Consider the following 144,179-nt stretch of genomic DNA (forward strand, 5'->3'; position numbering starts at 1 on the left):
TTAACCATCCATCTTCCAAAACTAGCTAAATCAAATGGTACTACAATTGTATGTGTTTTGTCTTTGAATGCAAAGCATAATTCTTTGCAAGATGAATGACACTCTAACTATTTGTAAACAAATGATTATCCCTCTGAGGGTGTCCCAATTCTTTTAGAAAGAACTTAAGCCATATCATCTCCTTGGTTGCCTCTATAGCAACATCATACTTTGCCTTTGTAGTGGATAAAGCATTGACCTTCTGCAATCGAGAAACCCAACTCACTATTGCCCCACCAACAGTAAATACATAACCTATAGTACTTCGTTTGGTATCAATATCCCCTACCAAATTTGACTCAAAATATCCCTATAATTCAGTAGTAGAGCCCCCAAAATGTAGACACTTACTGGATGTTCCTCTCAAATATCTGAGAATCTATTCAACTGCATTCCTATGCTCAAGCCCTAGATGACTCATATACCCGCTAACAACTCCCATTGCATGTGCAATATCTAGCCTTGTACATACCATAACATACACCAAGCTTCCTACAACTAAAGCATAAGGTATCTTGAACATCTTATCCTTCTCTTCTTGTATCTTTGGACACATCTCCTTAGTCAACTTCAAATGATCAAGTAAAGATGTGATGATAGCTTTAGCATTCTCCATAGAGAAATGATGCAACACCTTTGCAATATAATCAACCTAAGATAATGTCAGTTTCCTATTCTTCCTATCTCTACAAATCTTCATACTAAGGATTGTTTTGTTGCCCCCAAATCCTTCATAGAAAATGAGTGTGCTAACTGTTCTTTTAACCCCTTAATGTGATCCATGTTAGATTGAACTACAAGCATATCGTCAACATATAAATATAAAATAATGTAGTTGTCATCATCTAACCTCTTAAAATAAACATAATGTTCTGAATGACACCTACTATATCCATGCTCGTGCATAAAATTATCAAATTTTAGATACCATTGCCAAGGTGCTTGCTTCATACCATATAAACTTTTCTTCAATCTCCACACTAAGTTCTCCTTACCTTTGACCTCATATCCCTATGGTTGTGCCATATATATCTCTTCATCCAAATCACTATGAAGGAAAGATGTTTTAACATCAAGCTACTCCAAATGCAAATCTTCAATAGCCACAGTACTTAAAACAATACAAATAGAAGTCATTTTAACAACAAGAGAGAATATTTCATCAAAATCAATGGCCTTTTTCTGTGTAAATCCTTTTACAAGTAAATTGGCTTTAAATATTTTCTTACCTCTATTCTCTTTTTTAAACCTGTAACGCATTTATTCTATAAAACCCATTTACCTACAGGCAACTTGCATAAATCCCAAGTCTTATTTTTTAGCAAGGAGTCCATTTCATCTGCCAATGTAGACTCCCATTGAATCTTATTATCCACCTACACAACTTCATCATAACATTCAAGTTCACCAACATCTGTTAGTAAAATAGAGTACAAAGAAGGAGAAAATCTTTCTAGAGGTCTACTTAGCCTTGTTGATTGTCTAACATTCACTAGGGTGTGTGGTATTTGTTGTTGCAGTTGTTGTAGATCATGAGGAATTGTTGGAATATTATCTTTTGGAGTATCATCCAACACTACATAATCATCTTCTTTCTTCTCATGTCGCTACAACAAATCTTTGTACAACACTTTCTCATTGAATATGACATCTCTGCTTCTTACAAATTTACAATTTTCAAAATCCCAAAACCTATAACCAAATTCATCAATGTCATATCCAACAAATACACATTTCTTTGACTTAGCTTCTAGCTTGTTTCTATTTTCAGAATCTATATGAGCAAATGCTTCACAACTGAAGGTTTTGAGGAAAGAATAACTCACCTTCTTACCATTCCATGCTTCCTCTGGAATATCATAGCCCAAAGGAGTAGAGGGACCTCTATTAATCAAATATATAGTAGTATTGATAGCCTCTACCTACATGTTTAAGGGAAACCCTACATGCAACCTCATGCTCCTTGCGTGCTCCACTACAGTCCTTTTCATGTGTTTAGCCACTCCATTTTCCTATGGATTCCTTGGAACAATTTTCTGTTTGTGAATACCATTAGTGGAGCAATAATCTTCAAATTCATGACTGCAATACTCACCACCATTATTAGATCTAAGATATTTTAATTTCTTACCAGTCTCATTTTCAACCAAGCATTTCCATTTCTGAAAAGTTTGAAATACATCAGATTTCTGTCTAAGGAAATAAATCCATACTTTTCTAGTTGTATCATAAATAAATGTAACATAATAATGAGAGCCACGAAGGGAAGATACAAGAGCTAGTCCCTATACATTTGTATGCACAAGCCCTAATCTCTCACTTTTCTTTTCCTTCCCACTCTTCACAAAGCTCACTCTCTTTTGTTCTCCATACACGCAATTTTCACAAAAATCCATCTTAACACATTTTAGACCTAGTAAAACTTGTTTTGAATGAAGTACTTTCGTACCTTTCTCACTCATGTGGTCAAGTCTATTGTGCCATAGTGTTGTATTAGAATTTATAGCAACTATTTGTTCTCCTTTCTCAATTGCAACAATTGTTCCTAAACATTCACTTTTCTCTAAAACAATCAAAGTAGAAGGAATAGTATAACTTGTACAAAGATATAAGGTGCTTACTTTCACACCTTTTGCTACTACAAGGGAAGCTTTTGAAACCTACTAATTTTTATCATTAAAAGTAACCACACAACTCTCATCACCAAGTTTCCCTATTGAAATTAAATTCCTACTTAGCCTTCAAACATGTTTTACCTTATGTAGTAGCCAGTGATTCCCATTCTACAACTTATACTTAACTTTTCCCTTTCCAAAAATCTGACAGGTTTTATTATCCCCCAAACAAAAAATCCCAAAATCCCCTTGGACATAATCAATAAAATAACCTCTATGAGGTGTAGCATGAAATGAAGCCTCGAAATCTAAAACCCATGATTCATTAACACTGTCTAAAGAAAGAAGAAAAACATCCTTTTCAGATTTGTTACTTACCACATTTGCCTTCTTGTTCCTTTCTAGTTTATCTCCTTCATTGTTCTTTCAATTCCAACAATCTTTCTTCTTATGCCCTGGTTTACCCTAGTATCGACAATCTCTTGGTCCTTTGGATTGATACCTCTTTCCCTTTGAATTTTCTCTTGATTTCCCATGATTTTCAAAATGATTTCCTCTCTCAGTCATTCTGCCTTTGCTTTATATGTATAAAATACTTCTTAATGTAGATCCACCTAAGGTTTTCCTACGAGTTTTCTCACTCAAAATAACACCAATCACATCATTAAATTTTAGGGTATTAGATCCTAAAACAAAATTACTTAGCCATTACCAAGTCATTCTAGCTTCCAGACAAAGAACACAAAATCAAGAGAGCCCTAATTTCTTCATCAAAAATAATACCCTCAGAAGATAACTAACTACTAATAGTATTAAACTCATTGAAATGATCCACAACAGATCCACCTTCTACCATCTTCATATTAAACAAATGTTTCATAAGAAATACCTTATTTGAAACAGAGGGCTTTTCATACAATTTTGTTAGGGTTTCCATCAACTCTTCCATTGTCTTCACTTTTGTAATGTTAAATGTCATCGATGGTGCTTGGCATAACCGAATACTTCCAAGTGTCTTTCTATCTAAAATCTTCCAGTCCTCATCTATCATATATCTCTATTTCTTGGATTTTCCTTCCAACGACTTCCATAAATCCTTCTGATAAAGATAGTCTTCCATTTACATCTTCCATAACTAAAAGTTCTGCCCATTAAACTTCTCCACCTTTAGCCTACCCTTGTTTTCCATCGCTCCCACTCAACCATAAGACTTTCCTACAAAGGATAACTTAAAAACAACTAGGCTCTAATACCACTTGTTAGGATTAACCACAGACATAAAATAACAATTACATGCAAACATGATGTAGGAGCATCCTGGGTGTAAGAGCAATCTTGCATCACCAAAAAATATATTTTTTATTTTTAGCCTTTTCTATTTTTTATAAGGACTAGTAGACATGGGAGTTGCTATTTCTGGGAACTTACTATTTTTAGCAAGTTTGTCAGATGAGCTTGGAATATTTTTATTTTCTACATGAAGACCTTCATTTTAGAGTTATAAGCCTACCATAAAAATCTCATTGCTACAACTTAAGTATCAAAGAAGTTATTATGGACTTTTGGTGGAATATTTAGGAGAAAATTCTCCAGGCTCACCATTGGAAACCTTAGAGTGCCCAGATGAGGTCCAAAAACTCGACGAAAGGGTGCTTGCATTGCTTTAAGCCTATGGATCAGGAGTTGGTGTTTCTGAAAAGTGATTATAATAGCCAATCAGAGTAACAGTTTGAGAGTTATGGTCCTCCAAAGTTGGGCTACTTGAAATTTCTAAAATAATTGTCAAAGATGTATTTGGTTGACTCTATATGTATTGTTAGGGTCTATCGGCCCTAGGTATTAAGTTTGAATGTCTAGAACCTTCTTGGGCGGCATAAAATTGCCTATTTAAGAAAGGTCCAAACATTGTCTATGACAGCTCTAGGTGGTAGTTCGCAACTTAGTATTTCAAATTACTGTAAAGAAGGTGTCCATGTGGGTTAGCATATTGTACTTGTGAACTTTGCAATTCTACATTTGCGATGAAATTAAGAAGTCCATATTTTGTTCTTGCATTTGTTGTTGTTTTTTTGTTTTTGTTATGTGTTTATGGTATTAAGGGGAGTACCCGTCATCAAGTAGTATCAGAGCTAGAGTTCTTGACTATGTGGATATTATATCACTGACTATGAGGCAGTTCACAACAAGATTGTGGTTTGGGTTGAGCATGTAGATAGATTGTCAATTATGAGGCAGTTTGCACTAGCGTTTCAATGAAAGCACAAAAAATGCCTTTACAAAGAGAGCGTGGTGGAAGGGTTGTAGGTGTTACACCTAAGGGTTTTAGATCCCTCAAAAGACAAATGCAAGCATTGAAGAACAAATGCACAGAGGAACAAATCTTCTCGTAAGAGATGAAAGCAGGGATGAGGACATAAAAGAAGAAAATGTCAAATTAGAGGTGGTTCTAAACCTAGAGGAAGAGAGGCTTTTTAAGGCCATCTCCAAGATTGGAAAAAAACCTAAGTTTGAGGTTCCCACATTTTTGAAAAATCTTAACCCAGAGGAGCTGATCGACTGGATAAATGAATTGGAGGAGTACTTTGAGTATGAAGATATTGAGGATCCTGATAGGGTCAAGTTTGTGAAGGCAAAAATAAAGGGACATGTAAAGATATAGTGGTAGGAGGTTCAGTTGGAAGGAAATAGAAAAGGAAAGGAAAAAATCACCAGATGGGATCATATGATAGCTAAACTAAAGTGACAATTCATTCCTATGGATTATGAGCTTGATCTATTGAAGAAAGTGCAAGGGTTGAAGCAAGTGAGAAAATCTATTCAAGAGTATACCGAAGAGTTCTACTAAGTTCTCATTAGAACCAACCATGTAGAAGCTGATAAGGAGAAAGTGGACCATTGTCTTAATGGGTTAAGGCCAAGTATTCAGGATGAGATGAGTCTGGTTTGAATGAACCTAAGAGTTGAAGATAAACTGAGGAAGAAGTTTGACAACAAGAATAGTGGAAGAGGTCGCGCTGGAAGATCTAGTGGACAATCTTATGGAGATAGTAATGATGATTAGAAAAACAAGGATGAGGCTAGAAGTAGTAGTCAGAACTAGAGGGGAAACAATTCCAATAATTTCCATGATCAAAACAATAGAGATTAGAGAGGAAGAGGCAAAGGACAAGAATTTGGAAGAGGAGGCTTTCATGGGAAATTTTTTCACTACGAAGAAGAAGGGCATAGAGCATTTGAATATTCCCAGCACCAATGAAGAATAAATCAAAGAACAAATGGCTAGGCAAGAGTTGCACATGTTGATGAAGATACCAGATCATCACATTCAAAAGATGTTGAAAGAGGAGAAGTCCTAGTTAATAGAAGAGTCCTACTAAGTGGTGAGAATGAACTTGATCAAAAGAGGAGCTTGTTAAGTTTGTCATACAATCTTAAAATGTTCTCATTTTATACATGAAGGTTCATTTTAGAGTTATAAGCCTACCATAAAAATCTCATTGCTCCAACTTAACTATCAGAGAAGTTATTGCAGATTTTCGGTGGAAAATTTAGGAGAAAAATCTTCAGACTCACCGTTGGAGGCCTCAGTGTGCCTGAATGAGGTCCGAAAACTTGATGGAAGGGTGCTTGTACTTTTTTGAGTCTATAAATCAGGAGCTAGTGTTTCCAAAAAGTGGTTATAATAGCCAATCAGAGCAAAGGTTCAAGAGTTATGGCCTTCCAAAGTTGGGCTACCCAAATTTTTTAAAATAATTGTCAAAGATGTATTTGGCCAACTCTATATGTATTGTTAGAGTTTGTTGGCCCTAGGTATTAAATTTGAATGTCTAGAACCTTCCCAAGTAGCATAAAATTGTCTATTTAAGAAAAGCCCAAACATTGTCTAAGACAACTTTGGGTGGTAGTTCGTAGTTTAGTCTTGCAAATTACTGTAAAGAAGGCACCCATATGGGTTAGCATTTATACTTGTGAATTCTGCAATTCTGCATTTGCGGGAAAAATAATAAGTCCATATTTTGTTCTTGCATTTGTTGTAGTTTCTTTGTTTTTGTTACATGTTTATGGTATTAATGGGAGTAACCTTCATCAAAATATAAACAATATCAGAAAATAATAAATTGCACAAAAGATAACACAAGACACCAAGATTTAATGTGGTTCACCCAAACCCTGGGCTACATCGACCAAACAACAAGTCCAATATTATTATGATATAGTGATTACAACCTGATTACAATCTATAATCCCTTACAACTCAATATTGCTGCAAGAAGCAATTTTTCACATCACACATTATGAAAATCCCTAACCCTAAGCTCCTTTTAAACAAGTATTTTTGTCGCTTTTAGGGTTATAATTAATTATTACATGTTGGCCCAAAATCCTAATAAAATAGGGCCCAAAGAATTATGAAGTCTGTACAGTACTTCCCTAATCAGTCACCACAAACTAACAAGATTTGCATGTTGAAAGTCTCATAGCTTATCTCTTATTAGATTCCCCGCAATTTCATTCCAGATAAGATTTCCCTATTTCTAATCTTTTTAAATTCCCATAGAAAGTATCAAAAAGACTTGTAAGAGATTAATTTGAAATGTAGTACAATTAAAACCTTATCCAAAGTTTAAAATTATATTTAAAATAAATTGTTAACAATGAAAGTTTTGATGGGAAGGTATTAAATCACCCATTAAGAATCACAGATTAAAAAAGGTAATTTGCTAAACTCATTGTCTAATTGAGTGATTACAAGATTCTTAGTAGCACATTGGATGATTGATTTTAAGTCTAATAATGAAAAACAAGCTTGAAGACCCTGGTAGGAAGAAAAGATTCATGAAAGATGTGAAATTAATAAAGCTACTGACATCTTCAAATTCAAAGAAGAGGCCCCAGAACAAAGAAAAATTCAACAATATTAAAATTAGATATATCTAAAGTAATAAGAAGCATTCTAAAACACAAACATCAAAATCATAGATACTAGAAAAGGTTAAATGGATCTTTAGATAGAAATAAATTAACATTAAGATCCAATGAGGAAAGATTAAGGTAAATAAAATATTAACATCAATGCACAATCATTTGCAAAAATATAGGTAGGGTATAAAAAATAAAAAAATTATGCAAAAAACATAGAGTTATCAAAGAAATTTTCATCTAGATAGAAACTTTGACAACCCCTTCAAGATTCATATATTGAAAGTTTTGATTAAATTTTGCAAACTAACCATAAACAATGAGCTTGAAGTGATTTTAAAGTTGTAGGGACACAATAAGAGATTTGAAACAGAGCAAAGCGTTGTTTGATATACATAATAAGAGACAAATAATAGGAAGGAAAATTATTATTGATTGACAAACATGTGCATTTGGACAAATATTGATGTAAGGGAAGGTAAACATTTCAAAGGAAAACCTTCTACTAAATTTCGGATACATATCAGAAAGATCCTTCAGTAAAACCAAAATAAGAGATCTTGTAAGTATACAAATAAAGATGTAAAGGAAGGAATGCCTTCCAAAGATCCCAACAGTGTATATAGATTCAATAAAAGAAAAAGAAAAATGATGAAAAGATGTACGAGTTTAGATGTAAAGAAGGGTATGCCATGGAAACTTGGGTATGCCCCTTATTATTTTGTATTTATATAGGACTTATGTCTCGGGATAGACTGGAGGTCTTCTTCTCCATTCTTTCCTACCAGTGCCTATTTGAACAGAGACATTGTAACTTTTATTTATTAATAAAATCTAGAGGGCTTTGGTCTTCTATTAATAATTTTTAAAAAATAGTTAAAATGCAAAAATAATAAGATGGACGATTTTTTGTGTCTATAATGTTACTCATTTAACAACATATGATAGTAGAGGTTTATAAGAAATTTCAAATATTAATTTTCTCGAAATATGGTGTGGATCTTTTTGTGACCAAAATTGGTGTTAAATTGCTATAAATTCTTGACTCATGTTTTAATTGGGATCTTTTTCATTCTCTCAATTTTTATTGTATGGACACTTTGTTCTATAAATATCTTCTATAGATGAAATCCCATGGAAGATTGCAATTTGTATAGAGACTCCATGAGTTGTGAAGTTCATAAGATTAAAACCCTATGATTCTTATGTGCATTCTCATTGTAGGCAATGAAACTAATGAATGAGTAATACTTGTTTGTAGGTGTCATGTTATGTTGTAAGAAGTTATTTATTATTTTAAAGCAATTTATTTAAAATTTTGTTGCAGCATTTTATTGTTATTTTTGTTATTATTTTAATCATTTATTTTAATATTTTTGTTGTTGTATTTTTCTATGGTGGTTATGAGAGGGTATTGTGAGATTTCATGATGGTGTGTGTATTGATTGGTGAAGCAAAGTCCAAGTTATCATCTTTTGGTTGTAGTCATTCCAAGAGAAATTTAGTGCACATTGATAATGTTTGATAGTGGTATTTGCTACTTGTGGGTGTGATTCCATAGATATTTCCCTTGGTATTGCATTCAATTTTTGGGCATGATCGAGTGTTGCAATGAATGTAATATCAGTCTAATAAATGCCCAATATGATATTTTGTTTTATTTTACAAATATCATGAAATAAAATTATGATTCCTAAATAACAACTTTAATAAAAATATTTTAAAATTTATTGAAGATTTCATTTTATTCTAGAATTCATATTTATCTTATTAAATTTCATAATATTTTTAGATAAAATCATGTAGAGGTTTTTAGGCAAAACTTTAAACAATCTCATTAGAAGTATTGAGCGCATTTATATGGGTTGTGAAATTTTCATATTAAACCCATCTTTTTATTATTATTCTTAATTTCATTACAACACTTGTTTAAAACTTATACTTTAATTGAGACATAATTTGAAAACTTAACTTGTAAATATTGAAAATTCAATTTATTCTCTATAGAGACCATAAATTTTCAAAACAAAATCATAATTGATATTATGATTTTTTAGTACTTGCCATAGGCTAAGTACTATTGTAATAGTTTCTGGATTTCATGTCTTAATTACTGATTAAAACTTTTCACTTATATGGTTAGAATTAATTAATTTATAAATTCTATGACCAGTTTAATACATTATGCATAGTATAGATGCAAGATTTTTAGCTTTGTAATTTATTAAAAATATTTTATATTATTTGATTGGTTGTGGATTGTAAAACAAATATTTTATAAGAATTATTTTTTATTAATCTAATGTGATTTATTAATGTTTAATATTGTTAAATGTAAATAAGTTAGTTAGATTTTATACTTTTAATCTATTATACTTTTTAGAATGTATCTTTTGTCATTCAATTTTTAATATTAAAAAATACTAGCAGCTGCACGATTTTGTATGTGCAACGATAAGCCGATAGTGTTTGGATTTGTAGAAAGGAGTTTGTTGTTGTACATTTCAAAAAATTGACTATTAGTGAGTCTTTTCAAGTTCAAGTGAGAAGATTGAGAACAGTGAAATTTCAAGATATCTAACTTTCATAAATATAAATAAATTATTAAAAAAATTATTTAGAAAATAAAAAGATGATAAATAAGTTAAAAAAAGATCACTAAAAATATCAACTTTAGACATTAATATCTATAGTTTACAAGGTTCAATAAAGATATCATTTTGAGAGTATTAGAAAAATATGATTAAGGGTTAGGAGTCTAATAATAATGAGTCATACATTATTTGTATTTTCAATTGCTAAAAACATTGAAACTTTTGCCATTAGATTTTCTTTAAAAGTTGGCTTTATTTTGAAGATCTATTTCTATTATAAATTATAAAAAAATTATTAACTTCTTTATTTTCTAAATCACTTTTTAAAAAAAAATATTTCTTAAATATATTTGTTGGTCTATTTATTTTTTAAAATATTTTATTTTAGATTTTTCTAATAATCATCTTCTTTCTAATTTAAAATAAATGTTTCCCAAATTAATCTTAAAACACATTGAACATTTATTTGTAATGGCTAAAACAACAAAGAAATAAAAAATTTAAGATATGAAGATCTTAGATTTGTTCCTAATAACCACATGCTTTCTAATTTGTAAGTGTTTGCCAAATAATTAATTGAAGAACACATTTAACTTTAATTGAAAATATCTCATGCATAAAGTGATAAATTTTTTTTAAATTAAGATATAAAAAAAAAATTCATCTTCGATTTATTTCTAATAATCACATGCTTTCTAATTTTGAACAAATATTTCTCATAATCTTAAGAACACATTCAAAATTTATTTAAAATATGTCATAAGTAATCAAAAAACATTTGAATTAAAAAAAAAAACCTACTAGCTTATATACATATACATATATATATAAAACTCTCGGCACCTATTTCATAAATCTCAACTATGATTAAAATAACCTTGGGATTAAATGAAAATTATAAGCTAGTGGCAGTCGTTGTGCAACATAAAAAGTATTTTTAATTTTTTAAATTTTTGATAAGATTAATAATGAATTATTTATTTAATTTTAAATATAGTTGTATAAAGTTACTATAAAATTTTAGTTGTTTAAAGTTACATTAAATTATTAAATAGTTTTTAATTATAGTTGTATAAAGAAACTATAAAATTATTCTTCAACATTCTATTTTTTAATTCTATATATGGTGTTTAATAACTTTAATTTATTTAATTTTAAGGATATTGTACAATGCAAAATGTTATAGTCAAGTTTAGAGCTATGGTTAGGGTTAGAGTGAGAGTAGGGTTAGCATTAGGATTAAAATTAGGGTTAGGGTTAGGGATAGTGTTAGGATTAGGGTTTGGGTTAGGGCTAGAGTTAGAATTAGGGTTAGGGTTATAATTAGGGTTAGGGTTACAATTAGAGTTCAGGTTAGAGTTAGAGCTAGAATATGAGTTAAGGTTAGGGTTGTGGTTAGTGATAGAATTAGAGATAGAGTTAGTGTTAAGGTTAGGGTTAGCATTAGGATTAAAATTAGGGTTAGGGTCATAGTTAGGGCTAGGGTTTGGGTTAGGGTAAGGGTTTGGGTTTGGGTTGGAGTTAGGTTTGGGGTTAGGGTAAGGGTTTGGGTTTGGGTTGGAGTTAGGTTTGGGGTTAGGGTTATAATTACTGTTAGAGTTAGAGTTAGAGTTAGGGTTAGGGTTAGAGCTAGAGTTCAAGTTAAGGTTAGGGTTAGGGTTAGAATTAAAGATAGAGTTAGTGTTAGGGTTAGAGTTAGAGTTAGCATTAGAGTAAGAGTTAGAATTTGGGTTAGGGTTAGGGTTCGAATTAGAATTAGAATTATGGTTAAGATTAGAATTAGGGTTTGAATAAAGGTTAGGCTTAAGGCTAGGGTTACAAATAGGGTTAGAGTTATGGTAAAGGTTAGGGTTAGGGTTAGGATTAGAGATAGGGTTAGCATTAGGGTTGGGGTTATAATTAGAGGTAGAGTTAGAGTTAGGGTTAGGATTAAGGTTAGAGTTAGAGTTTGAGTTAGGGTCAAGGTTAGGCTTAGGGCTAGAATTAGAGATAGAGTTAGTGTTAAGGTTAGGGTTAGAGCTAGAGTAAGGATTAGAATTAGGGTTAGAATTAAGGTAGGAATTCAAATTATAATTAGGGCCATGACTATAATTAGGGTTAGAGTTGGCATTAGAATTAAGGTTAGGGTTAGGGTTAGAATAAGCGTTATAGTTAGGGTTTTTGTTAGAGCTAGAGTTAAAGTTAGGGTTGGAATCAGAGTTAGGGTTAAGGTTAGAGTTAGGGTCAGTGTTAGGGTTATAGTTAGAGTTAGAGTTAGAGTTATGGTTAGAGTTACGATTAACATTATGGTTAGAATTAGAGCTAGAGTTAGAGTTAGTGTTAGGGTTAGAATTAGAATTAGGGTTAGGGTTTGAGGTGGAGTTAAGAGTTAAATATAGAGTTACAATTAAAGTTAGAGTTAGAATTAGAGTTAGAGTTAGGACTAGGATTAGAATCAAGGTTAGGGTTAAAATTAGGGTTAGAGTTAGGGTTATATATAGGGTTAGGGTTCAAGTTAGGGGTAGAATTAGAGTTAGAGTTAGGATTAAAGTTAGGATTAATATTAGGGTTAGGGTTAGGGTTAGAGTTAGGGTTAGTGTTAAGGTTAGGGTTAAGATTATAATTAGAGTTATACTTAGGGTTATAGTTAGATTTAGAGCTAGAGTTAGGATTAGGGTTAGAGTTAGAGTTAGAATCAAAGTTAGGGTTAGAATTTAGATTATAATTATAATTAGGGTTAGGGTTAGAATTAGGTTTAAAGTTAGGGTTATAATTATAGTTAGAGTTAGGGTTAGAATTAGAGTTAGAGTTAGCATTTGAGTTAGGGTTGGAGTTAGAGTTGGAGTTAGAGTTAAAATTAGAGTTAGAGTTAGGGTTAGAGTTAGAGCTACAATTAGATTTATGGTTAGAGTTAGGATTAGAATTAGGGTTAGGGTTAGAAATAGAATTTGAGTCAGGGCTAGTGTTAGGGTTACGATTAGAGTTAGGATTAGTATTAGGGTTAGGGTTACAACTAGAGTAGGATTTAGAGTTAAAGTTAGTCTTAGAGATAGAGTTAGAGTTAGATTTAGTTTTAGATTTAGGGTTAGGGTTATGATTAGAATTAAAGTCAAAGTTAAGGTTCAAGTTAGAGATCGAGTTAGAGTTAGAGTTAGAGTTATGATTAAAGTTAGAGTTAGAAGTAGAGTTAGAGTTAGAGTTACTATTAGAGTTAGAGTTACAATTAGAATTAGGGTTAGGATTAGGATTAGAATTAGGGCTAGAATCAAGATTAGAATTAGGGTTAGAGTTAGAGCTATATAGGGTTAGGGGTAGAATTAGAGTTAGGGTTAGGGTTAGAATTAGGGTTAGGATTAAAATTAGAGCTAGAGTTAGAGTTAGGGTTAGAGTTTGACTTGGAGTAAGAGTTAGGGTTAGAAGTAGAGATAAAATTAGAATTATGGTTAGGGTTAAAGTTAGAGTTACAATTAGAGTTAGAGTTACAGTTAGAATTAGGTTTAAGGTTAGAATTAGGGTTAGAGTTAGGGTTAGAATTAGCATTAGGGTTAGGGTTAGTGTTAAAATTTAGGTTAGAGTTAGAGTCAAGGTTTGAGTTGGAGTTAGAGTTAGCATTAGAGTTAGAGTTAAAGTTAGGGTCAGGGTTAGAGTTATAGTCAAAGTAAGAGTTAGAGTTATGGCTAGGGTTAGAGTTAGGATTAGAATTAGGGTTAAGGTTAGGGTTAGAATTAGGATTAGAGTTAGGGTTATATAGGGCTAAGGTTAAAACATAAAATATTGAGTTAGGTTATGTATAATTATTATAGTTTTAAAGGTTGCTACTACTCTTAATTACAAGTAACGTTAGTGCTATTATTACACTTTAGGTTAGTTTTAGGGTAATTGTTAGGTTAATTTTTTATGTGGTTAGTCGTATTATAATGCACATGATTAGTGCTATTCATGTGACACATATTATCAACATTTTTTTATAATGTACTCCCTCCCTCTCCTATCCTTTACCACACTCTAGATATTTCCTTTAATTACCCCCCCCCTCTCTCTCTCTCTCTCCCTCTATCTCTCTCTCTAGACACACCCCTTACTCTCTCTTCCTCTTCCTCCTTACTCTCTATATACAACCCCTAATCTCTCTCCTCCTCCTTACTCTCTAAATACACCCCCAAATCTCTTTCCCTCCTTACTCTCTAAATACACCCTAATCTCTCTCTTTAGTCACTAGATAACCTCCCTAATCTCTCTTTCTCTACATGTAATCTATAGATACATCCCCTTCTCTCTCTCTCTCTCTCCATTCTCTCAATTTACACCTCCTAATCTCTCTCCCTCTCTTCTCTTTAGATACACCCACTAATCTCTCTCTCTCTCGATCGATACACTATCATACCCTTATCTCTAACATCTCTCTCTGTCTCGATACACTATCATATCCCTATCTCTAATATCTCTCTCTCTATTGAAAACATATGTCTATAAAAAGTATAATATGAGCCCTCCCTTGTCTCTAGATATGCCCCCTAATCTCTCTCTCTCTCTCTCTCTCTCTCTATATATATATATATATATATATATATATATATATATATATATATATATATATATATACTCCCTATAAAAAATATAATATTATTTCTAGTTAGTAGTACATATAGGGTTATGGTTAGGTATATAATTTACTAAATGATTAGTAAAATCACATATAGAGTTGGGGTTAGAGTTGGGATCCAAGGTTTACAATTTCATATATTTGACACTTAGTGTTACGATTAGGGTTAATAAGTGGTTAAATATTACACTAAAATTAGGGACATGGTTAATGTAAGTATGAGATTTAGGTGTAGTGTTCGAGTATTTGGAGTATATAATTATGGTCAAATTTAGGACATAGGTTTTAAACATGACTTGAATAGTGGAAATAATTTAATTGTATCTTGTTCATGAAAGGGGAATTATAAGTTCCAACACAATTATTTAGATGATGTAAAAAGTGTGAAAGAATAGATAAGACTCAACCTTATGGAAATTATTTCTCCATGATGATATGAAAACATTATATATTATAATTTTTTTAGTAATGCTAATGCAAGTTTTATTGCAATGATTAAGAAATGTAATCAATAAATATATCTATCACGAAAAATATGTAAACCTATGATTTTCTTTCTTGACTAACATATTTAGTAGCAACATCCATATAAGACATCTTTTGTAAAAATAAATTTAATTGTTCTAGTTCTCTTCTTAATGAAAGTTACATAGAACAATGGAGAAACATAGCTACCAATACAACTTATTAGAAGAAACAAAAGTCCAAAATTGGAGACAAGAATAAACTATATGTAAAATATTTCTGTGTAATGGTGCAAATACATGTCACATTCTTCAATGATTAGGATTGTATTGTAACCTTTATTTGAACAATGATTATGAAAGACTTCTTTCATCATTGAGAGAAACCCATCCACTTTTGCAGATGTGTCACACATGAATTTTTCTGCATCTTTCATTTGTATTATTTCTATTTCCTCAACATAGTCCATTGGTGATATTGTGTTCTCCACAGTTTTAGTTATAGTTGTCCATGACATTTTAATTATTTGTAGGAATTTGTCAAACTTAGTCTCAAAGAAATCATTTGAGGCCACTGAAGTAGTTAAGCTAGTATCAATAATGTTTTGTTCTTTGTTGGGGGCCTCCATAACCCAAATAGTAGCCTACAAACTTATAAACAAACATCAACATATAGAAATAATTAGAACAAAAAAGTATAAGTAATTAACATTTAAATTATTTCAAATGAATAATGCTCAAACTAAGATAAATAAAAATGAAAACTATTTTATACGAGACATTTAGATTGTAATTTTTGAAATATGGTGGCATTGCCTTCCATTTTTCAAACATAACAACCATAAACATTATATGTTTCTTATATTAAAAAAACTTAAAAACTTAAATACATAAATAAAATTAAATAGTGACAAAATATAAACTAAATATATGATTTGTCTATTTTAAATAAATTATCAAGTTTAATAAAATAGAAATTTCATTGATATGGCGACATTGCTATTCACATTAATGATAAAATTTACTTATAAAAAATAAAAATAAAAATATTTTGATTTGAAACATGCAAATGTAAAACTATTATGAAGCATACTTGAATCTAAAACATGCAAACCAAAATTATTTTGAAATATGCAAATCTAAAACTAATATGAAACATGCAAATCTAAAACTAATTTGAAACATGCACATTAAAAATATGCAAATGAAAAGTATTATCAAATATATAAATAAAATAGATTTTGAATGCAATTTTAAATCTAAATCAAGCATGCAAGACTAAACTATTGCATGAAAATCTAAACAATTTTGAATGCAATTCTAAATCTAAATGAAACTAATTGAAATTGAAATCTAAATCAGAGTAGAATATTATAACTAATTTTGAAACTAAATCTACATCTAAATCTAAATCTAAATAGACAACTAAATTGAAAATTAAAAATAAAAATAGAAATCTCAGCTGCAAAAATAATTGCTCCAAAACTGTAATCTACTCTTCAAAAACTTCAATCTACTTCTTTAATAATCTCCACTTCTTCCTCCCTGCAAAAACCCAAAATGAAAAATGAAATGAGGAGCCTTTACTTTATAACTTGTGAGAGGCTCCTCATATCCTCCAATGAATGTCTCTTGACATTCCATGAATTTGTTTCGAATTCTTCCACTCCCCACAAAAAATAAGTATGAATGTGCATGCGAAAAATATATTTAACAAAAAAATGTTTCACATTTCAATTTTTAATGAAATTATTTCATCCCTATTTTGAAACATGCAAATGTAAAACTATTATGAAACATACAAATCTAAAAAATACAAACCAAAACTATTTTGAAATATGTGAATCTAAAACTAATGTGAAATATGCAAATCTAAAACCAATTTGAAACATGCACATTAAAAACATGCAAATGAAAAGTATTATCAAATATATAAATGAAACATACTTTTAATGCAATTCTAAATCTAAATCAAACAGCAAGGCTAAGGCCCCATTTGGTTGTAGGAATTGGGCAGGAATAGGAAAATCTAAATACCCACATTTGTTAATTTGACGTTTGTTTGCAAAATACAAAATTGGAATTAGAGTTCGCCTATCCCAATTTGACCCCAAAATGAGTTTAGTGAAATTCCTTAAAAAAGATGGAATTAGAATAGCTTATCCTTATTCCAGTTTTTAATAAACCCAATTTGATGGGTTGTCGGGTCTATAACTTTGCTGTTTGATTGTATTTTGCCACTCAAATGCATTTTTGGACTATTTTCTCTATTCATTATAAGATATAAACTAGGTCAACATTATTTAACAATTTTTTTTTTAATGAGAAAAAAGACTAATGTCATATTTGATATCTTTTCGAAACTTTCATAAAATTATCTTTACAAATAAATCTTGTGTTTAGTACGTTGAAAGATCATTTAAATATATATTAATGATCTCAACTTATTTGTATTTTTTATTTTCTTTAATACATTTGAAAATAAAATGATTTTAGTTTTGATCTTATACTCATTAAAATAATTTGATTTAATTCAGAATTATATATAATATAAAATATAATATATCCTTTGAATTTCGATGATTTCAAAGCTTGTGGTATATCTTTCACTCATACAGTCAATTTGAAAAATAAAATAAAGGCTAATTAAAATAATTTGGTTTTAAAAAAAAAGAATAAAAAATGAGTTTTTATAAATTAAAAATCTTGTTTATTTTAAATATTACCAAACTAAAAAATTAATTAATTATTAAAATTTTAAAATAAAACTTATTCTAATTCCATTTGAATTGTTGCAACCAAACATAGAATATGTATATTTCGACTCCTCTTCCAAGTCAACCAAATAGGTCCAAATGATATTCCAGAACTTATTTTAAGAATGTACGAAAACTAGAAGAGAGCTTATTCCAACATAGATGAATGTCGCATTCGACAATTCTTGTAGCCAAATAGACCCTAAACTATTACATGCAAATCCAAACAATTTTGAATGCAATTCTAAATGTAAATGTAACTAATTGAAATTGAAATCTAAATCAAAATAGAATATTATAACTAATTTTGAAACTAAATCTACATATAAATCTAAATACATAACTAAATCTAAATCTAAATGCAAAACTATTAAATGCAAATGTAAACAATTTTGAATTGAATTCTAAATCTAAATGAAACTAATTAAAATTGAAATCTAAATCGAAGTAGAATATTATAACTAATTTTGAATCTAAATCTATATCAAAATCAAAATCTAAATAAAAATCTAAATAAAAAATAAAAATTGAAATCTCACCTGCAAAAATATTACTACAACACTTCAATCTACTCCTCTTCAAAAACTTCAATCTACTCCTCCAATAATCTCCACCTCTTCCTTCCTGCAAAAACATAAAATGAAAATGAAATGAGGAGTCTTTGTTTTATAACTTGTGAGAGGCTCCTCATATCCCCCAATGGACGTCTCTTCACATTCCATGAATTTGCTTCAAATTCCACACTTCCCACAAAAAATAAGCATGAATGTGCATGCAAAATTACATTTAACCAAAAAAAACACATTTAAATTTTCAATGAAATTATTTCAGGGGCCCTATTTTCTTTGGTCCTATTTTTTGGGCCCTATTATTTCGGCCTCCATTTGGCTTCCTATGATTTAGCCAGCTAATATTTTAGGAATGCTTTTTTATTTTATGATTTAATAATTTAATAATTAATTTAAAAGCTTGTAAATGTTCCCTGTTCTTTTTTATTTACGAGAAATCTATTTTGGCATTTGTGTTGTCATTGTATAGAATACCTCTCGGCGTTATTAACTCAAAACTAAAAAATTGGAATCATATTTCATGGACATGCAAATTCTACAAACACGTTTTCTTAGTTTCTTTTTCAATTTGTTGTATGTTGTAAGAAGAAACACAACTTGTTTACAATATAGATAAATAAATAATTAAAATATTTAACTTGAGAAATATGGATGCATTACAACTACAATATACAGAAAGTTTGATAGTATATCCAAAAGAATGGAAGGTGAGGGATTTAATTTTTCCTAATGAACAAACATAGAAACAAATTTGCATCATTGTCACAAATACTATTAAAATTTATTTTGCATTGCAAATTGTATTCATTTGTGTTATTTCAATAAAAATCAAATTTATTTTTCCTTAAAATCAAAATTTAATAGGGTGTGATCATATAAGTTTATTTGATAAACTTAACAACAATCATGACAGTGAGAGAAAGCAGTCCATTGACAACTTGCACCAAGGGTCCCTCCTGATGTAAAAATTCAACATCTATGATCTGCAGGTAACATTACTTTCTAGGAGCTCAAAATACTCTATGAATAAATTTCTATGGACAGAGGACATATGAAGAAATTGCAAGAACCCAAGTCTTTAATTTTGTCCTTATGGTTTAAACCTGCCATTAAAATACATATCTTAGAATTTGATAATTTTGAGCACAACTGCAATCAAACAACAAGACAACAATGCAAAATGAAAACTTACTCTAATCAAATAGAAATACAATAATTTCAAATTCAAACTTGCATTCAATGGTGAACTGAAAATAATGGAACCCAAAAGAAAGGGGATTGGTGTTGAGAAAGGGCTTTTGGCCTTTTTTAGCATAAAGAGTAAGAGTTACCCTAATCACATCCATTATTGGTAATTTCTATAGAGATGAATACAAACAGAGGCTCAATGCTCACATTAATCGGCAATTTAGAAGCATTGGTTTTAATGGAGGCGAATTCATGTAAAGAAATATTTTTGGTCAAATGTGGATGAATTTTTAAATATGCAACTAACAATTTCAATGTTTTTTGTTCTTTGTTGAAAGTCTATTAAACATTAGAGAGTTTCTATGACAAGATTAAAGATTATTTTTTAGAAATTTCAAAAAATTGTTGTTTATAGGAAAATCCACCTTAAAACGTAAAAATTGTTAAGGCTAGTTCCTACATATAAGCTTATCAACTTAAAATATATACTTATATTATACAATCTTTTAAGAAATATAATTATATATTAATATTTTTAAATATTATTATTTATTATAATTGATTTATAATATACTAGTATAATATGATATATCTAATAAAAATATATATCAATAATTATATTTACTACTAATATAAAAATTAATATTAGATTAATCATACTCTATAGAAACTTATAGAGTTAATTAAAATATTTATATATTATATTAATTTTATTAAAATAAAACTAAAAACTAAAGACATAAGCGAAGCCACTATGTGGCACTATCCTCCTAACTTCAAACATTTTTCTTTACATTCTAAATGAAAAACTAGGTTATCAAGCCATTCTCATTCTTGAAAGCGAAAAATCCACTCAATTTATCTTTATGAAAAGGATGCGTTATTACCCGCGAGAGGTATATACTGTGATCGATACCACCTTCATGGTGGAGGGATTTGTTGTTTATACAATGAATTATAGTTATTACAGGTCCATCAAATTATCTTAAGCTACGTTATTTTTGTTTGTTTTTAGGGCGTCACCTGCTTTTGTTTGTGTGCATTGTATCTTGCACAAAAACGTATAATTTTTGTTGAAAAACATTTGAAATGCCAACATAACCAACGGATCATTGCCTGGAACAACTTGGATTTCGTTTGGTCAATGCCGTTTAGTTCTAAAAATGGGAAATCAATGCCATTCCGAATGAATGCATTGAAGTATAAGAGAGAAACGAGATTGGTGTGATAATTCTGGTCATGTTGGCTTTATTCAAATCTGTGCTGGCGCCTAGGTTGTCTAGGGCAATACTCCAATTTTGATGTCAGGAAGTAGTGGAAGGTGAGAATGGAGAAAAGCATTCAGTTTCTTTTGTTACTCGCTTTACCCTCGGGAGTTCATTCTACAGTGAAAGTGCTTATGGGATTGAGGGGATCCTGATTGAATGACACAGATTCTTTCTTGGTTGTCTTTGTTCTGGAGAGTGGAGCCTACCATTTTCATCACTTCTGTAAAATTTGGAATCTGACCTTCATTTTGATACAGCGACTGCATAACTTTTGCCAAGGTAGGCTTGATTTTTGAAGGATTGTTTGGATTCAGCTTTTTACAAATTCTCTTAAAATGTCACATCTCTGCCTCCGTGCCTTAGGTATCCAAGTTCCAATGAAAAACATATTTTGCATTAAAACCCATTAAGCTGTGAGATTATTAACAAATACGCTTATACGCTTATTGTTGAATGACGCCTTACACATTTTAGCTGTAATTGGTTCTCAAATTCTTATCGACTAAGTTTTGTTTTGAATGATGGTGTGCGCCCCTTAGACCATAAACAATGCTTATAAATTTTAAAAAAATACGAGTTTTATACCTAGAAGACACTAGTAGTAAAAAATACCTGACAGATATAATTACACACCTTGACATATTCATAAGAAGAAATTCCTGTTATAAGTGAGAAATATGTCATTTTTGGAAAAGTTGAGATTTTCATTCTGTTCTATGCTCTCATCTTTTCTATAAAAACTCTGTACTGCTAGTTTTCTGATGCAGACACACCACAGACCTACAATTACTGATTACATTCCTTGCATCATAGAGAAACTAGAATCCAGTGAACCATGGAAAATCAAAGAAGACAGAAAGCTGTAATCCAATAAAATAGCTGATTAAAAGATGTCTTCATTATTCTGCAGCAAAAGGATTTACGTCATTTTCCCCCAAAACTGACTCTCTACAATAGCAGCCAATCTCTTTATCTCAGTTCCCCCCCAAACTTTCTCTTACGGGGATTGGGATTTTAACCCACCAGTTAACTGAAACAGCCCATGCCTGAATTTATTTGTATGTAAGTAACCTAGCTAACAACTAAGATTAGACAGAACATGGCTTGGCAATTAAAGGAGACCAGTCAAGTTCACTGGTTGAGCTGGTATTAAATCTTTAGTTAGACTCCATACAACTGAATGGTCGCCACGAATGAATACAGCTGAACTGGGACAGCTGTGAAACTGGATGCTCCGCGTTTTTCTCCCCTTCTTTTTAAAATATTGAACCTCCTGGTTCAAAGCTTATTTACATGTAAGTAAGATTCAGTAAATAATAAACTAACTATTATATATTTTATTTTATTTTTGTGATATGGGATTGCTGCTTATCCCAAGATACTACCACATCAAACATCCTTGAAAGAGTTTGGAATAGATAATAGAACCACCCTTCTGACTTGAAGAACCAAGTCACAGTTTTCCCTTCCACCAAATTAGATATCTCTCCAAATTGTCATAATTTTTCTTCTTCCATTTCCAACCACTTTCTTGAAAAGGGGTCCTCCTTTTCCAATTGGTCTTCTTCCTCTTTTTCCAGCTTCTTGAAAGCTTAATTGGCCTCATCCAATGGAAAATGTTGTTACTCTTTGTATCAGTCATACAAGCTCCTATTTCACCTGCACATAAATCATTTAAAAGAGAAATAGAGTTAGGAGAATAAAAACCTTCCAGAAGTACTTGCTCCTCTTCACCATTATGCCATTTAGGCATATGTTCCATTTCATATATTTTGAGATGGCTTTTATTTCTTAGCTCAATGTGATTTTCTTTACAAGACAGAGTATTTTGGACATCATCCTTTATATCATAACTATTCATATCTTTACTCTGATTCTCAAGCATCCTTGTTTCCTTAGGAAAGTGATGATCTACTCCTTCATCATTATTGAGATTCTCAAGACAATCCTCTAATTGCTTCCAACAAATTGTGTTCTTGAAAACCAATAAATCTTCGTTACATATGAGGCTTCAAAGATCTCTATCTTTTTTGCAGCTTCCTCTCCAATGCTTCCACTGCTACAACAATTTGAGCCTCCTCTTGCGATAGGCTGCATTCTTTCTCATTACCATCTTCCCTTTCTCTTTTTGCATTATACTCTTCAATGTGTTTCCATTCTTCAGGGTAACACAACTCAATAGATTCCTCAAATTCAACTATCTCTTCACTCATCTGATTCAATTATTTCTTCTCTTTGTGACTCTTGGAAGATCTCATTCAAGGGTCTTTTATCCACTAATATTTCTGCCAACGCTTCAATTGATTCTATCATTCCTTGTTCTAACAATGCCACTCCTTGTCTAATCCTCGACTCAATAGCCTCCTATCTGAGAATGTCTCTTTCCCACAATGTAAATGATTTACTCAATTCTTTTTCACCTTCTCATAACTCTTCAACATCTTTGTTGTAGATTTCTTTTTCTCTGGCTTCTTGTTGCTGCATGCCTCATAATCTTCCAACACATACCAAAACATCTCCAACTCAAAGTCTAACTGTTGCAACTCCTTTTGTGGGCCCTTCGTCAACTTTTTCCTTTGTTTTTGTCTTACTTTTTCTTCCAACTTGATTATCCTATTGTTTGAATCCTGATACACTCCATATTCATTTCTTCAGCTCTAAAACAAAGCTGCAACTTTCTTCTCTTATTTCCCGTGGGATGAAAAGTTTATTGTATTTGTATCAACATTCTACTTCTATCCTTCATCTCTTGAAAGAGATTAATACAAATTTTGTATTACGATAATAGATAAGCTTCTAGTATTAGTTAATGGTTATTTGTTTTTTAATCTATTGTAAATATTAGAATGTTTCTATATTTAGTTAGCTGTAGTTATGTATTAGCTTTCTTTAGCTTTCTTTTAGTTAGAATAGAATATTTCTATTTTTATGATTGTTTCCTACGGAAACATCGCTTTATTCTTTTGTATATATAGACCTCTCGGTCTTTGGTAATAATAAGCAAGTATTTTACCAATTACTTCGTAATATGGCATCAAAGCCAGTTCTTTAAATTTTTCCGAAAATCATAATGTCTTTTCTGAAATTATTAGACCCTATTTTTGAATTGATTTTTCTGAAATATTTGCTTTGAACTAGGGTTTGTCTGAGGATATTGACGTTCAATATTTACATTTTTTTTTTTGGCAGTTTTTGAAAAAATGCAATTATTTTTTGGGCATTTTTGTCCATTTTTTTGCACATCCAGGGCTGGGAGCGACGCCAAGGGTTTCTTAAGACCCCCATTAACAGATTTGTGCCCAAAAACTGTGTTTTTTTGCTGCAGATTTGCGGTTGATTTCAAGCCTTATTCAGCCTAGGACTTTTTTGTTTGAAACCCTAATTTTTGGGCTCGAATTTTTTTTTGACTATAGATTCTTGATGGGTTTTTTGAGAGCTCAATTGAGTTGTTGACTGATTTTTTCTGAGTGCCTCGATTTTTGAGCCAGCAGATCCAGAAATCGATAAGATATTCTCTTTGGGTTTTTTAAGCTCTCTTCTGGGTCTTCCATTTTTTTGCCTCGAAGAACCTTCTTCCTTCATAGATTTTCATGCTTTTTCATTGAAAAACGTGCTATGGCATCATTAACTAATATTCTGCTCGAGAGCAATTCCAAATTCAATAGTTGGAATTATGGGGCTTGGAAGCAATGGATAATAGCAATTTTTGAATATTGGAATATCGATTAGATTGTTCTGGGTGTTACGCATTGTCCGACTGCCCTTGGTGTTGATCAAGATACATGGGATTTGAATAATCGAGAGGCGGTGATGCTTCTCAAATCATCTGTAGCTGATGATCAGCTCTCTCAGATTCCATCCGGCAAGACAGCTATTGAGATATGGGCACATCTCAAAAATCTTCATGAGACTTCTGACAAAAGCAAAACTTTCTTCTTGAAGAGTAGTTTGTTTTTTATTATCATGGATGAGTGAACATTGCTCCAGGTTCACTTGAATAGGATTCAGGAAGTCCATGATTAGTTTCTTGCCATTAGTCGCAAGATGGAGGAAGAGGACATTGTGGTTATCACTCTTCAGAGTTTACCGAAGTCCTACGAGCATTTTATCAAGATTCTCAACATCACGTCTTCTGGTGTTGATCTGAAGTTCATGGATCTTTGCACACTTCTGTTCCAACAAGATCGGTGGAAACAACAGTTCGGTAGCAGTTCTAGCTCTACCTCCACAGAGAAAGCCTTTGCTGCTAAATTCTTTTAGAAGGGTAAAGGCAAGTCTCAATAGTCTTCTCAATAGAAGTTTTTTGCTCCAGCTTCAGAAAGCTCTTGAAAGAAAAACATTAAATGCAACTATTGCCACAAGTTTGGTCACATGAAGGTTGAATGTCGGAAATGCTTAGCTGCCTGATCTAAGCAATTAAGTTTGTAGTCCAAAGCAAACAATGCAGAGCACATTGAGCAGACAAAATCTGCCTTTTGCGCCAGTCGTCTGCTTGGTATATTGATTTAAGTGCCTTTTTCCATTTCACCCACCACAGAGATTGGTTCATTGACTACCAACCTTACTCAGATTCTGTAATTTTTGGTGGTGGAGAAGAGTACATTGTTGTCGGTAAAGACATCATTCAGATTTAGTCTGCTAGGAGGAATCTCGTTTTCCTCGATGTGTACTGTGTTCTAGGTATGGAACTAATCTACTCTCAGTCAGTCAATTACTGCAACATTCTTTACACTTGGATGCCACCTTCTGTTCACATCAGCATACCAATACTAATAGGTCGACTTAGTCAATTGTTGCAGTTGGTCTTGAGGATCATGGTCTTTTTCGCCTTATTGATTCTGGTGATTCTCGAGACTTAGCTATGGCTGCTCGACAATCTTCTGTTAGCACACTTTGGCAGCAACGGTATGGGTACTTAAATGTGCCTTATCTTTCTCAGCTTGCTTGAGAAGAGATTGTCCTCGGTTTGCCAGAGATTCAGACTCAACAGCTTAGAGTTTGTGATGCATGCCAAGCTGGGAAGTAACATCGCACACCTTTCACCATTGGCGATTCATGGTGAGCTTCTCAGGTACTTCAACTTGATCATGCTGATATGTGGGCCCTATGAACACTCCTATTCTTGGGTCCAAGTGTTTTCTATTGTTTGTTGATGATTTCAGTAGAAAAATGTGGGTGTATTTTCTTGAAAAGAAATCAGATGCATTTCCTATATTTTAGAAGTTTAAACCTTTTGTTGAAAAAGAGTTTGAGAAATCTATTATTACTCTTAGATCAGACAATGTGGGTGAATTTTGTTCTAATGAATTCTCTAGCTTCTTGGACACTCATGACATCAAACGTCAGTTAACCACACCCCACACACCACAACAGAACAATGTAGTTGAATGTTGGTACAGAACAATCACCGAGATGGCTTGATCCATGCTCGTACATAGACATGTTTCGAAGAAGTTCTGGGCAGAAGCAGTCAACATTGCAGTTTATCTTTTGAACCAGTCACCCATAGTGATAGTCAAAGCTAAGACTTCGAAAGAGGCCTGGTCGAGGTCGCAAGCACAAAATCAGTGACTTGAAGGTTTTTGGCTCCCTTGTTTTTGTTTGGATCCCTAATGCGTCACGTACCAAGTTGGATGCCAAGAGCAAGAAACTTATGCTTGTTGGATACAATAGTCTTCACAAAATGTACCGCTTGATTGACACTGAGACATCTCGTTTGTTGTATAGTTGCGATGTAGTCTTTGACGAGCAACGAGGACCATTCATGCTTGTTTCTCCTGTTCCTGATCCAACATACCAGCCTATGAAGGCTTATGATTTGGGAGTTAGGCTTCCATTAGGTCCACCTGATGGGAGGGCTCCAGTAGCTCCTGCAGCTCTAGTTATACCTGTGATCCTTGTACAAACACCTCTAACTTCTCTTGCAGGATCACCTTGATTTGTAGATGCTTCACCTGAGTTTGATCTAAATTCTTCTGATGAGGAACTTGATCACCAAGCATCTTCAGATGTTGGTCATTCTCCTCTCCGGCCTAAGTGATAAGCTAAGACGCTTACTGATCTTCGTGATGATGAGCTCATTGATGGGAGAACTGCTAAAAAAAAGAGCAAACTTATAGAGTTTGTTAACTTTGCTCTCATGGCCAACATTCATAGTGTGTTTGAACCTCAAACATATTCCAAGGCTAAAGGAATTCTAGAGTGGGAACATGCCATGGCATCTGAACACCAAAGCTTGTTGAAGAATAACACCTGGGTCCTTTTTGATCTTCCACCAGGCAAGAAACCCATTGGCTGCAAATGGATTTACAAATTCAAATACAAATCTGATGGTACTTTGGATAAGTACAAAGCTCGTTTAGTGGCGAAGGGTTTTTCTCAGTGTAAGGGCATTGATTATGAGGAGACCTTTTCTCCTATTGCAAAGATGAAAACAATAAGATTAGTCTTAGCCATGGCAACACAATTTGGCTGGAAGGTCCATGAAATGGACGTCAAGAGTGCTTTCCTGAATGTTGATCTCCACAAAGAGGTCTACATGACGCAGTCTCCTGGTTTCATGGTTGCTGGTAAAGACCATCAATTTCTCAGATTGGTGAAAGCTCTCTATGGCTTGAAGCAGGCCCCTAGGGCATGGTATATAAAAATTGGTAAGTACCTCAGTGATCAAGGCTTCTAGGGAGTTCTTTAGACTCAAATTTGTATATCAAGACTACTGACAGTGACATCATCCTTTTGGTTATTTATGTGGATGATTTCATCATCACTAGCAGTTTGACATTTTTGATTCAGGGAATCAAATAGAATTTATGCCAGTCTTTTGATATGACGAATCTTGGGCTCATTCATTATTGCTTAGGTGTTGAGGTTTGGCAACAATCTTCTGGTATATTCATCTCTAAGTCCAAATATGTCAGGGCTCTATTAGACAAATTCTGTATGCAGGATTATAAGTTTGCATCTACACCCATGGAGAAAGGTCTCAAGTTATCAGCCAAGTCTGATTCTCCTCCTGTTTATGATACTACATACAGGCAACTAGCAAGCATCCTCATCTACCTCTCTGCTACTAGGCCTGATATCAACTTTGTAGTCAGGTACATCTCATGCTTTATGACAACTCCCAAGACTGATCATTGGATGGCAGCAAAGCATGTGCTTCGTTATGTGAAGGGCACTTTAGATTATGGACTTCTTTACTCTCGAAGTTCTAATCCTAGACTCAGTTGGTTCACGGATTCAAATTGGGCAGGCTCTGTTGATATAAAAAGTCAACTTTTGGATGTGTTCAGTTTAGGATCAAGTGTCGTCACATGGACTAGTAAGAAGCAACAAGCAATTTCTCTCTCCTCTATAGAGGGACAGTCAAGGCAGGTTGTGAAGCTATTTGGCTTCGTTAGATGCTTGGGGATATGCCGATGTCACGAGCAAGACCGACCACTTTGTTTGTTGATAATGAAAGCGTTATCAAGTTAGCATAAAATCCAGTCTTCAATGAACGAACCAAGCATGTGGATGTTCACTATCATTGCATACGACAGCTTTTTGAAGACGAGACAATAGACTTGCAGTATGTCCCTACCACAGATCAGACTACAAACATTCTCACCAACCCTCTTGGTTCTGATAAGTTTGTCAAATTCAAGGACAACTTGGTGTTGTGGATAGATTAACCATTAAGGGAGGGTATTACAATAATAGATAAGCTTCTATTATTAGATAATGGTTATTTGTTTGTAATCTGTTGTAAATATTAGAATGTTTCTAATATTTAGTTAGCTGTAGTTATCTATTAGCTTTCTTTAACTTTCTTTTAGCTAGAATAGAATATTTCTATTCTTTACGATCGTTTCCTAAAGAAACATCGCTTTATTCTTTTTGTATATATAGACCTCTCGGTCTCTATTAATAGTAAGCAAGTATTTTACCAATTACTTTGTAATATTTAGAAGACGCTTCTGCAAGTTAATACACCATGTATTCATGCATAACCATTAATCAAATGCACAGCTGCTGCTACTCCTTACCATCACGAGCTTTACCATACTTTCTCTGTCCATAATTCCAATAAACAGCAACTACTTACTTTACACACAAAATCAAAACTCCCTCTCTCCTTCCACATGGTTGCTCCCTCTTCTCTTTTTCATTTAATGATGGTCTATGCATAAAATCACCAACTTTTAAAGAAATATCAAGATATCAGTCTAAGTAAAAATTATAGACTAATATGTAGGCATATAGCTCCACAGCTAGTTTATGATCATACCAAAAATATTTGAAAATTGATTTCACTTACACAAAATATTCGTTTCTTCTACCTTAATAAAGGCACCTCTACCTCTGCCTATCTTCAGGTTTTCCCACACTGATTTCACTCAACACCTCAGATAATCCTCTGCTAGCTGTGGTTGCCACCAATTTGCACCCTCCTATCTTCGTTCTCTTTCTTATGCACAGCTCCTTCTGCAATGTGATGCTTACCAAAATATTGTACTCAAGGCTTGGAAGTCTTCTTGAGCCCAACTTTGTATTGTGTTCAGAACATCTTTGCTGTTAAAGAATGGCTAAACAAACTCATGAAAATCTTTCCTTAGATCTTTGTGCTCTGATACCAAATCGATGCAGATATATCACCGACCTACAATTACTGATTACATTCCTTGCATCATGGAGAAACTAGAATCTAACCATGGAAAATCAAAGAAGACAGAACTGTAATCCAATAAAACAGCCAAATAAAAAATATCTTAATTATTTTGCAGCAAAAGAATTTACATCATTAAAACCCAAAACCGACTCCATACAATAGCAGCCAATCTCTGTATTTTAGTCCCCTCCCCCCACCCCTAAACTTTCTCCTATGGGGATTGTAACCCACTAGTAACTGAAACAATCCATGTCTAATTTTACTCTTACATAACCCTGTTAGGCCCAAAAGATGGCGAGCACAACTGAGAGGTGGGGGGGTGGGGGTGAATCAGTTGTGTGCATACAGTTAAAACTATAACCAATTAAATTAATCTCAGATCTGAAGGATAAACATTAAAGTAAGATTACAACACATAATACATAACACATAACACATAACACCAGATATGTTCTTGAGGAAACCCTGTTAAGAGAAAACCCCGATGGGAGTGAAACCCACAAAATCAATGTATTATGCTAACAGTACTGCATGATTAAGAGCAAATAGAGATGCATTTGCAACCACAGGCTTACAACCCAATATGAAGGCTTCTCATAATACATCACAGATCTGGCCCACAGTTAGGTTCACCAATCCAATCAACAATAGAGTGGTCACATAGTCCAATACAACTGAACTGACAAACAACACCTCTAATGCCAATACTCCAATGAAGTATAATTTCTGCATCAAATGTAGAATATCGACAGCTCTCGAACACCAATGCTCTGCGTCCTCACTCTCTTACAATTACAAAAATGATCTCTCATTTATATACATTAGATCAACTAGGTGTAGTAGCTGACCTAGCACAATCAAAGATATAATCATTATGCACAATCTCCAGTGTGATCAAAATTAAGTTGATTAAGACTTAGATAGGACATAAATCATCAAACGTGAAAACACAATAGCATCGCCAAAGCATCACCAAGACTTGCAACACATTACTCCATCAAGCCGACTAGAACCCAAATGAAGAAATGCCAACATGCTACCAAAACAGCAAATCCGATTTCTTCAATCAATGCAGACCAACAATACAATCATCACACAATCCAAGAACACCAACAAGCAACATTAATTCCATCCAGAACCTTTGCATCATTTCTAACTCAAAATCTAAACTCTTCTCGTTACTGATCAACAGGAATACCCAAGTACTGAACTCTATCATACCAATAGATAGCTTGTTGTATTCTAAATCATGAACAACACTAGTGGAGGACACAATGATAAGTCCCAATATAAATACCAACATCATAACCTCTAAAACAAACAGTCCCATCCATACTGAAGAAAATATTCATCCACTGAATACAGGAACACTATAACATTAGCAACCACAAAACCAATAATGGCTCTCTGAAATAATCATGCGAACCTCTGTCAGTTGACAAGAATTAACTACAGATTTATCAAAAACACCAACAAGAATCGCATTTTAAGATCTTTAATAAATCATCTAATCATCACAAATCATCTGCACTAAACAAACAAAACTCACTGCTTGCAACAACAAATATGTTGACATCAATGACATGTCGACACACATATCAATTTCTGACATGCTCAACACACTTCCAGCAATCTTCCCAATCAAACAACCAAACAATCTCCCCCTTTGACATTGATGGCAACATATGAAGTGAAAAATCATTGCAAAAAGCTTCAATAAATCCATCTAATCACTTTACATATCCAGCTTAACAAACTCAAAAACATCTCTTTCTCTTACATATATTTTTATAGCAATCTTTTCCACACATGTCTCCCCCTTTGACATCAATGGCAAATGACAAAAGTCATCAAAGTTCTTAGATTCTGATAATGTAATGGATTGATGCCATCCTTAACATCTCAAACTCTGATGCAGAGCAGTAACTCGGAGTTTACCTTGTCAATACTCAAATGTATCCTTCGGTAAAAGTATCAGCAATCTGTTCCTTAGTCGGTACCTAATCCATTCTTACTTCCTTATCAGTGACTTTATCCCTCATGAAATGATAATAGAAATATTCTTTTCCCTTGAATGTTGCACAGGATTCTTCGAAATATTTTTAGGACCAGAGTTATCATAGTGAATAATAATAGGTTCATCAATGTTTGTCCTCAAATCTTTCAATATTTGCTTCATCCAAATAATTTCAATGCAATTGTTAGTAGCAACAACATATTCAGCTTCATAAATAAACTGAGAAACACAATGTTGTTTCTTACTTGTCCAAGAGATTAGTCTCTTACCTAAAAAGAATGCACCACCACTAGTACTTTTTTTATCATCCACATTACCTGCCCAATCAACGTCACAATATGCACAAAGAGTGAAATTATTATCCTTATTGAAGCATAATCCATAATCAACTGTTCTCTCCAAGTATTTGAATATTCTTTTAATAGCAACAACATGTGTTTCCTTTTGATCAGCTTGAAATCTAGCCACTGTTAAGTTTTGTGAACCAGAATAGCATTCAACAAAATTCTGAAACTTCAAAATATACAAGAACAAAAGGCACAAACATTTATCGTGGGAAAACCCTCCTACTCGATGGACAAACCTATCCACACCACAAAATAATCTCTTTTATTACGATGGAATGAATTTAATACAATGTTTCAATATTTTGAAACACTTCAACAAAATAATAATCAAGAATGGGTCTCTGCAATAACGAAATGCTCAGAATACATGCTACAGCCGCATCCACAATACATGCTTACCAAAATGCATACTACAACAGTATAATAACCTATCAGTAAGTCCCAATAGTCGCAATATGATACCAACGACTCATAAATAGATGAATATGATTCCCAAAAATCAACATCCCCCAAATGCTTGAACTGTTATAGAATGCAAAAACTGAAGAGTCTCAACTCATGTCAAAAGAAGACTCTCTGAATAGCAGACGGTTCCCATTCTCAAACGTATAACTGACCATATTCATGTGGGTCTACTCATGCCTCTTCATGCGCCATGCGGGTGACTCTTGAATGACAATACTCAAGCCTCTTCAAGTTCCATGCAGCCGACTCTTGGAAATACACAGGATACTACATCATTCCTGTCCGGTGACCCTTCAAATACTTCTGCAGATTTACACAAATGATTGAAGTTATGAAGGAGCTCTCTTTTAGCTACCATAAACATTAATACTCCCTCTTAGCAAGAGAGATTATTCATATGTCGTAGTGTGTCTCAACCTGTCAAGCACAATGGAGCTGTAACCAAAAAATGTCAATAACAAAATCTCATCACAGGCATGACTTTCACCATGGCTACTCCCAAAGGGTGAAAGAACAGAAAGCTGAGTCATGGAGTCTCACGCACGACTTCCACCATGGCTTCTTCCAGAGGGTGGATCCACCATAGCTACTCCCAAAGGGTGGAACAAGGGATTTCACCTCAAACTTCTCTAATAGAGAATAACTCATTAACAAGGGTTTCAACTCGAACTTCTCCATTACAAAGAAGAACTCTTAATAACAACATGTATAAGAATCCTTGAAGTTGACACTGTCTCTCAATAGAGACTCCCTCTCAAAAGGGGCAAACATTCTCACTGCTTTGGTTATCACAATAAAAAGATTCCAAGTTTGACCAAACAAGGAGCTTTCAGAGTCATGCTGCTACACAAGCTTCCTTTGAATCTCATTTCCTCCTCTTTGAAGAAACAAATCAAAATGACAAACTAAAGAGGATCTTCCTCTATAATGAAGTTATGTGACACAAATTCAGTCCTATGGCTGCAAACAGCGTCTCCATGTACATTTCTACAGCCTGCATGACTTCGCATGCAATTTCTTATCATCCTGTTGCTTCTTGATCCATCCCAGAAACATTTTAGAAGGGATTAATAGTAGTTCAAAGAATCAAACTAATCTGAAGAGACATATTCAGATCAATGCTAAAGATATACACGATTTGCTATTCTCAACATTATAGCATAGATTAAATACATAGAAGTCATAAACAATATTCAAAGGTTTGATAAAAAATCCTTATGTTTTTATTGTCTGATCTTCCTTAAGATAGATCTCAGCATGTAAGGGATCTTGAATTGTTGTGACTCTTCGATCATCCTAAGAGGCTCACAAAATAATTCATTTTGCCTTGGATTTGTACGCGAAGCTCATGCCTCAATATGGTACATTGAAAAGATTTTTTTGTCTTTGCCAACAATGATAGTAATTCCATCTTTGCAATCTCTTTGGTCCCTGGGCAAAATTGATGTCTCTATTACTCACTTCCACTGTCCTAGCTGAGCCTCAAGTTCACTCTATTTCCCAACCATCAAGAACAAAAACTTCTCATAATTTCCTCAAATCTTTTACATTCCTTAAATTCCCAATATTCATATTCTGATTTAGACCGTTTCCTTAAACCTGGCGTTGATACAATGTTAGGTTTTAGGAACCAAAATAACATTCAACAAAATTCTGAAACTTCAAAATATGCAAGAACAGAAGACACAAACGTTGATCTTGTTAAAACCCTCCTGCTCGAGGGAAAAAACCAGCCACACTATAAAATGATCTCCTTTTTAATGATAGAATGAATTTAATACAGTACTTTAATATTCTGAGACACTTAAATACAATAATAATCAACGATGAATCTTTTGCAATAATGAAATGCTCAGAATATATGCGACAGCTGCATCCACAGTACATGCTTAGCAAAATGCATACTACAACAGTATAACAACCTATTAAAAAGTCCCAGTGGTAGCAATATAATGACGACTCATAAATTGATCAACATTATTCCCAAAAAAAACATTCCCCAAATACTTGAACTATTATAGAATGCTAAAATTGAAGAGTCTCAATGTATGTCAAAAGAAGACTCTCCGAATCGAAGACTCTTCCCATTCCCAAACGTATAACTGACCATATTCATGCGGGTCTACTTGTGCCTCTTCATGGTCCATGCAGGTGACTCTTGAATGTCAGTACTCAAGCCTTTTTGAGTTCCATGTTTGTGACTCTTGGAAATACACATGATGCCAATCATTTGTGTGTGGTTATCCCTCAAATACTTCTGCAGATATACACAAATGACCACAGGTATGAAGGATCTCTCTCGTAGCTAACGTAAACATTAATAGCCACAATACCAAACATAGATTAAAATATGACAAGATATCTCTGCAATAGGCTCACTTATCACGAGAAGATCTGGCATAAAAATTTACGTAACTTTCTGGCAGGAAAATATTGTAGAGAAACTGGCAAAACATCAACAATAAATTGATGTTTTACTGCGATAAGTCAGAAACATATCGCCCATGGATGCATAAACACAAAGACTGTGCAAAAAAGGGCAAAAAAAGGTTCGGAGAGGAGAGAAAGGGTAGACTATTTTGATATTGTACTTGTATTTGCTTATAGTTTTACAAAGACAATTTGTTATTTTTAGTTTGCTTCAGAGTTCAGACTATTAGACTTTGGCTACCAACCATCAGCATTCCACACGAGGATGGGATTTTGTTACCTATTTGCATTTATATATATCTAGATTTGGTTTACTTGTTGACTGACACATTAGATGAGTCTCCTTATTGACTGTTTGCAAAAAAAATGCATTTCTAATTAAATCTAAGCAATTTTTCAAGTCTTCGATAATTTATCGATAAGTTTCCAACTTACCTCTGATATTTTCCAATATCTTGTTCTTTTGCTCCCAGCGATAAGAAATGCCAACATGCTACCAAAACAACAAATCCAATCCCTTCAATCAGTGCAGACCAACAACATGGTCATCACATGATCCAAGAACACCACCAGGCAACAAGAATTCCATCAGAACCTTCGCACCATTTCTAACCCAAAATCTAAACTCTTCTCATTACTGATCAACAGGAATACCTCTCATACCAAAAGATATCTTGTTGTACTCTGAATCATGAATAACACTAGCTGAGGACACAATGATAAGTTTCAATATAAATACCAACATTGCAACCTCTGAAACAAACTATCTGATCCATACCAAAGCAAATACTCATCCATTGAACACAAGAACACTGTAACATCAGCAAGCGGAAAATCAATCATAGCTCTCTCAATTAATCATGTGAACCTCTGTAAGTTGACAGGAATAAAATACAAACATATTAGAAACATCAACAAGAATGGCATCATAAGATTTTCATTGAATCAACTAATCATCACAAATCATCTGTACTGAACAAACAAAACTCACTGTCTGCAACAGCAAATGTATGCTGACATCAACGAGACAACATTAAAATTAGCACATATATCGATCTTTGACATGCTCAGCACACTTCCAACAACCTTCCCAATCAGACATCCAACAAACTCCCCCAGCTAACAACTAAAACTAAACATAGGATGACTATATGATTAAAGGAGACCACTCAAATCAACTGGTTGAGCTGGCATTAAACCTCTAGTTGGACTCCAAATGACTGAACAGTCATCCACAAATGAATACAGCTGAACTGGTACAGCTGTGAAACTTGATGCTCGGCATCATTTTCAGAGTTCAAAACAAGGTATGCACTGATTAAATGAAATGTTGAGTTCCATCATTTCTCTCATGCTTGTAGAGGTAGAGGCTAAAAATGCCAGCAGTTTACTGCTTTTCTGGCATTTTGGCTTCCCATTGTATTTGGATTTTCTGTCTGTTTCCTGCTTTTTCTTAATCATGGGGAACGCTTTAACTCAGAATAATATTATGGTGCTGAAAATGTGATCAAACATGCATTTGTGCTGTCTTTCCGGCATCCATCCTTTGTAATGATTCATGATTATGAAGTGTTTCATTTTTAGTGGTAACTTAAAATTTTCTTGACATGTGTCTAGAAGCAGAGGGGTAACAATAGCTCTTTATTGTCCAGGTTCAAACATTCAGGCAGATACCATGCAAACACACCATTTTGTGAATCCAAGTTATATGGGTTATACAGATAGACCAGCTTCACAAAATATGGTCCTTGTAAACAATTCATCAGTAAATAACAACATGCCAGATAGTGGTCAATCTCAACCACATGGTGTTGCTCATTCTGCTGCTATTTCAAATCTCTCTTCTGCCAGCACACTAGCAAATACTGCTCTAGCGAATCAGGGTGTTGCATCAACTTTTCTTGAATCACACGTTATAAGCCATGCTTATGGCTCATTGAGGAATGGTGGGAATGAGGTCACCTTCCTCCAACCTACAGATTTATTATCCAACAATCATTCTGCATATGGACAGACTAATAATTCAGTGCATACAGGTTATCAGTCGGGTGCTGAGATTCCTCAGTTGTGTTTGCAACAGCAAATAGGAGTTGCTCCAAGCAGACTGGCATTGCAACCAGAGCAGTCACATTGTTCCAGGGAACACAGTCATGATCATGGTTTATCCCTCAGCTTATCGTCTCAGCAGATTTTCACAGTTCAGATACACTCTTGTCAAAACCAGCCTAATGATCTTGATATACATTATACAACTTCTTCTCTAGACAGTTCAGAAGAAAACAGAGCAATGGATGGTAAAACTACAGAGAAGTGGGCTTTAAATATTGACCCTTTCCATACTCCTCCAACAGGTGAGGCATTTGGAAATCAGTTTGCAAAAATTCTTCATTTCCCTGCGCCAACAAAACAAGTACAACCGGATTTTAGTCCAGCTGGAGCATTAGGAGTCCCCAATATCATGATGCATCCCAAATACCTCAAAGCAGCACAACAATTGCTTGTTGAATTTGTTGATGTGAGCAAGGGTATGAAGCCCAATTCATTCAAACATCTGGAAAACAGTGAGAATAATGAAGAAGCTGATGGAAAGAAACATGTAATAGCCCCAGAAGAGATTTCTATGAATTGTGGCTCTGAATCAACACCAGCAGGAAGACAGGATTTTCAAATGAAAAAGATGAAACTCGTGGGGATGTTGAATGAGGTTCATTTTCTTCTCCTTTCCTTTAACCATTGCTAAGATACTAAATTCAAAGATTATAATAAGACCCTCAAACAAAAAGAAGGATTATATGTTGTCTATGGAAGTTGAAATTCTAATGATGAAGCAATGCAGTTGTCACTTATTATATGCAATCACTGATTTTGTAGGCTGTTTCAAATTGTAAACCTGTAGTAGGATATGCAATGAATTGAATGACTCTTACATTTAGGCCCAAAGAACACTATTGACAACTGTTGTCAAACATGGGAGTTTAATATGGCATATCAATGTGTTTGTTCCTAACTTAAAACTCTCATCTGGTTCCATTGAAAATATCCATGCATCCATTGTTTACAAGCACACAGATGTCAGTTGTGGTCCATGGCAACTGGCTATCCAAATTCTCTGTGGCCTTTGGCAAAGCATATTCTTTGTCATAAAATCACAACAAAACAATTATAGAATATTGAGAGCTAAGTTTGCAATAGATTAAAAATGGGGTAATTGGGCAATCATTTTCAACAATTGAAAGTTTAAGTGATCTAGGACAATCTTTTGTTTGTAATAGACGTCTCTACTTTCTTGTTAGCTTTGAGGAACATTGACACTTGCACATTGCTAGCTTATATTATGGCCCTGAAATTTTCCTATAAATTAGATCAAGATGCGAAGATGTATTTACTTGTTACTAGCCATTTTGACATCTATTTTGTAAAGCATTTGTTTATAAAAATTTGTGTCTATTCCAAGAGCTGGAGGAGGGGGCTTTTGTGATTAATGAATTGCCACAAGAATTAACTAGTCAAGTTAGATTGGATGATGCATTTCCTTGTAAGTAGTGATGACATCTATGATGTAAAGCTTTTGATGAAAAAGATTTGTGTATGTTTTGTTGTTACCTAATCACACATCGCCCCATTGCAAATAGGGACCCCCTCTTTTGCTCTTGGTCCTTCCTTTGGGCTTTAGTTCTTGGTTGTTTTAGGCTCATTCCTCCGAGGTTCCCCTTTTTCGAATGAGAATTGGTAAAATTGGCCAAGAGTGAAAAGTTTTGACCACCTAGCTCTTAGAATGGAAAATGTTTGTTACTTTGAGAATTGTATGTCTTGACAACTTACTATTTTTAGAAAGTCTATTTTTAGTAAATTCTACTCCCTCCCAAATTGACCTTATTTTGACTTTAAAACAACTTACTATTTTTAGAAAGTCTATTTTCAGTAAGTCTAATTTTAGTAAACTTCTTTGCCTCCAGAGTGACCTTATTTTGACTTTGGAACAACTTACTATATTTAGAAAGTTTATTTTTGGCAGGTCTATTTTCACAAGTGAGTTTTGGTTGATAAAGTGACAAAAGGGTATCTATTTCTATATCCAAAAGAATGAGCAAGCAAGGTAGTTAATTAGAAAATGGTTAAGTCTAAAATCACCTTTGAAATATCCAAAAGTGGAAGGCGTGAAAATATCAAGAAACAAATGGTTGTCACACAATTCTTCACTCATGGACAAAATCCATGACCACTCAAAACATCTCGCCTTGGAGAAAAATGGTTGTTGCGGAATTCTTCCATCATGGCCAAAATCCATGACCACTCAAAAAAACTTGCCTTGGAGAAAAATGGTTGTAGAATTCTTCCATCATGGACAAAATCCATGACCACTCAAAAAATCCCGCTTTGGAGAAAAATGGTTGTCGCGGAAGTCTTCTATCATAGTCAAAATCCATGACTATTAAAAAAATCCCGCCTTGGGGAAAAATGGTTGTCGCGGAATTCTTCCATCATGGACAAAATCCATGACCTCTCAAAATTCCTGCTGTGGAGAAAAATGGTTGTTGCATAATTCTTCCATCACGGACAAAATCCATACCTCTCAAAAAATCCCGCCTTGGAGAAAAATGGTTGTTACGAATTCTTCCATCATGCAAAATCCATGACCACTCAAAACTTTTGTTAGCAAAAAAACCAGAAATCTTGGAAAAAATGGCTAAGTGCTGGAAATTTCTCCTCATGGAAAGATGAAAAATGGCTAAGTATTGGAAAATTTCCCCTTTATGGAAAGATAAAAAATGGCTTAGTGTTGGATATTTCTCCTTCACGGAAGGAAAAAAATGGCCAAGGGTTGGAAAATTTCTCCTCCATGTAAGAAACTACAAGGAAAAGATAAAATTAGGCTAAGTACGAAAACTCTTTCCCTAGATCTCAAATTTCACCCTCTTCAAGTATGCACCCATAGGTGGAGAAATGATTGATAATGATAAACAAAAAGGAGAATTCTTCAAAAATATAAGAAAAGGTGCAACAAAGTGAATTTAAAGGATTGGAGGAGAAAGGTGTGAAGGGAGGAAAAGAGAGAATTTTTGGAGAAGGAAAATATCTTTTCAGAGAGAATATTTAAGAGGTCTATATGTTTCATTTTGAATTCTTTGCATGATTCATATATCGGCTATTTCTATTTTGCAAGAGGAAAAGATCCAATTCTAGAAATACAAGAATGATGCTCAAGTCCCCAAAATCTAGTCTTAGTATTAAAGACATCCAAGTACTGAGTAATCCAATCCAAGGCATTCAAAGTTCAAAGATCAAAGTTCAAATCCAAAAATCTAAGAACATGGCCAAGGCTATATGAGGAAATTCTCAGGTGACATAATCATCAGCAAGGGATTCCAATCCATTTTAGGGAGATACATTTCCAAGCAAGTACATGGAAGATGGGAATGTTGAAGGAGGGATTTTCAGAAAAGTCTATCAAAGTTGGATCTTAGTTACAAAATGATGTAGTTGGAAAAGACTCGAGCTTACATGGCACGCATCATGACTTCGTGGCACCCAGTTATCTTTATTGATTAGTCTAAGGTCTCCAAGTCAAACTTCTCTGCATTTAGGGAATGAAATCAAAACTAATCTATTCAAGGAAGACTAAGCATTTATCGAGTAATGGACATGCATAGTGGATATTTGTTGCACCCCACTCTTTTCCTAAGCAAGCATGCACAGTGGGCATTTATTACCCACTATAGTAGTTGATTTCTTATTGCATTAATGTAGATTCCTTTCTTTGCCCTAACTCTAATTAGCGTTGATGTGGCATGATCTAAGCCATTGGTTATTGTTTTCATCCGGGGCACCTGTTGTAATCAAGGACCTATATGAAGACCTCACTTCTCATTTGTAAGGGGAGGGATTTTGAGATTGTTGCTATGAGCTACTGAGACAATAGAGTTTTCATTGAAGTTTGGTGAATACTTGATGTGTTTTAGTGCTTGCTTGTTCTCTTAATTCCCTCATTTAAATAAAGTTTAGATAAAGTGTTGTGATTACAATGGAGAAAATGATGGGGTTTTGATGAATTCCTTCGGTTCATACTTTTGACGTTTTAGTAATTCTAAATCGTTGTGCAAAGTTAGCATGAACCCCTTTCATGCGTATGCTTAACTTCTGTCATTCATCTACATTGTTCTCTATGATGGTGTATGTAGTGGTATGAAAATTGTTCACATAAGCCTTGAAGATTGCACTAGTTCACGTGTAGCTGTAGTATAACTTCATGAAGTGGAGCTTGGTAATTAAGGAATTTGTCCACCAGAGTACCCTTTGTTGTTATCACTGCCCTTTGGACTAAAATAGAATTTCTAAACCCAAATTTCCTTTCATTTCCACATATTTTGTGAAAGTCTCGCAAGTACCTTATTGCAAAACCTTTCGACAACTCCCACATCTAGTATGACTTGAAATGAATCTAAGCAAATATACATAAGGCCCCTTGTGATCATCAACAAATCACATCGACCACCAAGCTTATCCACAGTCAAGACCTGACATTGAAAGAACCTTGGAGTTATTGTATGATCTTTTTGCAATCTCAACGTACATGAGACTTTGTTCAAGAGAGGATAAGATACCTCAATATTTTGTTCTATTGTTTGGTGGGTCATAAAACACACATCAACAAAAATTGGTGCTAGAGGGAGGAGCGAATTTGAAAACTAAATTATATCAAGGACAAGAAGAATCATCGAAGATAGAACATATTTGAAGACACCCTCCATTGTTGCGCCATCAACAAAAACTAGCATTGGAAGGAGGGCAATGCACATTGTTAGAAAGATTCGGAAGAAGTTTCCCATATTGGAGCGTATTAATTCATTCTTGCCTAAGGAGCGTATTAATTCATTCTTGCTTAAGGTACCTCGAAGAATTTTGAGATCCACTTGGGAGTGAAAGAACTACAAGAGCTAAGCATTGATCCAAAGCCTAGGCGAGGCAAGAAAGAGTCATCTACAAGTTAGAATTCACCAAGTGTAGCCGATTTTACAAGAAATTTCCAAACTTGACCACCTCACATCAAGTACAAGGATCAACTAAAGGAGTTCTACAAGGAAGGAGCTAGACAAATTCAACAATTATTCATGCAAATAGCAATACAAATCATTACACCTGTAATCGTCCAACAATTAGTTCCAACGATGGCCCAACAATGACATCCACAAAATGCATCACCCCTTGCAACATTTGTTGCTTACCACAATATGCCAAAGAATCCAAAGAATGTTGCTTACCACAATATGCCAAAGAATCCAAAACATTCTTCTTCTAAATTCCTTGTGAATGATGTCAATCGCATTGCTGATGAATGCATTAAGATTTTTGAGGATGCCCTCCAAAAACAAAAATGTGCAAGAAGATGATGTTGCCTACAGACTATTACCTTATTCATTGGGCGAGGAGGCTTTTTACTAGTATGTCAATCTACCTACGAATTCAATACAAACTTGGGAAGAATTGAAGGATGAATTCCTTGCGAAGTTTAGACTACCTATCACCCCTACTAAATTGTATAGGCAGTTCATCGAGATAAGGAGACAAGAACGTGAACTTGTTGGTGCTTTCATTAACCAATTTCAGAGGGCTTATTCAAGATTGTGAGATCCTCATCGCATAGGTGATGATGCAACTCAACCTATGTACTATGCAACCCTGGATTATTTCACGTCCATGTTTGTTCAGAAAACTCATCCGACTCCTATATGTTTGATTTAAGCATATGCTAAGGCTGAAAGAGTTAGTTTGCAATCACCAACAACTGCATCATGATAATAATCAAGGACAAAATTAGGGATATTAAGAAAATAATCAAGGATACTGAAGCAATAATCAAGGTCATCAAGCCAACAATTTTAGATATTGTAATAATAACCAAGGGCACTAGAGAAGATCATGGAACACAAATCCAAATAATGGAGGCATACCTTCGGCATTGGACAATTGTCCACCTTCTGAGAGGTGACCAGTCGATAAAGCTTTCTCAATAGAAGCAATGTTATCTGGATGGTGTAGATTAGATGAGACAAATCAACATTCCGAGTTGGTGTCTGGAATTTCAAAGATCTGCTGATATTTTCAAGGGAGAAGTGAGAAATAGTGCTCCATGGGGACACGCCCCTAACATTTTTTTGCCCGTTCTAGTCTTAGGGACAGAACAGGGACGGATTTTTCCTGTCCCTGATTTCTCTTCACAAGAAACAGTACTGGAAACGTCATTTTGTGCCTTGCTGGAAACGACAAAACATAATGCAGTCCTGTCCTTCACCCGTCCCCGAGACAAAATGTTGTTCCCTATTTCCTTGTGGGAATGAGACGACATCAAAATGCCAAAAGGCAATTTTAAATTTTTTTTCCTTTGGCAGTGGGCCCCACATGGTTTCTAGAGGTTTTTAAAATATGTGAAACCCTATTGTGACCATCAAAACACTAACATTACAATCTTATCTTCTCATTTGTAGTTTTGACAAATTTGTTAAGAGGAAGAGGAAGGCATAGAGCACCAATAACAGTGAGCTAAAATTGCATTTTGGAGTTGCAAAGGGAGGTTTTGCATTCATTCCTTCTTCATTTCAGGTATGTATTTCATTTTCCTTTTGTTTTTTTCAACCTATGTAGCTATTTGTTGTCATTTTCCAAATTTTCATCACATAGAGAAGGCATTTTGAAGGAAGTATTGAAATATGTTTTTTTTTGTAATGACTTGCAACACTAATCACATTGCAAAATCTAAAAATATGAGCAGCACTAGTGAATTATCATTTTTTATTGTAATGACTTGCAACAAAGAAAAAGACTAGGGAAGCCATAGGGGCTTCAATTAATGTGGATGATCATGCAACAACAGCAAGCTCAAATCCAAATCCATTTGAGTGCCCTTCCCAAGCTCTCAAAAAAGATGCAAAAGGCCCATTTGACCCAAAGAAACCTCTCCTACAATTAGCCACAAAAGTGGACAAGGATAAGAAGAAAAATGTAGGGGGTGGTAGGGAATGAGAGTGCAATATATGTCACAAACATTATTTTGGGAGTTACGCTAGAGTGTATTGCCACGTTTTATGGATAGGTGGACAAGGGGTGAAAGGATCTAAACAGATCATAGAAGAGGAAAAAAATAAGGTCACTAGATTGTGCATGGACGGGGAGGGGTTGAAAATGAGGAGTCCAAGAGAGAATGTGCAAACCACTATGTCTATGAGTAGCACACATGCACAAACACAACCAGCACTACTAGAGGAAAGGGAAAGAAGAGTAAAAGAGAGACTAATGTTGCTGATTTGTTTGATGTGGCTGCAAAAGAGAAGGCTGAAGAATCTATTGGTAGGTTCCTCGTTGCTCATGGCATACCATACCATGTTAAATGTTCCTCATTTTATAAGCAAATGTGCAAAGATATATACACTGCTGGTCCATCATTTGTACCATTTGTGAGACAAAACTATGCACCACTATCCTTGATAAAGAGTACTCAAAAGTAAGTATTTTAATAGAGGAAATGAGACAAACATGGATGACTGATGGATGCTCTATCATCATGGATGGGTGGACCGATATCAAACATCGGCCACACATCAATATTACTGTCACTAGCACAACAGACTCTTATTTTCATGGAGCTATTGATTGTTCAGGGAAAAAGAAGGATGCATCCTTTCAATTTCAGATTTTGAAGGATGTTATAGAAGAGGTTGGACCTCAAAATATTGTGGAAGTAGCCATTGATTCGGCCCTCATGTGTAAGTCAATTGGTTTGATGGTGGAGAGTACTTATAGGCATTTTTGGACCCCATGTTGTGTACATGCATTAAATAACACCTTGAAGGACATTGGTGAAATTGATTGGATTAAGGCTTTGGTATGTAAGACTAGAGATATGCAAATGTTTATTAGCAATCATTACACATCTCTTGCATTATTTAGAACATTTGTAAAGAAATAATTCCTCAAGCCTATGGAGACTAGATATGCTAGCTACTTCATTTTGTTGGAGAGGATGTTTGAGGTCCAAGAGGCCTTACAATCCATGGTGATCAATGAGGAGTGGAATAGGTGGCATGAATCAAGCACCCCGGATGGAAGAAGCGTGAAACAAAAAATCTTGGATGATAATTGGTGGACCTCAATCAGGTAAGAAGCTTAGATAAAATAATATTAATAATTGTTATTTGCTGATTTGATAAAATTATTTCTGATTTTAGCATTTGTTGATTTTATTTTTTATGATGTTTCTCACATGTAATTTACTAATCATTAATTGATTGCATTTTCAGATACATTTGCTTCTTCGTCTAGCCTATTGTGGCAGTCATTAGATATGTTGATACTGACTCTCCTAGCCTTGGAGAGATTTATGAGACATTTGATAGCATGCTTGGGCAGATCAAGCATGTTATTCATGCCAAAGACCCCAATTTGGTGTTTTATGAGGAGCAACTTAAGCCCATTGTGTTGAGGAGGTGGAACATAATGAACACTCCACTTAATATGGCAGCCTATGTTGTCAATCCTAAGTGGTGTGCACCAAGGCTTGGGAGAGTGCCTCCATCTAGGGATGAGGAGGTGAATCTCTATTCTAAAATCTCAAGTATTTGGTTTTAGTTTTTAATATAAATTTATATTTGCAATTGATTTAGTTGACATTTGGTAATTTTACTAAGTTAATATGTTTTTATTTGCTCAACATAGGTGAAGCAGGGCTTCTTCAAAGCTCTTATAAAAGTGTTTAATGATAATGATGCTAGTATTCTTTGGGAGCAATGGCTTGACTTCACCAATCTTTGTGGTCCATTACTTGGTAGGCCTGAGGCCAAGACAGACAGAGTTACATTAGCTCAAAGGGACCTTATTGGATGGTGGATGTGGCATGGTAGAGATGCACTTGAGCTGAGAGTTTTTGCCATTTGTCTTCTTTTACAGGTTGCGAGTTCCTCTGCTGCAAAGAGGAATCGGTCCACATATAGCTTCATCCAATCAGTTAAGAGGAACAACCTTTCCTCTAAACGATCATAGAAGTTAGTGGTTGTCTATAGTGTGTTGCACCTATAGGATTGACAAACTTCTCAACATCGTCAGACTCTAGCACTGCGTTGGGATGATAATCTTGAGAAGGCTATGTAAATTGAGGAGGATGACACACCTCAAAGATTGGTTGGGGTTCCATTGGATCAGGAACCTCTGCCTATAGCTACCATTGACTCAGAGGATGATGATGCTGATTTATATTTAGACATAGATTTAGATTCGTAGAGGATAGCGTACCATATATTTGCAATGGCATTTATTATTTGACATTTGTAAATACATTATGGATTTTGATTTCATCAACCATCTTATTAGTTATGACTATTGTTTATCATTTATGCCATTTGATTTCATGCATGATACTTGGAGCATTTGGGCATTTTTGTATGCCATATATATTGCAACGAATTATGATTTATGAGACTACATAGTATTTTTATTTTGTTAATTTCAATTTGTTATATTTATGTTACATGTGCATTGTAATTGTATCAGTGTTTGGTTGTATTGAGCTTCTTACTTTTTCAATGTCTATGATGAATGGTTTATCAATGTTATGTTATGCATATTTGAGTTCTGCTTCTATATATTAAAACCCCCTATGTTTTTAATCACCGTCCCCTAAGGTCCCGTCCCCTAAATTTTGGCTTCAACCTATACTTGCACCAGAAACATGTCCCCGTCCCCGTCCCCTAAACCGTCCCTGTCCTAGAAACTCCATAGAGCATAGGTGGGGAAACACTGCTGCATCGGAGAATCCTCCTACAGGATATTTACTAGTACCACGCCAAGATATGATCAAGTGTTGGTGTTAGACAATTTAAAGTTTCCTCAGAAATTCCCACCTGCTTTAGCAAACAGTCTCGTATAGGTACTATGATATCAAGTGCCATTGGAAAATCAACCTCCATCGGTATCCCCAAATGATACATTACATAAGGATATATTTTTCTTCTCTCCTCTCTACAACAATGTCTTAGTGGAAGGGACAAGTGAAGTAAAAGCATTTTAACAAACATTTGGTAATGCTTCGATAAGGACATATTAGAGGAACTATAGGAATCATGAGCCATTGATAATGTTGATCCCTCCAAATAACTTTACAACTCCACACCCAAATGCAAGCAATATTCTTGGTCCCTTGAGAGACTCACCCAAGTAGCGACAACCCCCTAACTCTCAAGTAGATAGCAGACAATCTTCCATGACGAATACTTCACAAAGTGAGAAGAGGAGACCTAATGTACAATCCTCCGTACAACAAGGATAACAAAGGCAAAAGGAGAATCAAGACAAAAATAGAGAGAAAGTCCTCCAAGAGAGGAATTCAAGAAATCAAAGCGAGTTTGCCATTATATGAATTGATGAAATTTACGGAAATCAGAGATACATTGTTAGGAAGTTTAAATGATGCTCCTCCAAAAGATTATTTCTCAAAATATATCACACCCAATAAAAGGGGCACCCAACGTCCAACAATCAAGTTTCGCACAGAACACCAATATGGTTGAGGATGTATTTCCTTATACATCTGGGATTCCTCACAATACTTCAAGTTTTATTAGAGTGGTTCAAAATTCTCCAAATGATCAGAAAGTTGCAACCAATGGAGAAATCTCCCAAAATGGTCTAGCAGAGGGAATAATTAGGGATAATGCTTCTGTAGTGGAACAATCAACAACTACAAAGAACAAAAGCAATACTTTACAAAACAAAGAAGAATTCAATCTGAGGGCAAAGAAAGCCAGTGGTTTTCTATCAAGGGAAAGAGGAGCTCGCTCCTTTCCTAGTATCAGCCAATTTTTTTTGAAAAATGTTACATATGTGTTTGATTGAATGTGGTGTATCAAGTAATGTAATGGCTTTGGACATATATAGAAAGTTGGGGTTAGTTACGTTGCAAACTGATAAGAAGGTTACATAGTTGGATAACTTTGAGGTCCTAGTTGTAGGAGAATTGAATAATATCCATATGCAATTGGCTTTTGATCCTTGTGTTTAGAGCTGCATTGATATATCCATTGTGGATATTCTTGAAGGATATGGCATGCTTCTAAGTAGAGATTGGGCAAGGAAATTGAATGGTTACATCACAACTGACTTTTCACACATGTGGCTTCTATGGAAAAGAATCCCAAATCAGATAGGGATAGAAAGCACGTCGAGGCTCCGGTTATTGATTTTTGAATATGGAGAAGATAATGAGATCCTATTCATGGAAACAAGTTTGGGATCATATGTCCCCTAAATAGGAGAGATTCTAATGTTACAAGGTTATAATTAAGGAGGATCTCTTGATGTGATTTCCGCATTCCCTAAAGCGCCTATTGATGATAATCTTGAATCTCCATTGAATGAAGGAATGTTCGAGAATCTCAGGAACTTCGTCCTAAAAAGTGTTGGACAAGAAATTGAATGAGGCAAAGATGCCTCCATTTAGAATTTATTGTTACCCAATTGGTGTAGAATACATAGTGCTTTTCAATCAAAGATGTCATGCATCATGTGCAAAGTTGTAATTGCACAAGTGTCCAAAATGGTCCTGCAAGTGTTAGTAGTAGAAAGATGGAAGAAGTGGTTAATTCATCCCATATGGAAATTCTGGGGCCAAGACATGAAGGAATGAAGGTGAAAGGAGATGGGGGAAGTGTGACAACAAAATCAAGGAATCAAAGGTCAAACCATCCAAAGAGTACACAAATGATCAAGTTTGGACTCTCTTTTGACAGATCCAAGTTGAAGAAAGGAAGTGGAGCTGATGTTCCACTCATTAGCCCAACTAGAGAGACTTATTTGGTGGCACATAGATTGCAATTTCTATGTACAAACAATGTTGCTAGGTACGAATCATTAGTCATGGATTGCTCTTGGCTATCTAGAAAGATGCCAAAATCTTGCATGTATGTGGACATTCAGACATAGTCGTTGGACAAGTTCGTAAACAATATACATGCCATGATAAAAGATTAGGTCATTGTCACAACAAAGTTTGGGATGGAATTGAAAGCTTTGATGCTTTAAATATTAAAAGGATAAGTCGAACAAGTAATCCTATAGCAAACTCTATAGCTCAATCTAAAAGTTCGTTAGAACCATTGGCTATGGATTGCGTAAAGATTTTCTCAGTCGAGCTAACTTCAATGCCATCGGTTCTTGATAGCATCACAAATTTTCAAGTATTTGAAGATGATAAGCATATCCTCGATTTTTTGACAAGCTAGAGGGTCTTTGAAGCACAAGTGATCAACGAAGAAGATCAACAACAAGCTCAGTTTGAGATTAATGAAATAATGAATTTGAGGACAAACACCATTCCTAAGGGAATGATTGAACTAGAATTTTTTTTTGATGTAGACAAATTAAGTGCCCTTAAGTACCAAAGCACTGAAGGAGGGGAATGTGAGAAGGTAAATCTGGGAACAAAAGAATATGTCAAGATGTTTTAATTGGGAAGGTTTGTACTCCAAAAAAAGAAGAAAACTTGAAGCTTATGAAGGAATTTTCAGATGTGATTGCTTGGGGATATGAGGATTTAAAGACATATGACACTTCCCTAATCACATACACAATTCCATTGAAGCCAAACAGTAAACCATTTAGACAAAGGCAAAGGCCTATGAATCCATTGTTAGAACCGTTGATATACCAAAAAGTGAAGAAGTTGTTATCAACAAAAATCATCTTTCCAATTCGACACTCAATGTGGGTTGTTAACCTAGTTCTTGTTAGCAATAAGCATGGAGAGATAAGGATGTGCGTGGATTTTAGAAATCTTAATAGAGTTTCAAAGAAGGACAATTACCTAGTACTGTCACTAGATGAAGTGATACAAGTTGTTAATGGTTCTCAAATGATATCATTTTTAGATGGCTATTCCAGGTATAAACAAGCAATGGTAGAAGAAGATAGACTAAAAAATGCATTTACAACCAAATGGACACATTTGCTTACAGAAGAATGCGTTTTGGTTAAATCAACACTAGAGCCACTTTTCAGAGGGCACGGATTATGCTTTTATAGACTTGGTGAGAAAATGCATCATCATATACATGAGCGATGTCACAGTATTTTTTGGATTAAGAGAAGACCACATAGGTAATGTGAAGAAAATCTTCCAAAGTTGTAAAAGATATGGTATTTCCTTGAATTTGAAGAAATGTATGTTTGTTGTTACTAAAGGAAGATTGTTAGGGCATGTAATATTAGAACGAGCAATCTCCATTGTCCTTGAGCACATTGAAGCAATATCAAAGATAGGATTGCTAGCTAGTTAAAAAGAATTGAAGTCATTCCTTTGGAAAAATCTATTATGTAAGGAAGTTTATAACTGGATTTGTAGAGATGGCCAGACCGCTGAATGACACGTTTAAGAAATGAGCAAAAATAGATTGGACACCTGCAACAAAAAGGGATTTAAAGAAATCAAGAAAGCAATTGTGGATGCTTTTGTTCAGGTGAGCCTCGACTATACAAAATCATTTTACATATATTCATTTGCTTCAGAGCATACCTGTGCAGTTATCCTCACCCAAAAGGCAGGTGATAAGGATGAACATCCTATCGCATTCATGAGTTCACCACTAAAGGATGCAGAACTGAGATACCCAAATGTTGAGAAACAAGCTTATACTTTGGTAAGGGTGAAAAAGAAATTTAGACATTATATTCTAAGAAGCAAGGTATACACGATAGTTCCCGATGTGACAGTAAAGAGATTGCTAATGCAAAATGAGTTAGGAGAAAGAAGAGGAAAGCGAATGGCAATCATTCAAGAGTATGACATGGAAAAACAACCCATGAAGCTAGTTCTAGGACAAGCTTTGACACAAACACTAGCTACAACTGGTCTTGGATTAGTGCAACAAGTGTATGTGTTGGAAGAGGTATACCTAGATGAATGGTATGATGACGTTGTTTACTAGTTGAATCGTGTCTCCGTTACACTTGAACTCTGTGCAAAAGCATTCATTGAGAACGAAAAGTCAACAACTTATGCTTCAAGGATCTGTCCTATATAGAAAGAACCATGATGGAGTTTATCTAAGATGTGTTGTAAAGGAAGAGGCTAAACACATCATTGAATAGTCATGGAAGTAGTCTGGCTATGGCTCATCAAATTTCAAGGGTGGGTTACTACTGCCCTACATTGCTAAAGATGCATTTGAACATGTAAAGACTTGTCATACGTGCTAGATAGTTGTAACACTCAAAAGGAACCCTAGCATGGCTCCACAACCTGTTTTTGAAGTAAAGTCATTTGCAAAGTGGGGATTAGATTTCATTGGTCCAATCAATCCACTATCTTTAGGACAACACTAGTACATCTTGATTGCTACAAATTATTGCACTAGATGGTCCGAGGCTCAATCACTGAGAATAGCACAACATAAGTTGTCATCAAATTCCTTGAAGAAAATATCATTACAAGTTTTAGATGTCCACGTGCCTTTATATGCGATAATGGATCTGCATTTAAATTTGTGAAGTTTTTGAACTGGGCATTTGACTATGGAATAACACTAAAGTTTTTGTCGAACTACTATTTGCAAGGAAATGGATTGACGAAATTAACAAACGAGAATCTATTTAGTGTGATGAAGAAACTACTTGACAAGAATCATAGGGATTGGAATACATAGTTGAGATTTGCACTTTGGGCAAATAGAATAAAGAGTTCTATAGGGACATCTTCATATCATTTGGTCTACGGACAAGATCCAGTTTTTCCTTTCCATTCGAGGATCCTAACATTGCATTTCATGTAAGAATATATGGAAGGTGAAGATAGAGTGCAGACACGTTTAGCTCAGTTATTGCACTTGGAAGAAAAGAGAGATGAAGCACTAGAAAAGTTTGAAAAACATCAAGGAGTGGTCAAGAGATGGCAAAATGGCCAAGGTTAAAGAATTTCAATTTTCAGATTTGGTGCATTGCTGGCATAAGGCCCACGAAAAGAAAGGTGGTCATGAAGAGCTTGATAATTTGTGGAAGGGTCCTTATCAAATTTATAAAATACTAGGAGATAATGCATTCAAGATGAAGACTCTGGTTGGAAAGGAAGTCCCATTGCCTATCAATGGGCAATACCTCGAGCATTATTTTTGTCCTTAGGCCTCCTTCCAGAAACCTACCTTGTTTATAGATAGTCTAGTTTTCCCTTCTCTTGATTTAGTTTCCTTTTTGGGTGTGTTTTCTCGCTTTTAGTTTAGAGGGGTTTTTGGTTTGTTTCTCTTGTTATTTTCTTTTGTCGCTTCCCTCTTCCTTGTGGGGATTTTGGCTTTCTGTACTTTAGTTTGTTTTTGCTTTGTTAGTTTAGGTCTTTGTTTCCCTTGAGTTGGTTTTCTTAGGTGGTTTTGGTTTCTTTGCCTTTTCTTTTGGTTTTGGTTTTGGCTTTCGCTTTCGCTAGGTGGCTTGAAGGTTTTGGGTATCTCCATTTGCAAGAGGGTATTGTGTGATTGATTACTTCATCTAAAGATTCGACCAAGTTTTGTTTATCTCATTTTCTGGATAACTATCATGGCTTTTGAAAATATTTAAATCTTTCTTCAACGCCATTGTCATTCCTAAAGCCATAGTGAGCTTCACTATTCACGAGCCAAGAGAAAAGAAAGAAATCCAATATCATTTGAAAAGAAAAAAAGAAAAAAAAAGAGGAAAGATGAAATAATATAATTGGCTTTTGTGGGTACGCGAATCTCTATAGGTGTTCAAAAGAATAATATGCTAGAATTAGAGTGATTTCTGTTGGTTCTACAACAACAACTTCGTCAGGGCTATGGATGCTTGATTGGCAGCAAGGCAATGTCCAAGACGCTTTTCAAGTCAAGAGGAACCTATAACTTGTCATCAATAGTCTTAGGGTTTCTGAGTGGTCTTCTTGAGTAGGAAATAATGCATATGCACAGACTTAGGCAATCATAGATTAAAAATGTCTTCATCCAATACATGATCTTTCTCCCCTTTCGAGTTTTGCTTTCTCTCTTAATGGGGACAAAAGATCGATTGACCCAAAGATTTGAAGTTCTGATTAAAGTTTTTATCCTTGAAATGTTTGTAACATTTACCCATAGAGTTGCCAGATGTTGTGACCTAATCATACATCGCTCCATTGCAAATGGGGACCCCTCTTTTGCTCTTGGTCTTGTTCTTTTGGCCTTGGTAGTTTTGGGCTTGGTCCTCTAAGGTTCCCCTCTTTCGAATGAGAATTTGTAAAATTGGTCAAGTCCGAAATTGTTGTCAACCTGGCTCCTAGAATGGGAACTGTTTTTTTTGTCTGAGAATTGAATGTCTTGACAATTTACTATTTTTAGAAAGTCTAATATTAGTAAATTTCATTGCCTCCTAGATTGACCTTATTTTGACTTTGGAACAACTTACTATTTTTAGTAAGTTTATAATTAGTAAATTTCACTACCTCCTAGATTGACCTTATTTTGACTTTGGAATAACTTACCTTATTTTGACTTTGGAATAACTTACTAATTTTAGAAAGTCTATTTTTGGCAAGTCTATTTTCGCAACAAGTGACCTCTAGTTGATAAAGAGACGAAAGGGTATCTATTTCTATATCCAAAAGAATGAGCAAGCAAGGCTGTCAATTAGAAAATGGTTTAGTCTAGAATTACCCTTGAAATATCCAAAAGTGGAAAGGCGTGAAAACAACAGGAAAAAATGGTTGTCACACAATTCTTCAATCATGGACAAAATCCATGACCTCTCAAAAAATCTTGCCTTGGAGAAAAATAGTTGTCACGAAATTCTTCCATCATGGACAAAATCCATGGCCACTCAAAATATCTCGCCTTGGAGAAAAATGGTTGTCACAAAATTCTTCCATCATGGACAAAATCCATGACCACTCAAAAAATCTTGTCTTGGAGAAAAATGGTTGTCGTAGAATTCTTCCATCATGGACAAAATCCATGACCACGCAAAAAATTCCGCCTTGGAGAAAAATGGTTGTTGCGAAGTTCTTCCATCATGGACAATCCATGACCACTCAAAAACTCCTGGCCTTGGATCAAAATGGTTGTTGCGAAACTCTTCCATCATGGACAAAATCCATGACCACAAAAAAAATCCCGCCTTGGAGAAAAATGGTTGTTGCAAACTTCTTCCATCATGGACAAAATCAATAACCACTCAAAATTTTTGCTAGCAAGAAAACTAGAAATTTTGGAAACAATGGTTGAGTGTCGAAAATTTCTCCTTCATGGAAAGATGAAAAATGGCTAATTGTTGAAAATTTCTCCTTCATGGAAGAAAAAATGGCCAAGAGTTGGAAATCTCTCCTTGATGGAAAGATGAAAAATGGCCAAGTGCTGGAAATTTCTCTTGCATAGAAAGATGAAAAATGGCTAGTGTTGGAAATTTCTCCTTCATGAAAAGATGAAAATGGCTAAGTATTGGAAAATCTCTCCTTCATGGAAAGACGAAAATGGTTGTCTTGGAAATTTCTCCTTTACGGAAGAAAAAATGGCTAAGTGGTGGAAAATTTCTCCTCCATGGAAGAAAATGCAAGGAATAGATAAAATTTGGCTAAGTATGAAAATTCTCTCTCCAGATCTCAAATTTCACCCTTTTCAATCATGCACCTACGAATGGAGAAATGATTGATGATGATAAACAAAAAAAAGAAGAATTCTTCAAAAATATAAGAAAAGGCATAACAAAGTGAATTTAAAGGATTGTAGGAGAAAGGTGTGAAGAAAGGGAAAGAGGGATTATTTTTGGAGAAAGGAAATATCTTTCTAGGGAGAGAAATGTAAGAGGTCTATATGTTTCATTTTGAATTTTTTCCATGATTCTTATATTGGTTATTTCTATTTTGTAGGAGGAAAAGATCTAGTTTTAGAAATACAAGAATGATGCTTAAGTCCCCAAATTCTAGTCCCACTATCAAAGAGATCCAAATATCAAGTGATCCAGTCCAAGGTGTTCAAAGTTCAAATCCAAAAATCCAAGAACATGGCCAAGGAAGTTCTATATGAGGAAGTTCTAAAGTGACATAATCATCAGCAAGGATTTCCAATCCATTTTAGGGATATAAGTTTCCAAGCAGGTACATGGAAGATAGGAATAATCAAGGAGAGATTTTCAAAAAAGTTACTCAAATTTGAATCTTAGTTACAAAATGACATGGTTGGAAATGACTTGAGCTTACACGACGTCCATCATGATTTCATTGCACCCTATTTATTTTTACCAATGAGTCTAAGATCTCCAAGTCAAACTTCTGTGTATTCAGGGAATGGAATCAAGAATAATCTATTCAAGGAAGACTGAGCATTTATCGAGTAATGGACATGCATAGTGGACATTTGTTGCACCCCACTCTCTTCCTGAGCAAGCATGCATAGTGGGCATTTATTACCCACTATAGTAGCGAATTCCTTATTGCATTAATGTTGATTACTTTTCTTTGTCCTTACCCTAAGTAGGGCTGATGTGACATGATTTGGGCCATCGGTTATTGTTTTCATCCAGGCCACCCATTGTAATCAAGGACCTATATAAAGGTCTCACTTCTCATTTGTAGGGGGGGGGGAGATTGTTGCTATGATCTACTGAGACAATAGAGTTCTCATTGAAGTTTGGTGAATACTTGATTTGTTGTAGTACTTGCTTGTTCGTTTTTTTTTATGGGTAATAGGACGAAGCCAAGGTTAACGATTATTATTTGTTGTGATTAATTATTTTTATTAGTTAATCTTGAGTAGACTCAAACCCAAGACCTCCCAAATAAGAGGATCATAATTTACCATTGTATTGTAGGCTCTTGCCTGTGCTTGTTTGTTCTCATAATTCCCTCATTTAGATTAAATTTCGATAGTCTTGTGATTGCAATGGAGAAAATGATGGAGTTTTGATGAATTCCTTTGGTTCATAGTTTTGACGTTTTAGTGATTCAAAAGCATTGTGCAAATTTAGCCTAAACCCCTTTCATGCGTATGCTTAACTTTTGTCAGTCACATAAATTGTTCTCTATGATGATGTATTTAGTGGTATGAAAATCGTTCGGATAAGCCTTGAAGATCACACTAGTTCACATGTAGTTGTAGTATAACTTGGCGAAGCAGAGCTTGGTAATTAAGAAATTTGTCCACCAGAGTACCATTGGTTATTATCACTGCCCTTAGGAGTAGAATAGGATTTGTAAACTTAAATACCCTTTCATTTCTACATATTTTGTGAAAATCCCAAAAGTATCTTATTGCAAAACCTCTCATCAATTCCCACATCCAGTATGACTTGAAATGAATCCAAGCAAATATACGTAAGGCCCCTTGTGATCATCAACAAATCACATCAACCATTGAGCTTATCCATAGTCAAGGCCCGACATTGAAAGAACCTTGGAGTCATCATATGATCTCCTTGCATACATGAGATTTTGTTTAAGAGAGGATAAGATACCTTGATATTTTGTTCTATTGTTTGGTGGGTCATAAAACATGCAAGAGAAAATGGGATAGCTAGGTAATCGTTTTCAACAATTGAAAGTTTAAGTGATCTAGGACATTTTTTTGTTTTTTAATAGGCATTTCTCTACTTTCTTGTTAGCTTTGAGTAACATTCGCACTTGTACATTGCTAGCTTATATTATGGCCCTGAAATTTTCCTATAATTATATCAAGATGCGAAGATGCATTTCCTTGTTACTAGCCATTTATACATCTATTGTGTAAAGCATTTGTTTATGAAAATTGATGTCTATTTCAAAAACTTGAGGAAGGAGCTTTTGTGATTAATGTATTACCATGAGAATTCAACTAGTCAAGTTAGATTGGAAGATGGATTTCCTAGTAAGTAGTGATGGCATCTCGGTTGTAAAGCTTTTGATGACAAAAATCTGTGTCTGTTCCAAGAGCTGGAGGAGAGGGAGGTATTTGTAAAACAATTTATTGTCACAAGAGAATGGCCAGTCAAGATTGTGTACGATCTTCTCTTATTTATAATCAGTAAATGTAATGTTAGCTTTAGCTTTTCTGAGCTGATATGCATATAGTCAAGGTAATCAGTTTTAGTACATAATAGTGTTTTTTTTAATTTAGTGTTACCCCCTGCTTTATGACAAAGATAAATCCTCGGATTACATGCATATGTTTATTCTATCTAATGTAACGATTCCAAGAGGCTTCAGTAGGACTCCGGCATAAGAGAATGTGATTTGTGAACAAAGCATAGGTTTATGCCAGGAAGGTAGATGGACAAGAAAGCATGCCTGTTATAGTAAACAAGTAGGTCAAAGAAATATGGTATTGGAGAACATGATAAAACAAATAAAGCTAGGGAACAGATAAAGATCAGTTTAAACTTTAGAAGAATAAGGCATACAAAGCCACGCAAAGGCTGAAGGTTGCCTTTGGAGGATGATGCAAGAACTGGAAAAATCTGAATATAGGGTTCTCCTTTTTTAAGTATAGTGAGATATTCTAATAAACAGCTATTGCTTTAGCAAATTTGCATGATCGAGGTGAACTGGTAATTAATGTTTTCAAGTTCAGTCTGTCACCCAATTGGTGCTCACTGGAGATTTTCTGGCTTTTGTGTGTTTAGACTTTTGTCAAGTTAAAATCATGCCAAAAATCATGTTGAATATGCTTTCATTGATGTCAAAGGTTAAATATCAAGGTTATATAAATCTCAAAGGATTTTTCGAAGTAATAGAAATTTTTTTGAGCTACTTTCTTGCCTGCTTGACCTGGTTGAACTGCTTGTCATCTGCTTGTTTGTGTGCCATGTTATCTGCTATGTCATCAGTTGAATATTCTTTATGGTGGTCAGTGTTAATTTTTTTTCCACAAGATCCTAAGTTTGATGCGATGGATTTCATATAACTCCTTGTATTAATTTAGAGGAACTGATACTTTGTGTGGGATGGCTCATTTATTCTGATGGCTTCAGAATATTGGGTGGCTTTGTAACGTCTTTGAGCCAACTTTGGTATTCCACAGAAAATTTAATCATTCCAGCTGGTTATTAACTGATTGATATTCTTTCAAGTGGTTGAAAAAAAAGGAATCATGTCTCTCAGTATATCCTATGTGCTCGTCTAATCAGACCTACAATGTTAGCTTTTATTGTGGAGGCTTTTCTGTTTTTTCATTCTAGATTTCCAATGTTCATATATCAGATTTTTATCAGCAATTTTGCCTCTCTGAAATGCAGGCTTCAATTTGGAGCTTTAAGAAAAATATTTCAATATTTTTGGTCTCACTTCTTATGATGGTTTAGTCATTCACATTTCTCTTTGGTCCTGAAGGAGCATCCAATATGTCCAACTGATCTTGCTTTGAGGCCCTTAAAGTAGTATGATACCTTGTTGGTCTCCTCATTGGTGCATGGAAGATTTGATGGGAATCCGATCATACAAGCCTAGATCTAGGTGAATGAAAAACGTTACAATAGCAAAAAATGTTGAGGCAATGAAAGTTGCAACATGCAAATAAGATAAAAGTTAAGATAAATTAATCAATGTCCAACAAGAGACTAACAAAAGTGTCTAAGGGACTGAAAGCATACAACCAAGGAGACAACCAACAAAAGGAGCACCAAAAGGTGTCTAGGAAAGAGAATGGTATTCCAAAATGGAGGAAGTCAATAATAAGAATCAACCCATAAAATGAATGGATGATGTAAATATACAGAGGCCCAGATGTTTAACTCAAGGAGATGACATATCTAGAGGTCATGAGCTAACTCCCAATCATTCCTAATTACAAGACTTAATCTAACTAAGTGATTAAGAACTGAGTTGCCAATTAATGACTCAGTTAACTCAGTCTGACAAGATAGAAGCCGCCTTGATTTAATAGAGGTGTCACTTAACTATCATCTCTTAAGAATTGATGAGGTATTGGTAGAACTTATGTTCCTAAGTAAAGGTGAACACACCATTATTAGCTACTTAGGTGAGAATAATTAAATATTGTTAATATCTAAGTGAGCTTAGATCCAATATTGCGCCAACATCCTCCCATAAATGCAACTTAGGAAAAGTGAAGTGTGTCGTCGGTAGAATTATAGAACAACAGACAGGTAGATTAGCATGTAGTGGGTAATTGTTATGTAGCTAACAGGCCCCTTCAGGAAGGTTCTTTGGAATGGTATATGTACACCGTCCAGAATGGACTTTGGATCATTGTTCTAATTATCATTGGAAGCATTATGTAATCTCTTCGGCATATATGCGAATAATAAAAGGAGTACTGCTGTGTTACATGTTTTTCTCTATTGTCTGTATGCATTAAACTATTTACCCCATACAGTAAACATTTGGCGCCATTGCCCAATGGACTTGGAACAAAGGCAGAGGAATGAAGACTAATGCCGAATCAGCTTAACAAGGATAAAAATAAGATAAAGGGAAAAGATGGAATACGCGCCGCACAAGAAATTTTAATTTTAGCACAACAGGCTGAGTGCAGACAGAGGTTTCAGCAGATTGCCGACGGACACCGAAGCACTGATGAATTGTTGTAAGAAACTCGACAGTGGTTGAATTTGGTGGAAGAAACAAGGGAGGAATTTTTAAACCTGTATACATCGAGGGAAGAGAATCCAGACGGAAGAGAATTAACCCGCACGGTTCGGAGTGCCGAGGGAGCATGAGCGTGGAGTGAACTCTTCATCCGCGATACACTTCTAGAAGGAACAACTTCGCTTGAGGGAAACTCTTTTTCACCAAGTAACGCAATTGTTGGAAATAAAACGACTATCCAAAATAGTGCGAGTGTTCAAAACAGTGCGAGTGTGCAGAACAACATGGGTGTGCAAAACAATGTGGGTACACAACAAGTACCTCCAACTCGAATAGTAAAGGCTGGACCAAAGGAAAAATTGCCAAAGTTTGATGGTGATGGAACGGCCGATCCAATCCGACATTGTAAGACATGCAAAACAATTTGGACGGCGAATGACATAACCCACACAGATGAGTGGGTCCGACAATTTCTAACAACCCTAAGGGGTGTAGCAATTGATTGGTTTGCTGACGCGGATCCCTAAAAATTAACTACATGAGTGGGAGTTAAAAAGGAGTTTATCACTGAGTTTCAATTGCTGCGAGATGACAATGAGATCGTAACAGAAATCTACACCACAAAGCAAGGGAAAAATGAAACAGTCCGTGTATATGCCAGAAAACTAAAAAAATTAATAAATAAAATGGAAAGTAAGCCGACAAATGGGCTGAAAAAGAGGTGGTTCATTGAAGGACTACGCCCGGAGTTAAGGAAGAAAATAAAAATTGTACCGCCATCATCATATACCGAAGCATACAATTGGGTGATGGACTTAGAGAGTGAACAAAAAATGAAAAAGAAGAAGTAAAGTAGCTCATTCGACTTAGATGACGCGTCTTCGGAAGAAGATAGTAGCGGTGACGAAAAGGGCAGCAAGAAGGTCCGAGCTCTCCAAAAGGATATGATCAGAATGATGAAGGAATTTAAGAATATGTAGGAGGAGACGAAGGGAAACAAGCTATGGTGCACAGAATGCAAGACAGGTCACACGAAGGGATCCTGTCCAAAGAACCAGTTCTATGAGATTTGCCAGATTATGGGACATTCCACAAAAGAATGCCCCTTAAATATGAAAACAAGAGGGCATCAACAAGTGCTCCTGATACAGGAGGCTTCCGTGTCAGGAGGGAGCGGAAACAAAAGCAATGATGGTGCCACTTCGGGTGGGTACATAAATAATAGAAGAGGGAAAAACAATACCAACAATAATAATGGGGGCTACAGTCGAATTCAGTATGATGCAAACGGCCGTCCGATGGTTCAATGCCGAGCATGCAATGTGTGGGTCCACTTTGCACGGAATTGTACATCAACAAACGCACCAAAGTTGTTATGCAGATGGCCCGGTCCTAGAGATCATAAAGATGCCAAGTGCCCGAAATCAGGAATGAATTTGATTAGCATTGGCACAGACGAAGAAGTCTTGGCGATCACTCGTAAACAAGCAAAACTGTACCCTGACCCAACGGAAGAAAAGAAGAGATTGGAAGAAGCGCGAGCAGAAATTGAGAAAGCAATGCAGGAAGAGAAATCACAATTGAAGGACACTACCAGTACCTCAACGAGGAACTGTGCAAAACAAAACATCATATGACATATATTACAAACTAAAATACCAATCAAGTTAAATGATCTGATCCTCACAATGCCTCAACTACAGGCAACACTCACGAACATAGCCTCAACTGCTAAACTACCAGGAGAACATGGAAGGGAAAAGGAAAGCGGAGCAAGTGTAGCGGACCCAATGCTGCTAGTCCTCACATCCGGACGACATCCAACAGTCGTAGAGATGGGTATATTAGGAACGGTCCTTTCAGACACAATTGTGGACAGAGGTTCAGGGGTCAATGTCCTACCAGAAGATACTTGGAAGAAGTTGGGACAGCCAATGTTGTGGCCACCTACATTCCAGTTGCTCACGACAGACCAACATAGGATCAAACCGTTGGGAATCTTGATGGCACAACCAGTGACTATTGGAACACAGGGGTTCCTACTCGATTTCGTCATCATCCCACTGAAGAGGAGAGGATATGATGCCATTCTGGGCCGAGGATGGCTCGTACAAGCAAAGGTTAAGCATGACTGGAAGAAGAATACCCTATCAGTGGACCGCAGAGTCAGAAGATTCATAATTGACTTGCACACACATGGTAGGCGAGGAGGCAGTGTCGTTGGATTCCAAAGGCGAAGGTGGAGGGGATGACGAGGGGAAGAAGAGAATGGAACCTGATGAAGAGGGAGTATTGAGACTAGAAGGAGGGTCGAATGAGAACGACCTAGATTCGGTGAACGGACTATTTCACTGGCAGATGGAGGATTACGAACTTTTCTCGAGCTGCAACATGTTGGGTGTTGAAGAAGAAAAAGGAAGAAACGAGTTCCCAGAGGAATATAGTGAACTAAAGGAAGGAGAAGCACAAGTGGATGAAACACTAGCCCATACATTCAGTGAAGATAAGCCGATAAAATATGAAGAGGCCATAGTACAAACCATGAACCTCGGAGATGATATTGAACCAAAAAACATACTGGTGGGAGAAGAGAGAGCTTTGACCCATGCAGAAAAGAGAAGAATACACCGTGCGGTTGGAAATTTGTAGGAAGAGACCTGGAGGTGCACCATAAGGCAAGCACAAGGCAAGGGAAAAATACTGTTTAGGCTACTTTGTATGTACAAGGAGCTACCACTGTATGACCTTTTGGAAGTAGGCAAAGAAGTACTATACGACCTATACAAAGCAACCGTACGGATTCAGGAAAGGACGATACGAACCAGCTAGGGTATCTTATGATACTGTACGAATAGGAGTACATCATCATCATATGATACATAAACAAAACCGTACGGCCACAAAGGGGGATACACATTGTCAGACAACACCGTACAATCAAACAAGGTAATTGTACGGATGACCAGAAGATGCTATAGTACGAACAAGGAGCCACCACCATAAGACAATGTAAATGCCTACCGTACAGACATGAGAAGTACTGTACGACAAACAAATGAAGGGAAAGCCATGTCTAAGCATTACACCGTACGACAGTTGTACGAGTACGGCTTAAGGAAAGCAAAAAGGAGGGTACACTGTACGACCATCTAGTGCAAGGTATGTCGTACGGGCTTGGAGCATAAGGGAATAAATCAGGACACATTGTATGGCCATGGCTAGGAAAGTTGCAGAAAAGGTAAGAGCACTGTACAGTCGTATGACCAAATTGCTTGAAGGTTGGGTGACTATACGGCAAAGGAGAAAGACCATATGGCTTACTTGTACAGACATCGGTAGCAAGAGAACCATACTGTACGGTAGCAACAGTCGGAGTGGGGAGGCCATAAGGTAACAGGAAGATGGTATGGCTATGGCAGAAGCAATCCATTGTGTAGCTGTACATTGGTAGCGAGGTTGTAACATAATAGAGAGAGACCACTATACAGACACAGAAGAAGGGTGATAAGAGGTTTTCTAAAAAAAGAAAAGAAAAGAAAAAACAACGTCAGATTGAAACAATTTAGAATGAGTAATGCATGATGCCAAAGGGAAGGGAAAGATAGAAACAGGTAGTAAAACATAAGCAGTTGCCAAAAAGAGTATGGGATTGGAAGAAAATCACAAAAATGGTGTGTTCCATGCAATTTTGTGTGGCTTTGAGAGCGCTAATTTGGTCTTGGCGGCAAAGTTGTTGCCCCTCAACCCCGTTGGGGGCGATGCCCCCTAGACCCCCTGTCGGTGCAGTTATCAGTCATGGGAAGTATGACCAGTTGATGAGACTTGGAGTTGTTGTAGGCATGGAGTGTCTGTGTACCAGAGGTGGAGAGAACAACAGAGCAAGCCTTTTGAGAGGGGTGGTATGCTTTGAGGCACTTGGAGTAGGTGTTGGACGTGAAGCTGTCTTGGTGGATGCATAGAGAGCTCGGGAGGAGTTGATCATCCAGTTGAAAGCAGTTCAGTGACACTTGGCTCAGTGTACCTAGGAGTTGGAAGTAGAGAAAGCAGCACGGGTGGCTATCAAGGTCAGCTTGGCCTAAGGAAACAGTAGTAGCAAAGGCTGCATATGCAATGTATTTTGGAGACCAGTTTGATGCAGGCATGGAACAAATGTGAAAGTGGTGTGACGGAAACATATCTATCTTGTTATAGTTAGTCAGTTATTGTATCCCGCTTTGTTAATCTGTCTCGGATATTTTGTAATTGTCATCCGGAGATGACTTTTCTTTTTGGGGGGATAATGTTGTCGGTAAAATTATAAAACAGCCAATGGGTAGATTAGCATGTAGTCGGTAATTGTTATGTAACCGACGGGCCCCTTCGGGAAGGTTCTTCAGAATGGTATATATAGACTATCTAGAATGGACTTTGGACCATTGTTGTAATTATCATTGGAAGCACTATGTAATCTCTTCGGCATATATGCGAATAATAAAAGGAGTACTGCTGTGTTACATGTTCTTGTCTATTGTCTGTATGCATTAAACTATTTACCCCATACGGTAAACAAAGTGAGAACTAGATTCCAACAATTTTGTAGCCACGATAGGGACCCATTTACAATGTGTTAGCCCTAAAAGAAGAATAGAATAGCTATAAGAGAAGAGGAAAAAAACCCATATGAAAATACTATTGCACAAGAAAAAGAAAAAACAAAATAGTATCCTTAAATGTTTGCAAAATCCATGTGTGCCTACACATAGAAGAGCGAATCTTGGGTCGCATGGTGAGCATTGTGGTGGGCCCCTTCGCATCAAATTATGCATCTTCTTTTCAAAAGAAAGAAACCTGAAGCTGTCAAATTGCTGAATTCCCACTCAAATGTTCGAGTGTAGGAATGAATCATGATGTATGGTTCTAGAAGCTACACCTGTGTGTCATGGCAATGCTGAAGTTTGAACTATGATTGAAAATTTGAAACTGATTCATGGGATCAAAGGTCATGCAGGATTTGGGTACAATGTTCATGGAAGATGGTGCTCAATTGAAATTTGATGTGAATTGGGATGTGTGTCTGGATGGAAGCATGATGCGGTGAAGAAAGAACAAGAGGGTTAGGACACCTTATACTATCTACATCTAGGATTAAGAATAATGGATCAAATAAAGCCAAAAATATGAAATCCTAGGTTTATAGGGATTGATAAACTAGTGTGTATATGAGATAGGGTAAAGGGCAATGATGGTCACCAAGAGATTCGTCAACAAAAATATTGAAGGAAAAGATTAAGAAGAGGTACAGTATTGTTCAAAGGAGAATGGTAACATATAGAAGAGAGAAATGAGCACACAGATTTGTCAATGAGAAGTAAACAACATGTAGCCTCAACTAGCTTCAGCAATGGGGATATGTTCAACCAAGCAGAGAGAGAGAGAGAGAGAGAGAGAGAGAGTGATTTTATTTCTAGTTGTTCAAGAAGCAGCAAAATTATATATATATATATATATATATATATATAGAGAGAGAGAGAGAGAGAGAGAGAGAGAGAGAGAGAGAGAGAGAGAGATTTCTTGTTGTTCAAGCAGTTTCCAAAAGAGTTCTAAGACAAAGGGTCAAATGTGGATAGAAAAAGGTATCTTTAGACATATAGGTGTTACAACAGGTGATAGTAGGTGTCTAGGAAAAACCAATGTACATATAGGTGTTACAACAGGTGATAATAGGTGTCATGTGAAATTGCAGATATGCAAGTTTTGATGTTATCCAACAAAACAGCCACTTCACAATATTTTGTGATCTGCTGCAACTTAAATAGTGTTATTAGGTCAACTTCCTCAATGGTCCATACGAGGATGTAAACAATAACTTGTGCATCCTCCAGTTCCCTCTCATAATCTACATCTTTCAAAAACATTTCTGCTTTAGGGGACATTGTAATTTAAAACAATGAACAGCCTTGTTTTTCAACACAGATCCTTGATGGCTGCAATATTATTTCTACATTTATCATCTATTTTGCCAATAAAGGGTTGCATACTTTTTCGAAGCTCAGGCTCTTGCATCCTTTTCGAGCCTCATTAATTTTCCTCTCCATTTCTTGTCAATATGGTGACTGAATAATGTTGAAGTTAAACCATTTGCATAGACACATCTTGTAGTGCATTTGTCAATAATATTTCAGGATGCATTTTGGATTGCCTTTACCAAAGCCCCCCTTGTGCTCTTACTTGTAGCAAGCTCTTCTTTATATGTGGCCAAAATGAATGTCTCTTTACCACAACTTCAGGAATTTGAAGAGATGGGGTAACAAAAGGTCCTCCTTGTTCTTCTCTCTGCCAAAGGTGGCATATTCTAGGGCAATTGTTTGGTCTGTGTGCTCTTGCTCACTAATATATTTCAAATCTCTAGGTGTTGGCATAGGTTCATCCTTGGCTTGGGAAAACTCAATGCCCATGTTGGGAATACCACAGGAATTTGATTTCACCCAATTGTATGAGCTTGTATATTTAACACCACATGCATAAAAAACCCAACAATATCACCCACCAACTAGAACTTGTATCATGTCAAGGTGTTTTCCCAATGATGTAGATCTTTTTATGTGGGGTAGGCCTGTAAAGCTAGAAGTGTTTGCCATTGTAATAGTAACAAATTTAATAAATATTAATAATTACTTTATAAAATTAAATATTAATAAATAATTAAAATAATCTAAAAGCTAAAACTAATAAATAAATGTTTGGTAGTGCTTCTAAGTAAAATTGTGTTCAATGTTTCGATTCTAGTCTTTTTAATTCTTTCTTCGAGAGTTCTCCACTTATCTCTTCACACTAGGTTAAGCTTACTTAGGGACTTTTTTCACTTTATCCCACATTGGTCGTGTTGTCAATCTCTTAAGTGTGATATCCAGTGTTCCCCCAAGTTTCCGGGACGAGGACAGGGGGACGAGTTTCGAGGATGGCAAATGTTTTTATCAAGTTTGGGGATGACAAGGGACGACTTTACAAATATAGGAAAAATATAAAATATATAGGGAAATTTGCATATATACATTACATTTATATGAAGACGTGGATAAACTATGCCATTTAAACATCATAGAACATTAACATACAACATTTTTAATAATCAAACTCTATGTTCAACATGATATTTGTGCAATCATAATTTAAAATTATCGTCAATGTCATGTAATATTAAAACAATAACATAAAAATTTGTAATATACCCAAGAACATTATTTAAAATTCATTTTCAATAGCAACAAGAACAATAACCCACCTTTCAAATTGATACATACTATATCATTTAATTTTGAAACTACACTTCCAATTCATTGCGAGTGGAATGATATTAATACAAAAAGGTCCTCTATATAGTTCTGATCATCTTATAGGTTTGTTATAGTAAGACAATGTCTTGATGCAGCTTCCAATATCACCATATCTTCTACAAAGGACCTAGATCAACCCAAGACCAACCAAGTACTGATGTATTGCTAGAAAATGACATAAGGATGCATGTTCTAGGTCTGTTATGTACTTTGCAGACTTTACCAACACCTTGCAAATAGTTTGCCATATAATTCTAAGCGTGTGGCGTGACTCTAACAACAAATTAATTCCATGATACTTAACGTAAGGTTGTCAAATACTAATTAGAGGGCCCTAAATAGCAGGAATTAACTACCAAACGATAATAAGTATGTTAGGGTGAACTTAGAAGGAGGGGGCCACTTTAAAATTAAAAAGTAAATGTTTATAAAATAAAAATATTTTATAATTGCTGATGTTGTCTATCAAATTGGGGACGCCCATCAGTCCCAAGGACTTCTTCCAAGGCATCTCCAACCATCCCTGGGACGTATGGACATCCCCAAAAAATTTTCCCGAAGTCCCCAAGTTTCCGAGACATTTCTTAGGAATTTTCAGAAAAGGGGGATGGGGTGGGGACAACCCCTAGTCGTCCCCAAGTCCCGGAAATGTTTTCAGTACAAGGATGAGAGTTTTTAGGCCGAAGATGTGTCCCCAGGTAACACAGGTGATATCATATATGTACCCACCTCTTGCTGTCATATATGAGCATCTCGTTTTCATTGTATGCTTTGCATTTTCAAGTTGAATACAGTTTATTTAGCTCATTTCTGATTTCTTGTTTCACTTTCCTTCATTTATTAGTGTTCTTGGGTTAAAATCTTACATGGAACAGGAGTAGTTATGAGTTGTGTGTTAGCATTTGTTTAAAGAAATCTGATAGTGTAGGGTTGATTTTTGAAGCACATGAGTGTGCTCTTCTCTTAATTGGAGAATCAGAAAAGTGTGGAAAAAACACTAGTTTTTGGGGAGTTCTTGCATTGGCTTGCCAGTTGCAGGTTACTCTAAAAATCAGAGAATATCAAGGCAAAATGGACTGCACCGTTGCATCTGGAAGGCCCAAAAATCCCTATTTTCATATAAAATTTGACAAAACCGGACTTTAGATTTTATTTGGGTTTTTTCTAGGGTTATGTTTTTTTGCAGGAATTTTTTGAACAGATGTCGTGATTTCGACGCCAAATTTTCTGTACAATTACATCGATTTTAGCAGGAGGTTTTATGTTTGGCTACCTCAATTTTTGGGCCATTTTTTATGATTGCCTTAATTTCCACACCATTTTTTTGTATGGCAGCCTTGGTTTTCATGCTAGATTTTCTAGAACAAGTGGCTCAATTTCTATGCTAGAATTTTTGTACGGTTGCCTCAATTTTCATGCCACAAATTGTTTGTTTGCTAATGGTAACTTGTTTTTGCCATATCATTTGCATACAACCTCAGACTGATGTGATCTTTTTTTTAAAGTGCATGTATTTTTGGTGTACCATAGTACTTCTGTTTGTTTTATCCTAGATCTATAGTATATTAATATCAACATTCTCTCATTTTGTGAGAGAGCTTGTAAAGGCATTGAAGTCAAGTCCACTTAGCTTTATATTGCTAGTGGCCATTCAGATCACATTGCTTATAAAGTGCTAAAATCATTCTACTTTGGGAGGCCTTGTTGATTGAGTAATTTAGGGTGGTCTCCTCGTGTGATTGTGCTTCTCTTTTTACTCGTTCTCTCCTTTCCTTTCACATATGGGCAATGCAAAGTTTCCATTGCTTATGCCATATAAGTCAACACGAGGCAACAAAATGCATGGAACTTCTTAATAATGCAGCAAGGTTGTATACCATATGTTGACCAAAAGATAAATGAACCCAAAGATGATAAGGATAAAATACTTTGGATGATTAAACAAACAAAGACTTTAGGTGGTCTTAGGAGTTTTGTTTCCCTTGATATAATTTTTCAATTTGATGGTTGTGATAATTCACATGATGCATGGGACAAATTAAAAACTTCGTAGGAGACAACTGATGAAGTTAGGGGATATCGACTTGATAATACACTAATGCCACTTGATTCTAAATCTTTTGACAACATCCAGGACTTCGTAGCAAAACTCAATGATTTGAGAGCACAATGTAAATCACGTGGCATAGAGGAAAAGGATATTTAAGTTATCTTAAGTACTCTTACTAAACTTGGACCTCTATAAGCTGCTTTTATTTCTAGTTTTTATTCTCAAAGATTGACTATTGGTCTTGCTTATATAATGTCTTCCTTGCTTCATTTTCTGTATTATTGATGAAACCAGGCAAATTTCTTTCAATAGGGTTCCTGAAGTCATCTCAGTCTCAGGCTTTTTTATTTGTTGGCTAGTCAGCCAAAGGGACTGAAAGAGTCTAGGAAATTTGACAACAAACAGAAGCAGTCCAAAAAGAAGTCACAAAAAGATCAAGCACGATCATCATCTGCCCCAAAAGTTAGCTTCAATTCCTCTACCTTCAAGGGGAATTCTCAGAAGAAAGAAAGGCCATCTTCTTGTTACTATACCAAAATTGGTTGTTGAACATTCTTGTCACAAGAAAAAGATTTATCATTATGAGATGAAGAATATCTTAAAAGAGCAACATAAATCTGCCTTTTGTTTCTTAGCAATCCCCCCATTACTCCTTCCAGATCAGGCAAAGGGAAAGCAATTGCACTTGTTGCTACTGTAGATTCTTTGGAGCAGTGGATTCTGGACGTGGGTGCATCACGTCATAGGGTTTATGTCAAAGAACAATGGTCTTTGTTAGAGCCTTGCCTAGTGCCCCCACATTCTTATTGAGGATGAATCTCCTGTAGAAGTCATCAACATAGTTCTGTTGATGCTGACCCTAGTACATTTGAGGATGTTCTTTGTGTGCCTAATCTATCAGCTAACCTTCTCTCTGTTTATCAAATTGCTCAGAATGGTAGAAAAGTTATTCACTTCCGATTCTATGACCATCAGAATTCTTGAAGATAATGCACTTCTTGCAGTTGGTAAGGTTGATCATGAGTCTCGGCTATATACTTTCTCTCATTTTGCACTTGATACATATTTTATCACTTTCCTTACCCATTCTGATTCTGTGAGCAAATAATGGCATGAGCGGTTTGACCATCTCCACTTTCGCTGTCTTTAGCAACTCAGCAAACTAGATATGGTCACAATTCTTCCTCAGATCGATTTTGCAAATAGAATTTGTTTGGGTTGTGCCTTGGGAAAACATCTTGAGGATAAGTTTTATGAAGGGAAGGCTTGGAGCAATTCAAAAGTCTTTGAATTTGTTCACAGTGATGTGGTGGGCCCATTTCCATTCTTGTCTTTCAGCAAGACTTGCTACTTACTTTCATTGATGACTTTTCTAGATTTACTTGGGTTTGCTTTCTTCAACAAAAAGGAGAAGCATTTGACAGATTCAAGGAGTTCAAGGCTTGTGTTGAGAAACAATCTAGAAAGTGTCAAGATTTTCTGCACAAAAATAGTATAGAATATATGAACCACCATTTTGAAGAATTTTGCACTCTTGAATGGATGGGTCTTCAGCATATTGTTGCATATACACCTTAGCATAATGGTGTAGCTGGGAGGTAAAATAGATCCCTAAAAGAAATGGTTGGTTGCATGATCCATGCCCGCCCCCTTGTACTTGGATATTGAGCATAAGCTATCAATTGTGCTACTCACATTCATAATAGAGTTCTGCATAATACATTGAAGGGAATCACTCCCTTTGAAGCTTCATGTGGCAGTAAACCTGTTGTCCGATACTTAAAAGTTTCTAGTGTTTGCATAATGATGAAGTTTGGAAATTTTGTTGGCATCAAAAAGTATGGGTCATCATCGTAATATTTTCATTGCTGGCAACAAAGTATTGTGGAGTTGATGGATTGACCATATTGGCAGAAGAATGGATCAAACAGTTAGAATTATTAAGTGTACCGGTGATTGGATAGCCAGTTATAGTATTTGTGATGTGCGTTGAGAAGTTTGATGTTTTAGAGTGTCTAGTTAATATGGAAGCACCGAGTCATATCAGTTTATGATTTGAATCACATTAGCTGGAGTGAAGTACAGATAGGGATTTGGTGAGTTGAACCGGTGATAGCAATTAGAACAAAGCAATTGATGGAGTTAGTTTTGTTGAATTGGTAATCTGATAATGTCAAAGCCAAAAGTTCATTTGTTTGATTAATGAATTATTTTGGGCTGACATCAAGGCATATAAATCGATGAATTGGCACTCACTCATGTAATTTGAATTTCTTGCGGAACCGACTCATGGTAACACATTTTAGGATTTTTAGACTGACTTAAAACAAGTATATAAATGGAGTTGTAGATCGAATTGTGATGATTTTATGTGATGTTCCAGTGAATTGTATTGCATGAAGGTGTTAGAGCAATTCATAGCAGAGCAATTGATTTGAAGCGCATTGGATCTGTCAAGCAGTAGAGTGCTATTATCAGGTCACTTCCACTTGTTGATACTAACAGATTGGCAAGTCAAATCCGTTAACCAGGTCAGCCTAATAGGCCTGAAGAAAAAATCCTTTAACCAGGTGACACTCAGAAGGAGTTTTGAAATCCCTTAAATGGGTAGATCCTAACAGGTCTTTGTAATAGATTTTGACTGGGCTATAGATACTCTTAATCGGGCATGCCCCTAACAGGGTGAATGTAATGCTTCTAATAAGGTAAACGTATTACTGCAGTAGTGAGATTTGTGTGTACTAATTCCCATTGTGGTTTTTCCCTCTGATGAAGGGTTCCACGTGAAAATTTTGGTGTTCTTTGTGTTACATGTGTGGATGCTTTATTTGCTTTACTATTATGCTTTAGTTTTCATTGCATGTTTTTATTGTGGATTTTATTGATAAAAAGTTCTAGATGTGTGGTTGCACTGATTCACCCCCCCCCCCAGTGCCTTATAGCATTAACATTTGGCTCTCCAACAGGGCTTCACAATCCTTTGGAGCAGTACAAGGCCTTGAAACCTTTGAGTTGACCTTGTAGTTTTGTTGGTTATCTAGATGGTGTTAAGGGGTATTGGCTATTGGATCCTGAGACACATGAGCTCTTCATTGAGAGAATTGTGCAATCTAAGGAAAGCTCTCCTATCTTATCCTGCCATCTTCCTCCTTCCGTTGTGGATTCAAAGAGTGACTTATATGATATTCCTCCCATTGCCTCTACTTGTAGAGTTGATCATGAGGTATTTCCTTCCTCTTCTGTGCAGATTTCAGATTCTAAGGAAGCGGATGGTCCTTATTCCTCTCCTTACAAGCCTCTTTGGGCTTTTCAAAAACTTGAGTTTGTTGGCACACTTATTGGGGATCTTTTCGACACTCACAGGACTCAATCCCAACATCATAATATTTTGCATTCCTACATTGCTACAACTTTAGATCCACAATCTTTTGATGAAGCATAGAGTATCTTTTATTGGGATCCAACAATGGAGGAAGAATACCACTCCTTGATTTCAGAATGAAACTTGCTATTTTGTTTTGCTTCACAAGGGAAAAAATTGGTTTGATGTAAGAAGATCTATTGAACCAAATTTGTAGTGGACGAATCAATTGACAAGTATGAGGCACAACTTATGGCTAAAGGTTTCTCTCAAGCTTGTGATATTGACTACATTGAAACCTTTGCCTTACCATGGTGAATTCCATTCGTCTCTTGCTATTGCTCCAACTCGATGTTGGGTTGTATATCAAATGGATGTAAAGAGTGCATTTCTCATGGGAATCTATATGAAGAGATTTACATGGAGCAACCACATGGATTTGTTAAGGATTCTTCACTAGTTTGCAGATTGCAGAAGTCTCTTTATGGCCTCAAACAAGGTCCACGAGATAGGTATGCCAAGATGCACCCCTTTCTTCTTCCAATTGGGTTTGCCAAATGTCACTAGATATGAATGTCTACATCTTGAGACATGATAATGATCTTCTTTCTTGGCTCTCTATGTTGATGACTTGATTGTCAATGGGAACACTTCATCCATCAGAATAGATGTGAAGTTTGCTTTATTGAGATCACTTAGACTTCTTCTGGTATCTCCCTTGCCCATCCCCAAGTATGTCTTCATCTTCTAGCTTGGTTTTACATGGCTGATTGTTAGATTGCACTAGCTCCCTTTTTGTCTGAAGTCAAGTTTAAGGCAAGATGTTCTATACCACTTGTTGATGCCACTATGTCATCATCTTGTTGGTAGACTTATCTATCTAACTCTTACTCTCCCCAACATTTCTTTTGTAATTGACATTGTTTCACGCTTAATGATGGAGCCATGTGAGCTTAATTGGAAAGTTTCCAAATGTACGTTGTGCACATACAAGACACTTATAGTTGCAGGATTCACTATTTAGATTTGGTTGGCTATACAAATTCTGATTGGGCTTGTGATCTTGATGATCTCAAGTGCACATCTGGCTTCAACTTTCACCTTGGATTCGTTCACATTAGTTGGTAGAGCAAGAAGCAACATGCCATTGATCTTTTTTTATTTAAGGTTGAGTATTGAGGGGCTACCAATGTTACTATTGAGGCCATTTGGCTTCAAAATTTTCTCATTGAACTTGGGATTACTTTTCAAAAGCCATCAGTGATTTATTGTGACAACTAGAGTGCCATGCAGATCTTGCAAAATCATGTCCACCATCATAGGTCTGAATATATTGAGATCCACATGCATTATCTTTGGGAGCAAATTTAGGAGCATGCCATTGATTTGCGGTACTATCCTACAACATAGCAAGTTGCAAATTTCTTCACCAAAACCTACACTAAAAGAGTATGTCCATCTACAATCCCCCTTGGGGGTATGCGGGACATTTCTTCGAGGGGGGGTCATTTAGCCCTTCTTGTTTCATCCTATCTTGGGCGGGGGGAGTTTTATCCCACTGGGTTTTCTCCTTTAAAATTTTAGGGGGTCTTTTGTACATGGGTACCTCATTAGGCCTATTTGTGGGGATCCATCTTTGCATTTTTGTCTACATTTGCCCCTAAGTTGCACTTAAGAGGTGTTATTGTGAATAGGGTTCTAGTCTTTTTAGTTCTTTATTAGCTAGTTCTTCCCTTATCTCTCTTCACACTTGGTTAAGCTTACTTAGGGACTTCTTCACTTTATCCCACTTTGCTAGTGGTTTTAGTCTCTTTGGTGGAATATCTTATATATACTCACCTCTTGATGTCATATGAACATCTCATTTTCATTGTATACGCTGCATTTTCTTGAGTTGAATACAATTTATTTGGCTCATTTCTAATTTCTTGTTTTGCTTTCCTTAATTTATTAGCATTCTTGGGTTGGAATCTTACACAACCCACAACCCTTCATCGGAATAAGGACAAACTTTATGTTAAAAATATGAAATAGTCTTAACTAGAAGCACTCCTAAACACTACCATGGATTGTGGATGTATGATGTGTCTTATCAATAAAAAGATTTATAAAATGTTGGGTGTGAAGAGATGATTGTCATGCCTGGAAGGATTGTCAAGCATGACCTATTTACTTTTTCTTTTTAAATGTATCTCCAATTCAAAAAACCATTGAAAATACCTGCAAACAATATGTTAATGGAGATTTTAAATGGATATTAAGGCTTTTTAGTTATTAGTTGGATATAGAGTCTTTACTATAATTTGGTGAATTTTGTGATATAGATTAGTGGTACTTAATTATGATATTATCTTATTAAGAGGTTTGACTTTTAGAACATGAAAATTAACCTAAAAAGCTGGGTTAGCCTGTATATAGGTCTTTAAATTAACCCTTGGAGATTTGTCATCCTTTGATCCTTAATGATATTAGCTTGTGCTCTGCAACTCTAATAGTAACACAATTTTCAAATTTGAACCAAGATATGGCTTTGTCTTTACTCTTAGGTAGGTTGTCCCAATAATTCTCAAAGATGTGAATAAGAGTTTATATTAAGATGAGAACTAGAAGCATGTCATGCAATACATTCATATCTTGCCATTGTCATCTAATCATTATTGTATATTTAGATTGAGTTAATAGATCCTTCCTCAATGACTAGAATCATAGTTGGAAAACTCACAAAAGGCAAAAACTTGCCAAAACATTGGAAAAAAACTCGGCCATTTTTTGAACAAAATTCAGCAGAAAACTTGGGAACTGAAAAAATTGCTTAAATTTAATTAGAAATGCATTTTTTTTGCAAAATTTAATGAGAAGATACATCCAGTGAATCAATTAATGAGAACATAAAAGAAAAAAGCTGAGTCTAGATATATTTAAATGCAAAGTGGGTACAAAATTGCATTCTCATTAGGAATGCCAATGGCTGGAAACGAAATAGTAAATAGTTTCTATTAAACTAAAATTAAATACATCATGATAATATCTTCCTCTTCTTAGCTCTACTAACAAATAAAGGATAGGTAGAACTAGAGGCTCTACTCCTAGAAGCCTATGCTAGCTGTGACTATGCCTCCTCGCTTGGTATCTCTGATTATGTGTGTGGCTCGCTTTCCATCCTGGATGTAGTTCCTCTTAGCATTGACAATGGCTCTTCATTCGACTTATCCTCCTCATTGTCCTCAATGTCATCCAATGTGAAACAAATCCACCCCCTCCTCCTCCATAGCTCGCCTCTTCAAATCAATGATGTCTTCCTCTATGAACAATGGAGGCTGCTCCTATGAAATCCAATCACTGTAAGGATTTATATTGTCCAAAACAATTGGACCAGCTATTGCTTCTCGGGCCTTTCATATGCACAATTGAGGATTATATTGCACAAATACAAGGTCATTGAGGCATTTGGCTAATTTGTTTCTTTTCTTTGTGTGGATGACCTCAAATGACACTCACAATGGGATCAACTGCAAGGATGACATAAAATTCTGAGCTAAGTTGCCGATTCAGTTGTGGATGTAGATGTGGGTGCGAGAACGAGGTGCAAAGATGTGCAATTTTATTTTTTATTTTTTTCCTTGGGGGGGAGGGGGGTGCAGTGGGTGGGTGAGTTTGGATGTTTGTGCGCAAAGAATTACAAGAAATATACAAAATTACATCATTTGATATTATGATACTTCATCATTGAGCAAGATAATTGTTAAATGCTGATTGATAGTTCATAAATATTCAAATTGAAATAACGTAGGATACCTGTTCGGGTTCGGTTCCAAGTTCAGGTACGAAAGAATTTGTCGGTATACAATTTTGAAAAGGGTTTGGGTTCGCTATATATATATATTTTATGAAGTCTAGTATGTCGAGTTAAGATTAGAATGTCACATAGTATCATAAAAACATTTAACCAACAAAACACCATAAACTTGTAACCACATAATCATGAATTACGATCATACCATCATAGCGTCATATACAATAAAATCGAAGATTAAAAACATTAAAATTGAATCGTAACATCAAGTTCAACTTCAACTAATGGATTAAAAATCTATTAATATTCTTCTTCTTCATTGGCATTTGTTGACTCAGCTATAGAGCTAAGGCCAATGGGATCAAGCTGCAGCAATAATAGTATTGGCATCAAAATCTAAAAATTCATCAAGTGCAAGCCGAGAAGTGGAAGTATCCAAGCTTACAAGCTTTGCATTTATATGCCACCTCTTTGTCTCCCTCTCATTGTATTCTTTACTCGTGTGAAATGAGACGCAAGTTATAATGCACAAATACCAAGTTTAGCTCTTTTTGATTGCAACCTGTTGCGCTTTGTCGAGTGGATGAAAGAAATGTGCTCCAACTTCTTTCTGATGTAGATAAACTAACAGCCTATGAAGGCAAGACAAAGTAAAAATAAAAATAAAATTATAAATCTTATAAAATAAAAATTACTTGCTAGTCATGAAGATAAAGTAAGCTTATTTTTAAAAATAGAACTTGTGATATAATTTTGATTGCAGTGGGCTGTGATGTTTGGAATCTTTGGTCATCGAGGTACCACCAACTATGAGAATCCTTCTGAAACCGATGACAAATAGCATCATTACTTAGACCTCTTGCATTCACAAACTTTATGAACTCATCCATAATCCAATTTTTTGTTGATTACCATATTGGAAAGTGCTTCTTTCACTTGCTCAAGCTGTCTCAAGATAATTAAATTTGATGTGAAATGAGTCTCAACAACTTGTAACATAAATTAGAGGAAAAAATACAACTATTAGATGCATACTTTAAAAAGGAATACACATTACACAATCAAAATTTGAAAATCAGAAATTGTAATATACTTAAAATAAAATAAAATTACATTACTAGCTTCAATTCAAGTTTAGTTACCTTCAATAGCTTCAAATGTGAGAACATTATGAATATTCCTCGAGTCTTGTGGTGGTTTGTGACAAACATCTGGATGTCCTTGGCCTCTGTGTACACCTCTTTGATCCACTCAATTTTGTTCCTAATCTTTTGTAGCAGAAGATTAAGTGAATGTACTGTACAAGGTGTCCAAAAGATAAGTTGATATCGCTCTTGAACCAACAAACCAACAATTCTACAATTCTTTGCGTTGTCCATTATTATTTGGACAACATTTCCAACACCCACTTGTTCAATGGCAGAGATGAGAATATTAGCAATAAATGACCCATCTTTGACTGGCCTCTCACAATCCACAAATTTCAAAAACATTGCCTCTTTATGGGACACCGCCATGACATTGATCAAGGGACGATTTTCAGCATCTTTCGATCCATCTGAAATAATTAATACCCCCTGTCATAATCCATGAATTCCTTATGGGCTTCAATTGATCATTAATCCCTTTGACCACTTGATCTAATAAGGTGGTTCGTATTCTCTCATAACCGGGGCCCTTACACCCTCTTGGATCTTCATTGGCACCTTTCAACATGTTCCTATAATATGGTGAGCAAACAACATTAAAAGGCAGCCCATTTTTATACAAGCATCTTGACACATCAACGTCAGCAATTTCCTGACTTTGATTTTGAAATGTAGTTTCCAATGGTCCCTTTCTTTTGTGTGTAAGGGATGCTTCACTTTTATACTCAACGCAACTAAGGTAGTATAAAATAAGTGGTCTTCTATCACAACAGCTGTGGGGGGTTGCATTCCCTTTCCTTTTTTTACTTTCATTGCCAGTACCATCGGTTGTATTTTGCCTATATTCTCTCTCTTTTGCTGCCTCATACTCTTGAATGTATTTTAATATTGTTGCATTTGGTACAAGTGCACCTTTTTTCCTAGGGCATTTCTCGACTCCTCTTCTAGGTTATCCAAACAAATGGCCTTACCACACAAAAATATGAACTATTCCTTTCAACATCACAACCTTGACATTTCCAATGGAATGCACCACCTCTTGGAAGGGTCTTACAATATCAACATACTTCCACAAAGGAGAATCAAACTGAGGTTCTATTCTTTGTTTGGTATTGCCTACTGAGGAAGAGGTAGATGCCATTGTGGTTCTTTTTGTTATGCCAAGAATTGTATATATATTCAATATAAAACATAAAAGCAAGAGAATGAAAAATTATGGGAAAAAATGGGTAGATCTTATGGACAATGAAAGAGAAATGAAAAAAATAAAAATAAAATGTAACAAGAACTTACCTCTTACTCATTGTAAGCATACAAAGGTGTAGAATGAGGCACGAACACTTGAAGGTCCACAAATCAATCTTCCAACTCCTGGCGCAACCAAACTCTTGCTCAAGCACCTATTTGCTCTTTCTCAAGACAAAATAACCTATTTGCACACTGCAAATGAGGATGAGAAAACATAAGCCTTTCATATCCATGTTTTAGGGTCGTGAATGTCAAGGTTTTATAAAATTTGCAGAAATATGACTTAAAACACATTTGCAGGTCCCAGTTTGATGTCAATTCAACCTGAAGGTGACTAGTCTGCCCAAGCACGAATGGCTGACCTGCTGGTTCGAACTAGGCGGCAAGGTTTTACACCCTGCTCGGACCAGCAGTTGAAGTGTATGAGGACTAGGTAGCAGTTTGAACTTTACCTTGTTCGACAGCCAATATAGGCGAACTACACATCCTAGGAAATAACTAACTAGCCATATCATATATGTCTATGTTTACGATTCTAATGCAAATCAGAAAATCATTACAATTACAAAATTAAAATTTAGTTTATGATTCAATGTTCATCAATCAATATTCAAGATTCACAATCAGAATCATAAGGATTCTCCTAAGTATCGTCATCATCTGCAATTGCTGCAAGTTACGATCATTTAAACCCAAAGTGGTACCACTCACACTAGATGCACCATATGTCATGATGCTATTATCATCATTATCTATGATTGTAGTAAGATCCTAAGCGGTTGCATCCAAGTTAGTACAGTTAGGGCTACATCCCAAAGCTTGGCCGCCCCTTGTAGTGATCCTCCTTACGTGACAAAAGGCACAGGTTGGTATGAATGTGAACCATGTTTTCAACCTTTTTTGAGCCTAACTGGTTCCACTTTACTGAGTGAATAAAGGAGCATAAACTCCAATTCCATTCAGCACTAGAAGAACTTGCATCCTAGATCATGGTCAAAAAATAAAAATAAAAATGAAAAATAAAATAAAGAATGTTATGCATTGTATTGTAGAATAAAAGTGGTAAACAAAAAACAAACAAAAAATTTACTTGTGAGAGGACCTTGATTGCAAGAGGTTGTAGATGCTTAAATGGTTGACCATAGAGGTTCCACCATGTGATAGCTCCCATGTTGTTTGTGTCCTTTATTGCAATTGGACTAAGTTTTGGTCCCCAAGCACATAAGCCAAATTTTGTCTTATTTTTTTGTACATTTCATCATCTTGGAAGAGTCTTTGAAAAGTTTTGTAGCACTCGATAGCAGCTTCTTCATCCGCATATGATGTTTCTCTATCTAGCATAGCAAGTATTTCCTCGCTATAGTATCTTAGAGATAGAGCATCTACAAGGAGGTGCAATGGGATGATCGTCTTTTCCCAACAACGATGAATGGTTGTTTCCACCTCATTGGATAAGGTTTCACATTTTGTAGGGTAATTGTCATGTGTTTGTATGGCAAGTTTTACCGTCTCTATCATTTTTGTCCATGCCATTATAGACATTCCCCAAACAAGGTTTATCTATATTAGCAAAGCGAAGCACAGTCATGACAGAATTAGTGAAAGCCAATACAAATTGCACACGAGCCCACCAACTGTCATCCAAGACCAATGCATTGACCTTTTGGACCCTCTTTAAATGTGAAACTTTCCATATACACCATCATAGATGGAAGACTCGCCGGTTACTCGGCGAGTTTTTAAAACTCGCCGAGTATTTTGGGACGGCGAGTAAATCGCCCAAAAACTCGCCTGCCAAAAAACTTGGCGTGAGTCCAAAAACTCGCCGAGTAATCGGAGAGTTTTAGTCAAAAACTCGGCGAGTTATGTAAAAAAACTCGCGGTTCAGGGAACCCGCGGCCAGACGCCTAAATAGGTCAAAATGCATTGTTTTTTGCATTGTTTCTTTCATTTGTGTGGAGCAAAGAAGGTTTTAGCTGATTGCAAGTGATTAAAGGCAGATTGGAGTGGATTTTGGAGGATTCTAACCGAATTTAGAAGATAAATTTCTTTCCAGGTATGTTCATCTTATCATTGTTTGAAAACTTTTTATAGTTTTAAGCAAAGCTTTTATTGTTTTTGTTGTTGTTTGTAAATGATTTCAAATCATTTGAAAGTTGAAACCCTAGTGGCTAGTTGTTCTAAACTTCTAGCTTCTAAGTTCTAACTCTAAGTTCTAACTTTGTTTATTCGTTTTTCTATAAATTTAATTATTTATGTGTAGGGCAGCGGATAAGCATTAAGAAAACATGACAAACCCGCAAGAAGAGTGGCCACAAACACCATGCCCATCTGGATATATAGGCACTCGGCCTAAAAATGCAAGAGATAAGGCATGGCGGTATGCCTATGAAGCTCCAAGTCCAAATGATATTGGGAAGGTGATATGCATTCCCTGTGAGAGAATTATTTCTGGAGGCATAAACCGCCTCAAATACCACCTTGCAGGCATAAAGAAACATGACTCAAATCCTTGTCTCAAGGTAACTGATGAAGAAAAAAGATTCATCCATGCCCTACTTGCAGCTGCTGAAGAGAAAAAATTGAATAGGGAGAGGGCAAAATTATCTATGAGGGCAGCCATAGCTGAATCTGAAGGAGCTCCTTTTGATATGCAAGAGGAAGAAGAAGCACTTGAGAACATACCAGGATCTCTTCGTGGCCCACGGATCCGCAAACAAAATTTCTCTTTTACCGGTTCCACTTCTTCTACATCTCCTACTTCATCATCACCATCCGGATCCCCATCAGGGATAGGTGGTTATTTTGTGCCCAGGAACACACCTGGAGCACAGCCATCATTAGAGGGCACTGCATGGTTTAAGGAGGTGCATGAGCAAACTGATATTGCAGCAGCTGATTTTTGGTTTTTCAACAATATCTCAATGAATGCCGCTGATAGTCCCTATTGGGTCAATATGGTGAATGCAATGACAATATCAGGCAAAGGTTACAAGCCGCCTAATCGCAAGGATATGAGTGGAAGGTTAGTATTTTACTATTTAGTAATTGTAAATAATTGAGATTCACTTTAGTTCATTGTTATATTTTAAATCTTAATTGTTATAACTTATTTCCTAATTTTTTACTAACACTTACACTTTATTTAATATTACACTTAAATTTTGTAGGTTGTTTGACAAAGCGGTTGGTAGGGCAAGATTGTTGATAGAAGACCAAAAGAAAGAGTGGAAGAAGTATGGCTGCACCATTTTATCTGATGGGTGGACAGATGGAAGAAGTAGAACCATTATTAACTTCTTGATTGCTTGCAAAGATGATGTGGTGTTTTGGAAATCTGTCGATGCCTCCAACAAAGTGAAAAATGCAGCCACATTGGCTTTAATGTTGGAGAATGTTGTCATGGAGGTGGGAATAGAGAATGTGGTGCAAATAATCACAGATAATGCAGCAGCATATGTGGCAGCAGGTAGATTTAATTTTTTATATTTGAATCAATATGAATCATGAATGTAATGCTATGGTATTATTCAATTTAGATTTGATGTAATTTGTAAACACTAAATATGGAAAGTTTGTTACTGATTATTGATTTTTTGCTAATCTTTTAGGTAGAATCCTCCAAGAGAGGCATCCCACACTTTTTTGGTCACCTTGTGCAGCACGTCCTTGACCTTCTTTTGGAGGACATAGGAAAACTTGATTGGGTGAGTCCAGTTGTGGAAGATGCTAGGCGAGTCACGAAATATATCTATAATCACCCATGGGTTCTCAGTTTGATGAGAAAAGCCACTAAAGGCAAAGATTTGATGAGACCTGCTATGACAAGGTTTGCAACTGTCTTCTTGACGTTGCAAAGTATTCTTGACCACATATTGGCTTTGAAGCAAATGTTTGTGTGTGCTGATTGGGTTGCTTCACCTTACTCAAAGAAGCCCGAAGGAGAAGCTGTGGCACGAATAGTCTTTGATGATAGCTTTTTTGCAAAGGCTAAGGAGATTGTGGAGGTAACTTCATTATATTTTTAGTTTATTCAAGTTTCATTTTCAATTCATAACTTACTATGTTATTAACTAATTTGTATTTTTCAAATTTCAAATGTAGATGTCTCTGCCCCTGGTTCTAGTCTTGCGCACATGTGATGGGCAGCAATCCCCAATGGGAGGTCTTTATGAGGCCATGGATAGGGCGAAAGAGGCTGTTAGAAGTTACTATCACGGGGACAGTCTCAGATTTGACCCCATTTGGGAAATAATTGATAGAAGGTGGAACAATATGCTCCACCAACCTATTCATGCAGCAGGCTACTTCCTCAATCCCAAATTCAGGTACTATGATAATTGATTGTCCTTGAAGTTGGGATTTTAATAAGTCTTTATTTTACTTTACTTTTTAAGGTTGTGTAGTAAGACTTGATATCATTTTCTATTTTTTTTAGGGCTGATGATTCCTACTCAGATCCTAATGGAGAGGTCATGGAAGGTCTCTCTAAATGCATTGAGAGAATGATATCAAGTGAAGAGGAGAGAGACCTTATTGTGACCGAACAACAAATCTATGTAGAATCAAGGGGTCCTTTGTTCTCTTCTATGCTAGCAAAGAGAGCAAGATCTACTCAAGCACCAGGTAAAGCGTCAAACTTTAAAACTTTTGCTAATTGATAAGTTGTGCTTCTGATTTTGTTTTTTATTGCTTTATAACTTTTTAAATTTTGTTTTGCAGATGCTTGGTGGGCAAGTTGGGGTGGCAATACCCCCAATTTAAGGAAATTTGCTCTCAGAGTCCTATCCCAACCTTGTAGCTCATCCCATTGTGAGCGCAATTGGAGCTTATTTGAGTCCATCCATACAAAGAAAAGAAACAGAATGACTCAAAAACGGCTTAATGACCTTGTTTATGTGCACTATAATCTTAAGTTGCGCATAAAAAAGTCACAGCTCTTAGAACTACCTGGTCCGCTTGATCTAGATGAGATAGATCCTTATTCTGATTGGACAGCATAGGAGCCAAGTCCATTTTTTACACCAGATGAGATCGCTGATTTGGAGAGGCAGGCCATGGAGGGGGAGGTTGACACTGATTTTCAGTTCACTATGGATGACATTGAGGATGAGGACAAGGATGATGATGATTCAGGCGAGGATCAAACATTACCATTAGGTGGAGATGCATCCTCTTCTAGGACGCCGAGCCAGTCAGTAGGGACGTCGAGCGAGGGGGCACAGCCACAGAGTTCACAGTCACGCAGCTCATGCCCTATCCCAGTGCGGGGCACTTCTTCTAGGACTAGACCCCCTCGCTTTCCTGCTAGTGCAAGTGGAAAGAGGAAGATGTGATTGGCATTGTCACATTGTATTGATGTATTTAGACTTTTAGTATTTACTTCTAGTTTGACAGATTGAAACTATTTAGTAATTTACTATTTTGCTTCCTACCATGAGCATTCTACATGAGAATGCAATTTTGTACGCATTATGCATTTATATATATCTAAACTTTGTTTCTTTCTTTTGTATTGTCTTTAATTAACTTATTAGATGCATCTTCTCATTAAATTTTGCAAAATAAATGTATTTTTAATTAAATTTCAGCGGTTTTTTAGGTTCCCGAGTTTTTTTTTTAAATCGCCGAGTTTTTCCCGATTAAACTTTTGGGGGGCTTGGCGAGTTTTCCAACTATGTACACCATTGATTGGAAATAACCATTTGGCTCAATGCCTTGTGCACCTTGTCAAGTTGTCCCATAACAATAGTATGAGATGCAAATCGGGTTTTTAGCAATCTAAGCAAGTTAATAACATGCCAATAACTATCAAGCAAAGTTATATATCCAATTTGATAATTGAACATGTAAAAAATATATAAAAATTAAATAAATAAATTAAATTTAGCAATTGCAATTTATCTCCAACAACTCGAGTTTCGAGAACGATCTGAATATTGATTGTGACATTTGATGGTTCATCATAAACATCTATATCTCCTCCCCGTCTTGGTATATTTGTTTTACTCAATCTATTTGAGTGCCAATTTGTTGCATGACCAAGTTGAGGGAGTGTATGGTGCACAATGTCCAAAAAATATGGTCATACTGGCCCTCAATCAGAGCACCTGCATCTCTATAATTTTCTACATTGTTTGTAATCACCTAGACAACACTCTCACTACCTACCCTCTCTATGGCATCTGAGAACTCTTGAATTGAACTATGTATCTTTCACTTCTCCATCACAATAACTTGCCTTAAAAAACAATTCCCTTTGGGGAAACAGCAATCACATTAATCAATGGCCACCCAGGAATTGTTTAATCAGTTGATGCTTTATTGTTGGTTGCCACCATCTCCTTCCAATATGGTGATCTCAACAAGTTCAAAGGAAGAACATTGGCCTAGAGACAATGCACAATGGCTTGATCAAAAAGCTCTATTGCCTCCATTTTGAAGTTATGTCCAATAGACCTCTTTTGCGGATGGTAATTTCTACTTATTCTTCCACTTCGGTATAGGTACTTGCAAGAATGGATGTTTGGAGGATACAATTGGTTTAGTGGGTATTTGCATTTTTTTCTTTTCGGATGGAGGTTGATATGAAGTTTTTTTAATCTTCTAACCAATTTATTGGCCTCTTCTTGTTCTTTTATATATCTTGCTATTTGTGCATTAGACATCGCCTTCCCATCTTTGTTTTTGCACATTCCCATTCCTTTTCCAAAAGGGCCCATAAAATGAAGTCTAACCTGAGAATATGAGCTTTTGACTGGTTTTTTACTATCACATATATTACATTTTCAAAGATATGACCCATCTCCTGAAACTTGTGATATCCTTGTGGTATGTCTCTATAAAGAAGATCCTACATAAATTTTGAATTTATAGGCTCCTTGCCTTCCTAGTAAACTTTGACTACCACTAACAGCCATTCTTGTACAATACAATTTGATTTCTTACTATTCTAAGGAAATCAATAAATTTAAATTAGAAAAAAAAATTATTGACATAAAGCATACTAGTGCAAAAAGATACAAAAAAAAAAAATAGATGGATAAACTTGTTTCTTTATTCAAAAAAAATAAATTAAAAACTTGAAAAAATCATCAAAGTCTCAAAACATTTCTTTGAAAGACTCAAGAATGGGATCAAATGCTTACCTTAGAGACTTAGATCTCCTTTGTGGAAGTTATCTAGCACCCCCAAAAAATCCTCTTCGAAAATAATGACCTTGCCTTCAAAATGCCAAAATGGAGACCAAATGAGAAGACAACCTAGCTGCAAATAAAATGAGATGGAAAAATAATGAATGACCTCTATTAGGGCCGTTTTAGGGTTCAGAGCAAAAAAATGATAATATACACGTTTTATCAACTTTTAGTTGAGTGCCTTTTTACTTTACGTCAATTTGACGTTTGGCAACCAAGATGCTCATGGATGCATGGCAGAGGCACGAAGGAAGCACATCCTGGGACTGTGGATGCGCTAATGCATCTATTGGGCATCTACAGGCTCAAATGAGCTTCATGCATGTCTTTGCAACACATTTGGCTCTGCCTTCGCCTCAAGACACATCTTCCACATCCAGGGTGGGGGGTTATAATCTGGTAACTTAGATTCTGAGGGAAATTTTTTGATGTGGGGTATATCCACCCCAACTTTGCCACCAAGCATCTACAAAATAAAGTATTGAGAAGTTAGAGAGAAAAGAGAAAAGCAAAAACATAATTATGAATTACTTAAGACCTCAAAATCCAAATGGAAAATGTTTTACCTGGAGTTTGAGTGTCTCTTGCTCGCTTTGTCAATCTGATGAGAGTAAATTATCCCTTGCTTCCACATAGTTTTGTTGTTCGGCCACAACAAGTCCTCTCTCTGCAACATTAAGTATAATCCTCTGAATGCATTTAGAGAGGCCCTCAATGACCTCTCCATTAGGATTTGAATAAAAATCATCAAACTTAGAATGAGGGTTAAGGAAGTACCTTGTTGCATGAATGGGTTGGTGAAGTCTAAAAAAAATATACTACAAGGGGGATCAAATCGTTCCACCTACTAGTAATTTCCCAAATGGGATCAAAGTTGAGTCTATCCCCCTTGTAGTAATTTTTAATAGACTCCTTGGCCCTATCCATGACCTCATAAAGATACTTCATTGGGGTTTGATCCTCATCTACCAAGCACAAAACTCCAACTAGGGGCTCAGACACCTACAATTGAAAAATACAAATTACAAAAAGATTAATTAATGAAGTTAGTAAGTTACAAATTAATAATGAGAGACTTGAATCAAGAATAATTAAAAGCTCAAGTTTTGAAGTTACCTTCACAATCTTTGTAGCCTTTTGCACAAAATGATTCTCGAAGACTATGGTTGCAACAACCTCTCCTTTAGCCTTTTTGTAATAAGCTGAGTCTAGTTATGGTTGATTCACAAACATTTGTTTCAAATAAGTCAATGCACCAAGAATGCTTTATAACATCAAAGAAAATCATTGCAAACCTTGTGACACTAGATCTCACCAAATCTCTCCCACAAGTGTGCTTTCTCAACCAAGAGTGATTGTAGATATATTTTGTAATCTGCCTTGAATCTTCCACAATTGGAGTCACCCAATCAAGTTTTCCTATGTCCTTCAAAAGAAGGTCGAGGGCATGTGCTGCACAAAGTGCTCAAAAAAGAGTTGGGTACCCTTTCTTAGAGGATGCTCCTTGCTGCCACATATGCTGTTGTATTAGTGATGATTTGCACCACATTCTCTTTTCCCACCTCCATGACAACATTCTCCAACATTAATGCCAATGTTGGTGTATTTTTAACCCTATTGGAGGCATCAACTCATTTCAAGAACACCACATTGTCCTTGCAAGCAACAAAACAATTAATAATGGTCTGATTTTTGACATTTGTCGAGCCATCAGAAAGAATGATGTAGACAAATTTATTCCACCTTTTGTTTTGCTCCTTCACCACTTCTTTTCTCCTATCAATTGCATTTGTGAGTAACCTATAAGAAACAAAGTGAAATTAAGTATACACAATCTTGATTTAATAAACGGGGAAAACAATTAAAATTAAAAAATGAAATCAAATGGACTATTTAATAACCTCCCACCCAAATCCTTGCTAGAAGAAGCCTTGTACCCTTTTCCTGCAACTGTCATTGCCATCACCAAATTGAGCCAATGAGGACTCTCTACCACATTCAATGGGATTTTGTTGAAATACATCCATCTAGTAACCTCTAATGATGGTTGCTCTAGTTGTGTTTCTGTGCACAAAATAATTGCCTATAGACTGTGTCCTCGATGATGATGCAACAACAGGCACTCTACTAGAGCAAAATGAAAGTGGTAAAAGAGGGGTGCTTGTTTTGTAGATACACAAGCCATGACAAGAGCCCACTATGCTTTGAAGTGCCTCTTTTTCTTTTTCAATGCCAATTGAAGCACCTTGAGATTTAGCTATGGCTTCCCTCATAGCTAAATTTTCCCTCGTCCTTTGCCATTTTTTTACTTCCCCAGCTACAAGTGTGACATTAATATATTTTTCTCATTTGTGGTTTTACCATATTTCTTAGTATCATTGCTTGTTAATGCTTGCAAGGTGTTATTTGATGCAATTTTTGCCTCCAGAAATTACCCACTCACATTTTTTGCAAATCACCTCCCTAGGCTTTGGTGCTTCATAGGCATACTTCCATGTCTTATCTCTAGCACCTTTAGCATGGGTACCTATAAATCCAGAAGGCATGTCTCTAGTTGCCAATCATTCTTTGAATTTGCCATGCTGAATTGATGGTTAAAAACTGACCTCCACATAGAAAGTGAAAAGACAAAATAAATATATTATTCATAAAATTAAACAAACTATCTAAATTAGTTTCAATATTTTTAGACATTCAGAGTTCTAAAAAACTCAAAAAGCTATTAGGGTTTGATTTATTTTTAAAATTAGTCATTCTTGAAAATAATAGTGAAAGATTCAACAAAATTTGTCAAAAATAGCATTAAATCTTGTTCTAACAGTTCAAGATCATTTCTAACCACTTAGGAATGATTTGGTATTCAACTAGATGCAAGAAAATTAAACAGAATGTTTGAAATGTACATAGAAACAAATAAAAGAACCTACCTAGGAATATGATTTCTTTTCAAAAACTACTTGAAATTCGCTCCTAATCGATTGCAATGAGCTACCAAGGGCTCGAAAGCCTATTTCCTCCTCTCACTACCAAACACAAGCAAACAAATCCAAAAATCATTGTCATTCTACCTTTTTTTGCCTTTAACACTGGAGTTTAGATGCGGACGAGTTTTCGGCACAACTTGCTGACTTTTCCAGAAAAACTTGGCAAGCACTCGGTGAGTTTTTGTGGAAATTTTGGTGAATATTGTTTGGTGAGTTTTCTTGGGTTTGATTTGCCACTTAGAGATACTCGACGAGCCTTCCATCTATGACTAGAATGCATCCATTGATTTATCTTTATCTTGTAGATTGGCAGGATCAATCCTTAGATATCACTTGTAGTTCCCCTTTCCCAAATTGCCTCGCAATCTACCCTAAATTCTTAAAATCCAAGTGAAACAAGAAATGCAATATAGTTAAGAGTTATAACTCTAACCTACGAATACGATGGGCAGCCTATTTTGGAACCTACACCCAAATTAGATAATAATATAATTAGAATACACATAATACATCCATTTTTAGGGTTAAGTCAGAAATACAGTTAACACAATATTCACATGGGCTCAACCATAATGAGGGGTGAGATAGGAAGGACACGATTAGTTTCCCTAGTTATTCATGACCCTAGGCACAAGAGAGGAAACTGTGTCTTCCTTGGACTTGTGGTCTTAACCATGTTCATGAGGCAGCGTACCTATTGGAGCCTATACACTATTCCCCTTCATCACACTATCCTTCTCTCCTCTTATGATTGAGGCTCTCTTTCTTAGTTACCTCTAACTAATTTTTATAGGCTTGGAGGGAAGATTGCAATAAGGTGCCCTTAATTCAACCCTAGGCCCAAGAACAAAATCTCTATCCTCCCTTGGCCTCATGTGGTCCTTAACCGTTCTCATGAGGTGGTGTACCTAGTGAGGCCTCACCATTCCCTCTCCTTGCACTTATTTTCCTTCTTTGATATGGTTGATTTGTTGTAGGTGTATGATATTATCAATTGTATAGATATAAATATATATTTACTTTGCTTATGATTTTTATAAGCATATATAAATTTAGAGATAAAGTTGGCAAAATATATTTATATTCACCTCCATTCAAATATGCACAAGGAATACAAGTATTTCTTCATATCATGACGAGTGAAGGTGCTATTATAACTTCATCTGCTATAGATGATACTGCTGTTCATTCGATTATTTTTGAATGATTGATTGACTGAATGAATTCCTTTGATTTGATGATTCAGGGTATCAGTCAGTTATGATTCAGGAATCATGATTAGATGATTGAAGAGTAATAATATAATTCCCGCTAGTTTGATATGTTGGTGGATGATGATTGAATGAAGGTTAATTTGATAGTGTGATGCTTGATTACTCAGTTGTATGTTTTCTTGATCCTGAGATGGACTGATGATTTATGTGGACTCATTGATTGTTTGCTTGATCTCTTGAGAAATTAATGATTGATGGATGAAGGATGATGATTGATAAATCCTTCAATGCTTGAAATTAAATCACCTTTATACTTCTATTCGTGAAAAGGTCACCAACTTTCATAAGAATTTAGTCACCACTTTTTGTTGTCACCTTTGAGAATAATATATTATTGTCCACATTGATCTTCCTTGAATATTCTCCTCAAAGGAAATCTTCTCCATTTATACCTTCCAATGTGTGGGGGAGTCGCACCTCTTCATTATGTCTGACCAAGAAGTTTGATTATTAAACATTTTTTAGCATTTTGATGCAGTTCTCTTTATCATGGAGGAGCACGACAAATTTGGCAAAAGCATGTCAGCCAAATGTAGAGATAAAATGAATGTGCTGGGCTATCCTCTGGCCAACATGCTAAGTTAAAAGTAATAGGACAAATTGGGATTGTGCAAGCCAATTTGCAAAAAATAAAATGCAAGTTATCATACCACTTCCAGCAAATTTGAAGCAATTTGACGTGATTGGGTGTGTTGGGAAATGTTGAGAAATGATTGAGTCGTCAGGATAAGTGGGTGTGAAGGACAATGCCAGTTTGGATGCCTCTATTTAGCCCCAATGATGGTCGTTAATTACTCATCAACTTCGGGAAGAAAGAGTTGGTTGAGAGAGAATTAGATGGACACACCACTGAGACTGATCTCCAAGAAGAAGGCAAATGTCCTTCCTGGGTGAGGTGTTTAGAGAAACAGTTGAAGAGTATTTATCGGATCCATACCCTGGTCATGCATGTTGTGGGAGTGGTTAACTTTGGGCAATGAATTCTTAAGGGAAAGCCATTGACATGGTCAATATGCATGTGCCTACCATGTTTTTGGGAACATTGTTTAAAATAAAGGACCCAAAGGGGAAATAGCGAGGCTTTTATGTCAAAAGCTCATAAAATGCCCTTTTTTGGTTATCTTGAGGACATTTTGGAGGATGTGGATAAGGATAGAAAGGTCCCCTCCCCAAGTACTATTATGTGTTGCAGCGAAAGGGCTGAGATATTGGGAATTTACCACTGATAACTCTATGGAGCCTTCTCTCTTCATGTGGAGAAAGGGAGCTCTATCCCACAACATTCTGTTCCTGAAGAAGATGGTATGCCTGATAGCTAATTAAGGGGAGTTATGGGTACAGCACTATTATGGCTTTGAAGGCTATGCGAGCCACAAAGAGGAGGCAGTCTTTGGGATTGACATCAGAGAGAAGATGCAGAGTCTGATAAAGGGATTCTGGAGGTGACTGAGGCTGCAATCCATGTTGACTGTGTCTCTGGGCGCCCTTTGAAGTCTAGGAAGAGTGTGTCAAATGTGGCCGGTGGAAACATGACCCTGTTTTGGTCTGGTAAAGATTGATGTAAAGTTATCAGTTTTCAGTTTGTTAGTTAAAGGTTATCAGGTTAAAGTATATGGCCCAAGTCTCCACTTTGTAATTTTGGAGAGATTTTAGGATCATATTTTAGTAAGGGTAGTTTCAGGCTGTTTTTGGCGAGACGATGTAAACAGTGGCATAGCTTATACAGCGGTTTAATCAGGTGTTGTCAAGGAATGACTGGATGTACAGTCCATACAAAATACCGTATTATTTTTTTATATTAAAGCAAGGGTGTAGGTCCTAGTTGTTATTCACTGATTAAGAAATCTGAAAAATAGCATTACGCCAATTGCCTATAACACTCCACAAAGAAAACTTTAGGTCACGAGGTTTGATTGCAGATCTCTGGCTAATGCTTAACAGGCAAGGAACAGAGGGAGGCAATAGTAGTGGCCTATATTTTCTGACATCAGAAGCTGATTCTATTTTTTGCGACCTCGTGCAAGTAGGCCATGGTATAATTCCCTTGTCACATCAACATGGAGATTTTCAAGTTAGCTGCCTAATTATTAAAGATTGCAGATTTCCACAATCCATGAATGTTGCTGTTGTGCTATTTGTAACATCAACATTTCAGATACTACTCCATGATCCATGATGTTTAAATATTATGGTTACCATACTTTCTTTGGAAATTTAATATCAGCTGATGATGTTTATTTATTCTAAGAGAATTAAAGACAAAAGTGAATAATAAATTATAATGATGCATTTTCTTTCTAACAATCAGGTGGACCGAAGGTACAGAGAATACTACCAGCAGCTGCAGATTGTAGTTTCATCATTTGAAGGTGCAGCTGGTTTTGGTGCCGCAAAGACGTACACGGCTCTGGCACTTAAAACAATCTCCCGCCACTTCCGTTGTTTGAGAGATGCAATCACGGGCCAAATTCGTTCGACTATCAAAAATCTGGGTGAGGAATTTTTAAGAAACGAGAAAGGTGAACCATCTTTTCTTCACATTTCAGATCAACAACTGTGCCAACAACAAGCTCTTCAACAACTAGGCTTGATTCAACAACATGCCTGGAGATCTCAGAGAGGACTTCCAGAGCATTCTGTTTCTGTTCTACGTACTTGGTTATTTGAGCATTTCCTTAATCCGTTAGTATTATATCCTAATATTTCTACACATTCAACTTTTTTCTGTTCTTGCTTGTTTTGAAGATCATTTTCTTGACAAGTTCAATTTTCTTTGCTAATTATAAATTCTTGGTAAGCTCCTGTGTGTTATGTAGGGTTGTCTGATTTTATCTGTTTGCATGTCAGCTATCCAAAAGACTCTGAGAAACATATGTTAGCAAGGCAGACTGGACTGACCAGGGGTCAGGTATGGCAATGAATCACGCATCTTCTGCATCTCAAATTCTTTAAGCAATACATTCTTTCATAGGTTCTTAGGTTAACAAGTTCATGAAGATAACTGTTGGTGAATTCTTACTATGTTCCAGGTCTCAAACTGGTTTATAAATGCACGTGTCCGCCTTTGGAAGCCCATGGTGGAGTTAATGTATGTGGAAGAAACTAGGGAATCCAAGATGGACTCCAATGCACTACCTGCAAAGATATCTGAAGTAAACGGTGAGAAAATGGTACTGGTAGAATCAAAGCACACAGAAGGAAATAGTGAGAATACACAGAAAAATGCAAGAAGCTTGCAAGAGAGACATTGTGAGCAACAAAATGCTTTGAATATAAAAAATGGCATATTAGGTATGTTTATTGTACCACATAGCGATAAATTTCAAGCCCAAAATCAAGATATCACAACACATGGGCTACCAAAGAATGTTGTAACTCCGGATTCCACAGCTCACATGTCCTCCAGCATGAGCAAGGGTGTAGATCACAAGTCAGAGGATACACAGGATGAAAACATTTGTGAAGATGAGCAGAATGATAAAGGGCCTGACATTGAGGATTACAGTCTTCTTCCTAACATTATATCTCATCCCAGTAATAATGCACCTCTTAGTCCTTATCAGATTGAAAATATGAGCTCATTTGATCAGGACTGTTTTACCACCAGGTTTTCTAAGAGCACCGAGGTATCGCTCACTTTGGGATTGAAACATTCACTGTCAGGAACCAATCACAGTTATATTTCCAGCGACACTCTTGAGATGGGACACAAACAGGATGTTGGCAAACACTGATGATTATAATCACATTAACAATGCTTCAGTAGCTCACGCTGCAAATCGTATTGAAAAAATGACCCCACAAAACCAAAAGGCTTTTGCTTCTCAATCATCACACAACTTTGTAGCATAAAGCAGTAAGATATTTTCTCTACTATGCACATTTCTGTGGGAAGGTTCCTTGTCAAGTATCTCTAAAATGACTATTTCAATGATTTGTAAAATACATGAAATCTATCTCTGTAGATTTAAAGCTGTATTGAGTCATATCAAACTCAATTTAGGGAAAGTATGGTTTCATAATTTCAAATCTGCATTGTTGTCTGCTATAATGCTGAAAAAGAATCATAGGCCTGCTGTAAAATTGACACTAGGACAGTTCTGTCTTGAGAGTCACTGTAAAGTCACTTATGGATGTAATTTAATATAACATTTCTGAGATATGTCAATTTTGTATATCTAAGAAATCTTGAAATGCAAAATAGTTTTGTTTGGTGATGGTCAGATTTCTGTAATATATTTATGGAAAGCATGTAAACTGATGGAATAATTCATGAAGCAACTTGGGTTGGTGAATTTTATCACAACTCAGTGGTCAGATGTTATGCAGCATTGCAGCTAATCCAAATGCAACTGAGTCACTGAAATGCATGCTTAAGCCTCTGGCATCTTAACTCTGAAACTAATGATGCATTTGAAATATTTGTAGCATAGGTGGAATACTCCCCACTAGGCAAAAACCCGCCAAACTCTCCAAAAAAAAACTCCGGAAAAATTTGTCCAGTTTATAAAAAAATAGGGGAAAAACTTGGGAATGTAAAAACAGCTTAAATTTAATAAAAATTACTTTTTTTTTACAAACTTCAATGAGAAGATGCATCCAATGAATTACTTAATAAGAACACAAAAGAAACGAGCAGAGTTTACATATATATACATGCTAAGTGGGTACAAGATTGCATTTTCATATGAAATGTTGATGGAGGGAAGCAAAATAGTAAATAGTTTATGTCAAACTAGAAATACAGTAGTACAATCACATCTTCCTCTTCCTAGTGCTACTAGCATAAAATGGAGAGGGTCTGGTCCTAGTAGAGGAACCCTACATTGATTGTGACTATGCCTCTTTGCTCAGTATACCTGTTGACTCGCTCTCCATCTTGAATGTATCTCCTTTTGCCTCTGGCATAGGTATTGGCTCGTTTGACTCCTCATCCTCCTCAATGTCATCCAATGTGAAACCCAATCCACCCCTCCATGGCCCGCCTCTCCAAATTAATGATGTCATCCTCTAAAACCAACGGACCCTACTCATATGTCGTTGAATTAGAATAAGGATCTATATGGCCCAAATCAAGTGGTCCAGATGCTACATCCTGTGCCCTTTTTTATGTGCAACTTAAAATAATATTGCACATAAACAAAGTCATTGAGGTGTTTTTGAGTTGAGACGCTTCTCTTCTTTGTGTAGATGGACTCAAATAAGCTCCAATTGTGCTCACAATGAGGTGAGCTACAAGGTTCTCACAAGGTCCTGAGAGCAAATTGTTTTAGATTGGGGGTATTGCTGCCCCAACTTTGCCACCAGGGATCTGAAAAATAAATGTTAAGAAGTTATAAAGCAATGAGAAAAGTGAAAACATAACTATAAAATGGAAAAATTGCAAATGTTTTAAACATTTATGGTTTACCTAAGGTTTGGGTGCCTGTTGCTCTATTTGCTAGTTTAGAAGAGAACAAATTACCCTATGACTCCACATAGATTTGTTGAGTCACAACAAGGTCTCTCTGCACAATATCGGATGCCATCCTCTCAATGGATACAAAGAGGCCCTCCATGACCTTTCCATTAGGATCTAAAAAGAAATCATCATGCATGAAATCAAGTCTTAATATACAACCTAAAAAAGGAAGTAAAATGAAGTCTTAGGAAAATCCGAAGAAGAAAATCATGGTAAAATCTCCTACTTACTAAAATCATAGTACTTGAAACAGGAGTTGAGGAAGTAGCCTACTACATGAATGGGTTGGTGGAGCTAATTGTTTCACCTCCTATCAATTATCTCCCAAACGGGATCGAAGGATCAAATTTGAGTTTGTCACCTTGTAGTAATTTCTAATAGAATCTTTGGCATTGTCCATGGCCTCATAAAGACATCTCATTGGGGTTTGTTCCCCATCAACTAAGCGCAAAACTAGGGCACAAACATTTACAATTGAAATTTGAAAAATACAAATTAGTTTGCAAAAAGATTAATTAATGAAGTTACAAACATAGTAAGTTACAATTAATAATGAGAGACTCGAATAAAAACATAATTAAATGTTTTGAAGTTACCTTCACAATCTCAATAGCCTTGTCTAAATTTCTTTTGTCAAAGACTATGCCTCTCACAACCTCTCTTTAAGACTTCTTTGTATAAGGTGAGTCAAGTCATTGTGGACTCACAAACATTTTGTTAGAGTAATAAGATATTTTCTTACTAATTAATTCATTTTGATTTAATTATTAAGTCACCTATTATCTCTAGTTGCTTAAGCTAAATTTTAGGAATATAAAGATTAATTAATTATTATCAATGCAATCTAGGTTAGTTGCCTATTAGGGTTTTGATCTCTTTTATAAGGATATATCTTTATTTGTAATTAACACATTTTGATTAAATAACAATTTTTGTTTTGCACATCAAGAATGTCTCCTCTTTTATGACAATGTGAACTTCAACCTCCATAGCTTTGCTCCTCTCTTTCTATGACAAGTGTTTGCATGCAGTGGTTGTTGGGAGCTATGGGTTGATCTTTCGTCAATTTAAACATGGTATTAGAGTTCCAAACTTTCTGCCCCTATTCTCTTTATGAGAGGTTCAACTTTTTTTTTTTTTCAGATTTGGTTTGTATAGAGGATTTTGTATTGGATTTGGGGGACTTTAATTTTGGGTTACTATGAGCCCAAACAGACATCGTCATTGAGCTCAGAGCACCAAAAACCCTCATTTCTATATAAAATTCATCCTCGACAAAGTTGCAGTCTAAGGTAAACAAAATTGCACCCAAGCTGTACAACCTTGGCACACATCACGAGGCGACTATATATATATATATATATATATATATATATATATATATATATATATATATATATATATATATATATATATATATATATATATATATATATATATATATATATAAAATAAACACATAAAATGTGAAAGTGTTTTTAAATGTGTGGCATTTTGTTTATGAAAATTCCATATTTTTTTTGTTAAAACCAAGAAAGGGGCAAATTTTTTTTAAAAAAGGTTTGGGCATTTAAATCTTTGTTAGGGGCCCTGCGCATGTCTTTTTGGTACTTGTGCAGGGTACACTTTTCTTGCGGTCCCCATATATTGTCTCAATGCAGGTCCCCACCTGCATCGATGTTTTTCATGAGGCCCCACGCATGGCCTTGGTGCTTCCAACGACATTTGGTGTGACTACATTGACCTCGCATGTACTTTCTCCCATGGGCCCTTCACTGCCAATTTTTCAAGCCCAAACACTGCACTTTGCAACGATTCTTGGGCACCATCTACGATGCAACTAATATGCACCCATTTTCAATGAAAATATAAGTCCTTCAGATTATTTAACACTTGATACAGGTGCATATAAGTTTCCCCGTATCCATTGGCCAATTGTTGGAGGAACCTCGACCTTTGTGTCTCCTTTGAATACTACGTCTGATAGGTTATCAGACCTGGTTCACCCGTTGATGTCACTCTGTGGGCCCTACAAGCACGTCAACTTCCCCATCCTACGTAGTGTTGACAACGGGCTCTATTGTGATGTGTCTGGAGATTTTAGGGTCCCGCATCGACCTTGTTGGAGTCGGCACTTGCACACATAGGTCCACGTTGGTTGTTGCCTCATACTTTAGACCAGTCAAAATCTCTGATATCTTTTGGCGATCAAATTGCCTACACAGCCGCCCTTGGTTTTTCCCCCACACCCAACAGTTTGCCCAATTTTGAAAGGTGGTTTTTCCATGATTTTCGGTGACCCCTGATTTATGGGAATGCCCATGCATAGTGGTTATTGCTGGTTTTCAAATTTTTGGGGAGATTTCTTGTGGTTTCCTCCATTTGTAAGTGGTTTCTCGCAAATGATGGCCTTTTCAACATATGCTTAGTTTATGGCCATCGTTTATTTTTTTCTGGCACCAACCCTCTTTCTCAACATTTTGGCTCTTTTTCGGTGTTGTTTTCTAGCTAGGGAATTTTTACCATGTTGAAGTTGAAGAAAGATCAACCCATAGCTCCCAAGAATCATTGCATGCAAACATCTGTCACAGAAAGAGAGGACCAAAGCTATGGATGCCAGAATTCACAGATTCATAAGAGATAGGACATTCTTGATGTGCAAAATAGAAATTGTTATTCAATCAAAAAATGTTAATTACAAAGAGAGATCTATCCTTATAAAGGAGATCAAAACCCTAATAGGAAACAAACCTAGGTTGCATGATAATAAATAATAAAAGAATTCATTATTATATGCCTAAACTTTAGCTTAAAAAACTAGAGATAATAGGTGACTTAATAATTAAATCAAAGTGATTTAATTAATAAAAAAATATCTTATTACTCTAACATATTATATTTTTTGTGCTTCTTGATTGTGGTTACTTGACATATAATTCTTATTGACCCACTTTTCTAGTTGTCTGTCACCTCACTCTTGTCTGCATTAGGGGGAGTTCTTCTGTTGGTTCTTATGCTTCCTTGGTTTGATGGAGTGAGCTATGTATTCAATATTTGTTCCTATGTACTGTGTAATGCCCTGCTCGAGAACCCAAGAGAAATATATCTAACATGTTACAATGTTTACCAAACTCTTTTTTTTTTCCTAATAAGTTTAAACAATATAAGATAACAATGCAGAAGCAATATACACATTCACATCAAGTACACGTAAGAAATTGCAATTTCCATTCCTCAAGGGTTCCTTCACATTGAGTTACATTAAGAAGTTTATATTAATTAGTTTAAGTCTCAAGTGTAATGTCTTGTGATTATAAAAAAATAACAGCTAGATCATCTCATAAGCAAATGTGTGAATACAACTAATACAATAAAATACATCTAATGAATAACATCCATTGCACATGTCGTAGGGTATGTGAGAATAGATACAAGTACATCAACATACATGATAACATATATACATCAATCAAATAGAAGTCTTTGAGATAAAAATAAGAATGATAAAGTATACAACTACTGCATCCAACATCCAACATCCGTCAATCTGAGGGGTACCCAAATGGTAAGAAATCACTACCTTCAGACTGTGTGGTCCCCTAGTCAGACTCTCACTCCCAATGTGTAGGGAAGATAATGAATGATCCACAAATAGATAATCAATCATAAAATATTCCTAGTCAAGGATTCCTAATAGCCAAAACTACCTCAAATGTAACACAAACTACTGAAGAAGAGATAATCAAAATCGAAAGACACTCATTTAATACCAACTTCACACACTAGGTCAACATTTAGATATCGAAAACAATAGAATATCAAATCAAGATAAAGTCAATGAAAGATATCCACCTCAAGTAAAACACATGTCAAAAAACAATAACCCAACATATAACAATTGTCATGAATAAAAGTAAATCACCAACAATAAGAACATCCAACAATAAGTACACCATCAAATGCACATACAAGATCTACGGAAGAGACTTTGGCTACATTCTAGGGAGTGTCATCACATTGTCAAACTACTTGAGTTACTATGGATTGGTATCTCATTAGACCCCAAACCCTCAATGTGACACATATAGAACCAAAATACCCTCTCATGAAGACAATGAAAACCAGTCATACCTCTCACTATGTATCATCTCATTCCCATCCTTAGCTTGTACAAATACTTAAGGCATGGGCGATGCACATCTATAACTTATCTTTTTAATGTATCTTAAGGAAAGGGCTAGGCAAAATATTTTAATTACTATGTTATCACTTGTTACATAACTTACAATAGGTTACCCTAGTACTTACCACTTTGAGTCCCAAACCCCTATTGCAAACCACTCCCGAAGACATCTACCTAGACAACCTTTCCTAAGCACATAAACCACATTTGTGTTTTATACCACAACACTCATAATAGTCAAATTTGGTTCCTTAATAGGAAACCAAAAAATAAGTTAGTTTTCCCAACCTAAGTAAAAATAAATGCACCACAAGTAATCTCATAAATGCAATTTTCAATTTAAATCACAAAGCTCATCATGCCATCTAGATAGATAGAACATTATAAAAGAAATCACAAAAAGCCTTTGGTGTACGTCCTAGTTGGCACAAGGAGAAACATAGATACCCAAATTCCATGGGTAAAAATCATTTATTTTCAAAAGTATGGTTTGGGCCAATATAACGTCTTTTTAATCATCACGTTATACATGATTTCAAAATCAAATGATGTCCCTACGGCTAAATTTTAAATCTATTCAAATCTTATTCACAAACAAAGTGATAAGTCAATAAAGTCATCATATTTAAATATAATAATGCTAAGTATGAAATTTTACAATTTCAAATATGTTTACTTTTATCTCAACATTTTAAAAATTAAATATAAACTAATTTTAAAACAATAAAATATACTAAACCAATTTTAAAAATATATATTTTAAATAAATATAAAATAATCTAAATTAAGTATAACTTATATTATATTTACTAAAGTTTGAAATTTACCAAATTTATATTCAAAATAAAACTTTTTTTAAATAAAAATGTAAACTAGAACTAATTTTAACATTTAATTAAAATTTTAATTAATATAAACTGTCTTTATAACATATATATAAATGAAAACTAATTTATAACTAAATAATTTCATAAATTATTTAAACAAACTATCTCATACTAAAACTAGAAAAAATATTAGTACAAGACTTTTTAGATTCCAAATTTCCAAAACATAAGATTGAAAAGAAAAATACATCTAATAAAAATATTTTAAAAAATAATTAATAATTGCTCTTAATTGAATTCCATAAACACAATCAAATTTTGAATGTCAGATAGCAACTAACTGTAACTAAAGGAGAGAATTTCATGATAAAACAAGTGATATCAAAAAAAGGGGTTATAGCAACTAACTGTAACTAAAGGAGAGAATTTCATGATAAAACAAGTGATATCAAAAAAAGGGTTTTAATAGATAATCAAGACATACTAACGTTGACGATTTGGTACAGATCTTGTGTTTTAATGATTAATATACAACACAAAGGACTCCAAAAAACTTGGCAGAATCAATATGACAGGACGCTAAACAAAAAGAGGAAGGAATTCAGAAAATGAAAGGTCTTTCAAGAAAACATATATAATTCTTAAAATTTGAATATTAAAGAGGGCATGCCCTTAATATTATGTGTAAAGGAGGGAATGCCCTCCACTAGTACATTATAGGTCAAATTTCGACCTAAATTTCAAACCAACAAATGAAGAGACTTGTTGAATACCTTTTTTTTAAAAGTTTTTATGCTCAACTTGGTCGAAATTTCAATCAACTTAAGGTTTCCCAATTTGGTCAGATCTTCCACCAACTCGGGTTCAAATAACAAAATGGAAAACTTTGTTTGTTACTTGTTTATTTCATTTTTGCGCGCTATTGGAGCTATTGGTGCTGAGCATCTGGTGTGTGGCAAACATTATTTATCATTTATGGGCAGGCTAGGGACTTACGACTGCAGGAGAAAAATACTCATTTCTCATGGGAGCAAGGTTTAACGAGGTTTAACGAGGATTGCGAGAGCTATTGCTTGAACTTGTCCCTTTAAGCAACTCATACTCAGTCGAAGAGTTAGATTTGAAGGGAGTTAGATTTGAAGGGAGTTAGATTTGAAGGGTAATTATCCATCCCCTCAAGCTTTAAGTCTTTTTTAGAAATGTTATTGAAGATTTTTAGTTGCAGTAATAATAGTTTATCTCATGGGAGGTATCTGGGCTTCCAGCGGCGCGTATATCTTTGATACCCTAGTTCTGGCCCGTCCAAATCTGACCACCTTGATTCAAGCAATAACTCTCTCCAAAGTTTTCGGAAATCATAGGAATGACTATCATTTCTCTCAAATCCACATTTCCGTATGAAATCCTTTTGGCGGAGGTGGGTTCCTTTCCATTAGAAGCCGCCGCATTGACCCGAATGCTAAGCTATTTAAAGAAAACTCAAGGTCTAGAAACACATCGTTGGCCCAAGTTGGTAATAGAGGAAAAACTTGTGAGGCGGAAAAGCACATGGATGAAACAAAATGACAAATGGATGCAAAAATGGGATATCAACATCCAAGCTTGCCCGGATAACATTAAAGAAATAAAAAAGTTTGTCAATGAAAAATTTCGCAATATTCTGTGGACAAGACACATAGGGAGGAAAAAATCTTATTACATTAAAGAATTTAATCCCACTTCTAGTCATGATGAAAAGGCCTATATAAGGGCACCTATTAACTGGAAAGCAAAAATGTTGATGGCACAAATTAGAACTAGTTCACATCAGCTGCGATGTGAAACTGGTAGATGGCAAGTTCCAAAGGAAGAGTGGGCAGACAGAACATGTTTATTTTGCAATATGGGAACAGTGGAGACAGAGCAACACTTTGTCATGGAATGCTTGGCTTACAACGACATCAGATCTGATTATACAAAAATTCTGCAGAACAAGGACTTCAACTATTTATTTGAGGAAGATCAAGTGAAGAGAACAGCGGAGTTGATTATCAAAATTCAGAGAAGAAGAAACAAGTTAACCAAAACTTTGCAACTGACTAGTTTGGCTCCTGACTCGGGAGGGCGATTGCATGGGTCCCATAGACTACTTTAGTCTCGTGGACGTCATTAAAATCTATCATATCATATCATATCAATTGCCTCTCTAATGTCACTACTTTCCTCATCCTTCCTGACTTTGCATATACAAGTTGACCCACTACACAGATACTTGTGTTTATAATCACTCAATGCATACTTTATATTGCTTCTATATGAACCTTCTCAATCCAAGGCCTTTCCCTAACTTTGCCAAGTAATTGTTGGAGGCTATTTTTAGCTCTACTTCAAAAAACATTACAAGGTTTTTTGTTCCTCCCATTGCAGCAATACATTGTTGCATCTCAACACCCCCATTCTCTATACATTCTTGTCACTAACATATCTCAATCATCGCCTCCTCATGCACCAAAATAGTCCGCAAGCAACAAATGAGACTCCAACAAATGAAGAAACATAACCTACTGGAACCAACGAGCAAAAAAATCTTAATATTAATTTTTGGGTTAGAAATTTTAATGCATATTATAGATCTCAATAGAACTATAAAAATAATCCAAGTTCCTATAATTGTAAATCTTATGGAATTATTTGAACTTGGTAGTTGGCATCATGTCTCATTTTGGAAGCCATCTCCCCTATGATCTTCTGCATATGAACAATTGTAAGTGCCAAACAGATATGACACTACCCCCCATGATGCTCCAACCCATTCAGTCAAGTCGACTTCCTTGCATTCATCTACGTCTGTACATTCATTGTTGTTATAATCAAGAGAGAGGAAATATTTTTACGTAGTCCACTACAAAGTATGATCTATTTATGCTTATAGTAATATAGGAACACTGAGTGAAATATAAAAGGCAACAATAATAAAAAATACCATGACGATAGGAGATTTAACTAAGTTTGTATAGTGACATTTAATTAATAATCTGAAGTGTCATAAATTTACCGCTCATCATATGTGGCTCAAAACTGAAAAGATAACCAACACATGCCTAGAGATCATAACGGTACTGAAAGTGGAAAGTAGAAAGCGTGAAGATCAATATACATGCACAACTGGTGCCTTTAAAATACCCACTCCCTTGATAGTCGTCAAAGCATTTGCATGCATGGGCTTCCTCCGTTGCGTTCAAACTTATGGATTTTATGTCCAAGAAAACCTCTAATAAAATGATGATTAAAAGGATTCTACGCAGTCTATGCCAAAGAAACACAATCTGAGGGATGACTTAAACATAATTACATCTCAATTATTACAAGAAAAACATAAAAGATAAAATGGGAGTTTAATGTAATAGATATGCATAGAAAATCCAAAAGCACAACCAAGGCATGCAACAATTATAAATCTAGATTGTTCCTAGCCATATATAAGTAAGATAATCAAAAGTAATAAGACTCAAAAAATTCATTTAAAACATTCATTTTGGAGAGGATACAAATAAATAGTATGCATCAGACGTTTGCCAAGCAGTAAATTGTACTTGGGATTCTCATAAGACTTGCACACTGCTCTGCACTTAAAATCCCGACTTGGGACCAATTTCTATCCAATTGGAATCTATTTCTTAATGTTAACCATGCATACCTATCATTGAATTCACAATTTCTAATGTTTGTATAGATTTAGATTTGAAGGGTAATCATCCATCCCTTTAAGCTTTAAATGTTCTTTTAGAAATGTTATTGAATATTTTTAGTTGCAGTAATAATAACATATCTTGTGGGACGAATGTGGGCTTCTAGTAGCACATATATCTTTGATGCCATAGTTCTAGCTCGTCCAAATCCGACCACCTTGATTCAAGCAATATAATTTTCTTGTGCTCTTTAAATATGCCCATATTTTTGTGGGATTATGATTTGTGTTCAATAACGAATGAGATTGATCTCTTCTTTCTATAGATTGTTGCTTGTGGAGTAGCAACCAAGACATACAATTTTGGTGTAGCAAACTTTAAAGATACACCTGTGTACAAGGAAGCTATTGAGTCTCAAAGATTGTTTGAAGAGGCACTTGAAACTTTGTAAGAGGTATGCAAGTCAAAATTGAAAGAATAGAAAGTGATTTTACAGTCTGCATTTGTGATTATAGATTGCTAGAGAGATGGAGTCTACCAAATCATTAGGAGGAATAATGAATTTATAAGGTTCTTTGCTGATCCAACAAGTGTGAGGGTCTCATAAGCTTGATTTCAATTTTTGTTTGTTTGTTTTCCTTTTAGACATTTCAAGGAGGAATGCTTTTCTAGAAACCATAAATTGCATTTGAAATATTTCCTTTCATAATCAACAGCTGATACCAATTTAACTTTCCCACTTCAAAAAATATGTCAAATGAGAAATGATTAGAGAGGTCAATCTGCACACAAATTCGTGCACAGTTAGAGCTTGCATACTTGATCATATCCTTAAAGGTACAATAATATCTTCTCATACTTCTACCAATAGCTTACAAAAATTTTAGCTTCTAGAATTGAAAAGGAGATAGGATAAATGAAGCCAAAGAAAAGTAGAAGTAAAGATATCTTTGTTAGGGTTGAAGGATGGGTACTAGGATTTCATGTGAATAAGGTCCATGTAGAAAACTTAAGGACTATTTTTAACACATTTTCTTTATCTTCCACACATTTAGACTCAAGTATGAAAAAATCTCAGATTACATGGAGTAAAATGAAAATCTCTTCCTTCAATTCAACTTTCTAATTAGATGTGATCTAATTGCAAAATTTTTTTGTATTTGGGTACAATAAGACAAGTTTTCATATGAGAGCGTCATATTTCAAAGATTTCTCCCTGTCATGGAAATAATCCTCAATTTGAATCTTAAGGATATGCATAAAGAGTTTGAGTGAAAGGGGGCATTACCCAAAGTCACCCTATTCCACCTTGAATAGAGAGGGAACAATAAGAAAGGGAATCCAAGATGGCAAGTCAAAAAGTTCAAATTGTGTAGTTGTAGTTGAGGAGCTAAGAGATAAAACACTTTGATTATAAAGTTGGGCTAACATGCTCTCCTCAAGTGAGCTCAAGTACTCCTCATGAACACAATGATTCATAGAAGACCACTATTATGTAACGAGATCTCTTGTGTACCTTGTTGACTATAAACTTACTATAGATGAACAATTAAATACCAAGGTGATGAGCTTGGTGATTAAATATTGTATGATGAGCACTGCATATTGTACAATTAACAAAGAACATTTTAAGCTGACAACTTTTCATTGATTATAATATGGGTGAATTTGAGTAAGGTGAGCAAATTTTTCTTTCAAAACCATATGTGCAGATATAAACATTAAGTACAACATGTCCAATATTTTTATAGACATGCATTAATTAGACCAAATTTTTCTTTCAAAACCATATGTGTAGATATAAACATTAAGTACAACATGTCAAATATTTTTGCAGATATACACATTAATTACACCAAATTTTTCTTTCAAAACCATATGTGCATATATAAACATTAAGTACAACATGTCCAATATTTTTGTAGATATACACATTAAGTAGACCAAATTTTTCTTTCAAAACCATGTGTAGATTTAAATATTAAGTTAAAAATGTTCAATATTTTTGCAGATATACACATTAATTACACCAAATTTTTCTTTCAAAACCATATGTGCATATATAAACATTAATTACAACATGTTCAATAATCTTGCAGATATATTTTTTTGTGAAGAAAGACCACGCCTAGCAATATGAACCCAGAACAAAATAACAAGACAATTGCTAGATTGTGGTCTCAGTTCTGAAGAAAAGTTGATAAATGTAATTGTCCTTGCAAAAAGTGTAAGGGCTTAAAGAATCGTATAACTCTAATCACAACAATCTAGAGTCATTCTAGGCAACATGGTCACATTGAAGGGGGCCACAATTTTTGTTGATTGGTGAATGTGGATTTCCAACTAGAGGAACATGGAGGTGTGAATATCCAAGCTGAGGATAACACTCCCATAGAAGAAGATGATAATGTGCCAGAGGACATGATTGAAGAAGATGGTATTAGTGCAACTGATGAAGATGCTCACGATGATGGTACTAGCACATATTATAATGATGATGAAGATGGTCTTGATATACCTATACTTGAGAAGGCATACAAGCCCCTATATCAAGGCTCCCAAATAACTCTTCTCTCTGCTATAGTGTTGTTGTTGAGCTTGAAGGTTATGAATGGTTTATCTAATGTAGCAATGTCATGTATGCTAAGGTATGCCATTTTTGTCATCTTCAATGTTAACATACCATTATTATTCATTATATTAACAATTCATATTTGTTGTTGTAGGTTGATAGGTGAGTTTTTGTTACAACCATGAAACATTCTGCCTCATTCATACCGAGAATTATCTACCATTATGAATCAAATTGGAATGAAGTATCAAACAATACGTACATGTCCCAATGATCACATTCTATATCATAAACAACATGAATTTGCAATGCCCTGATTTTCATATTAGCAAATATTGGTTAGATCAAATAACAAAAAAGGTGCCTCACAAGGTTCTTCAGTACATTCCCATTAATCCATGTCTTGAACGATTATTCAGGTGCACTAGCTTAGCACGATTTATGGATTACCATGCATGCAATAGAAGTCAAGATGACATTATGTGAATGCTTGTAGATGGTTTTGCATTTAAAATGATAGAAAAAATATGGCCACACTTTAAAGAACCTCGTAAGATCAAGCTTTCATTGGTAGTGAACGATGTCAATTGGAGATATGAGATCTATTTACTTAGTGTGGCCTAATTTTGTTATTAACAATAACATTCCTCCTTGGATGTTCATAAAGAGAGAGCACATAGTGTTGTCAATGATTGTACTAGGTATTTTTTTATTTAATAGTTATCTAAATTAATTTATATACAGTGCATCAAAACGGTCATAATAATTATGTAATGTTTTTGTTCATTCAATTACTAGGTAAGTACCAAGTTAAAGATATGAATGTGTATATTGAGCCCCTTATTGATGATTTGTTGAAGTTATGGAATGGGGTCACTATGTATTACATAACTAGACCAATAGGGGCTAGAATGAGGATAGAGTTTCGATTCCCTCAGATGAGGAAATTCTTATTCATAGAATGGAAAGGAAAAGAAAAGTGGCATTGGCTAAGGAGAAGGGAGTTGAGAAGTCCTCCAAGAATATGGCTCTAGAAATAGTGAATTATGGTGAGAAGGATCAATCCCCTGTTAATAATACGAATGAGGGGGAGATGGGTGTTACAAAAGGGTTTATGGGTAATCCTAGGACCATTCTAAAGGAAATTGTTAACCTAAAACAACAAATGCAGATTATTTCTAAGGATTTTGAGCAGATTAGTAAGATAACTAGAGGGGAGCACACATTGGGTCAACATATTGACCAGCTTTCAGAAGTAATTGGTAATGCTGAAGAGGTGAAAAATTTAATGAAAAAGGTCCCAATGGTTAAAGATAAAAATAGGGTCTTGGAGAAGGCTAATACTAATTTTTAGAAGAGACTAGAGAGTTTGGAGGCCAGAATGGGTAATATTGAAAAAATGATTAAGAAGATGGCTGATTAGAGTAGTAACATTTTAAAGACAATGGTGAATAATGCTAGTAGTATTATGAAAAAGGTTGAGTAGGATAAAAGGCATGATTCACCTATTGGGACTGAGAACCAAGGACCAAGTAAGTGTACAAGGGCTCATTCCAAGAAGGTTGGTGATGCGAATAGGATGGGGGAAATCAAGGCTACTGTAGAGAACATGCACATTTTGGCAGATCAAGCTGCTAATCTGCTGCAGACTACGTAGTTGTCCAGCTGCTAGCTTTTTGCTATTCTTTTTCTATTTTTTAAAGCTTTGTTTATGGTTGGCCTCCTATTTTTTGTTTGTATATGATCTCTATGAGGCCTTTAGTCCGCATACTATGTTGTTAGACTTTCTATGTTTTCTCTTAGACTTCTCATGTCCTACTATTATAATTTCTTAATACTTTGTTAAAGGTTTCATGTCCTTTAAAACCTTCTTTTACTTAATCAAAACTAGACCAATATGAAAAAGACAATTTCAATTCCATGCAATGCTTGTATGGACAATACATGATGCCTCTGGGCTAACTCATTTTTGCGGTATGTTATATTGTTAAGTTCACATATTTTTGATCTATTATAGTGCTTACACATTATTGTTTTGATTAAGTAAAAATAGGTTTTTAAAGGACCTAAAACCTTTACATCAACATAAGTCTAGAGATAAGCATGAGAACAAAACAACAGAAAGAAGTATCCTAAAGCAACATGAGACATACCTCCAACAAAAACATCCAAGAGGTCACAACAGACAGCGTTGAAAAAAAAAACAAAAGTACAACAACTGACTAACTAAGAAGTCTTTATCAGGTCAACAGCTTGATCCACCATAGTTTGCATGTTATCAGCAGTAACCTTCACCTCATCCTTCTTACTGATCTCCTCATTCTTCTTAGAGTGAGAACGAGTATGTTTACTTGGTCCCTGAGTATCAACCCCTGGAGGGGAATCCTGACCCTTATCAGTCTCATTCCTCTTCAAGAGAATACTCACATTGTCCACCAGTTGTTTAACCAGTTTCTCCATATTACCCATCCTAGTTTCCAGTTTGGACACCTTCCCCTGAATGTTGCTAATATCCTTATCCATGACCCTTTGTTTAGCTTCGATCACTAGGACCTTATGCATGAGATTTTTCACTTATTCAGCATTTCCTATAACCTCCAAGAGCTTGTCAATATGTTGGCCTAAAGTTTTCTCCCCTCTGGAAGTTTTTCTCAGTTGTTCCATTTCCTTACCTAGCAACTGCATTTGCTACTTGAGGATACCAATCTCCTTCATAATAGAACTTGGGTTTCCGAATAAACCTTTAGAAGGCCCTCTCCCACCTTCAACTTTATCATCCAAATCTGACATATGCCCCTGTTCCCCGTCATCCTCATTATCTGATTCCCCATTCTTCTTTGTATTATACCTATCCTTCTATCGCCTTAAGGTTTTTCTTTTCCTCTCCAACTGTTGAGCCAGAGGCTCATCATCAAAAGGAGGAGAAACTCGCTCATCTTGACGACCTTTTCCCTTGCCTTTGCCACCACTCCTCTTATTGAAATGGTCTCTAACAATTTCCTCCACAAAGTCACTTTCCTGGTCACCGTCAGAATCAACATCCTCAATAGTCTTTTTCTTCTTTTTTGAGCTTACACCCGAGCCCTTTTTTGGGCTTACCATACCCCCTTTAGCTTCATCTTGCATCTTAGAATCATAGCCCTTTTCCTCAATACTCCCTTTCATATCCTGATTAGCCCCTTTCAAAGTCCTAGGTTTTAAAACATTTTTGGATTTTAACAAATTCATAATCAAAACCATGAGACCCGCATGGAAAACATGCTCTCCATTCAAGTCATTTTGAATGGCCTGGGTAGAAACACTAAGAGACTACAGAAGATCAAAAGGAAAATTTATCCTAACATCATGTCGGAAATGATTTGCCAACATAAAGTGATAACCATACAATTTTGTGATCTCCCATTTAGAGTCAAGTATTCCATAATCACAAAAAGATCAAAATGCCAAGGATGAGAAACAGAGGCTGGGTTATAATACGAGTTACCTATTTTAACTAGCTGATTTCTCTCCTGTTTTGTCTCAACAAAGTCATCAATGGCCTTATCCAAGAGCTTCCTTTCCCTATAAAAAATTATCCCATCCACATCCAACCCTGTAGCCTTTGCAATGACCTCTTCGACGACTTCCATGCGCTGGTTCCCAACCATCACAGATCCGTCTTTCCATGATTTAACGAACTAGTGTGTAATTGTAGGGTTATTTCCTCTTAGCCTTTCCATGTAACCAGTGAAGTTACCATGCCTTAAGATGTCCCTCCGGCTTGTTCTTCCACTCCGCGCAGCTAGGCGGATCCGTCCTTTTCCTCTTACCCCTCGTAACCACTGAGCCAAATTCACTAGTTAACTTTCTCTGGAAACCCCAAAACTCTCTACGAACATCACAACCAAAAAAAGAGAAGGAAAAAACAACCTAGAATCTATGTGAAATTCCCACCTTTCTAGAAAATAACCCACCTCACAGAAAAGGAGTAAATCTCATAATTCACTGACAACATCATAATTAAATAAATTTTGCTGAGATCTCCATTTATCATGATTGACATGATCGTGGCCATCCATCATATGACTCCCGAATGATCATATGATCATTTAAACATGCCACATTCGAAGCCCAATCAACTAAACCATTGGCTTCTCTATAGTTATGAGATATAATGCAATTTTGGAACGAATTAATAATATTAAAAGCCTTGGAAATAATATTACTAATAGTCTATGAAGGTGGATTAATTTTATTTAAATAATTAATGATGTTGAGGGAGTCACCTTCAATCCATATATTCTTCAAATTCTTACCTTTGACATAAATAAGACCATGAAGAGCAGTAGAGGCTTCAACAACGTGATTAGTTTGATTCCCTAAAGGTATAGCCATATCGCCAACAAAGTCACCATTCAAATTTCTAATAACAACTTTGCAACCTATAGTACCTGGGTTCCCTTTCAAGGCCCTATCAAAGTTAATCTTAAACCAATTCAGCGGAGGACAATCCCATCTAGCATTATCCCTAGGGTTAGGATCCTTTATACTCATACTCAAACTCCTTATATTCCAATTATTAAGCATTCCTTCTTCCCACTCATTAAAAGATTGTTGTCCAAACCACAAATTTTAATGTTTTCAATCAAAAGGACTTTGACTTTGTGGAAAACTTGAGCAGGATTGGATTCCACCCCTCCAAAGATCCTATCATTGTGCTCCTTCCAGATGCCCCAACATAGGTAAGGAAGGATAAAGTCCCACAATTTAATGATCAAAGCATTCTTGGAAGGAGCTTTCCAACTAAAAAAGAACAACTAGATGGTAGCATGGAAAACCAAATCCACATTTAGTAGACTCCAAATTTTATCCCAAACCTTCATTGTAAAGGGTCAATGTAGCATAATATGATCCACTGATTCCCCATCATTCTTACAAAGAGCACATCAATTAACAATGATGAAGCCTCTCTTCTTAAGATTGTCAAGAGTTCATATTTTATTTTGCAAAAGAATCCAAAAGAAGATATTAACTTTGGGGGTCAGATCTTTCACCCAAGCCCTAGCCCAGAAATGTTCATCATGATCATCAAAAAAGTTAGCAAAGGCTGAGACAATAGAGAACATGCCATTGGGATCAAATTTCCATATCAAAACATCCTCTTCATGGTTAAGAAAGAAAGCATTCAAGCACTTAGCAAGCTCAACCAAATTCTGATCCACCCTCAGAAGATTCACCCACAAATCGTCCTTCCAATAATCACTCACAAAAGTACCAAACTGATTCTTACACTACTCCATATACCTGTTCCACCTTGGATCATCACAAAGAGGGTAATCCAAGATCTAAATGTCTTCCCAAAAAATAACTTTCCTTCCATTTCCCACCTTCCATTTAACCCCTCTCCTTAAAATATATTTAAATTTTTGAGCATTGTTCTAGATCAGAGAACCCCCTTGATCAGCATCAAAAGAAAGGAAGTGTTGAAAATCAAAGTGGTCCCTATTATATTTATCAGCCCAAATATTCCTCCACTCCCCTCTTCCTTGTGCCATCTCTAGAGTAATTTAGCCAGTAAGAGTTCATTCATTGTTGAAATCCTACGCAAGCCAAGCCCTCCCTTCCCCCTAGGAATACACACATTCTCTCAAGAAATAAGAGGAAGCCTCTTTTTAGTCTCCATACCAATCCACAAGAAAGTCTTTTGAATTTTCTCAATACCAAGGCAAAACTTTCTCAAAATTTTAAAAACACTCATAGCATAAAGCGAGACACTTTGAAGGATAAATTTCAAAACAATAACCTTCCTAGCCTGACAGAGGAGAGAACCCTTCCAACCAAGAAGTTTCAAATGAATTTTATAAATCAGCGAATTCCAAAAGATGTCAAGAGGATATGAGCCCAAAGGTAAACCCAAATAGGTTCCTAGCAAGGATCCATTCTCACAACCAATAATCCTTTTAATCTTTATTTATCTTGCCTCACTAACATTGATAAAGTAAATCACACTTTTATTGTAATTTATAGTTTGACCAGTAGCCAAACCATAATCAATCAATGCCTTCTTTATGTTCCTAGCATTCCTCACTAAAGCCTCCCCCATGACAATAGAATCATCAGAAAATTGTTGGTGTGAGCACACAAGAGCAGAAGAAGAAGGGTTGAGGCCCACAAAGTCCCCTTTCACCACCATATTATTCACAAATCTCCCCAAGCATTCAGCCAAGATAACAAAAAGAATAGGAGAGATTGGGTCCCCCTATCTAAGGCCCTTAGAAGCCTTAAAGAAGGATATAGGGGAACCATTAACAAGCATCGAGAAAGAAGCCGAGGAAACCAACATGAAGCTAAGGTCCCTGAATATTTTATTAAAACCAAACGTTTCCAAGCCCCTGAGAAGGAAATTCTAGTCCACTCTGTCATAGGCTTTAGAAAGATCAAGCTTAAGAAGAAACCCTTCCTTCTTAGACACCACAAGAGAATGTATATTTTCATGAATGAAGATGATGGAATCCAAGATCTGTCTACCTAAAACAAACCCATTTTGCTACCTTGAAATGATAGCCGGAAGAAGGGAAAGAATTCTAAGAGTGAGAACTATAGATATAATCTTATAAAAAGAATTACACAAATTGATAGGCTTAAACTGATCCATTCTATTAGCACCTGACTTCTTAGGAATAAGGGAAATAAAGGTCCCATTTAATTCTCTTAGGATATTTTTGGTGCCAAAAAATTCCTTCACACCATTACAAACATCAGTCCCAATGATATGCCAATATTTATGAAACAAAAAAAGGGGAAACCCATCCGAACTAGGGGCTTTATCACCCTCATAGGAGAAAATAGCCTTAGAAGTCTCATCCGAAGAAGGAATGGAAGTAAGAGATAAGTTCTAGGCCTCTAAGATGCAAGAATGAATGTTCTCTAGGAAATTTTTTTGCTTATCTAAGTTCAAATCAGGGTCACATTGCAACAATCTACCAAAGAACTCCACAGTCTCCCTTTTGATTATCTCTTCATTATCAGTCAAACCTTCATCCATATTGAGTTTGGAAATCTTGTTAGCCATCCTATGCTTTAAGGTTGTCAAATGAAAGAACTTGGTGTTTCGATCTCCTTCCTTCAAAAAGACCTTTTGGGAACGCTATCTCCAAAACATCTCCTCCTTGGAAATAAGATCATGAAGTTCAACCAGTTTGCTACTTTCCTCTTCCCTAGAGACCTCCTCATAACCATTAGCCTGAATCCTATCTTGGATGTCTTTAAGCTCCTCCAGAATCTTTTTTTTGTTCTAAAAAATGTTGCCAAAGGTATTTTTATTCCATATCTTAATATTCTTCTTAACATTTTTCAATTTGACAGCCACTCTAAACATAGTTGTACCCTCAACTTTGATATCCCACCACTCCTTAATGAGGCTCTCCAAATTAGGATGAAGAGTCCACATTTTTTCAAATTTGAAAGAAAAATTCTTATGAAAATTAATTTTATCAACAATAAAGAAAATAGGGCAGTGATCAAATCCCACACGAACTTGAGCATTGAGTGCACATTTGTAATTCAGAAACTAATCATTACTAATAAGAGCATGATCCAGCCTGAATTGAATAAGATCCTTACTAGCTCTTCTATTCGTCCATGTGTACTCAATCCCATGTAAATCAAGGTCATGGAGAAGATGAAGATTAATAAAGTTCATTAGATCTAATCTATTATTCAGATTGGTCTGATTACCTCCCCATTTTTTAGAATCTTTTAAAGGGGTATTGAAGTCCCCTATAACCAACCAATTATCCTCAACAAAAAGCTTTCTCTGATTATAAATTTCTTCCCACAAAGCCTTCCTTCCCCATTTGGAATTGGGGGCATAAACATTAGTAAGGGCCCAACTAAAATTATCTTTAGAATTTAAAAAATGAACATTCATCATATTTCGGCTTTGAGAAATGAATTCCCCCTGAATCCATTTGCTAATCCACAAAACCCCCATACCAACTGATGCTCCATCAAAATCACTACCAATAATCTTTCCTCCCTTAAAAATTGAAAGACATTCCACCTTATCCTTGAGAATCTTAGTTTCTTGAATAACAAAAATGTCTAGCCTATTATCCCTAATCATATTTTTCAGAATGTCATGTTTATGAGGGTTATTAAGCCCTTAAATATTCCAAGAAATTATCTTCATAATTTAAGAAAATGTTTTGATTCAAGGATGGTTCTCTGACTACCATCAACAATGCTCCTGTTAGCCTCAACTGTTCTTTTGTGCAGATTGGAAGGTCTTCCAACTGAAGATGGAGAAGACCCAACATCACCATTTTTGAAATTAACTCCACCATTCTTAGATGAAGAACCAAGTTTACCCTTAGAAGGTTTTGAATCCCCATTTTTGGAATCAGCTTTGTTTCCTTTCTTGTTATTTTTCATTGGAACATAGTCTTCATATTTTTTACTACCATTCTTCCTGCCTTTCGACTGTTTCCCAACTACATTCCAATTGGCCTCAGAACTATCCTCTTCCCAAATTTCTTCCTCAACCTAAGAAACAGTAAGAAGATCCTTGACTTCGCCACTAACAAATTTACGATCCTTCATCACAGGATCTAGGGGTTTTTGAATCAAAGGCAAAGGAAAACCTATCTCCTTTTTGAGTTCCTTCTTCAACAGAAACCCTACCCTCATTTGAAATGTTCACCATATCTTCCTGATTCCTCTGCAAGTTGTCACTGTTAGGAATCTCTTATATGACTTGGGTAGAGGTGATCACACTAGGCTCCTTCTCCAAAGGTGAGACTACACCAAGATCTTGAAGGGAAGCATTAATCTCAGGAGGTTCACTCGAGACCTTCTTAGGAACGCTACTCACCTCATCACCCATAGAGCACTTAGATTGGTCCTTTAGGGGAGCTGACACAACAACATCCACCCGTGCACCCTTAGAGATCTTTCTTCACCCAAAATTTCTTAATTTGCTTAGCCTTTCCTTTCAGAGAAGGACATTCCTTAGCCCAATGACTAGCTTTCCTACAATGGAAGCATGCAAAAGGGATAGATTCATACTCAATCCTTTGGTCCCAAATACCAAGTTTAGATTTCAAAGAGATAAATTCAGGTAGATCCACACCATGGGAAACCCAAACATAGAATCTAGCATAGTTCAGTCTCCTCCTAGAAACAGTCACAGGATCTAAGGAGAGGAGTTCCCCAAAAGTATCAACATTTCCCTTGAACACATCTTCCACCCAAAACTCAAGAGGGAGGCAATGAAGTTTTACCCAAACAGGGGCTTGAATATTAGAATCATCCAAAGAGTAAAGGTTGGGGTCCATTTCTGTAGTAGCAAGGTATGTTTCCCCATAACCCAAGGACTACTACAGGGTATATCCCACTTATCCTCCTCACAAGAAACGAAAAAGGAAAGACAAAATTTTGCCATCACAGATATATCAACTTGGCCCTTCAAACACCATTTTTTTTGAACAAAAGCTCACACATCTTCAATATTGGGTCTAGGTCCAATGAAAAACCCAACCAAAGTAGAGTCCATACAGGAAATATTTCTATCAATAATTTGGTAAAGGATTTTGATTGAGAACTTACCTTTATCCTTTGCAAAGATATCTTTAACCAATGAGAAAGCAGACTTTCCAGTAGGTCGTACCCCAAAAAGACTGGACCATTTTTTATTCTACTTGGGCCCCCCTCTTGAATCTGCCAAAAACCTGCCATCATCAACATCCCCAGATTCGATAGGGAAATCCCCAGAACTAGGTACAAAGAAATTCAAATTCTAATTCTCGCCCAAACTCTCCCCTCTCCCACTTGCCATCCTCCCAGAGTTTTTGTATGTTTAAGTTACACGTGATAATTTTACATAATCCAATTGTACATTATCTTTTAGATCTCCAGACAAAGGGAAAATTTGCATGTCTAATTTGTGGTCCGAAGATGAAATCTTGTCATTCAAGAAGTTTAGGAAAGCAGGTGTTTGATGAGTTTAGGCACTTTCTCCACAATAATCATAAGTATTGAATTACTAAAAAACATATTTTTATCAGGAAGCAAGAGACAACATCAAGGCCATGAATAATGACACATCATCTATAGAAGTTAGAATACGATTGAGTAAATCGCTGAGGTAATGTTCAATTTGTGGTCTGAAGTTTGAAATTTATATTTTGATATTGTCTTTTATTTAGTAATGATGTAATTGATGCTCATGAAAGTCATCAATGCATCAACTACCAACTTCCTAGAGGAATAAAAAGTTATCCTACTCAATTTAGTAGGTTACCGTACTACAAGGATCTCTCAATCATGCATTTTTTTGCTACTATGGATATTGGAAAGAATGTAATGGAAACACTATGAAAAACATTGGATGGAAGGCATGATAGAGAAAAAAAATGCCAAAATTTGCATGACATTCATGAATCCAATCATGAACTGAAATTTTGTATTGAATCAAATAGTAACGAAGATCGCATAAATATGAGTGCCTTTCTTTGGTTATTAACGAAGCAAAAAAAAGATGCATTAAATGAGGTCGCAAAAAAAAATTAAAATCCTATAGGATTTGCTACAAATATAAGTAGTCTTGTATCAAAGAAATGTGATTTTGGGCTAGGGTTGAAAACACATGATTGCCATACCTTTATCAAGGTAAGTCATGTTCTTTATTTATAATATATTTGTAAAATTGTATGTACTACTTATTGTATTATTTTATAATATATTGAAAAGATAAATTTTTTATGATTGCAGTGTGTCCTACCTCTATCCCTCCCACACTAGTTTGACAACAATATTAAACAAGTTATATATAATCTTGGAAAATACATGAGGTTAGAAGTGTTATTTCTTAGATTTGTTGTACATATATTCTATTTATGATTTTCTTTATTTTTTATGTAATTTATTGTATATTTTTATTTGAAATATCATTTATATGTTCTTTCATGTTGAATCTCTTTCAGGTGGTTATCATCTAAACAAATTTTTTAAAATGATATAAAATATTGGAAGAGAAAAATACCACAGCTTATGTGTAAAATAAAAAAGTGTCTACCTTCAACTTTTTTCAATGCTTAAGAACACTACCTCATACATCAAGTTGAGGAGATTGAATTGTGTGGACCTGTACAAACTAGGTTAATGTGGATGGTTGAGAGACACTTTAAATTTATGAAGGGCTTGGTTTGACAAAGAGAACATCCTAAGGTTTCTATGGTAGAGGGATATATGGTATACGATACCGTGGTGTACATTAGTGAACATCTTCCCAACTTTGCATCAAAGTTTCATGTAGATTGCATTTGAAATGCCAACTCCATTAACAGATTCAAAGTGGAGTACTTGATGTGGAAAGATAGATTGAAGAAAGTGAGGTAATTATAAGATGTTATTGTAGTTAATTAATTCTTATCCATCATCAATATAAGTTATTTTTAATTGGTCTAGTTGTTTTCTTTATGGTTGGTCGTGAGTGGGATGCACTACATTTGTATATTGCAAATAATCTTGATTGGATGACAGTATGTAGTCAAAAATCTCAAGAAAATGATCATCATTAACATGGGATGGTGTTTCATCATTGGTTAAAGAAGCTCATAGTAATGGAGATCTCAATGTTACACCAATAGTACTTGATCTAACATATGACTCAAGAGATAGAAAGGTAGACAATTACTAATCATGACCCATAAGTTTAATATCAACTCATAGATCGATGCAAATAATCTTGACATGTTTGAATAATTGAAGATCAAACACCACAAAGCTATGTACTACCATGGCTATATATTTTTCATAAAAGAGTTAGACAAAATGAAGAAAAATTGTGATTTTAGGGTAGGCACAGTCTTCGAAGTCACCAATATTTCCTCTAGAAATGACATACATCCTCAACAATATGAAAATCAATACTATGTAATTTTTGATGATATACTTGAGTGGTACTTTACTTCATTCAAATTAGTTCTATTTGTCGTCAAATGGTATAGGCTACAACTAAATTGAAATGATCTTGATAGGATTGTTATTGAACATGATAATGGAATTACAATGATTAGTACACGGTCATTTGAGTCAGTTGGAGATGAACCTTATGTTCTTCCAAGACAATGTGAGCAAGTGTTTTACTTTGGAATTCCACATAAACTGGGTTGGTCATTTTTTGTTAGACATGATCCAAGAGGAAGGTCGGTAAAGTATAATGTGATGGAAGAAGATACTGAAGAATCAGAAGATGAAGTAAACGATGATCATGAACCACTATTACACAATGATGAAGATGATGATGATTCTGGTGATGGTGATGATGATCATGATCATGATCATGTTGATGAAGATGGTGATGATCAAGGCAATGATGGTCATGATGATGATGGTCATGATAATGGTGATGAAGATGATGATGATGGTGATGAAGATGGTGGTGGTGACAATGATGATTTAAGTGACAAGTACGACGATGATGATGACATGGATGAAGATGATGGTCAATGAAATGATCAATGAAATGTTTGTCGACGTAAGATCAATGTCAAGTATGACAGGGTCATGATTTATTTATAGAAATTTGTTTGACTTGTAAGTTATTATGTGTTGGAATCTACTTTTATGGAGTATATACAATGATATTTCATAGCTACCACACATTTAGTAGAAGTAAGCAATTAAAATATATATAATAATTTCGATGAATGCATCATGTAATTTTTGTCCTCTACGTAATATGTAGCATATATATCATGTAATTTTTGGCTAACTTAAGATAAATGATTTACATATGTAGGTTATCTAATGCCTTTGACTAGGATCTTGCATAGTCACATGGATCAACAGGTATAAATCAATAGACCCTATGGATACAATTTTTTATTTTCATATCTTCTCTTTACCATCAACATCAACTTTAGTCCTAGTATGTCTCTCATTTTATGGATAGTAAGTATCACCAAATAGGTATTTGTTTGATCTGTCTTCCCCGAGTGAAGAAAATGTGGGAATAGAAGACAAAACTGAGACATCTAGTAGGTCTAAAATAGGGAGATCAACTAGAGGTGAAAAGATTAGAAGAAAATTCAATAAACAAATGCAATTTTTTCTTATTGGGGGGATCATGTTCTTATGATAATGAGAGAGAAGGTGATAGGAGGTTCCCTTAAGGTACACACATCTTCAGAAAGAATGGGTACCCAAGGAACTACATCTAGTTAACACTAATTTTTATATTAACGAAAGGATATATCACATAGCTCCATCTTCATTACATGGTTTGGGCCCATTTTCTATGGATGACATATAGGTCAATTACAATAAACTTATTGAATTGATGGAGTATGTAGGACCTTGTTACAATTACAACAATTGGATGTGAATTGTGCAATATAAAAAAAAGTATGCATATGTATGCATTGTCACCAAATTATATACAATGCAAAGTAAATGATCAAAGTAAAAGAATCACTCTGTATATTGATGGAAGGGAAAAAGAAATAGGGAATATTGTAGGATTTATAAATAGTTCTTGACCTATGTCAACTACTAAGTGGTAGAATTGTATGTTCAAGCATGTGAGGGAAATTGTTTTTTTGTATGTGTGATAAAATCAATAAGTGTAGGGGAAGAGCTTCAAAGAGATTGCAATTTGAATCGTGTAGATACAAAAAAATTCCCTACCATGGGATTGGTAAGTATAACATTTAAACCAATTTTCTCCAATTAATATTGACTCTAATATACAATCTACCATTTTATTAATAATTTTTTTTGGTAAGTCTATTACTTTCATTTCGCTGCCGATTGCTAAGAATTGCTAATCTTTTTCACAGGATGACATGGATACACCACAAGGCATATGCGAGGATGTACCAACTCACACACCTTTAGAAAAGGTAAACCTTAATTAGTGTAATTTTATAAATTATATAGGAACAAATCACATATTATTGTGTTCTTTTCTTTATGGCTTTGGAGTTATTTTGATGGAATTTTATTGATATTGATGTCACAACTTGATGTCATTTGTAGATGAAATTTCTCATAGTGTTGACCCCGTATTCATGGCCCATAAATTCATAAAAAAATATAGTGATGAGATTCTTAACCTTGTCCTAAAAAAAAACATTACTGAGGAGATAGAGGCACTAAAAGAAGAATGAATACTTAGAGTCAATTCTTTGAAGGTAAGCAATAATTAATCTTAAGAAATAATAAAAGTTCAATAGATGTTTATATTTTATAGTATCTTATGGATAATGATCTAAAATATTATGTGTTATTCTTACAAGATTTTGTGACACTAGCGAGACCACGTGATCAATATGGTGAGGGTTCTAGCACACAACCTTCATGTAAGTAACACTTTCTCTTTACAACATTATAAAATTTAACTTTGATCTTTATCCATTGTAAATGAAAACAAACAATGTTGAAAATGTCTTTTCTAACAATGTGGCTTGCTCCTTTGGACATCCTTGAAAATCACGGTTTGAATTATGCTCCAAAGTCCATAAAACAACTCCTATGAGAAGAAAGAATGCAAGAGTTGTACACCACATTTTTGCATCAAATTTTGCACACTATTGTAGTTATACAAAGATAACCCTAGTATGCATATGAAAATTAAATCTAGTGCAACAAAAAATGCAATGTGAGAATTATATCTTTCTAGCCATAGAAACTGATCACAAATGCAACTGCCATCATTCCATACATATCATCTATATATGCAACCACAATAAGAAGTTATCCATGTCTCTCACAAAAACCAATCGTTCCATATTGATATGATGAAAGAGTTGGATTTGTTGCTCCAAATGAAAGAATATGTACATAAAGTTCATTGGCTGCATGTGAAACAATATGAGAAATAATAGAAGAGTGTGGCCCTACTAGTGCAACATTTTTTATTTTCATCAACATTATAAAACTTAACTTTTATTTTCGAATGCTTCAGCTAGCTAGTATCCCATTTGATCTTTATCCATTGCAAATTTCTTTGCTAATAATATATCCTTTAGTTCATGATGAAGTGTGGATGCCTCATTTTGTAGTCACTAAGAATGAGCTTGCAAACATCTTCAACTATGCCAAGTACAACTGGTGAAACCTAGTTTTGCTATATTTTGTAATGTGCCAATCATGCATTATTATTTTTGTTGGGTGGATTTTATATTCATGGATCTATTTTGTGCACTAATAGATAGACCTTCAATTGATAGAACAATAGAGACTAGTACTACTAAAGTTGAACCATTTCTTGGAGCAGCCCATGTGACCAATACTAGTTCATTACCGAGGACATTGTTGTTGAACAAGAAAACTATGTTTCTGTTAAAATTATAAAAGCTTCTAGTTGCTTTAAAAATTTTATTATTTATAGTGTAATTCCAGTTTACTTATACATAACTCATTTTAGACTGATAATCCCATGATGTTTTTGTAGGAAATGATGTTTTCTTTGACCATCTTTTTGAAATGACATTGAAGCTATTTGGACCCACCATATGTAAAATGTACGTAGTTTCATATTATTGCTACAATATTTTTTGTTTTCCTCTATTTATTGTACTATATTAAATTTATTGATCTAACAATTTTTTTTTAATGGTGGAATGAACAGAGTCCTAAATTTAAAAATCAACTCATTACATCTTTTGAGGACCTTTTTGAAAAAAATATTTTTGACACTGCCCTACTTCTCAAAAGAGAATCCAAACATATAAAGACTGTGAGGGACCAATATATAAGGGGTCTAAAGGATAGCCCAAAGTATGACCATCCTCATATGATTCTACTAATGGAGTGGAATGAAATAATAGAAGATGCAAAAGAGAAAAGGCTACGTGGTAAAGAAAATTAACCAAAAAAGGGCAAAAAAGGGTATGTCATGATAGTATTAAGTAGAATGGAATCATTCACTAATTAGTGATCTTTGTAAATATATAAGCTAACATGTCTCAAATGTCTCATAGAATGCAGGACACATCAAAGGCTACAAAAGTGAGACTACAAAAGGTTGGCTAACACAAACTTGGCTGTGGTGGCTATATGAATCTTCACTCTCGACTTGTAAGTAACAACATGGAATTTTTTATTATTTTTTATTATTTAATGTTGCAAAAAATTTGTTTAATCAAATCATACATGCAAAACTGACAATATTAAACAAAAAATACAGGTCAAAAATTCAATGTAGAGCCCACAGATGAAGATAAAAAAATTAACCTTAATGGAAGGCTATAAAGTCATGGTTGCATGCCTATGCCAAGAATCTAAAAGCCATACCCAAGAATACAATGCACCAAATGAGACATAGGTAAATTCGTCAAATGAAAAGTAAATCAAATTGAATAGATGAGAAATTTCTTTTTTGGTGTTAGTTTCTAGCATAAATTGACTGCATAACAATACACATAACATTTCACTGCAGCCTTCAAATCCTATCACAACACCTGCACATGATGAAGGCCATGATGTGCATCATAGTGGTGGAGGCATTAATTTGCTATTGGAAATTAATTATGCAATTATGAATACAATTTAACATCTTCAAATTGCAATTCGATGTGTAACTTTTTTTTGAATAGCTTGGAGCATGTTGAACATCATGGTGAAGGAGTGGAGCATGGTCGAAGTGTTTAACATGTTAAGGTGGCGGCAGATCAAAATGTTATTGTACATGATTTGGCATTGTTAGGTAAGAAAAATGCATGTAATGTTCTACTAGTTAATGAAATACTTGTAACAATTTTTTTTATAAAAAAAATGCCAATCTAACCCATTTACTTGCTATTGCAATAGAGTCCCCTTTAGTGCAGCAACCTTGTGCTCCTCAAAATAGGAGGAGGCATCATAACTTGACATTACATGTGACAAGAGAGGAGGAGAGTGAGGAAGATATTGATGCTCCTATTAGCCTTTTCCTTAAGAAATCTAAGAAAAACAAAAAGAAGAAATGATTTTTTTAAAATTCTCTTTGATAAACTTTGTTTGATAAACTTTATTGGATAATGAAAGAACGTTGTTTCAATTTATTATCTATGAATGTTGGGTATTAATATTGATTTTTATGTCATGTTAATGAATATTGTTATGTGTTAATGAAGTCTTGATTAGTACTGTGTATTAATGAATTTTATATCATATTAATGAATGTTATGTGATTGTATTGATTGAATGTTATAGTTCATAAATGGATGAATGAATGAATGAAATATGTAATTAGATGATAATGAGGAATTTAGATTGATGTTGTGGGGGGGGGCGGGGGGGGTGGGGGCGGTGAGGCTAGATGAGCTTCCACCTTCTAATGGTTGGCCTCCCTAAGTAGAGAATATTAAAGTATTCTTGAAACGAAGTGAAGCTCAAAGTAACATACCTTCAATAATTAATCAATTTCATTCATTGTATGTCTAGAATGATGGAATGATACTCTATGGTATAGGTATGAATCTTTGAAAATAATGAACTCTTTTTTATTTGAGCTATTCTTAATTGATAGCTTCTATTTAGTTGCTTGCTAATGATGAATACCTTAAAGTAGTATATCTATTTGAATGTGGTTATCATAAATGTTAAAGCATGTAGCTTTGATTTTTCAGTGCCATGCACCTAAAGTTGGACGTAGCATCTTCAAGGGACTCCAATTTAGTTTGTGGAAATCTGAGTTGTTCTACACCTATATCTCTTCCATTTGATAAGGTTGAATTGCCAATATTTTCTCAGAGGTGATACCTCTTTTCCAGTCTTTCATGATTAATCATAGCTGAAAGGTTGCATGTGCATTCATTTTGCTGGTTTATTCCATAAACAAAGTAGAAACCCCATATTTTGATGGTTGTAATTTTGCCTTCTTTTGAATATTTTGGGTTTAACTTCCATTTCGTCATGCAAATTTTGAAAATGGTTAATGTTGTGGCTGTTAAGGTTGAAGGAGATGTTGATTCACCAATATCTATATTGGAAGATGAGGTGAAGATTTTTCCTTTTTTATTTTATTTTTCTTATTTTAGAATAATTTTTGTAGTTGTTACATACTAGTCTTCTAATTCTATCATGGAAAAGCATGGCTCAAATGAGAATGGTGATGCAAAAGTTCCCTAGCTTGAGGTAACAAGTGTTGGTAGGGTTTGCAAGAGAATAGGGAGTGCTAATGAGGAGAATGATGCAAAAGATTACAAGCTAACAAATGGTGGTAGAGGCCAAAAGAAGGCAACAATGTCCAATGCAATAAGTTCCTAAATGCTATATGTTTATTAAAGTTTAGAGTAGTATATGCATGATGTTTGATGAAGGCGTATATGGTCTTGTAGAGAAACTAGGAAGGTAGCTTGACACACCATTAATAAAATTCACTTCTCTAATATCAAGTTGTCTTGTCTCCATAGAATTTACAAGATCAACTTCCTCTATTGTGGAAGTTGTCGAAGAGAAGTGATATAACATATTGGTCTTTTTATTTCTCAATGACCATGAAGGACCCATCTGGGGCCAATTGTTATAACACCATATTTTTTTATTATGGATTAAAAATACCTTTCATACACATCTTGAAGATAGTTAACACACTTTAAGCCAATTAGCTATTTCTTGTAACAACATACCTCGATCAATAGAGAAGGCCATTCACTTAGCACTTGTGCATCTTGTCATACTTTCTGTTAACTATACAAAATCCATTTGGTGCTTGCAAGAACTAAAAATGATTGTCAAAAGCGGAGCACCCATAATACCAATATTTTATGGAGTTGAGCCTTCACAACTTTGAATGAGAGACAAAAATGGGGTGTTCGCTCAAACCTTCCAAATGCATCAGCACATTTAAAATTTTGAGCCACAAACACTAGAGGAACGAAGGCTCTCTACCATGTTTCATATATAAAAGGACTTATTTTAACAGGGTAACACTTTTTTTCTATTTTTTTCTATATGTATTTTTTATTTGATGATTTATTACTGTTCTCATGTCTTACTATACTTATTGTTTCTCAAAGTATAGATATGGAAGTATATATTTATATTTTTCATTTAGTTGTATAATTTTATATATATATAATTTTTGCCATTCACTTTTTTCAAAGTTATTAAGTATAACAAATGTCTTTATATTTAATTTATGAATTGAATACTATAAATTGCATGTAGCGATTAGGGAGATTATTGGAAGAAATCACAAGAAATATAGGAGAACATATTGATAAGTTGCAATTTCAACCAAAAGAAGCAACTAAAGGCTTAGAAGGATGAAGTTGTCCCAAACAAAATGTTGAAGACGATTGAAACAACTGTGGAAGTACTAGATTCACAAAGTTATTGAAGATCTTAAACTGTTTATAAGGGTCATAATTATCTGATACAAAAAACAATCTCACAATTCTCCTTTAAGAATTTTGAGCTCAAACCAATAATGATTGTCTTTTATTACCAAACAAACTGCATTCATGCTTTTACTTTACACACAAATTGAAACTGGTTGTTAGAAGTCATTTTGTGCACTTATTTTCATGCTCAATGAAACATATTCAAACATTTGATCGCTACAACTTTCAGCAATATATATGTATGAAATTTTGTTTGCTATACTATGTTCTCACAAATAGTGAATTGCATATAACTTCATGTCTATTGCTATAACAATGGCAATATCACCATTTCTTATCACTAAACTAGAAACCCTTCATCTACGATCTCTGATACACCTTCTCGCTATTAGGTATGGTGATATCAAAAATTCAGCCTTCAACATTGGCACTTGAAATTTTGCTATAATGGATAGCAATATCCCATAGCTCATTCCTGATCACTATATCTCCATAACACAAAATACAATCAGCGATCACGTTCAACTTATCACCGCAACTCATAGCGATGCCCTTTTAATAGTACAACCATCCATCATTATAAGTTACAATGATCTCTAAGTTTCATCGCTAATCGCTATATCCTTTTTGTGCTCTTTTCACTCAATGATAGATCATGATTGCTATAACATACAATGATATATGAATACTTATCGCTCATAGCTATACTGAAATTCCATATCCTCCACTCACCGATGAGATATATCACTATACTAGAAACCCTTCCTCTATGATTTTTGATACACCTTCTTGCTATTACATATGGTGATATGAAAACTTTAGCCTTTGATATTGGCACTTGAAATGACACTATAACATATAGCGATATCCCACACTTCATCACTGATCATTATATCTCCATAACATAGAATGCAATTAGCGATCACATTCAACTTATCATTGCAACTCACAATGATGTCCTTTTAATAATACAACCATCCATTACTGTAAGTTAAAATGATATCCATGTTTCATCGCTAATCACTATATCCTTTTAGTGGTCTCACTGCTAATTGCTATATCCTTTTTGTGCTCTCATTGCTCAGTGATAGATCATGATTGCTATAACATACAACGATATATGAAGACTAATCATTCATCGCTATACTAAAATTACATATCCTTCACTTGCCAATGAGATATATCGTTATCAGATATAGCAATAATTATATTCCATTGCGCATTGCCATATTGATAATGAGTCTTCTCCGCACATCGATGAATCCAACCACTATATGCTATAGCAATATCATACCCTACCTCAAGTTGTCCAAACTACAATCACTAAAAGATACCTCAATATCTGATGCCTCATTGCTATAGTTGTAGTGATAATCTAAAAAATGAGAATATCTTCATGAATTCAAATGAGACCAAGGCCTAGATCAACCAATGGATATTTCCATGTGATGAGTAAGCCCTAGGAGTGCAATAATGCAATAGGATTCTTTGACTTGAGTGATAAATAGCTATATTTTTGTGAAAACACAAAGAGATGCAATAAATGATTTTTTATTTTGATCACAAAAATCTATCTAGGACATAAAAAGGTAAGAAATGAGAGTAGGTAAAAGTTGAAAAAATATTTGCAAAATATTGAGTTCCACCAGAAGGGACAGACTTATCTTGTGGAGCAAGTGTAAGAGGATGCCTTCATTTGATTGATCTTGCAGGAAGTGAGAGGTCATTAGCAAAAGACTTAAAGAAGCAAAAAACATTAAGAAATCTCTCTCTTCTCTTGGGGATGTTATATTTTCTTTAGCTACTAAGAGTACACATGTCCCATATTGTAACAACAAACTGACCCAATTTTTTTAGGATTCCCTGGGTGGCCAAGCAAAGACACTCATGTTTGTACATCTCAGTCTAGACATTGACTCTTAATCAGAGACAATCAACACTTTGAAATTTGAAAAGGGAGTGTCTAGCTTGGAACTGGGTGTTGCATGTAGCAGCAAGGAAAGAAAGGATGTTAAAGATCTCAAGGAACAAATTTCCAAATTGAAGGAAATCATTGCATGAAAATATGCTAAAGCTCAAGTGTTTGCAAAAACCAAATCCATGAAGATTTTTTGCACACTATTAATAAATATCATATACACATTTTGGAATTTTTTGTAGATGAATTCTATGCAATTTTTGTGATACCTAATCTTATTATATATAATTATGTGACTATAACTTCTTGTTATCAATTGAGGTTTATGACTTATGCATTTGTTATGTTTTCTCAGTATTCAGTTGTGTGTTTTTATAAATTTCTTAAGAAATTAGATTTTAGAAGCTAAAATTTACCAAATATTTATTGCATTTGGATGGTTTTCATACAAGTAAAACATCAGTGTTATACAAAAGATCAGTGTTTGTCTTTAATCACTATAGAGATTATTACTTTAGACATATAGTGAAACTATTATGCATGTTAATATAGGTATTAGGCACTTTAACACATGCCTTGGTAGAAGTCATGTGCTAGTCTTGTGCACTTATTTATCTTAATCTCTCCTAGAGCATTTCTAATATATTTTCTCTTTAAACATCTCAATAAATTTCTGCAGCAACTATCCCATCGAAAGGGATTGCTTCTCATGCTTTAACATTCCATTTCAGCTTGTACCTATAATCTTGCAAATTCTCAACTCAAAGTTTGTTGATGTTTTAAACTCTATCATCCACTTATATGCAATAACAAGGAAACTCTACTTGAAAAATTGTACCTAAAATGTGGCTCAAGTAGTTTCTCTCTTCTTTTGTATTGGCATGTCTTTATAATCTAATTAAAAACTATCAACACTCTCTTAACTGCTTTAAATAGCTACTAAAATGGTTATCAATGAGAACATCTCAGTATCACTTATGGTCTTTTGAGATATAAAATACTATTTTAAAAGCATTTTTTATTTTTTTCAGATGTAAGATATTGTTTTAGAAGCATTTTCTATGACTTTATCCTCTTGTCCCATTTGATGTTTGAATGATTTATACAATCTAATTTAACTGATGTAAGAGTTTATTGTAGTATGTTTTCTTGATTCCCAATTAAACTAGCATCATGCTTTCATCATCATTGTTAAGAACTTAAGAACCAAGTAAATGAGTTGCTTGCTCATGTTTCATGTTACATTGATCAATTGTTTCTATTAGAACCCAACAATTTTTCCTGTAATTATATTTGAAGGTATGTTTCCTACCTCGCACCCTTGCACTTGGGGTAACTAGAGGCCTGACAAAACATAGGGAAATGGAAGAAGGTTTGATGACTATCAAGGACATAGAAAACTCAAAGCTTGTAGAGGATATCACGAAGACTTGTTATGAGATGTATTTTGTAACAACTACTGGTCAACCTGGCACAAGAAATTACACATTTTCATACACAAGTGAGCTACTTTGGAGGAATTAATAACCTACATCAAATCCATTTTTCTATTTTTCTTATTGCTCATGTTTTCTATAGCTTGTTTTGAGGGTATAATTATGAATTTGAAACTTTTTAAAAAGGAATTTTATGAATATGGATTATAGGGAGGGAATGAAAGTTTTGAGTTCTTGGATGGCATAATAATTAGATATGCAGACCACCATAACCTTCTACGACTTGAGACTATGGAGTCATTCTTTGTGTTGCACCACATAACTGAAGATCCCAAGCAAGATGTTTATCTATATTAATTGAATCCTATTTCATGTTACAACATCTATTTTTTGTAGCTTTTTTGAATCATTATTTTTCAATGCATTAGTTGATTTGAACTTTCTTTGCTTCTTGATTATTTTATAATGGCAAGAGTTTTCTGAAAAATGGTGTCCTATATTACTATGCTAAATAATGGGTGTACTCATTTTATTTTACTATATAGGAAATTGGAGCCAACGTGTTTTTCTTAGCACCAAACTCCATCATGTCACCATATATCCATTGTTTGGTTTAGCTTTAAAAGTAGTCAAATCTCTAAGGTAAAGGTTGGAGGTGCTAATACAAGTTAACTTACATCTTTATTGTCAAAGAAAGGGAATTCATTATATCTAGATGGTCTTTCAGAACCCATTACCATGCCAGTTCCTAAATTGATAACTTCCAAATGAGTGGTTTTTACAAAGAACACTCATTTTAATGATTTCTACCCCAAACAACTACAATATGTTATGTTCTAGAGAACATTTCATATTGTTTCATATTTTGACATACAATACACATCTGTTAGTCATGTTAGAAATAGGCTTTGAAATAGTCAAAGTAGATACAAAGAGTTATTGCAATTGAAGGGCACAATACATTTTGGTATGAGATATTTAGGGAATGATGAATTGATACTGCAGGGAATTGTGGGTTTTGACTGGTTAGGAGATGTGGGTGATAGGAAGAGGAATTTAGGATATTGCTTTAGAATACGAATTGTCTGACAATAATATGCCTCTTAGTGTAAGTCTAGTTCAACTTTTATAAGTTTTGTTTTAGATCAACTAGAAAATACTACATGCCTACTTATTTTTTGGACATCGATGTGAGGTAATGATTGATTTTTATTTTTTTCCATGTAAGCTTGAAATAATAGTAGTGCTTGATATGAAGTTTCAAATGTTCTTATTTAAGTTGTGTATTGGCAGGACCATGAGAATGATGATGTAGGGGAGGAGGTAGAAGATGTTGATGATGAGATGGCAGACATTGAAACTTTTTAAAAATTTCTACTCAAACCAAAACAATAAAATAATTAAAATCAATAAAAAAGTTAGTAAGAATTCATAGCTTATAGATGTGATGTGCTATATTTTAATCTTAGGCCCTTATTTTTGTGAGGACAACTAAAAGTGTAATGGGGGAAGTTATGAGTCCTGCAATTGGTATTATGTTAGCTTCTTTATCCTATTCATTACTTCCATCAAACTTTAATGTGTGGATAATGCTTTCACTTAATTACGATATATATGTTATACATAATGAATGATTATGTTATGGGATTGTCCATGGTTATTACACTATCATATTGTTATTAATGGTATAATGAGAATGGATGCTTGTTAGTTAGTTGAGGTCTTTTAATTTCATAAAGGAATAAGTCACCCTCAATGTTAGGGAGGTGTGACGTGTCTCCATAGCAGAATTTAAGATGTAACTAAGCCCACTCTCTCAGACTGTGTATAAAGTCTAGTTTTGCCAACAGTTGGTGGATCAGCCAATGCACATGTGATATACTTAAGTTTTGCCTTGATTTTTAATTCGCTAAGTTGTTACTACAACTGTCTACTATATACTATTATAGAGGAATAAAGTGAATGACTTGATGATGTTTTAATGTTACTCATGAGTCTAAGGTTGCATCTCCTCAAGCAATGACTACTTGAGGTAATGCAATTCTCTCATATTTAGATTCATTTAATTAAGCAATAACATATATTCTCTCCCTCTCCATGGTCTAGATGTGGGGAATGAGAAACCCTAATAGATGAGAACCTCATCTAGTGTCATCAATATAGGTCTATGAAATCATATCTCAAGGTGTTGGTAGACCCACCAAAGACCTGAAGATATATATTCAAACTAATCACTGACCAAACTATCATTAGTGATTACTTTGGATATTTATCTTCTAGTAATTTTTTTTAAGCAAAACATGTTGGTCAAAATTTCCACCAATTTTTACCAACATTGGGGGAACTTTCGACCAATCTTGGTCACAATTTCCACCAAAGATTTCTTGAAATTACCATCGTGGGTTTGGCATCTTGGTCAATCAAGGGCTAGCATTGGTCAAAATTGACTAATGTTTGGTGGAAATTTTGACCAAAGCATCGACTAGGATGTCGTCATGCTTTGGTTGACATTTTGACCAAACTTGGTCAAAATGTTGACCAATGGTCTTATTAACAAGGGAGGACATTTTCGACCAAATGCATCGTCGCAATTCAAACACCTACAAGACTTGGTCAAATTTTTGATGACAAAAATAGCGACAAAGCATTTGGTCAAAAATTTGACCAACATGAGTAAAAAATTTGACCATTTTTGGTCAAAAAATGAGCCAAAATGTAGTAGTGCTCTTAAAGTCCCAAATAAGGGCAACTGTAAGTTGTATATAGGACTTAGGTCTTGGGCTATATCGTGGGTTTTCTTGGTGCCATTCTTTTTTCCCTGGTGCATGCAATTGAATGGGGAAAACAATGTTAAATTTTATTTGAATAATATAATTTACGAGCATTTTTCTTTTACCTTTTATTGAAAAAATAACCCAAAAAACTAGAAAAATATTATTATAAGAAATCCTATGTACCTTTCCTCTTAACTTTGTTTTTAAAATGAATAATAATAAATGAAGAGAGTTAGGCCCACTTGATCCTCTCTTAGCCACGTGAGTAAGGAATGTATGCTGATTTTTAATAGAAATAGAGTGTATGTTTACTTTGAATAAGGCAAATAAAATATCTTTTGTACATTTTCTTTTCCACATATTACTCTCCCTTAAAGTGGGACACACTTCATTATGTTGTCCTTTTCACATTTTTTTTCATCTTAAAATGGTATATGAGGAATATGAATGGAGGGTGGATATGGTGAATAAACATGCAACCCACTGTGAATATAGTTTGATATATATACATATATATTTTATATATAAATAAAAATTTTAAAATATAATTTAAAAAATATATATACATATATTTTTAACCGGTTTTTATAACAACAGTCTGATAAGGCAATTTAAACTAGCCCATTGAGAATTTGTTTGCAATAATATAATGGTTCTTTTTACTGAGGTCTCAATCAAGATGTTTTTGTACAAATTATATGTGTAAGCATGATTTTTATTTGATAGTATCAAATAGGGGTTTCTATTTTCATTTAAAAAAATTCAATTGATTTTCATTCAAACCCTAGCTCGATTTTATAATGATTTCTCCAAATACATTATTTGTTGTTTAATATCAAAATTTCTAAGATCCACTTATGTTTTTATTTAAAAACAACAATTCAATTCAAAGATACCAAGAAGACATAAAGAATACAGATCTTTTTAAGAAATTTATTATCATGAGTTTTCAAAATCCTACCCAACTGTGGTGCTAAAAAAACCTGGACAATTTGGTGAAACCCTTGCCAATCCAAAACCCTTAAAGCTTCTAGAAGTCCTTTTGTTCCAACTCCCAAAATTTTCTCCCCAAAAGTTGTGTGTGAAATAATGAACCAAAATCCTCTAATATAGAGCCCTAAATTCTCTTTAGGGTTTTTTTCTCTAAAAGCTCTAAAATATAATCATTTTATTTAATTAATCCATTCATGCAAATTTAACTCACTTTTTAATTAAATAAACTCTTTTATTTTGCTTTCCCACTTTATTATTTAATGCAAGCACGTTAAAAAATATTTATTTATTATTTTAATCAATAAAGATAATTAGAGTTCATTATTTAAATGTAACTCTAATTTTAATAAATATTAATTAAATATTCGCACTAAAACAATATTTAATAATTTAGGCAAGAGCCTACAATACAACTGTAAATTGTGAGCCTCTTATTTGGGAGTTCTTGGGTTGAAATCTACTTGAGCTTAATAATAACACTTGTTAGAGAAAAAGGTTAATTTAATTTCATTAAGTAAACTACCTTTTCTCCCTTCTTAAGATTTCACTTTATGCACTTATGCATTCTCATTTAATAATTAAATAGTAATTATTAAATGGTATTTACCTTTTAGGTTACCCTTTTCAAGTTTTGATCTCCTACTATAAGGATAGATCGTTTGTAATTATCTTGGATCTTTTCTTTTTCTGAGAATGCATTTGTATATTTTTCAGAGCAAACCTTTGCCTTCTCTTGTCTTTTTCTTCTCTGTGACAGGGATTTTACATACAAATATTCAAGGGCTTCATGGATTTGTTTTGTGTATTTCTCAAATCCTTCAACAATAATAATAATTAATCACAACAAATAATAATAATTAATCTTGGCTTCGGCCTCTTGCGGATCAAAAAATAATGATTTAATAATTTAAAATCTAAATTATTTTTAATTTAATTTTCTAAATTAGGACTTTAACTCTTCTAATTTAGTCAAATATTTCAATAATTCCAACGAATAAAATATCATCTTATTTTAATATTTTTCTTATTTAATTAAATAATATTTAATAGCCAAAATATTAATTATTAATCCAAACATCATAAATAAGCATTCTACCAAACGAATCACAAAGTCAAACCACATAAAAAGCATAAGAAAAACTAACCAAAGTAAAAGTTCAACAACATACACACAAAAAGACTCACGGGTTTAAAATGGGTAGATAGTCAATTATGAGTCCTCCTTGTAGGACAAGCATTTAGGTTGTGGCATGGATTGGGCCTAATCATTATCTTTCCATTCTTACCATTGAGTTATTGTGATAGGGAATGCTCATCTTGACAATTCAGGGAAGTCGATGCCCAATACTTGTGTCCTGCATAAAAGACGAGCATGTATATATATATACACACACACACACACACACACACACACACACACACACACACACACACACACACACACACACACACACAAATATATATATAAACTAAACATGCAATGGTAGGGAGTGGTACATTGTGTAGATCCCGACTAGCAGGTGACTATGATTCCCTCCCTTAACCATATTAGACATGTCAGACATAATAGTAAAATAGACACATGCACCATACACATGCAAGTAAGGGGTGAGTATCATTATAAATCACAAGTCAAAACATCGAATACTTAGATATACCAATGCATTACTATGAATATAAAATAATCATCATTTGGAGACCTATCGTATGACATCATCATGAGGATAGTCACAGTTACTAACTAAGAATCATTAAAGTAGTATTAATGCACTAGCAATCATAATCATAAATCAACACATGAAATATAATCAACTAAGTTATCTTTTCTGATATATATGTAATCCAAGTCATGAAATAATGTCATGTAATTGTAAATCAAATATCTTTGAAACTAACACATGCATGAAATTGGCCTAAAAGAGTCTGGACAACATAACCAAAAATAAAACTATGGGTGGCATTACATATTGGGCGAATGCAGTGGCTGGGTGCCTATGCATTTCAGTGAGAATGATCATTTACCATATAGACACTCTTCTTTCCATTCCTACTTTGGATGCAACCTTCCATGTTCCTTTGGTTAAATCTTTAGTCTTTGGTGTTTTATGTCATATGTAGCTTCGAATTTAGTTGTTTCCTTTATGCACCTCTTGATTTGAGTAGTGTCATCTAAGGGCACTCATGCGGATTACAATCTTCTATTCTTGGTCAAGTTCTATTTCAATGGAGGTTCTTCAAATCAACACTTACTTTTCGATAGAGCTTTGTAGATTCTTCATGCTTCAAGGATGTCCTTCATGATCATCATTTTATTCCTATCTTCTGAGATATTTTTTCCATCTCTTTTTGGAGTAGGGTTTTTCCCATTTGGTTTTCTCTATTTGTCCTGTTTACCAAGATTTGGTTGTGCTTGGGTACCTCATTATGCCTTGTTATTGGGACCCAAATTTATTTTCAATAGTAGTTTCTAGGTTCTTAGCTACTCCCTAAGTTTATCTAAAGGGGGGATTTAATGTTCAAGTTGATGAGAAATCAACCCACAGCTCCTAAGAATCAGTGCATGTAAACAACTATCACAGAAAGAGAGAATAAAAACAATGAAGACTGGAATTCACATATCCATAAAAGAGGATGCGATCTTGATTTGCAAAACATAATTTTCTATTCAATAAAAAAAATTTAATTACAAAGAAAGATGTATCCTTATAAAAGAGATCAAAACCCTAATAGGAAACTGACTTATTGCATGATAATAATTAATAAAAGAATTTATTATATACCTAAAGTCTAGCTTAAGCAAGTACATATAATAGGTGACTTAATAATTAAAACAAAATGATTTAATTAGAAAGAATATATTTTATTACTCTAACACCCTCCCTTAAGATGAACTTAGGGAGTAGCTAAAAATCTAAAAAATACTATTGAAAGTAAATTTAGGTCCTACCAAGAAGGCCTACCGAGGTACCCAAGCACAACCAAATCTTTGTAAACAGGAGAAATAGAGAATACCACATGGGAAAAATCCTACTCCAAAAAGAGATGGAAAAAATGTCCTAGAGGATAGGGACAAAAGGATGATCATCAAGAACACCATCAAAGCATAAAGAAGATGCAAAGCTTTGTCAAAAAGTAATTGTTGGTCTAAAGAACCTCTATTAAAAGAGAACCTGACCAAGTAAAGAAGATTGTAATCTAAATAAGTGCCCTTAGATGGCACTACTCAAATTAGGAGGCACACAAATGCAAACAACTAATCTCAAAGATACATAAGGCATAAAACACCAAAGCCCAAAGAGTTGATCAATTGAACATGGAAGGTTGCATCAAAACTAGGAGCAAAAAGAAGAGTATCTATATGGTAAATGATCCATCTCACCAAAATGCATAAGTACCTAGCCACTGCATCTGCCTAGTAACTAGGAACAAATACCAAATACATAACTCACTCCATCGAAACAAGAAAGCATAAGAACCAATAGGAGAACCCGCTACTGTAGACAAGGGTGAGGTGATAGGCAATGGGAAAAGTGGGTCGATACAAATTGTATGTCAAGGAACCAAAATCAAGATACACAATAGAATACATTATAGCATACATAATAGTGTACTGAGGTGATTAATTTCATACACTTCATGTTGTCAATGTCATGGAAGTAATACTCAGTGATAAAGGAAGATGACAAACAAATGCAAAACATCAACCCCCTCATGGCACTTAATCAGAGTAGTGCATGTACAATAAAGCACAAGATATGATTAATACTAAGAATAAAAATATCTATACAAGTGTCATCATATGCCAATGCTCAAATTAGAAGGAAAAATAAGAAAAAAAAACTAAAACTAAAAATATAGATAGAATATGACACTTTATCTCAGTGCATTTGCAAAATTGCATACAATAGATGTCTGAAAAGAATCAGAAGTGACATCAGACTAATAAAATAGATAGTACATCGCATAACAAGGCATCTAAAGCAAGGGAAATGATTCCTAGACCTAAAACAACAAAGATATCTATCAGAATGGAAAAATACAAAAAATTGAATATGATGTACCTAGAAAAAAAAATAAAAAACAACCATCATCATTGGAAAGAATATAGAAATACATTTCCAATGATATAAAGAATTCCCAAATTGGAAATCAAATGCTCAAGATATGTCTCCAAAAGTACAAAATAGAACTCCTAACTTTGACAATAAAAAAGCTATAAAAATGCACCAAAACTAAAAATACATGTACTATTACAACGAGCTTGGAACCATCTTTTTGAAAATATCTTTTTTGATAGAGTTGCTATGCTCAAGATATGATAATAAAAATTGAAAGTAGGTCCAAACAGAGCTAGAAGGAAAAACATGTGTAATTATGCATGCATTGATGACAAGAAGTAACGAACCCAAATTTACTTCCAGTAGTAGTTGTTAGGTTTTTAGCTACTCCCTTAGTTTATCTTGAGGGAGAGTGTTAGAGTAATAAGATATTTTATTACTAATTAAATAATTTTGATTTAATAATTGTGTCACCTATTATCTCTAGTTGTTTAAGCTAAACTTTAAGCATATAATTAATTCTTTTATTAATTATTATCATGCAACTTAGGCTAGTTTCTTATTAGGGTTTTGATCTCCTTTATAAGGATGGATCTCTCTTTGTAATTAATACTCTTTGATTCAATAAAAATTTCTATTTTGCACATCAAGAATGTCTCCTCTCTTATGGGTCCATGAATTCTAGCCTCCATAGCTTTGCTCCTCTCTTTTTGTGATAGGTATTTGTATGCAATGATTATTGGGAGTTTTGGGCTGATCTTTCATCAATTTCATCATATTTGTTTTAAAGAAGATTGTTTTGATAATACTTTGCAATGTTAATAATACTGGTACAAACCTTGCGACAATGGGTCTCACCAAATCTCTCCCTTCAGTGAAGAATCTCATCAAAGTTAGAACCCACAGGTGATTATAGATATACTTGGTATTCATCTTGCATCTTCCAAAACTAGAGTCACCCAATCAAAAAAAAATATGTCCTCCAAAAGAAGACCAAAGATGTGTGTTGTAAAAGGTGGCCAAAAAAGAGTGGGGTGCCTCTCTTGGAGGATTCTACCTAATATATTAGTAAAAAATCAATAATTAGTTTTCAGCATTTCCATATTTTACATCAAAGCTAAATTAAATAATATCATAGACTTAGATTCATTATTCATATGCAACATTAAGAAACAAAATTACCAGTTGATGCATTATGTGTGATGATTTGCACCACATTCTCTACTTCCACCTCCATGACAACATTCTCCAACATTAATGTGCATTTTTCACCTTATTGGAGGCATCAACATATTTCCAAAACACTACATCTTTTCACGCAACCAAAAAATTAATAATGGTTCTATTCTTTTCATTTGTCCACCCATTAGATAAAATGGTATTGTATACATGAAAACCTAACCTGTCAAGAGCACACGTAAATAAGAAAATATTAGTAGCATGTGTGTATATCAAGATTTAAATCAATCAAAGAACTACTAACTATCCTTGCATTTTACTACACTAAATACAACCGAAAGAAAAGACTCCCCATGCAACCTCAGAGAAGCTCAACAAGGACACCCGTGTGAACCTTGTTGGTGTGCTCTAGTTGGAGGGATGTGGATGTGCTCTCCCAAACACAACTATTTGAATCCTAAAATGGTAAATGACAAATGAAACCAAGCTAAGATGAATGAAGAATACCTTCAAACAATGGCTATGGAAGCAACCATGTTTGAGAGGATTCAAGAATATGGAAGTGGATGCACAAAGCAAATCTAAGAGTGCAATTCTATCATGAACATGCAAGCATAAATGCAAGAAATCTAACATCTTCCAAAGGGTTAGTAATAATCACTAAAAATTTCTACACTTAAACTAGCATGATAATAATACACATGGAGGAGATGAGAAATGCTTGAGACAAGGGATCTATTTATAAGCTTGAGAGAGGCCTTGGGGAGGTGGCATCTATGTGGCATCCACATAGGTGTTGCAAGGGAGACACATGGGCTAAGGAGACAAGCCATGCAAAGGTCAACATAAGCCTTTTTGGTGAAAGAGATGGCTCAAGGTTTTCTCACACATGTGAGCAACCTTGGACAAAGGAAAGGGAGACAAGTGTGTAAGAGTGTAAGAGACTTTTGAATAAAATAATAAAAAGGAGACTTTCTTGGATCTTGAGTTGCTCACACATGTGTGAGAAAACACTTAGGGGCTAAAAGGTGTTTGTAAAGGTGTTTAGGATAAATTAAGTGAGATTAAATATTAATGGCTAGGCTTAGAAGGATGAGAGTGATGGATTTAGAGTAGGTTTTAGGATAGCACTATGATTAAATTAAATAGGTCTTAACTTAATCACAGGATTAAAGAATTTAATAAAGTGGAAGGAATTAAATAAATTGAGATTTATTTAAAAGGGATTTTATGGAGCACTATGCATTAAATAAATTTAATACATTAGAGGGGATGTATTTAAATTAAATTCAAATACAGTAGGGAAATGAGCTTATTTAACTAAATAAATTTAATTAAATAAGTAGAAGAATATGACAAATATAATTATTAATAAATAATCAATTATAGTGTCAAGGGAAATATTAAATCAATTAATATAGTATTTAGGACAATTTTAAGTGTCTATAGTATATATAATACTTCCCTGGTTAGTCACCACAAACTAACACTACTATCAACTATTAAAAATAACAATAATATTTACAATTCCCAAAACTTCTCTCAAAAACTCAAATTGTGCTTATGTTAATGCCTTCGTGAAGATATCCCCAAGTTGCTCCTCTAATCTACAATTTTGTAGATTAATTTCTCTATTATTGACTAACTCTCTAATGAAGTGATATCTAGTGTCGATGTGCTTATTCCTCCTGTGAAATACATGATTCTTTGAAAGTACAATTGATAACTTGTTATTACAATAGATTGTAGTAGATCCCTCTTGATCTTGCATTAAATCCTTCAAAACCCTATGCAACCATATTGCTTGACATGCTATTGTTGAATATGCAATATACTTTGCTTCAGTTGATGAGATTTCTACTAAAGGTTTCTTCTTTGATGTCCATGCCAAAAAACCTATCCCAAGATGAAATGTGTATCCCGATGTAATCCTTCTATCCTCAATACTCCCTACAAAATAACTATCTATATATCTAGCTAATTGAAAATCATCTAAAGTATAATATAATATGCCATGATTCATAGTTCCTACAATGTCCCTCAATATTCTTTGGGTGCATAATGACATCATTTTCTATTACGCATGTGAGGTCATCCATGTCTATGTGCCTCAATAAATGGGAGATTGTGAATCTGTATCCTATGGAGGTTCATCATTGCAATGTCCCAAAACTTCTTTCCTCCATTAACGAAACAACTTTCAACCATGCAGTAATATATCATTCTTTGAGCGCACTGTTTAGTTTTGTATTTACCCCTGCCTGCCACCCCTGCTCCCCTCCCCCCACCCCTCCCCCTCAAACACACATAAGCCAAACAAAAATATAAACATTACCATACCAAGAAAACACATAACATGTAACTAATAAACTATATACAAGTGTGAACTTTGTACATATTACATCACTAAAAAAATATTCCAACCTTAATATTTGTTAGGGATTTGTCACTAGCAACATCACTATCATACTCAACGCTCTCATCATAATCTCTACCACTTTTAATTTTAATTCTCTCGCCATCTCCATGACCAATTGCAACATCTCCCACTACTTTTTTAGACAGTTCATATTCACTACATTAGAAGTCTTGCTTTCTCTCTGAAATAAGCTCTAATTCAATGAAACTACCCACACGCCATTAGTTCAAACTATAAGATGTTGAAATGATAGTAAATGATAAACACATTAATTATTACACTCATATGGGCAGCTCTAGCAAGCCTTGGAGAAGTCCTGGTCAAAACATCAGTTCTCTCTTGAGAAGGTTAGTTCAAACTATTAGACATATTGCACAATATTTGTTGTACTAAGCAAAAAATAAATTTTGGGCAACATATTTTGTATATCCACATAAGGCCTTATTCTTTCCTCAATGTTGGATGCCTAATCAACAACCAAAGAATTGGATGGGTTCAACTATACCACAAATCTCTATTAATTTGTCCCTTAATCGTAGCACCATATAAAGTCTACAATAATATAATGATAGTATTACTATAGCCACAGCTTGATTATACATTGAGTGCTCTAAAAATCCCAACAGTTTGATGAGACTGTGCTTTGAATAGTACAAACTACAAATTTATTGCTTCATGGTATAAATAATTAATTTTTTAGTTAATCTGTTCTTTGTATCTATCTCTATTTAAAATTATTTCCTTTGGGAAATATCATATATTTAAATTTACACATTAATATAGTGACTCTCAATGTAGGGAGGCAATTATTGATGCACATGAGAATGCCCTGAGTAAACAAGCTTGTATGTTATAAAATAAGCCACTCTATAAGAATTGCCATGTTTATAAGATTTTGTTATTATTACAAACAACCAATCAACTTCCCAACCATAACTCACATTTTTGTTGACCTTTTAACCATTTTATTGTAAAAGCAACATTTGAAAAAATTTGTTGTTCTTATGAGATTAACAAACAAACAATTTTTTCGTAAATATGTTTTTGCAGATTATATTACAATGATGTACTTTTCATTGTGTAAGGTAGGGTCTAGCACATTGTAAAGTTAAAGCTAAGGTGCATAAACAATGTATAGTAAGACAACTATCTCTAAAATAGTTGACCATTAACTTAAGGACCTCTACAATATTATTTATCAAAGGAACAATGCCCTTTTTAGTTCACATTATATAAAACACAGTAGTTCATAAGAGGCAAATTACATATCTTCACACATCTCAACTATGAAAATAAGTATGCATTCAAATTTTGGTACTGATCTTAGCCATTAAATGTTACAAACCACAATGTGACGTACATTCATATTTTACAAAGTTTTCAAGAGTGTGGCAAATTGATTGTTTAATTTACTTAACTCTATGAATCTTGCATATATTTTTTAACCTTCTTCATCTCAGTGGCCACAAAAGGTCAAATTGTAAAAAATGGCCACACCTACACACAATATGTCTTGCACAATACTATTTCAAATAAGTTAACCTGCTTAAACATATTTGTCTATGCCTATTACACCCTGCATACACATTCACATCGCCCCTAAATGTTCTAAACAAGAAAACACAAGGCTATTCACATTTAATTCAAACTGCATGTTGATGCTCAACATTAGCATCAACATACTCTCTAATTCATCTAATTCATACAAATTGTCATCCTCTTTTGGTACACATGACTCAATGCCCAAAGCAATGTCATGGTGTCATGTTTCAGTAGAAATGATGCAGGAGCATCCAGAGGTATAAGGGCAATCCTGTGTCACCCAAAAAAAAAAGTACTTAGACTTAGTTTCTATTTCATGTGTTTTCATTTTTGGATACCCATTTGGGTCAAATAAAGGTTCCAACTCTCACAGTTCCACTATCAGTGTTCTAGGATATAGTATTTGAACACCTTGGGATATGTGTAAATGCTGAAAAATAGGAGTATGTAATTGATCCATCATTTTGGTGAACTAGAAGGTGTAAATTGGCCAGATGAATGTAATTGTAATTTAGAGCATTCCAGAAAAAGAATCAGGTCAAAAGGCCCCCCTGTTTGAAAGTTATCGCAGTTTTTTGAGTTTTGGAGACCTCCTAAGAATGCTTCAAAGTTAGGTTAGGGGCATTAAATGACCTCAAAAAGGGTTGAAAAATGGGGGATGAGAAAATCTGGTCCATAGGGCTATAGAGCGCTTCGAGAGCTTTCCGAAAATGTAAACGGTTCGTCAATCGGAGCTACGGTTCAAAAGTTATGCCTTCCGAAAGTTTGGTTACCGTTTTTAGATTCTTCTAGATTTGCACCAACTTCTAATGCGGCTTCTAGAGCCTTTTACTTGGTCGGTGGATGCCTACTAGCACTTTCTAGAATGTATTCCTAGTCCTTAACCCTCCGGGGTCTATTTAAGGACATTTCTGGCATTGTAAAAGGTAGTTCGGAGTGGAGTTTGAGAGGAGGTACTAAAAGGAGAAATTATCTCCAGATTTATGTTATTGTAAGCCCTTAGGGCATGTTTTGAAGTCTATTTTCTGTGTACTAAATGTACTAGCTTATTTTCACAGTTAATACAATTGCCCTTTTCCTGTTGTGTCCATTCTGTGTTTGGGTTGTGTCCCCATCAAGTGGTATTAGAGCAGGTTTTCTTGAGTGTGTAGACAGAGCGCCAACTGTGAGGCAGTTTGCACCAAGACTGTGTGGTTGTGGGTTTGAGTTAAGAAAATGCCTCCAAGAGAGCATGGTGGAAGGGCTAGAGCTATTAATCCAAAGGAGGTTAGAGCCCTCCAAGGGCAGGTACAAGCATTGCAGGAGGAGCTCCGTAGAGGAACAAATGTTGGCACAGGTAACGACAATGAGGATGACAATGGAGAAGAAGAAATTGGACCAGAAGGGGAATTTGATGGGGAAGTTCTGAATCAGGCAAAGGAAAGGCTTTTTAGGGCCATTACTAAATTTGGGAAAAGACCTACAATTGATGTGGGTGTATTTTTAGGAAATCTGAAACCAGATGAGTTGATCGACTGGATCAATGAACTGGAAGAATACTTTGAGTATGAGGATATCAGGGACCCAGATAGGGTTAAGTTTGCAAAGGCCAAACTGAAAGGCCATGCCAAAATTTGGTGGCAAGAGGTTTAATTGGAAGGGAACAGAAGAGGAAAGGAGAAGATCACAAGGTGGGATTGCATGGTGGACAAATTGAAGAAGCAATTCATTCCTGTGGACTACGAGCTTGATTTATTTAAGAAGATGCATGGGCTAAAGCAAGCAGGAAGATCAGTCCAAGAATATACAGAGGATTTTTATCGACTTTTGATTAGAGCAGGGCATGCAGAAGCAAATAAGGAGAAGGTTTCTCGTTATATCAGTGGGTTATGACCTAGCGTCCAGGAGGAATTAAGTCTGGTAAGAATAACCAGCATTGAAGAGGCATACCAATTTTCCCTATGAGTTGAAGAGAAGCTGAATAAGAGGTTTGAAGGGAGACAAAGAGGGCGTGGTCAAGGAGGAAGGGGAAGTGGTAGGTCATCTGGAGGTCGAAATGA

General features: G+C 34.9%; 1 protein-coding gene and 1 pseudogene across 2 annotated transcripts; both read left to right on the forward strand.

Annotated features, from left to right (window-relative positions):
- Window positions 1–20,506: 20,506 nt before the first annotated feature.
- LOC149539906 (BEL1-like homeodomain protein 1) lies at window positions 20,507–93,771 on the forward strand (annotated as a pseudogene). Its single transcript, XR_016356317.1, has 5 exons — window positions 20,507–20,623; window positions 36,557–37,608; window positions 92,106–92,479; window positions 92,645–92,705; window positions 92,827–93,771. The product of XR_016356317.1 is annotated as a BEL1-like homeodomain protein 1 (transcript).
- On the forward strand, window positions 81,341–83,731 carry LOC149539907 (uncharacterized). The gene is made up of 5 exons (XM_089801125.1): window positions 81,341–81,812; window positions 81,955–82,350; window positions 82,448–82,671; window positions 82,782–82,969; window positions 83,066–83,731. The coding sequence occupies exons 1-5, from the start codon at window positions 81,789–81,791 to the stop codon at window positions 83,344–83,346; spliced, it is 1,113 nt and encodes a 370-aa protein (XP_089657251.1). The 5' UTR covers window positions 81,341–81,788; the 3' UTR covers window positions 83,347–83,731.
- Window positions 93,772–144,179: the final 50,408 nt, after the last annotated feature.

The sequence above is a fragment of the Cupressus sempervirens genome, chromosome 9, assembly GCF_028749045.1.
Source record: "Cupressus sempervirens isolate cs-2001-9-10 chromosome 9, ASM2874904v1, whole genome shotgun sequence".
NCBI classification, from domain to species: Eukaryota; Viridiplantae; Streptophyta; class Pinopsida; order Cupressales; family Cupressaceae; genus Cupressus; species Cupressus sempervirens.

What these genes read in the sequence shown, in the direction of transcription:
- LOC149539907 (XM_089801125.1), top strand. Translation starts at nt 81,789, where the DNA reads ATGCAGCAGCATATGTGGCAGCAG. An exon ending in AGCAGCATATGTGGCAGCAG is followed by an intron (nt 81,813 to 81,954) that starts GTAGATTTAATT and finishes CTAATCTTTTAG; the next exon opens with GTAGAATCCTCCAAGAGAGG. An exon ending in TTCCTCAATCCCAAATTCAG is followed by an intron (nt 82,672 to 82,781) that starts GTACTATGATAA and finishes TATTTTTTTTAG; the next exon opens with GGCTGATGATTCCTACTCAG.